The sequence below is a fragment of the Pichia kudriavzevii genome, chromosome 1, assembly GCF_003054445.1.
Source record: "Pichia kudriavzevii chromosome 1, complete sequence".
In the NCBI taxonomy this organism is placed as follows: Eukaryota; Fungi; Ascomycota; class Pichiomycetes; order Pichiales; family Pichiaceae; genus Pichia; species Pichia kudriavzevii.
In genome coordinates, this window is record NC_042506.1 from 1,351,934 (window position 1) to 1,489,459 (window position 137,526).

Below are 137,526 nucleotides of genomic sequence, written 5' to 3' on the forward strand. Positions count from 1 at the left end.
TGTCGTGTCCGTGACTTAGAATCTTTCATTTAGTTTTTTGCTTTCTCAACAACAATGTTGTAGACCTGGGTAAGTCTATAACAAATTTACCCATCTGATTCACAGACAGTTTGTTTCCATTGTAATTGTGTCAGTTAATCTGTTTGGCGTTCCAAGGTTGCCCAGAAACAAAAAAAACCCCTCCCCTCCCACCTAGAATTCAAAACCCTTTACCAAAAAGTGGCGTAGATGTTCAGATGCTATGACTGTCTACGCTGCATCGACTACGGATGCCATCCAGTAGAGTGAGTTCTCGCCATATCAACCATGGCGATAACAACTGTCTTTTTTCTACGCGTTCTGGATGTTCCACAACATCTCTTCTTATCGGGGTTTCTCTTATCTAATCTCTCCACTCCGCTCTTATCTAATCGAAATACAAGCGGGAGTTTCCTCATTTCAATAAACTACACCGTAGTCTTATCTTATCGGCCTCAGACATGTCTTTGGTTCTCTCAAATGCACACTTTCTAGCCTACCGTGTCTTGCTCTCTCAAATTCTCTTATCTAGTTCTTGTGAGGTGCGTATCAAAGTCTATTCCGGGCATTAGCAGCATGTGATACGTCACTTCTTATTATTCTATCTTCGAGCTGGATGAGGCGTTTCTATAGGTGGTATCAAGGAGGAATTTCAACTTCCCAAAAGAGTAGGGTTGCCAACGCCCACTTTGGCAGAGTTGAGAGAGACCGCAAACCAAATTCACAGCTCCAACGTCAAACCTTAACTTTGAACCCAACCACCTAGACTCACAACAGGTTTTATTGACTCGCTGTATTTTGTTAAACTCATTTCCTTCCATACACACTGTACCAATTACAAGGGCATCCCTATTTGAATAACAAGAGGAAATGGTATTAGTATTGGCTGCAATCAATACAAATGCCAATGTATACATTGATTGCAGCCACAGGTATTTCAAATCCATCAATACCAGATGAATGGTGCCAACCATAAAGCAAAACGGTATACAATTCATTTTCTTTAGGCACAAATATAAAGACCTGACTGTCTATAAGGTGTATTTTGTTCTTCACTTTAGTTTAGTCTCGTCTAGTCTATAGATGACACTAGTACCTCACTAGTGTACATCTTTTCCATGGATCTGCACCAATTACAAGCCAATTCTCCTTGACACGTTCAAGTGACTTTCTAGAACAAAGCTTGCATTCCGACCCCCCCTCCATGTGTAGCATCAATTGCGTATCTGTCCTGCCCGCTGATCCCGTCATGCACCGAAACTTTTAAACGCTCTGCATTGCTGCACACTCACTTTAACAGCTGACTGTATGAACCAGCAACCGCTTGACAGTGTTACATCTCTGCCATACAAACATGGGGTCAAACAGCAACTCCGAGGTCTATCTCCGCCGCTAATGGTTTACATGTGTCAGATACAGGGTTCTTGTTCGGTTTTACAGACTCTTGCCATTCTCATAGCTACAGATAGATACTACAGAGACTAACACAGTTCAACAGTCCACGTTGGTCATCAACAACATTGCAGTCTTTCGACAACATTGCAGTCCTTAGTAAGACTGTACCACTTGTCCGTATTCAGTTCTTCCCCCCTACCCCACCTCCCTTGTCACAGACCTAACTGGTGCTCCATGTCTTTGTTTGCATCGTCATCATAGTAGACTCGCATTCCGTAACCGTAATGTGCAGAAAAACGAAGAATGAACCTCTGTAAAGTAACTCCGAGCGAGTAGTTTGATGTTTGCCCCTCAATAAACTTTGTATTTTTCACATGCGTTAATTCACATTTGGCGACCGTTTTAGAGCTTCCCCCCCTGGAATTGGAATTTTCTCGAAATTAGTAAGAAAGCGGCTCAGCACAGAAATCCTCGAAGGTAATTGGCCAGTTGTCAAATCAACATTTTCACATGTTTCCCTTAGAAAATAAGGTGCATAAAAAGTTTTTGGCTCTATTTCACATGTGCATGAAGAAACCGCTAGGAAGTTCTCAGAAATTCTTGTTTGTTAAACAGAGACGTCATCCCCCCCCCCCTCAATGGGGAACAGTAGAATGTTTCCCTTTTTATTTACGGTGTTGCCGTTCCTCTATAGAGGCAACAAATGGCACGACAGTCACTCGAGAGCATACAGTTTCTCCAAATTGATAATTGCACGTTACGTGCACGTTATGTTCACGTTGTGTTCACGTTATGTTCACGTTGTGCTCTCATTAACACTTTATTGCAGTTCCAATGCATAGCACGTGTAAAGCATTTGTATCTATTGCTTGGCCATTATTATGTAGAACGTGCCCATCTTAATCAATTAATTTTTTTACCGCAATCGGAAGGATCCGAACTAAATTCTGCATGGCGCATTGTCTTTAACCATTCATCGCGGATATTGTCTACCCTGTAGTGTGAGGGAGTTGCATAACCACTGTGCGACCAATGTGTATCTTCAACAAGTACCCTCGTTTGGGTGTATGCACGTGGGGTCTCTGTCCATATGACTGTAGAAATTGTAGAGAAATAGGGGGAGGGGAGGGATGTTGGAGTGATGTCTCACAAGTATTAATGGGGGGGGGGGGGGGAATACATAGTACCGTACACGTGGATGTGATAATACCGACCCTTCTCCTTGGCTTCCCTCTCTTCTTGCAAGCTCGTGGCCGTAGAAGAATGCAGATTCCTATTAGGGAAGTCCGACCCCTCGCTGTGGAAATAGGACTGCATGGAAAATAGGAGAGAGTGGCCAATGCAGATTAATGCACGGCAATCCAAATTATCTTGACTGGGGAATACTGTGCACAGCCTGGATCTTGAGGGGAGATTTAATTACCAATCTTTTAAAGTTGGGATAATATTTAAAGAGCCCGTTTTCCCCGTATCTTCTCTTGAAAGTTACTTGTACAAGGTCACAGTTGGAGGGAAGGGAGGGAAAAGATTGGACTTTTGAGCTATTGCTTGTCTCCATTTTCTCTCTGTGTGTCATTAGCTTCTCTTGTGTTTTGTTTTCTGTATAATCAGATTTTAATATATATAGATAGACTCGAATAAACAAGAAAAGACTTGAATAACAAGAAAAGACTTGAATAGGCAAGAAAAGACTGAATAGACAAGAAAAGACTCGAATAGACAAGAAAAGATTTGAATAAAATATGCCGTTCAAAGAGCTTCCTGCCATTATAAGGAAAGAAATAACCTGGGGTAGAAACACAGTCTCCGAGGATGAATTACAACAGTTTGAAATAGCCGATCAAAATGGCGTCTCCTACACAATCGAGGAGGAAGATATTGCACCTACTGGTAGGAGGGATTATTGGCCGATTTTCACCGCTGGCGCTGGATTGTTCTCCGATGGATATGTTAACAACTCCATTGGTACGGCCGGCACTTGTCTATCTATGATATACGGTGATCAATATACCCATTCAAATGCAATCAAAAATGTCGCTTCTATTGCGTTTGCAGGTACTGTCATTGGACAGTTGAGTTTTGGTGTGTTCTCAGATTATATTTCTCGTAAGATGGGAATGCTAGTATCCTCTGGTGGATTGATTCTCTTCTCCATATTAGCAGCGGGCTCTTGGGGGAAAGGTACCCAAGCCCATTATGGCGGTAATGCAGGCGGATTGTTTGCTGCATTGACTGCATATAGATTCTTTCTTGGTTATTTTATTGGAGCAGAATACCCAACAGGTTCTGCAGCTTGTGCGGAAGCCTCCTCTCTTTTACCTGCAGGGAAGAGAAACAGATACTTCACTTGGTTTACAAACTTTATGATTGATACGGGATTCGTTGTCTCGGCATTTGTGCCTATGGTCATGTTATGGATTTGCGGACCTGATCATTTGCAACCTGTTTGGAGAGTCACTATTGGTATTGGGGCAATTCCACCAATCTCCTTGTTCATTATGAGGATGTTCTACCAAGAGGGTAACCAATTTCAGAAATTGAACTTCAAACACACTAGAGTTCCAGTTTTATTGACCATCAAATATTACTGGTTTAGACTCTTGATTGTTTCCATTATTTGGTGGGTTTATGATTTCTCTGCATACGCATTTGGCATTTACAGTGCTCCTATCCTTAAAACAATCATTAAAGATGGTTCCTTATACAAGACTTTTGGTTGGAACGTGGTGTTCAACTTGTTCTATTTACCAGGCTCTTTTCTTGGTGCAATTGCAACCGATTACATTGGTCCTAGATTGACTCTAGTTGTTGGCTTGGTTCTACAATCAATGATTGGTTATATCATGGCCGGCTTATATCCTCGTTTAATGGAGCACATTGGTGCGTTTGTTGTGGTTTATGGTATCTTTATGACATTGGGCGAGTTTGGTCCAGGTGATAACATTGGTTTGTTAGCGGCAAAGACTTCTGCAACACCAGTGAGAGGCGTCTACTATGGTATTGCCGCAGCAGTTGGTAAAGTCGGCGCCTTTGTGGGAACTTATGCATTCCCTTCATTTCAAAACCATTATCCTGGAATTAAAGGTTACCAAGTTCCATTCTGGTTGGCATCTTCTTTGGCCATTTTTGCAGCATTACTTGCATTTTTTGGATTGCCTTCTGTTGATCAAGAAGCTATGCAAAGAGAAGATTTCGACTTTTTAAGATATTTATCTGCAAACGGTTTTGATATCAGCACCTTGGGTGACGGTACACTACTCAAAACTGACAACGTCAGTTCTACGTCTTCTTCGGATGACAGACATTATGTTGAAATTGAAACAGACGAGAAGAAATGATATAGTCTTTTTATGACGGTGATCTACATATTTGTACATTTATACGCCTAGATATAGCTTTGTAAATCAAAACAATACCGCTTTGACTTTGGTGTAAAATAGCCAAGCCCCCCCTTTTTTTTTCCTCATTTTATTTTCTCATTTCATGTAATTTCTTAGCCACGCTGATCAGAGTTGGAAATCACCTACATATCCTTGCCAGGATTACCTTGGGTTTTCATTTGCATCTTTGCAGAGAGCAAGAGTAAAGATGGACCCCTACTATTATTCTGTCCCTGGAGGATCAACACCAACATCTATCTCTGCCGAGTTGTCGAGACAGCCCTCGACAAAGGCACCACCGATGCCTCAACACCCACCGAAAGTACCTCAACAGCAACCTCAGAAGGTGCCATCAATACCACCAATACCTCAAGTTCCAGCTAAGAGACCAACCTCTGTACATGGTTCAACTACACCAAATGTTGCGCCAAGTACCCCACAGATGCATCCGATTACAAAGCCGCCTCCGCCACCACTAGCGCAACAACCACAACCACAACCACAATCGCAAACACAACCACAACCACAATCGCAATCACAACCACAACCACGAGTGCACACGCAACCGCAACAACCAATCAATCATGGTAAACCCACCTTAGAAAAATTAGCACCGGGTACTCAGTTGACCGTGGGTAAGCACCAGGTTACAATTGTCAAATACCTGAGTGAGGGAGGGTTTGCACACATCTACGTTGTTAAGACCAATCCAATGGAAAATGGAACTGAAATTGCTTGTCTAAAAAGAGTCATAGTCCCCAACAAGGAAGGGTTGAACCAGCTAAGGGCAGAAGTGGAGGTCATGCAAAGATTGGCAAATTCAGATAATATTGTCAGATATTATGATTCCAATGCAAGTAGAATGCACAACTTGCCAGGCTGTTATGAAGTTTTAGTTTTGATGGAGTTATGTCCAAACAAATCACTATTGGACTTCATGAATTCAAGGTTAAGAACTAAGCTAAATGTTCAAGAAATTCTGAAAATTATGCTCGACATAAGCAAGGCCGTCTATAATATGCATAAGTTGAAACTGATCCATCGTGATATCAAGATTGAAAATGTTTTACTCGATGAAAATTTCAACTTTAAGCTGGCAGACTTTGGCTCAACATGCCCAATTTTACGTGTACCTAGGAATCAACAAGAATTCCAAATTTTACATAATGATATTTTAATGCAAACAACGCCTCAATATAGGTGTCCGGAAATGATTGATTTATACAGGGGTTTACCAATCGATGAAAAATCTGACATTTGGGCATTAGGTGTATTTCTCTATAAATTATGCTATTACACAACACCATTTGAAATTCCAGGTGAGTTGGCAATTTTGCATTCGGCTTACTCTTTCCCACCCCAGCCTGTTTTCCCTACTTCAATAAAACAACTAATTAATATAATGCTACAAGAGAATCCTATCTTTAGACCAAACATCTATCAAGTTCTAAAGAAAGTGATCAAGCTTGGTGGGTTCCCAGATCAGGAAGGATACACTGATATCTATGGTCTCGGTGAGTACAAGCAGCCTGTAAAGGAGCAGACGTATCCTGCAATTGAGCCATTCAAACCATCGGTTGTGCCCATGTTTAGTCCTTTCAAGGGGTTGCCAATTGAAGCTATTTCGCCTCCAAGTTCAGTAATATCGAACAGTTCCAGTGTGAATATGCAACAAACGCAGCAGGTACAACAAACACAATCAGTTGCACAGGTTCCACAAATCCCACAACCGTCCATTATTGTGAATCCAACGACACAATCTTTGAAGTCCAGCAAATCAGTATCTACTGATACATCAACGTTGGATGACTTTGAGGAAGCCGATCCGTTTGCTATACGTGACAAGCCTACAACAACTTCGTCTTTAAAGTCAATTCCCAGACTCGTTGTTGATCCTTTGCAATCACAAACGCAGCTCTCTACAGGCGGGGAAATAAGTGACGTCGATCCAGATGGAGCAGAGACCAGATTTCCTGACGTTGACATTGAATCGTTCCTGGATAGCAATGAGAAGAATAATACCTTGAATGACACCTATGATATCGATGGTAGTTTGTTAAGCGTAAAGTCCAAGAGGAAAGGGTACAGTTCCAACAACCCGTTCCCTGTAGTTGATCCAACAAAGCCACAGTTAACTGGAGGTAGTGTCATATCATTTGAAGATATTAAGGATGATTTGATCCCTATAGAAGGAGCATCGACTTCGTCAAAGCTCGAACTGAAAAGCAATAGGAGAAGCGTGAACAGTTCATCGGGAAGGCAGTTAAGTACAGAGCAACTAAGTATGGATATTGTGGATCTGAGTGATTCCGATTAGGGACATTGTGATTGCGTTTACAATTAATACAAGTCCTACATAAACTAAATAAATAAATCGAACTTTATATAAACACAACGATAAATGATATTTTGCATAACACCAGCCAATAAAAGGATGATAAACGTTATTAAAAATCGGTATTTCAAGTTTATTTGGATTGGAGTTAAAAAAAAATCATGTTTTTGTTTCTCTTGTTTGTATATCCTTTACATTTTGGTTCTAATTAAATATTTTCAGCTTTCTAATAAATAACGTGTATTAGTATAAATGTAATATATTTTAATTTAATAAATAAATAGATAAATATGGTGAAGTCATTAAAAAATCAGTGGTGGTGACCTGGTTCAACATCAGCTGGGAAGACAAACCAGTCATCTGGCTTGTATTCTTCAGCAACGACACCATTACCAGAAGATGCAACTTCAACAGGTTCTGCATCGTATGCAGCTAAGGCATCAGCACCTTCTGCTTCTAAAGCTGGAACCTTTGCTGGTGATGGTAACTTCCATGGCTTAGTTGCAGATTGTGCATCTGCTGCAGACAATGGGGTTGGCTTGAACGCCTTTAATTCCTTGACATAAAGGTCTGCAATGAGATTTGCACGACGAGCAGTAGTGGTGAATTGTCTCACGGTTTGTCTGAACATCTTGTTTGTCCACTCAAGCGGGGGGTTTTAGTTGGGTATTCAATGGTGGTGTTGTTCACCAATGTCAGTGCTCAGCTTTGGAAAAGTACCAACGGCGAAGGAGAGACGCGCAAATTGAGGAAAGAGCACAAAGAGCTTTTAGGCGCACAAGTGCTGCTTAACCGCTCCAAATTTAAGAAGTTGGATCGGTGGCTCGTGAGGTTTCTTGAATTTCAACTAAAAGATGTAAAAGATGTAAAAGATGTAAAAGATGTAAAAAATGTAAAAGATGTAAGAGATATAGAAGATATAGAAGATATAGAAGATGTAGAAGAGGCCGAAGATGTAGAAGAGGTCGAAGATATAGAAGTAAGTGGGAAACAGGAAAAAGGTGTAGAAAAGACATCGTATAAGAAGATCATGCAATGTAGTATACTGTGAAATTATATAATACGGTATCTGATGAGGTATGACGATTAGATTATTAGAGGTTTTATATGTGAACAAAGGGGGGAGAGCTTTAGAAAACTATAAATCTGCATCGTCTTCGTCTGGCAATGGCATAGCAGCTGCTTGGTCCATTTCCGCTTGGTATTTAGCCATCAAGTCGGAGTCGACAGTGACTTCAGGTGGCGCCAAAGCTGGAGATTCAACAAATTCCAATTGGTTGTTACCAACCAACTTTCTAGCCAACCATAAGAATGGCTTCTCAAAGTTGTAGTTGGACTTTGCAGAAATGTCGAAATATTGTAAGTTCTTCTTTCTGTGAAAAGTGATGGTCTTTGCCTTAACTTTTCTTTCCTTGACATCGACCTTGTTACCACAAAGAACAATTGGAATGTTCTCACAGACTCTGACTAAATCTCTGTACCAGTTTGGAACATTCTTATAGGTGATTCTGGAGGTGACATCAAACATAATAATACCACATTGACCATTGATGTAATAACCGTCTCTTAAACCACCAAACTTCTCTTGGCCAGCAGTATCCCAGACATCGAACTTGATCTCACCAAAGTTGGTGTAGAACGACATTGGATGAACTTCAACACCAGAAGTAGCCATATATTTCTTTTCAAATTCACCAGTCAAATGTCTCTTGACAAATGTGGTCTTACCAGTACCACCGTCACCGACAAGGACGAGCTTAAAAGTAGGAACACCTTGTTCTGCCATGTTTGTGTTTGCTGTGTGTAGATAAGTGTCTGCGTTGTTGATCTAGTAAGGTTTAAAGAAAATACAAGAGTTCCTCATCTTTTATAATCACAACACAAAATGTTTTTCCTTCCTTCCTTTGCGTTCTCGCCGCTGTTTTTGTTTTTTTTTTCCTCGTTTTTTTTCTTCCTCTTCTAAATGCCAAAGGGGAAGAAAAAAAAAAAAATTTGCCACTGAAATTCTTTTGGGCAGTGTAAAAGTGGCAGCCTTTGCCTTTGGAAATAGAAACCAGTCGCGTCGATCGGGCGCGTGATTACCGGATTTGTTTGCAGTGATTCTTTTAGGTGTATCTATGAGATGGTGGTTGGTAATTAGATAGTGGTTGGTAATAAGATAGTGGTGGTTGGTGATTAGATAGTGGTTGGTGATTAGATAGTGGTTGGTGATTAGATAGTGGTTGGTGATTAGATAGTGGTTGGTAATTAGATAGTGGTGGTTGGTAATTAGATAGTGATGGCTGTCTGTAAAACAGTAATTTATATTGCTAAACAGTCCATTCTAGCAATGAATGTTTTGACTACAGAGGCAACCAGTTGCGTACACTGTGGATTGCTTGGTTCATTAGCTATTCAGATCTATTTAGATAGTCATTCAGTCGGTACGGAAACAATGGCCCTCCCATCGTCCCGCTACCTACCAAACGTTGCGTCCCCCCTTCGTTGGCCCTGGTCGTGGTAGCTACGACTATGGCTGTGGTATCCATAATTGGCATTGGCATTACCATTGTTATACCCAGTGCCATGGGAACTGTATGGCCGTCCGTTCCCCTCTCCACCTCCGTAACTGCCCCCATAACTACCCCCATAGCCACGTCCACCACGTCCACCACGTCCACCACGTCCACCACGTCCACCATCACTTCCACTTCCACGTCCACTTCCACGTCCACGGCCTCGTAAATGGCCTCGTCCTTGTCCATGTGATCCTCCACGGCCTCGGTACCCACGTCTTCCAAACCCGTACCCGTGTCCATGGCCTTCATCGTCTCGCCGTTCTATATTGACACGCTTCTCAGGTACAGCAACGGCATCCAACGTGAAGTACACATACGGCGGTGGTGCAGGCAGACTTGCACTTGTGGGCGGTACCGTCAACACCCTCTTTTGTGTGTCCTGCTCAAAATATTGTTTCTGTGACCCCGGCATCCCTGCAAATATCCTCTCAAGAGGATTCACAGACGCAAGTTCCTGTTCTAATGTCACACTCTCTGGATGCTCCGCTATCACTCGTTGATAGTACTCCTCACGCAATCGTACGTGCTTTTGTCCATGTCGATGCGACTTTCTCACACTGAAGGAGTCGTGTGTAAGCGATGTCTTGCAGTATGGACAATAGTATGGCATCGTTGATAGTATGAAGCTGATTACAGTCGATGGGAAATGCTAGGCTGTAGTGTGGTTTCCTCGTAGGAAATCCCATGCATAAATATACAATATCAGGGAAACATCCTTGTTGAAAATTCATGCTCGTTTCCAAATTTCAATTCCTGACACTTGGTCATTCCTTTCAAGCAATAGAGAACCTCATCTAACAAACAATGGGGTTGCCTATTGAATACGATCCCACCTCAAAGAAGGTGTCTATCCTAGAGACAGTGCCACTTTCAGCTTCCCATGGTCTACAAATAGAAGTCAACCAAATCAATACCTTGTATGCCGATTTCATAAAATCAAATGCTGAAATACCTCCGCCTCCAACAAAGGAAGCCTTCACCACAAATCTTTCCATGATGATAAAGAAGATGCATGAGTCGGCTACAGGGTTGATGAAACAGCGTAAATTCACTGAAGCTGCTAAACAGTTCGATATTGCCTTAGGTTTGGCATCTGCGCGTTCCAAGTTCGAATCATTTCAGGGGACAATGCCCGAACTGATTGTTTGCCTTATGGGCCGTTGTGATGCATATAATAATGCAGGTATGTTTTCAGAGGCTTTGCAAGATGCAGAAATTTTATGCTTACTCGGTTCGACTATACCAGATAATCATTTACGAAGAGGAATTGCAAACCTTAACTTGGGTGAGCTTCTCACGGCAAAATCAGATTTTCAAAGAGGCCTTGCCTTTAATGCACAGCACCCTGTGCTTCTCAAATTGCTTTCAATTGCAAACACCATTGAGGCTGAATTGAATGGCGAAGATTAAGGATTATATTTTTGTAAATAACATCCACTAAAACCACTTTAGCTAGCAACCACCTTTGATTAGTTCGTGTCGCGTAGTATCATGAAATTGCATTGATAGTAATCTTCATGATTTTTTTGTTGTACTAGAGAAACAGCTTTAACATTTGTTTTCCTATCGATCCTTTGTTTTGCCCTTTTTATTTTCATTCTTCGATTCTAGCTTGATTAAAGTAAAAAAAAAAAATAGTTCACATTTTGTGTTATGTCTAACTATCTAGACTTAGATATGGACGATGGGCGCAATTTGCAGGCAGATCAATCAAATCCAAAGTCTTCTGTGGTAGAAAGGCATCACTTATACGAACCAGCAAGAAGTGTCTCTAAACTAAATGTTAGCGCAAACCCAATATATACCCAAACGACAAAGGGAATGATATCAGGAACGCCTGTCTGGCAAAACAAAAAAATACAGTCTCCATTTCCATCACGTTTGCGCTCTGTTCAAGCCTCAAAATCACCATCACCTATACCTGCAACGACTGCTGTTCGTAGATTGGAAAATATAAATGGGAGCAATAACAGCAGATTGTTTTTTGGAAAGCCAAGCAAAATCAACATGCAAGATATCAAGGTACCTTCCTACAGTATCAAGAAAGATTTGATTCTTTTGAGTGAAGATGATGATGAGGAAGATCCTGAATTAGCTAACTATCTAAAGACGAAGTTTGAGAATCGTGGGAGCAAGGAAAGCGACAATAAAACACATGTAAACCCAGCACCTCCCAAGTTCTCTTACGGCTCTTTTGGTGATGAGGATGAAAACGATGGTGAAGACGACGATGATATACTGATTACTGGATTTAACAACACTTCTTCATTTGCATCGAATTCAAATGAACCTACTTTCAGTAAAAATCTAGTGAAAAGAGAAGGTGAGCATCGAGAAGATGATATGGAACGTAAAAGGAAAGCAGTTTTGGCTAATAAAAGGGCCCTCGTTGAAGAACATGCTATCAAAGAGGCACAGTTGCAACAACAGCTTGCAAAACAAGCGAAGCAGCGGGCCAGACTTCAAGAGGAAGAGCGTGTTAACAAACTATTAGAGAGATATAGTCCGATTACGGGATTACCACAGAAATACCAAATTCCTTACCCGTTCGGCGTGCATTTCCAAGTATCCAGCACTCCTATATTACCAAGTGTTATACATGAATATGAAATACGACAGGATATGGCTAGTGATCTACCATCTGCTTTGCATGTCACCCAATTCAGAAATTTGCATTTAGGTTTAATGTATTCGGTTGTTCATCGTATCAATAAGTTTCAAGAGTTACATGCGACTTTAGATACCTTTATGAGGAAAGTTGTCGAAATGCAAAATATCGTGCAGGAGAAGGCTGACAAAACAGCGGGCCATATAAAAGCAGATGTCAGGTATAATCAAATACTAAGGTTTTTCAAAACTCATAAAAAGAATTTGAGTAGGAAGATGGGTGAGGTTGGTGAACAAATTGATAGATTGAAAGATTACCAGAAGAAAATCTCAAATAGAGCCAGAAAAGCTGAAATGAAAAGACAGGATTTAGTGTTGCATAGGTTTTCCTCGAAAGTTGTTTTGGAAGACCCAAGAGTTTATGAGCTTCAACCATTAGAAAATAGCCTTATGGTGAATACAATCACTGAAATGTACTATTTTTCAACGAAACAACCACTGGACACTATTAGAAAGATGAAGTTAGTAGTTGATTCGGTACCCACAATCCCAATACCTGAATTGAAACCATTCCTCGATATTCAATCTGCCCCAGTGACGATAGATCTTGACAACTATAATACAAGCGATGATAATGATGATGAAGTTAGAGTTATCAATGAAACACCAATTAGTCAAAATTCACTGCTTAGATTTTCGAACGTTTACGAAATGGATGGTTACGGCTATGGAAGTGCATCTGGTGGGAGCTTGGGGGGAACATCAAATGATTCCGAAGGTATTAAAAATCTTATGGAGTCCATCAAAGTTGCAGAATTCGAGGAGGAAGGTTTAGCAAAAACCCCCGAAGACCTTTGCATATCATTGCTTAAGCATCAACGAATTGGATTATCTTGGATGCTACAAATGGAGAAAAGTGGCAATAAAGGAGGTATTCTTGCAGATGACATGGGATTGGGTAAAACAGTGCAGGCTATATCATTAATGTTGGCTAGCCAATCTGACGACTCCAGACGAAAAACCAACTTGATTGTTGGTCCTGTTTCCTTACTTCATCAATGGGCACAAGAAATCAATATGAAAATCCAAACCAACAAATCATTCAAGACGTTTATGTTCCACTCCACCAATAAGCTGAAAAAATTCTCTCAACTGTCTGAATATGATGTTGTTTTGGTGAGTTATCAAACTCTTGGTTCTGAATGGAGGAAACACTACGGTGACGAATTGGAAGAAAATTTTAAAAGGAAGACAATGAAACCAATAAGAAGAGCAGTCTCACCGTTCTACTCTGATGACGCTGTCTTTCATAGGATCATTTTAGATGAAGCACAGTATATCAAGAATAGAAACACAATAGCATCAAAGGCAGTGGCATCTTTGAGCGCTAACTTCCGATGGTGCCTATCTGGAACACCTATTCAAAATAAAATCGATGAGTTATATCCGTTGATCAGATTCTTAGGAATTAAACCTTACAATGATTGGCAAAAGTTCAACCATCAAATTATTACATCCATTAAACATAGAAACGCTGGTGGAACAAGGAAGGTTCACGCGTTACTGAGTGCGATCTTATTGAGGAGAACAAAAGATTCGGAAATCGATGGTAAACCGATTTTAACATTACCTGAAAAGCATATCATTGAGGAGAAGGTTGAGATGGACGAAAAGGAGAAAGAATTCTACCAAAATCTAGAGACTCAGTCTGCAAAGAAAGCTGGCAAGTTGATGAACTCAACTGCCAAGCGGGCATATTCATCCATTCTAACTTTATTATTGAGAATGAGACAAGCTTGTGACCATGAGTATCTTGTCAGATTAGGTGATGAAGGTGACAGAGCTGGTAAATTAGAGAGATTAACCAAAGGGTGGGAAGCCCTTCATGATTATTCGATTAGTGTTCTCAATAGAATTGAAGCAGAGAGAGAAGGTGGATTTGAATGTTTACATTGCCATGAGGATTTAGCTGAGACTGAAACATTACTCTTGAGTAAATGCGCCCATCCTGTCTGTTATGACTGCCATCAAGAGTTTTTTGAAGAAAATTCGGAGAGCAGCTGGGAGGGGGCAGTTTCAGCAAAGTGTCCAATGTGTGGTATCCAGAATTTGTCGTCTATGTCTGTTGATTTACAGCTGTTTGAGGCGTTTAACCAAGGTTTAGATTGGCAAGCTGTCCGAAGAAAGTTTGAACTTGATTCTAAAGCATCGGACAAAAACTGGAGATTACAAACAATTGAAAAGTTTAAGGAGAGGGATGGTAAGCTTATAGTTAGTGCCAAAATCAAAAAGACCGTTGAATTGATATCAAAAATCATGCAAGAGTCTCCTGGGGAAAAAATTATAGTATTTTCCCAATTCATGGGATATTTTGATGTCATTAAAATGATATTGCGTGAGCGGAACATTGAATTCTTACAATATGATGGATCTATGGATATGACATCAAAGAATGATACAGTTACGGCTTTCTACAAGGATTCAACTAAAACAGTGTTGCTTCTTTCATTGAAAGCGGGTAATGTCGGTTTAACTTTAACCTGTGCTAATCACGTCATTGTCAGTGAGCCATTTTGGAACCCTTATGTAGAAAAGCAGGCGCAAGACCGTGTCCATCGTATCTCACAAACTAAGGAAGTCTATGTTCATCGGCTCTTGATTGATGGTACAATTGAAGATAGAATTATGGAACTACAGAAGCAGAAGGAGGAATTGGTGGAAAGTGCTCTTGATCCATCTGCACGGAGTAAGATCGGTAAATTGAGTAGAAGAGAATTGGGATTTTTGTTTGGTTTGAACGGTTTGGCAGAGTTGGAAAATGATTAGTAGAGTAGATTGTATATTTTGTTTGTATAATACTTGAACATAATTTCAACGAAGTACGCGATCTCGTGTCAGTTTCAATAGTATTTTTTATTTTTTGATGCGGTTGGTGGTGTCTATCAACAGCACAATCAAAAACTTCTTTTACTCAGAGAATACATCCAGGTCAACCAATGAGTTTGTTGTACAATCAAACAAACAAGCAAGTGCAGCAGCTAAAAAGGGACATCAACTCATTACGCAAATCACTAGACAATGGTGACTCTCCCAATGTTACAATTTCTCTCATTGGTGCAATAAGTAGCACAATCTCATCAATAGGACGTTCAATTGATGACTTTCAATCATACATTAACAATCAAGAGGAGGGAAGTTTGAAAGCCAAGAATCAAAAACGTGCAGAAAACATACGGTTCGAATATGGTGAGCTCAAGGTGGAATTTGAAGATTTGAGAAAACGCCGAGATGAGGCTATCCGTGCTCTAAAGGAGCAGGAGCGTTCCAATCTCTTTATGGAAACAAACATGGCTAATGCTAGTGGTCTAAGTGACAATCCATACAATGTTGGATATCGTGGAAAGCAGGTGGAGAGAAAGGAGAGCGAGATGATGATGGACCAACAAATTAAAATGGAGAGAGGGAACGCAAAATTAGACGAAATCCTAGAGATGGGACGAGCTGCATTTGATGATATTGTACAGCAGAACGAGACAATTGCTAAAGTCAAGGATAAAATGTCTGCAGGCTTGCATACGTTAGGTGTGTCTCACGGCACTGTTGTGCAGATCGAAAAGGTGATGTTTGAGGATAAAGTTATTTTTTATCTTGGTGCAACATTAACATTATTTACTATGTACTTGATTTGGTCCTACCTTGGCTAGCGATTTCTTAATTTAATAGGTTTAAGTGATTTATTTATTTTTTATATAGATTGATTATAGGATTGAATACTTTCGGTAATGTTGAAGAGCAATCTCCAATGAATTCCCAAACAGTGGTTTCATCATCATACGTGGACCTTATATCATCCGGCTGAGTATTGAAAACTGCAATATTTCCGCCTTGGTTGTGTGCAATATCTATGTATGACGAGACAGGCCATATTGAATGTGACGTGCCAACTATAATCAACAAATCGATCCCATGACCGATTATAAACTCATCAACTTGATCAACAACATATAGTGGGAGTGATTCACCAAACCATACGACTCCAGGTCGTAGTAGATCCCCACATAGCGGACATGTAGGTAGTTGGCTGAGCTCTGTAATCTTGGGAAGTGAATCTCCCCAAGTTTCGACGTCTAGCAAAGGTGTCAATGGGTCGTCATAGTTTGTTGCTTGATAAAAACAAGAGAAGTTTGTGCATTTGACACTGAATAGAGAGCCATGAAACTCTACTAATCTTTTAAAATGACCGGCTCGCCGGCTCAAGCCATCCATGTTTTGGGAAATAGTAAGGAACTCTAGTCCTTCACACTCACTTAACTCTTTCAATAAGTAATGGGCTCTGTTTGGGGACGCGTTCAATGCCATGTGTCGCCGATAGGCATAGTACATCCAAACAAGTGCCGGGTTGGCGTCAAAAGCATCGGGTGTGGCCAAATCTATTGCCGTATAGTTTCGCCAAATGATGTCAGCCTCTGTGTTTGGATGATGGGACGCCGGCAACCCCGAGGGCGCACTAAGTCCAGCACCAACAATGGCAAGTATTGACGGTTTCTTCGACCTCTCCTTGAGGGACTTGAAATACTCAAAGAGTGGTTCTCCCATTTCCTCTTGCAGACCAATTGTTACCCCCCTGTTTCATGACAATAGTTACTTTATTGAGTAAGAATGACTTTGATAGAATGCGAATTCATGTTGCCAAAACACCAATTACCTCATTCGGTAGCCGCGAATTTGTTTTTTTCCCCCTCGCTCGCTTTCGTTGTAATTTTTTACTTTTCTTTTCTTGAAACTGCGTCCACAATATTCTCACTTTTCATTTGTAACACCAAGGCAAGCTCAGCCAAGAGAAACACCACGGGTTCGAGAGACAACACGCACCACGCAAACAAAATGGCCATCACTGAGAAGGAGAAGACGTACATGAATGAAAGATTCCTTTCATTTGTCGACTCCATATACCAGCTTACTGACAAGGATGGCAATGATTTCTCCTTTGCATTTCATGCACTTCCATTGCGTTCGAATATCGAATACTACAAAGTGATTAAAAATCCCATGTCGTATTCCAAGGTGAAAATGGCAGCAAAACATGGACGGTATGTTCATCCGCAGGCTTTCATTAACGAGTTGGCGCAAATCACTTGGAATGCCAGATTCTTCAATGAGGAGGCCTCAGACTATCATCAATGGGCCAGGATTCTTGATAATTATATCAAAAACACAATTATTCCAGACTTGCAAAATGATCCCAAGATATATCAACACGACACGATCATCTATCCTAACCTTGGCCCTTTGCCTAATGACTCGCAGTCGGGGCCGAGGGGGCAAGGAAACGAAATGGTACATCCGGCAGCAGCAGCTGCAGCTGCTGCAGCAGCAACAACAACAACAACACCGTCATCGTCGTTATCTACAGTAGCTGCAACAGCAAACACAACGACGGACATGGCAGCAGCAACTTCATCACTGACTCCAACGCCTATAACAAGAGTATCAAACCACTCTACCCCTGTTCCTGGACATGTTGCTCAACAACAACATCCCCCACGTCGTAACGAAGCAACGCCGGCAGGTGAATACGATGAAGAATATGAAGAGGAAAACAAACATGAGAACTCGATAATGAACCAAACATATAATCCAAGTTCATATATTGCAAACGTCGAGGAAACCGGGAAACCGCATATTTTCCAACCTCCAAAGAATATCATGAACTACCAACCAAATAGACAAATATTAGAACAGTGGGTTAAGAGAGGTAGGCCTCCTATTGTGGACAAACCACATGAACAAAGAATCAAGTCTATAATGAGGGGGTTGAAGAAAATCAAAGTTGGAAATAAAACAATTATATCCTTCTGGGATAAGTTACCGAGTTCTGTTGAACATCCGGATTATCTCAAGATTGTCAAGGACCCAATCTCAATGCTTGATATTAAGGGTCTAATAAAGCAAAGATATTATAAGACTGTTGACGCTTACGTGACTGATGTTTTCAGATTGATCAATAATAATAGACAATATTTTGTTCATGATGAATTCATCAAGAATAACCTAAATGTTCTTGAAGCAAATATCTCCAGACTCTATCAAGTGGAAATGTCCAAACCAGACGTTGAGTTTATGAGCGGACAAGCAACAACTAGGTTCCCACTCTCTCAGGTAATTTATGAAAATAGGACATATAAGGTCGGTAATTGGGTTCTAGTCAAGAATCCAAATGATGTTTATCGACCAATAGTGGCTCAAATCTTCAGGTTATGGCAAAGAGAAGATGGTGAGCTATGCATGAACGTGTGTTGGTATTACAGGCCAGAATGGACTGTTCATAGATATGATCGACTATTTCTTGAGAACGAAGTTGTTAAGACGGGTCAATATAGAGATCATTTGGTCAGTGAAATTCTAGGTCCATGTTATGTTGCGTACTTTACTCGGTGGTTGAAGGGTGACCCAGGAATTCCTTTTGAAGGACCATTGTTTGTGTGTGAGTTTAGATACAACGACAGGGAGAATACATTTGCTAAAATCAGAACTTGGAAAGCCTGTTTGCCTGATGAGGTTAGACATTTAGAAGACCCAATCAAGCCGCTTACGCAACCAAGGGTTTTGAAGAAATTCCCATCGCCAATCAAGCACCTGCTTGCACCGGGCTCGTCTGCCTTTACGCCAATTCCACAGCCTGTGATTCTAAATATGAATTCTCCGCCGTTAGTTGGCGGTGTTTACTTCCCACGTGAGGATGATTTACATGACACGCACTACTTTGATGCCTCTTTAACAAGCACCCAATGTAAGTCATATATTCCACCAACTACAAATATTCGTATACCTTCCAGTGCTTTGATTGAAAACTACACACCTGTGCATACTGAAGAATCAACACCAGAAACCGAATATAAACATGGTGTACCGGGTACGTCAATGATCAATTTGAACACCAGAAGCAACTTCAAGTACGCTAAACCACAAGTTACGGTCAATCCAATGCAAATGCAAATGCAGATGCAGATGCAGATGCAAGCAAGTATGGCGAACAATGTGCCTCAGTTCTACAGTTCCTCGCACAAGGTTATTAAGAGTCCATACAATTTGGCAGCTTACACGTTTTCGCAGTTCCATTCACCAAGCACATCCACCAGTTTCTTGAAAACTAACAACGAAGAGATAAATAATGAGTTAATTGCACGCTCATACCTACATATGGATAGAATTAACTACGAAAGAGTGAACAGGGAGCGTTCTGAGAGCGATTCACGGGTTGAGCCTAGGGGATTGCTATGGTTCCGTGGCCCACCTTTGAAAGTGGCTGATCGTATTTTGGATGACGAGCAAGTTGGTGGTAAGAGAGTAAGATTGGGACACTCTTCTGAATACCTTGCATGGAAATTAAAGCAGAGAAAGAGGTAATGTACAGTATGTAAATTATATTTTATAAGACGTTATCCAGTAAGGAGTAATTATATTGTATTGTATTTAAACTAAATTGGCATTTGATCACACCATGGGGAGGAATACAATGGTCAAAGTATGGCACTACACTTGTTTATGGTAGAAGGATGCCGATATAAGAGATTTGTTTCAACAGCGTTTCATTTTGGGGAGACCGGTATTATTTACACAGAAGAGATGGTGGATTTTTTCTCAAAAGAAGATGTCACTTTTGATTCCCTTTTTAACTTCCAAAGTCCTCAACCCTGACGGCTGAACATTAAGTGTGTCATACTTCTTAATTATAACAAAAACTCTTTCAATGTGTATTATCAGAGTGTAGTACTCAGCCCTGTAGACGACAGGTCCGAATATAAGAATCATCAACGGTGTTTCAAGGATGCTCTCAAAACGTTGCAGTAGCTAATAGCCTATACTCAAAGGGACAAAGATAAGTAGGTTTTGGCCTGGAAAGGTGTACCTTTAAATCATTCACCCCAGAGAACAAAAAAAAGTTGCATGTTATTGAGTCATTGGTTTGCAAAGTTTCCAATATCCGTTGCAACCAAGTGTAAAATGTAAACCAACAGTAGCTCACCGAGTACAGTTTTGCCAGACAGTAGATTGAATTTGCAGATACTCTTTTAAAAGGTCGGTTAAATGCAGAGGGTCAGTTCAAAGTTTGAGCTGACCATATTAGCACTAGCACAAAGTTAATTTTCAAATAGGTGCCTAGTTGGTTCAACTTTACACTCGTATAGCAAGAGTAGTACATAATTAAACACATTTCCTGCAAGGGTAAAGTACGGTTCTTCAAAACTACAGCCCAACTATCACCTAAAGACTGAAAATATCAAAAGCAGGCTTAACATGGGCTTTTTACTGTGCCTAATCTGCGTCTTCCTTAAGTTGTTCATATTCCAATTCAAGCCGTTTACTTTACTCAAGCTCTCCTGCCTTTGTGGAAACTTGTTCAACAGTGCTTGCAGCTTCCAGCGAAGCAGGACATCGGACTTACAAATGGTATGTAAACCCTATACCGATCAGCTGCAAAAGATACAGTACAGCTGCAATACTGCAACAAATTTGTAATTGACATTCTTGTGCTACATGTTTGTCTAGAAAGATTGAATAAAATCAAACTGTACAAATTGTTGGAAAACACGTAGAATAAGCAAGCAAAGATTCCGCTGGGTGAATAGGCGGTTTATGTGCATTCCTCCTATTCAACGCCAATGCTTTGGAATTGGAAGATATTTTTGTTTTCAGGATACCCAATGGACCAACATAATAGTGCTTGGCCCGATTGATATTCTAAATTGCTTCTCCGAGTGCTATGCAAGGTTTATGATTTTCCAGAGGTGGGTTATCTATTTTTGGGAATATGAGTTTGCTGTGTCTCTTTGTATTCCCCAAATTCTGTCAAAGGAAGCAGATCTCCCGCCCAGTGGGAATTCCAAGAGGTAGAAGAACGAAGAAGCAACGTTCGATTAACGTCTCATGGGTTGAAAGGAAGCATGAAGAGAGAGAAAGTATTCCACCCTCTTGTTCTTTTCTGTCTATTTTCGTTTCTTTACTTTATTTTTGAGCATGGTATATAGATATACAACGTGATGAACTGTATAAAAAGGCGCCAGCGTGCATGAATTAATAGATACCCCAGTACGGTTCAACGCCGTTCTGGCCAGGCTGTTTCCACAAGTCATTGAAAGCGGTAAAGAAGATCACCTTATCTGCACACGCATCTCTTATGGACTGTATAGCGGTTTCCTGTTCTGACTTGCCCGGTTGGCAGGTACCGTATGCTGTTCCCTGTGTCGGCCAGCCGCTCTCTGTGATCAAAACGTCCTTGCCGCACAAGCTCTCCATCTGGGTGATTGTGTCCTGAATAAACTTACCGGAGTCACTTGGCTGCAAGTCTCCATTCCAGAAGGCGTGTTGGTTGACTGCCGCATAGTCGGAGGCATCACATAGAGTAGGGTTGTTCTCATAGGCAGGTACAGTGTCTACAGTGACAACTTTACCCGTGTATCCCTTGCTCTGCAAGTAAGTTCTGGCAGACTTGACGGTGTCGACAACCGTCTGTGCGTCGTAGGTGCCCGAGTTGACCCATTCGTTACCGACATTGACGGTGTAGATTCTGTTCCAGTCGCCGTTCAATTGCTCGTATAATGAGTCAATGTCCTTTTCAATGGTGTCTTTGTAGAAGAGACCGGCAAAGATCTGCTGGTTAGAAGAGAGAGTGGAGAGCAAATTTGAAATGACGTTACAGTCTGGAGCATAGACTCTAATGATTGGGAAGTAAGGGAGTTGGGCAAAGTCCGACTGGACTTCTTCAAGAGACTTGCACGATCCCGAGGATGTGTATGGGGAGTATGCAATACCTATACCGTTATCAGATGAGGAAGAAGCTGATGAGGAAGTCGATGAGGAAGTCGATGAGGAAGTCGATGAGGAAGTGGAAGCAACTCCAGAAGATACAGATGTTGAGATTGAGGATTGATCCTCAACAGACCAAGTTGATTCTGCTACAGCTGACGAAGTTGTTGATGTTGCCAGGGTGGTCTGTGTGTCCTGGAGGATACTGTCGACTGACTCTGGGGAGGTCTCGGAAGAAGTCTGAGGATCTTGTGTGTCTGTTGAAGGAGAGAGAACATTGTCCTGTTGAAACTGTGTCTGCATCACCACGTCGGTGACGTAAATGGTATCTCTCCTTTGATGGGCATGATGGACATGTTCCATAGGAATGGCTACTGCAGTAGCAAGCAAGAGCAAGAGTGAAGAACGCATTGACTAGAGCCTGGAGGTAGACGGTGATGTGGATGAGAAACTGGACAAGAATCACAATGGACTATCCCAGATTTACCATTATATAGACACTCAGTAATTAATGAAACGTTCCAAGTGGGGATGCCATGGCTTTAAATAAAGAGGCTGGAACCGGTAACGCCAACAGGCTAGACAATTCCATCAACAGGGACGATGAACCAAAACACCATCTATATGGGTACCTTTAAATGTTTCCTCCAACTTGTACCTTTAACTTTACATTTACCTTTACCTGTATTGTTAATAGCAACGGTCTAGTCTCTCTGTTTGTGTTTCATTGCAGAACGCGTTCAATAGACGTTTCTCAATACTCTGAAACGGGTTCTGCGCGTTTGTTAGCGAAATCCGAAACAGGAAATCCGAAACAGAAAACGCAAAACCCAAAACGCGAAACGCGAAACGCGAAACGCGCTGTTTTAATTTCTATTTTTTTTTTCTATTTTATTTTATTTTGTTTTATTTTTTTTTGTTTTTTTTGTTTTATTTTGTTTTTTTTTGTTTTATTTTTGTTTTATTTTTTTTTGTTGCCCCTTTGGTTTTTAGAGAAACTGTAGCAGTGCAAGAAAAGGGGGAACGGATAAGCAAGTGCCGCCATTGTTAAAGCTGATGTTATTTAGGAGAATTTTATTTAGGAGAGTGTTATTTAGGAGAGTGTTATTTAGGAGAATTTTATTTAGGAGAGTCTTATTTAGGAGAACCTTGTTTACGAGAAGATAACAGTACACACCTTTGATAGACACCTGTTTCATTGACGCAGGAACGGATACTATTGCATACGGTTTTCTTTTCTTTTCTTTTTCGGTGTGATTGATTAACAGGTTGAATTTTCCAACATCCACTAATTAGAGAAGAATTTATAACGCACAGACAATGTTACAACAACGTAGTAGACAGCTACTTACGAGTTGGACAAGGAGATACACGACGTTGGGGTCTGGGACTCACAACTGTCCGTACGACTACGAGGCGACGTTGAGGGAGGCGTTAGGCGATGTCCCCACTGTAAAGCTTGCCTTTGATAAATACAGCAATGGCGGTAATGTCAGAAGGTTGCCTCCCTTGGTGCTCTTGCATGGTCTCTTTGGGAATAGGGGGAACATGCGGAGTGTGGCCAAACGGCTTGCTTCCGGACAGGGACTTATTTCTAATGGTTTTGATGTCTATACACTCGATCTAAGGAACCATGGAGGATCACCACATATTGACCGACATGATTATCCTAGTATGGCTGCGGATGTTGAAGAGTTTATCCGCAATGAAGGTATTGATACTCCTCTAATATTAGGACATTCAATGGGTGCCAAGGTTGCCATGGCTATAGCGTTGAGGGGGAAAGTTGATATCTGTGGTATTATCCCCGTTGAGAATGCTCCCATTGCCAAAGGTGGTGTTGGTAGTAATGGGGGGAAATTTGGTAAATATATTCAGGTTATGCAAGAGATTGAGGAACGAGGTTCTGAGATTACCTCTCTAAGAGAGTGTCATGAGATATTAGGAAAGTTGGAGACAAACAAGACTATAAGGGATTTTTTATTGACTAATATGAGACCAATTGGGGTAAAGGGGGAAAATGGATATAAATGTCGATTAAATTTAAAAGTTTTAGGGGAAGATCTCGATAAGATTGCTGCTTTCCCCTTTGATCCAAGAATATCACGGTACAATGGACCAACTTTTTTCATAAGAGGTACACAATCACCCTTTATAAGTGATGAAAAAATCGAGGCATGTGGGTTATTTTTCCCCAAGTTTGAGCTTGCCAATATAGATGCTGGACATTGGGTAATAAGTGAAAAGCCAATTGAGTTTCTCCAAATTGTTGATGAATGGATTGACAAGGAATTTAATTGAGCAATATCTTATAATAGATGTAATCCTATAAGCGATGCAATAGCCGATAAGCGATGCAATAGCCGATAGGCGATGCAATAGCCGATAAGCGACCATTTGCGCTAAGCGGAGAAATCGAGGAGTAATTTCGAACGCGGCTCCGAGTTTCCCGAGTTTCCCTCCCCCCCCCCCCTTCACAGGGCAGATGCGATTAATTAACAGTGAGGGGCGTCCATATTTTACTGGTAGAACGTGCCATTTGGTATAGAGCGAATTTACCGTGAGGGGCGGGTCTCTCTCTACGGAGAGGGTAATTTTTATATAGAATCTATACATCTATCCAATTTAATATTAATGTAGATGTAAATGTACAAATACACGTTTAGGTCTACGTAATTGTATTCACAAGTAACCATCCATCTTATAGAACCAGAACAACAGAGACAGCAATGCTAGGTGCACACAGAAGACTCTTCCATACATCCACAAGACTTGCCGAGAAGTTCAAACACGATGTTGTTGTTATTGGCGGTGGTCCAGGAGGGTACGTTGCTGCCATTAAGGCTGCCCAACTTGGCTTTGATACTGCCTGTATTGAGAAGCGGGGGTCACTAGGAGGCACTTGTCTCAATGTCGGATGTATTCCGTCCAAGGCGTTGTTGAACAACTCGCATCTCTTCCACCAAATCACCCATGAATCTACAAAGAGAGGTATTGACATCCAGGGTGAAGTCAAGCCTAATTTGGACAACTTGATGAAGGCCAAGGAGACTGTTGTCAAGCAGTTGACCGGGGGTATTGAGATGCTCTTCAAGAAGTACGGCGTCAAGTATTACAAGGGTGAAGGTTCGTTCATTGACCAACACAATGTCCAAGTCAAGCCAATTGAGGAGTCCAAGGAGGTGGATACTTTAGAAGCTTCCAACATTATCATTGCCACAGGTTCTGAGCCAAGTCCTTTCCCCGGCATTGAAATTGATCAAGAGAGAATTGTCGACTCCACGGGTGCATTGTCCCTAAAGGAAATTCCAAAGAGAATGGCCATTATTGGTGGTGGTATCATTGGTCTTGAAATGGGTTCGGTTTGGTCCAGACTTGGCTCTCAGGTTACAGTCTTGGAATTCCAAAAGGCTATTGGCGGTGCAGGTATGGATGCCGAAGTTGCAAAGGCCACCCAGAAGTTCCTTACCAAGCAGGGTATCACCTTCCAATTAGGTGCAAAAGTGCTTAGTGCCAAGAATAAGGGTGACGAGGTAGACATTGAATACGAGGACTCCAAATCTGGCGAGGTGAAGACCATCCAAGCAGATGTCTTGTTAGTTGCCGTTGGTAGAAGACCTTATTCTAAGGGCTTGAATGCCGAGGCCGTTGGTTTGGAATTCGACCAAAGAAATAGGGTTGTTATTGACTCTGAGTACAAGACCAACGTTCCTCATATCCAATGTATTGGTGATGTCACCTTTGGTCCAATGTTGGCACACAAGGCCGAGGAGGAAGGTATTGCTGCCGTTGAATATATCAAGACCGGCCATGGCCACGTCAACTATGGTAACATTCCAGCGGTGATGTACTCCCATCCGGAAGTTGCATGGGTCGGTAAGAACGAACAGGAATTGAAGGAGGCCGGAATCAAGTACAAGACTGGCAAGTATCCATTTATTGCAAACTCGAGAGCAAAGACAAACATGGACACCGAAGGATTTGTCAAGTTCATTGCCGATGCTGAAACTCAAAGAGTCTTGGGCGTTCATATCATTGGTCCAAATGCCGGTGAGATGATTGCAGAAGCTGGCTTGGCTATTGAATATGGCGCTTCCTGTGAAGATATCTACAGAACATGCCATGCGCATCCAACCTTGTCTGAAGCATTCAAGGAGGCAGCGATGACTGTCTTTGACAAGCCAATCAACTTCTAGACGATGGGGATGGGTGTAGCATCAACGAGCCCGGTTTGGGGCAAAAGGTACACAATCAAAAGACTTGGATGACGTGGTGTCCTTGTTGCAGTTATCTCCACTAGGTTTCCGTGTCTTCCACAGTTTCTTTTGCCGTTATTCTACCCATTCTTTTATACTATTATCGTTATTATTATTATCGTTATTATTATTATCATTATTATTACTATTATTATCATTACTACTGCGACTGCCACTACGACCGTAACCACCACTGTAACCACCACTGTAACCACCACTGCTACCACTACGGTAACCACCACTGCTACCACTACCTCTCTGTGTACATTCTCTATTAGTAGAGCCAGCTCTTACACACACACCACGTGACCCGCACATACACGCCAGTATGGCCATCTCACGTGACGTGCAATGGAATTTGGTGCACATAATTCTGATCTTGAAAACGATTGAGAAAATCATGACCGTGCCAAGCGAAAATGAGAGTTTCTTCACCCAGGGAGGAAGTTGAACTTTATAGAGACACTCTAGAGAAGGAAAACTGTTACAACGGTAACAATCCAACTACTTCCCCCTACGTCCTTCGTCCCATTCACCCGCTTCTCCTCATACGACTCGCAGTTGCCAATACTCCTCCAACCAGAACGTCTTCTCACCACGTCGAGCTGGATAACTGCTGTTAGGTATACTTGACCTTGTCTCATTCTGTTTACCCCCCCTCCGCATCCCATTCTTCCGCTAGTTTGCAGTTGAGTTTTCGATCCATTGGCTCTATACGACACCATGACCTCGCAGCAACCAACCATGGTGACCATCACCGAAAATGCCACGGACGCAAGCACCAACACGCCGACAAAACTCACATACACACAACGGTCCATGGTGGGTCACGGGTCCTTTGGCGAGGTGCATCTGATAAACATCCTACCGGACAACAAGAAGGCTGCTGTGAAACGAGTACTGCAGGACAAGAGGTTTAAGAATAGAGAGTTGGAGACCATGAAGATGATCAAACATAAGAACATTGTCAACCTGCTCTCGTACTTCTACAAAACCAACGAAAAGGACGAGGTTTATTTGAACCTCGTCCTCGAATACGTTCCAGAGACACTCTATACAGCCACCTATTGGTACATCTCGAGGGGGAAAACAATGCCGTCTCTTGAAGTCAAGTTGTACTCGTACCAATTGCTAAGGTCACTCAACTATATCCACTCCTTGGGGATATGCCATCGAGACATCAAACCTCAGAACCTCTTGATCGATCCAATCAATTGTACATTAAAGCTATGTGATTTCGGGTCTGCCAAAATCCTCAATCCTTTAGAACCAAACGTCTCGTACATATGCTCCCGATACTACAGGGCCCCGGAATTGATCTTTGGCGCTCGTAATTATACAACAAAGATCGACTTATGGTCGGCAGCTTGTGTTATAGCAGAAATGGTACTTGGACATCCCCTTTTCCCCGGTCAATCTGGCATTGATCAGCTGGTGGAGATAATCAAGCTCTTGGGGACTCCAACAAGAGACGAAATCGAAGCACTGAACCCAAACTATATCGACCATAGGTTCCCTCTTATCAAATCGATCCCTTTCTCTAAGATCTTCCCGCAAGTTGAACCCCAATTGTGTGAATTCTTCAAAGTCGTGTTCAAGTACTCTCCAAGCGTGAGGATATCTGCAATCCAGGGAATGGCACATGCCTACTTTGACCAACTACGTGGAGAATCTTTCAGCAACTCAACCTTGCCTAACTTCAGGGGGTACAACCTGGTTCAACCTTGTAAGGTTCCGCAGCTATTCGACTTCTCCCAACGTGAGCTAAGCACATGTCCAGACCTTTGGGATACCCTGATTCCCGAATGGAGGAGAGAAGAGCTACAGATGCAATCCTTCACCCCATTAACATCCGACCAACTCCAAGATCCTGCAATTAACTAAATGGGCGAACGGCAAAATATATAGTTTACAAAAAAATTAGCCAATCAGCAAGATATGTAATATTGACATGGTGATAAATGGACAACATTGGCAATATAAACAACTGACAGAGGTATCAAAAGCTTGTCCATCCAGTTGGTTTGTTTGGTCCTCCCAGCTTTTTTTTTCTTTTTCCTTGGCCCGCTTCCCTCTCTTTTCTAGAGTCTCACACTAATCTCTCTCTATCTGCCCTATGTACATTCATTTTTCCCTCTACGACGGTTGGAAGATACTTACTCTTTGTACACCTGTAAATCTATGATTGTCGATAGGAGTGGCCCTTTCAAGCAACATCGATCGCTAGTCCATGAATGGAAATCTTTAGAAAATTTAGTGATTGAACGCCGATTTGAGAAACTTCGAATCTGGTTGCAAACACAGGCCAACACAAATGCAACGTCACCTTTGACATATAGGAGATTGAAGGATTTCGAAAAGGCAATAGTACATTGGGAAAACGATGGTGATGTAAGCAACTGTCGGATATGTGACTCCGCCTTTACCTTCTTCAACAGGAAACATCACTGTCGCATCTGCGGCCGGGTCGTTTGTGCTGATCTTTGCATGGGATGCTCAATGCTGGTTCCAATAGCTGTATTGCAAGAGATACTTGGCATCTCTACAAGTGAAACAAGGGTACCCAGTGAGCTGGCATTGCGGATATGCATCGATTGCAAAAGGAGCGGATTGAACCGACGATTGTTTGAAATGGATCAACGGAAAGCTAGCAATGCACCATTTGTGCATGTTTATAATAATTGGAAACTCCTGCATGAGAAAGTAGAATCCGAGGACATGACCACCATAAGAGATGAGGGACAGAATGTTAAACTGGTCACTCTTTTCTCAAAATTGGAGAAATTGATATCACATATCGATGAGCTGAAGAGCAGCGTGGTAGAGGTTGATGGATTGAAAATCTTGGATAATTTGAGAACTGTGATTATAGGCTACATCAAAGCCAAGTTACCCATATTAAGAAAAGCCCAAGATACAAAACTTGCAAAGGAACGGGAGCTACTACAGAATATAATCAATGGCAAACCCAAATTGAGTAAACGTGAAATCCGGTTAAAACGTGAAAAGTTGATGGTTTTGAATGAACAAAAGTTTTTGGTACAAGAAATGTACCAAGAGTTAAAGAAACATCGACGCTTTGATGATTTGAAATCATTAGATGAAAATTTACATGATATAGATATCGAAATTAAAAAGATTACTGAAGAATTGGGCGACGAAGCTTTCTGACCATATTTACCCGACCATTAATTCACTTCTTGTTTTATTTGTTTCCCTAGTTTATTTGTTCAGCCGTCTTGTTTTATTCTTCTTATTACTCTTATGGTGCTTCTTCCCATTGTCTGCAACCACATTTCTTTGGTAGAATGGGCCTTTCAGATTACCCTTGACGTTCTTTTGAAGGAAAAACTCATCATCCAATTCATTGGCTGCACTGTACAACGCTGCTTGCCTACCACCATACGTTCTACTTCTGTAAGACTTATTTTGTTCATCCTCAACTGATAAATGTCCAGAGAAGGTCAACTTATCCAAATCTTTCTCCAGATTGAATTCCTTAACACTTAATCCCTTGGCCTTTATTGCTGCTACCAGTTGGTTCCTCCTTTGTTCTGGAAGATGTGCCAAATTGTATAATTCTTTGTTGAACTCACGTGCTTCCTCTTCGCTTGCAGCTGAACCATCCTCATGTGGTGGGGGTTGAACGTACAATAACTTACCATTGACCAAATCCTTGAGAATATACCGTGCTGCTCTACTCTCATCTGCTGAACCAAAACCTTGAGTCATATAACCTCTTGCTCTCGCATAGGCTGTTAGTAATTCTTGTGATGTTGGAACTCCTGTACCTCCCTCATCCACACCTAACGTTGGAATCGTAATACCATATACTGCCTCGATAAAGTACTTCGGAATTCTTCTAGCAACCAATTGACATGGTCCAGTGTATTCTCTCAACTGATCGATTGGTAAAACACCATTACAGACTAACTCACCGTTGGTGTATGCAAAATTGGGGAAAACTAAACCTGGACAATCACATAGTATCACATCATCTGATAATAAGATCGTCTGGAAATGTTTTGTCTTACCAGGTGTTGAGGAAACAGAAACTTTTTTAGATCCAACCAATGCATTAATAGTGGACGACTTACCAACATTCGGATAACCAACCAACCCGATCTGTAGTCTCTTCCGTTGTCCTTCTGGTGGCTCTGTTAATGGCTCCGGTGCAACCCTCATAAATAATTCCTCCAACTCCTCCACTGTAATAATACGTGTCATTTCCTTGGCAGTTTCATCAGCGGGTTCCTCGTCATTATCAAAATAGTTATCCTCATCATCATCTCCGTCTTCCTCATCGTGATCTTCGTCTTCGAGCTCCAGTTCATCTATTTGTCCTTCCAGCTCGTCCAACTCCCTCTGCAATTTCAGAAATTCCTCTTTTTGTTCTTCACTTAAATCCGATAAATCAATGTCATCAAATTCATCATTATCATCATTGTCACCTTGGTCTTCAATGTTTTTTTGTTTGTTACTTGGATCATAAACAGGTGGTAGTTCACCATCATGTTCTTCCATATACCTCTTCAAAGCTTCTTCTTCCTCTTTTTGTTTCTCCAAAATTTCGTTGGCGTTAGCTGCACTGAAAAATGTATATTTGATATTGTGCTCTTTAAAATACTTCGCCCATGCTAACCGTTGTTGGTATGTTAATAGGTCGGCCTTATTAACTAACAACAAGTTTCTCTTCAATGGATTCAACTCCTTGACGTATTTCTCTAGATCTCTCGATCTGAATAGAAGGGGGTTTCTAGCATCAACGATTTGGACAACCAAATCAGAACGCTCAACAACTCTCCATAATTGCTTCCAGACCATAATGTTTCTCTCAAATGGAGTCAAGAGCAAATCGTGATCCTCCTGTAGCATGGCTAGATGTCTCCTCCACTCTAAAAACGCATCACTTTCCATTCTCTCCAACTCAAACTTGGTTGTACTCTTGTCCCATTTTGGCCGTCTGGGGACAATCAAATCTTTAATATGTTCCTTTTGAACCTGAAACTTCTTAGCTTCCTCCTCAGAGGTCAATAAGTAAGGGTTGTACGAACCACTATCTACACTTTGATTGTTGACTCTGATGATTTTAACACTGGCGTGTTTCTCGGCAGTGAAATCAGTATCTGCTAAAGCAGCTGTGTTCAAAAATTCATCCAACGCATTCTCCTGCGTGACCGACCGGAGCTTGACCCAATCGGCTTCGTGCTTATCCGTGGTAAACCTCATTTGCCCATCAGGTAGATAGTAGATCTGATTCTGTCTCTGTTTGGCATTCTTGATATTCCGGCCAAGTCCAATCGTATTCTTGTTCTTGTGTGGTGTATTCTTCGGACCCTTTGGGGGTTTCCATTTTCTAGTCTCAACTTTCGGTGGCATCTTTGTCTCTAAAGAAGTTATTTGATAATGGAATATACAACCTTCTATTCTTAAAGAACCAGCTATTTGTAATATCAATGCCCTTCCTCTATTTTTTTTTTATTTTTTTTTTTTTGCTTTTCTAAAAATTTTCATCTCTTTTTTCCCCTTTTGGGAAATTCGTGATAAATGCGAAATTGCCATTCCGACTTTTCATGCTCTGCGCCTGTTTCCCACTACATGTGACTAATTTGAAACATCTTCTCTACAGAGATATAGCAACAATGACTATTTTACATTCTGTGCACATTGGGAGCCCAACTTTGCCTGGACTCGATGTCTCATTAACACGTACAGTGTCTGCACTAGATTTATAAAAACCAACCCTCTTGTTGTAGCAGCATGGCAAATATAACCAAAGCTTGCATGTACACTCCTGATATAAATGTATAACGCAAGGTGTAACCGATTCACCGTTCTTGCCTAGTGCTGGCAACCCTTATGTGCCAAATGCATCCACCAATGTACTTTATTGCATCCAGCCTGTTGTAATTAGACAAATTCATGCAACTGCATCTCTCGAGAAATCCAGGGGTGGACATGATCAAAATATAGAAGTTGTTACACAGCAATTACGTCTTTGTTTTCGGGATTTCATTCACTCACACATATACACCATTGTTTTCGTTTCCACACATCTCTCTTTTCTTTTTTTCTCCCCCCAAAGGAAGCTTTCCTGAAGAACCAAACACTCCCTTCCAGATGGCAATAAATAGATCAGACTCTGTCTCGTCATTCAGCACTGCTGGATCATCAATGTTCACAGATGCCCAATCTCGATTTGTTGACGCTGTGTCAAACGACATGTCGAGCACAGAAAAACAAGTGGAAAAACAAGTGGTAAAACTAGATACACAACAACCACAAGAAGAAATCGAAGGAGTTGCTTCTAATAGCGAAGTTGCAAATCAACAAGGCACCGAGGACAAACAATTGGAGGCCACAGAGGGAGAAATTGGTGATGGAACAGCACCGGTGAGAACAGAACAACCAAGTGAAGTCAAACCACCAACCACACGATTAACCAAGGAGGAAAAGATCAAGAGATTAGTGGAAGAACGTAAACAGACGCTGCCAGAGAAAGAGAGTGACTGCCATCAATACTTCTTTTCGAATAACCTCATCAGCGTTCTTGATCTCCCTAGTATAACAGATGTATGCTGTAACCTATTTTCAGTCTGTTGTAACAGCACTGTCAGTGCAGGAACAAACACGGCTAAAGCCAACATTAAATAGATAACTGTGTTTATTATAGAACCCTATACACATCAATCCAACGTTTCAGTTTCACATTAGCAACTGGTCTGATTCAGGCTGCCCCCAAGGTTTATCGTTGGGGCCATATTTTTGTAATGGCGTATCGTAGGGTAGCCTTATCCCGATTTTGAATTTCTCATCACCCAAAAATTGAACGTCATCAGGGTTGTCCTTCCCGTAACATGGAACTAGAACTCTACGTTTATTCTCTGTATTGCCTGAAACTTTCAGCAATTCAGGTGCAACGAAAATACCTGCCTCGAAAGAGGAAATGTCATATTCAATCTTGTCGAACTTCTTCGATTTCCCCCATGCTTGGTGTGACAAGTTTGCAGATGTTAGAAGGAACCATTTAACCGTCTTAAAATTATCCTCGGTGAGTGTATACGTTTTAACATGGGGTGTCAAATTGGACCGCCCTGCTTTTGATTCTGATGGCTTGTCCGAATAAGTTGTCCATTTATGAAAATACTTCAAGGTATTCTCAAAATGTCTTTGGTAGGCTGCCCACTTTCCGTGCGTGGTCAAATGTAGACACACCCCTGATAATGCGCTTGCTTTGGATTTAAGGACCTCATCAAAAGTCGGCCATACAATCACAGGCTCGACTTTGTTCTTCCCCGGACGGTACTCGTAATCGGCCTTCTTGAGCATGGGGAACCCCTTTTCAGCACAAGAGGTAAGTAAATGTACAAGTATATTCCTCTTCCAAGAATCACAAGGTCCTGCAATTGTGGAAGTCTGACCAACCAGTTTCCCGCCTAAGCTTTGCAAGCCTAACATATGGATGACTTGCCACAATCTTCCATATCCAAACATAGGTTTTGCCCCCGGTTTGATCAGATCGTTCCATTCCGTATGTAGATAGTGACCGGGGGACGAAGCAACAAACATCACGTCTATATCTTTGAAATCATATTTCCCAATCTTATCGATCAGCTTATTTATGTCACTATTCTTGTAGCTCATCAAATATGCAATAAAGTCACGTTTGAAGATAGTGCCTGTGTCCTTCCAAACATCTAATCCCGGTTGGTTAAAATCGAAATAATCTTTCAAATTCTGATGTGGGTATAATGCAGGGGATACCCATGCCATCTGTGTTTGTATCAAATGATCTGCCTCAGTCAAGTTCATTGTATGTAACACAATTTGGCAAGACCCGTCCTTGTAGAAATTCACCATCATTTTGGTGTGATGGGTACCAAACTTAGGTAAACTATTAGATACATCTACGGTTTGGATCTTGTATTTCTCCCACATGGAATCACTTATACGTAGGTGCTCTTCGTCATCGGACTTATTCACCAAGACAAACTCACACGTTGAGGATGTTACAAATTTTGCCAAATAGTCAAAATCGATAAGGAAATTAAACTGATACGACCTGGTCAAATCTGGAGATCCAACCAAATCAGCAAATGAAATTGTATCTCCATCAGCTTTGACTCCAAATTCTCGGCAGTATGAAGGATTGGAAATCAGTCTTATCCGTGAAGTACGTTCATTTATTGACGTTGGTGGCAATTTAGTTCTGTATGATTCCACAATTTGGGTACGTTGTACTCGTTTAAATGGTTTGGTATCCATACTATCATGAATGTCAACCTCGACTCTCCTTTTCATCCGTCTTTCTGCAGCCTCCGCCATTTTCTGACGAAGCAGCTCCTGAGAAGTCAATTGCCGCTGTTGTGGTGGTTTGGGATTCAATAATGTGGAATCATGTGCATCCGATACAGCTGATGCTTCCGCATCATCTGACATGATTTCAATTCGTTCACTGACCAACTTTTGGTCATTAACTACCTTTTGACTTGTGTTTCTGGGAGGCGATTCGTCGTCTGAATCTAGATTGATCACTCCATTAGGCATTGACTTTATTCTGTTCGATCGTATAGACTAGAGCAAAATTGGTGTTTGTTCTGCACAAATATAAATGCAGTAGCTTGCAGTACAAATGTTCAATCAACAGCTCTTACATATCATTTAAATAATTAGCGGGGAAAGAAAAATTACCTTAACCTCATACAAATTTATCAAAGAATGCACAAGTGTTTTTTTTAACTAAATAGTACTATATATAGTAAAAAAAAAGTTGGGCGAACTTAGTACAATCTGAAAGCTGGACCCATAGAAGACTTAATGACTAAGGAACCAACGTTTTGCCAGTTCTTCTTCAATAAGGAGACTAAAAAGTTGATAGCCATCATGATTTGGGAGACTAAAGCGTCTTCTTCCATTTCAACGTGACCAACAGCAACTGCTAAACATAAGACCTTCTTCAATTGGAACTTAATGGTAGACTTTTGGTCTTGGACCTTTGCGTATAAGTCATCAGAGTGGGAGACTGGGGTTGGGAACTTACCTGCCTTGGATAATTGAGGACCTAAAAGTCTTGGAACTTGCTTAATCAAAGATTCAGAAGCAATGAAAGCATTGTACTTCTTTGCTAACTTCTTGATCAACTTCTTGTTCTTGTTCAACTTCTTCAAGTCATCAACGGACATAGCATCACAACCTAAACCCTTAGCTCTGTCGACATCAAAAGCATCACCAAAAATACAGATGGTCATGTTTGGTCTTGGAACTTGAGGTAATCTCAAAGTACCAGAGAAACGCTTGTCTCTTTGTGGGTCATAGTTCTTCAAACCGACTTGTAATTCAACGGTTTCTAAGAAGTTTCTCTTCTTAGTTTCAGTGGAATACTTTAGAAGTTCCTTGACGTTTTCTCTAACTTGTGCAGTGTTAACCTTGGACATTATTAGATGATTGTCTCCCTAGAGTAAATAGGTAATACCAATTGGTTTTGTCGACGATACTAGAAGGAAAGAAATTTCAAAAAAGTAGAAAAACACACAACATCCTCCCCGTAAGGTAATCCGGCAGTATGAAAGTTTTTACTCTTTTTTTTTTACCTCCTCCAACAAACTCTCAACAGGAAACGAGAAACTCAATGTGAATATTTTTCTTGACGCGAATGAGGAAGAAATTGAGGCAAAGAACAAACTTGAATACGGAAAATAGGGCTTGTGGAAACCCTCGTCATGTGCACGTGACACGTTATTTTTTAAGCCAATGGTCCTACATGAATTGTGAGAGGAAAGAACTCATATTACACTACATTATATTACCATAATAGGCAATTTAGCATGCTGGTAAACGTATCCCCCTTTATCTAGACAGCTGAGCCAAGCAAACAACAGAGGTCATGCGATATATCATTACACATCTCTTTTGCGTACCACAGACGCCAATCACTAGATACTCGAGGTACAGTCTCAAGGCAACACGTTTATTCTCAAGTACTAGGACCTTAACAAAGTCATCATCTTCATCAAATCGATGGACCAATAGACAAGCCAATGACTTTTATACCCGTAAGGCAAAGCACGAGAACCTAAAATCGCGTGCAGCTTTTAAACTTTTACAAATTGATGAGAAGTTTGGTATATTCAGCAAATGCAAGAGTAAACGGAAGATGCCTTTGAACGTACTCGATTTAGGAGCAGCGCCAGGTGCATGGAATCAAGTTGCACTTGAACGGTGCCCCGCCAAGTCTAAGATTCTAGGTGTTGATTTGCTACCATACCAGCCTCCATCGGGGGCGTCGGCATTACAGGGGAATATTCTAAGTAAGGCAACCCATGAGCGTATTAAAGATTTCTTTACATTATCAGCGTTAGAGAAAAATGATCAGCTATTCAATGATGTTGAGATTTTATCCAAAAACGGAAATAAACTAGAAGATATTGAGTATAGTTCAATAGTAGCTAAAGAAGTAGAAATGGGTCAACTTATGGATGATGCGAAATTGAAAAGAGATGCAAATGATATAAAGTTCCAATACCCTGTTGATGTCATATTAAGTGATATGTATGTACCATTTCCTCAAATTACTGGATTTTCCAATGCAACTACTAACGAGGTCTACTTTAGGATGGCCAACACATCTGGTTTGGCATTTAGGGATCACATGATGTCAATGGACCTATGTGATGCCGCACTAGTTACAGCAGTCGACCTATTGAAAAAGGACGGCTCTTTGGTCATAAAATTCTTTACCGGTAAAGAAGACAATCTGTTAGAAAAGAGACTTCACAGGGTGTTCAAGAATGTCGAAAGGTTCAAACCGAGAGCATGTAGAATGGAATCCAAAGAGTGCTATTTTGTATGCTTAGGGAAACGTGACTATTTTGTAGACAAAGTTCACCTCTTCGCAATCACCTGAAAATTGTCCAGCGGTTCAACTATAAAATACCTAATGATGTGCAATTCGTTTATATAATTTTCTATTTGATTTTGAAAAAGACGAAACCTATAAAAAGTGCATATTAAATATTAGATTGTTATTATTATTAGTAGTAGTATTATTAAATTATAAAAGCCTTTCCGATTATGCCCATTTACCAATTAATGCCATAATACCTGTACCCAAGCAAAGACAGAACAAACTGTATAATAATTGTACAGTGTTCTTCTTGATTTCCTTGTTGAAAATGAAATCTCTAGCAATAAATTCAACGAGACCAGTGTAAATCAAAATACCTGCAGATAATGCATCCAAAACACCAGAAACAATATTAGCAGCGAAACCATCACTAACATATGTGGTTCTGACACCAATACCAATAGCAATAGAGATAGGAGTAACAATACCATAAGCAAAACATAACAAGTACTTGTAGTATTCTGGTAAGTGGCTTGGCCATGGAATAGCAGATAATCTTGCACCAATACCTAAACCTTCAAAGGATTGATGGAAGACTAAAACAATATACAAGGTTTTGAATTCATCGTAATCGGTGGAACCCAAGTTCAAACCAATAATGACAGAGTGGAAGATAACACCAAATTCCAAACATAAGAAAGCAGCAAATTGTTGTTTGAAATCATAAGTTGACTTACTGGAAGCTAAAGATTTTTCGTCAACATAGGTTGACTCTTTCTTGGAGACACCATCCTCTTCACAAACAGGACAATCTTCCTCAACTTCCTCCTGAGGGTTTCTTTCAGTCAACATCTTTTGAATGTCTGGCTCCTCTGCAGAAATTCCGTATTTTCTCTCAACGTAAACTTCACTGAACAATTCAGTCAAGAAGATACCAAAAAGAGAAGCTAAAATCAATGCATCAACAAAAGAATACTGAGCCCAGTTACCCCAGCCACCAACACAGGTGTTAGGACCAATCTCACCATATGCTGGATCTAGCAAATGGACAAAGGCTGTGGCAATAATAACACCGGCACCAAAGAATCTGGCAAATAAGTAAAACCAAACTGATAGTTTCCAGTTATATTTCTGGGAGAGAATTGGGAACACCGTAACAAATGTCGAAATCACACCAATAACGAAAATAGAACCAATTCTGGTACCAATACCACCAGAGAAAGATGGGGAAGCATCAGCAACACCTTGTATGACACAAATCTTAAAAGAGTCGTCGACGCTGTCATCAGTTAAAGTGATGGTATCTGGATCTGGGAACGCGGACCAATCTGGCATGATTCTCTTTCTCTTACTCTTTGGTTGATATCTGAATCCAACTACAAGAATACCTGCAAAACCTGCAAATTCTTTAAACTGGTGGGGACTCACACCATCTTATATACATCACAAAGTACCCCCTGAAGTGGTGGGAGAAATGCTGACCTATGGAAATATAACCATCAAGGTGCTGACAGAACTTTGCAAGCTTATATTTCCACTGTAGTGGTTCCTCGGTTTGCTACCTTTTTTTATTGTGGTGACTCGAAAGAAACAATGTCTCTCTCCTTTCAGGATGCACCTAATTTGTCCCAATTTTACTATTTGCCACTTAAGGTTGACGTTTTTTCCCTGTTTTGTCTAACTCGGATCTCCTACTTCCATCTTACCGTCTAACCGTTGAACGTTGGTCAACAAGAGTCTTTGAATCCCTAACTAAACAGATCAGATGCGGGAAGCGGCTACAACACTGAAAAGTTTTTGTTTCCTCATTCACAATAACATCTACTGTGATGCTCACGATTAACATAGACAATGGTTATTATTACAATTAGACATTTTTTGTATGCGCCTTTGTGTCTGAATACGAGTTATACAATGTTTTTGTGCTTTTTTTTTCCAGTTTCTATTTTCTTTTGCAGCTCGGATTTTCCACCTTTCTGTCCTCCAAATAAAATTTTTTTTTTTTTTTTTTTCATGTGTAGCTTGATGAACAGAAAAAAATAGGGTTTCTGAACGTCCTCTACGCCACAAGGTTTCTCTAACGTTGTTGGTCGGGCTCCCTATAGCCACAGACACTTCTAGAAACGTTCGACCATCGGTTAAAAGGCTAAACATCAACTCGATTTACTCACATTCGAGATCTCCTGCCTCAAGTGGCGCTGGCTCAATAGGTCACGTGATCCGTTGTAGATAAAAATTGTCATGTGGCTGTGTTAATGTGAGAAGGGTGCAAATATGGAAGTGCAATCTATGCTATTATCTGAATTTCTAACTTTGTCATTGATATAATACTTATAAGAGGGTGGAGGTTATATATGTTACTTGTTATATGGAAAAAATATACCTTTTTTTTAATATACACATATCAGTGTGCGTCTGTACCGCTTACTCTTTCTATTGTGGAGCTACGTCTTCTGTTTCTGGAACCACTTCTTCCTCTTGTGGAACCGATTCAGAGGTGTCTTCTCTAGCCTCTCCTTTGGTTTCTTCCTCCAGTTCCACAGCTCCTTCAGCAGATTCAACATGTTCCTCGCCGGCCTCAGGTGCCGATTCTTCGAGATTAATTAATGTTTGAGAAACTTCTTGTAAATTGGGGAAGGAATCTCTATTCTCTCCTGGCACCAGAATTCTGGAAGAAATGTTGCTCTTGCCCGATTTCTCTAGATCTTGTTTCCAAAGTTTAACCAACTCGTCAACCTGCTTGGTATCACCTTTGTATGTGAGGCTTAACAATGAAGCTTCTGTGAATCTATCTGTCTTCTTCAAAATCTCAATACATGTGTTGAGATCTTTTGCTGCCCATGATGCAGCAAATGCAGAGTTAAACTTCCCTGATTCTATACATTGGCCGGCTAATCTCTTCAATCCCTCAACATCATTAAATGATGAATATAATAATAGTAATGTTTGGTAGTCTTTACTTCTCTCAAAAGATTGCATAGCTAAATCAAATTTCCAGTTAGTCAACGCACAATCTCCTAGTTTCTTCCACTTGTGAAGGGAGTCTTCCTTTTCGGCAATCTCTAAAGCTAGTGGCAAGTTTAAAGTTTCAATTGCTAACTCGAACTTTTGGTCAGAATCTGTTGATAGCTCCAACGCTTTCTCAGTGTATCCTTGTTCTTCTAAGAATCTCGCAATCTTATTTATATCCCTATCATCAATATTGGATATTATAGAGTCAGCATACTCTAAATCCCCTCTCATGACAACTGTCTGATACTCTAGAACTGCCAAAGATAGATAATATGAAACAACATTCATATCTTTATCACAAACGTAAACCTTATTATCTCTTGACAGGTAACCTAACAAGAACATCGTCTTGTCAAAATGTGCTAAATTATATGTTGATCCACCAACGAGGTAGTTTAACCTATTAGATCCAGAAGTATAGATGAATACATTACCCACCCATTTACCAGTTACAATTTCATCTTCAATTTCATATGCAACCTCAAAGGATTCAGCAACTCCCTCCTCTGGATCAACATCGCCATTCTCATAATGTTCCTGATAGATATCTTTATTAAAGTTCAACACATAAGCAGAGGAATTCGAATAAATCAATACTAAATCACCGTCATCCGACCAAAAAATATTATCTGCTTCAACGGAAACAGTTCTAACAATAGATCCTGTCTCCCAATCATAGAAAGATAAAGAATCATCCGATTTAACACCTAATAGAGCTCCGCCAAAAATCTTATCAGCCTCATAGATCAAGCTGATTTGTCCATTTGGCTTCTCCTTGAAATTCTTAAAAATCTTGATGCTAGACTTGGATTCTCTAATCGCATAATAATTTGGATCATGCGCCCAGACAAAATCGAGGGCTTGACCATACATTTTGTTTCTCCATGCTAGTGATGTGTAGATAATGTATTCGTCGTCACCTGTAACAGACACAAATCTACCATTGGGAGAATGAACTAATGAGTTAGGGAAAACTTCAACAGAACCGAATTCCTTTTGTGACAAATTTAAAACCTCACCATCCTCAACCTGTGCATCTGAAGCCTTAATCACGGAATGATAAACTTCATTATGTTTACACCATATAATTTTTCCGGATTGATCCATAGACAGTAGTGGCTTGTCGTCACCTAATTGAAAAATAACATTTCCTGCATCAAACCCAACTGCAACTAAGGAGGATCCTTTCCTAGTAGAAACACACCAGGCTCTCTCTAGCCTATAATTTAAGGTTTTTTCTAATTTGTAGGTATTTGCGTTCCAGATTTTGATGGTTGAATCCTCAGAACCAGAGATGATCAAAGGTAATTCAGAATGAAATACAGCAAATGACACGTTAGAGACATGGCCTTCCAAAGATGCAACACAAGATTTGGTTTGATAATCCCAAACTTTGATTGTTTTATCATCTGAAGATGTCACTAAATACGGTTTATCACCATGTGGATAATAATCAACATAATTGAACCCTTTTGATTCTGGTGCGTTTAAAGTGAAATTGGGAGTTTTGGAGCCAAGTGACCATACTTTAACTGTTTTATCCAAACAAGCAGAAGCAAAAGTGTTTGCGTCCTTTGGATTGAAGGCAACAGACATGACATAATGTTGATGTCCTTCAAAAATCTGATCCAACTTCCAATTGTTTTCCCAGTTCCATAATTTGATGGTGGCATCATCGGAAGATGTTAAAACATAGGGTCTAGTTGGATGGACGGCAATAGATCTAATGTAATCAGGATGTGCTTCAAATTGTGTGATTTTTTCACCAGTGTTGTAATTGTAGACTCTGATTTGAAAGTCATCCGAACCAACAACAATCCAATTCTTACGTGCAATAAACTTACCTGCTCTCACAGGAACATTGGTGATGTCAATTGATTTCACCAAGGATTTGGTCTCATATGACCAAATTTCAACTTTACCACTATACAATGTATTTAGAACCCAAGGTTCCGTAGGATGGAAGTCAATTCCCTTGACACGGTCAGACCTCGTACTTGAAAGTTTCTGTTTTAAGCAAAAGAGAAGGAGATAGGGGTAGGAGGAAAACGTTAGTATTGTGTTTCTGCCAATAGTTGGTCGTTGTTATGCTTGTTTAAAAATAGAGCAATATAGGAAAACAATGTGATTGGGTCTGCCACAATGATGCACTACTTCGCAGCCCCAATTGAAATGCAATGGACATACGTTTATGTTTAGTTTCATGTGACAAGTTGTATTTCTTGGGTTCTCGTGGCTATTCAGGAACCTCTTACTATCTCGAACTTCACAAACAGCTGTCTCCCTCCATTGAACTTGACAACTAACAACCACGAAAATCGAGAAATATGGGCAAAAAAAAACATAGAAATGCGAAATTTCATTCTCGCTCGCAGAACGAGAAGCAATGGAAAAGAAAACAAATCAGTTGGACGGACCTCTACATCTGATGTGTGTGTAGACGACCTCTCTGAAGAGAAGTTCGAGAGCATTACAAACTACCAAAGAGAGTGACATGTGGATTTTAGACTGGTGTACGTATTGGTGTGCCCAACAGAAGAGGAGATAAACTTTATAGAAGACACTACGGTGGACTCAAGTAGACCAAACAATACTAACATTGTTCCATTTTTCTTTTCATATCACTACAGTTCAAGACGCTTTAGCTTATTTAGGTTTATGGAACAAGCACGCAAAGTTGTTGTTCCTTGGTTTAGACAATGCTGGTAAAACCACGCTTTTGCATATGTTGAAGAACGATAGAATGGCTACATTACAACCAACTTTACACCCTACTTCCGAAGAACTAGCAATTGGTAATGTTAGATTCACGACTTTCGATTTGGGAGGACATCAACAAGCTAGAAGATTATGGAAGGACTACTTTCCTGAAGTCAACGGTATTGTTTATCTAGTTGATGTCGCAGACCCTGAAAGGTTTGAAGAATCCAGAATGGAATTGGACGCTTTGTTGAATATGCCAGAATTAGCAAATGTTCCTTTCCTCATTCTTGGTAACAAAATTGATTCCCCTAGAGCAGTTTCGGAAAGCGAAGTTAGAAACTACTTGGGTTTATTACAAACTACAGGCAGATCTGGTGTTCCTTCTAAGGGTGTTAGACCATTAGAATTATTCATGTGTTCCATCGTCATGAGACAGGGTTATGCAGATGGTTTCAAGTGGTTATCCCAGTTCATCTAATGTAAATTGTATAATTTTTGTTTTCTTTTAATTACTAATATAAAAATAAAATACATGTATACTTTTCCAAGGAAAAAAAATCAGACTAGTCTCTATATTAGATATTTAAAAATAGAGAGATTTTCTTCTTTCTTCATTATCTCCTCTTGTTACCAAACGCCGTAGATGATCCTTCACTGGACTCCAGTTTACGCTTTTGACCATGCTGTTGGAAATACTCCTTCTTTCTTTCCTTTTTCTTCTCCTCTTTAGCAGCTTCAATCTTCTCACGTGCTTTGATCTTTTCCGCCATCTTGGAACTCTTCTTAGCCTTTCTCATACTTTCCTTGTCGTTACGAATAGTTTGAATAGTTTGAATTAATGCTCTCTTTACTTTCTCCTCACCATCCATAACAACAGCTCTCTTTTGAACATAAGTCTTCTTCTTCTGCTTCTTAGTCTCGGCAATTTGGGACTTGAATGGCAAATTCTTCTTAATCGAAGTTGAAATCTTTAAACTATTGAACTTTCTCTCTTGTCTTTCGATCTTTTTGTAATTGGAATCCTCTTGACGTGGAGTTTCAACGTTGTTAGCAGCCCGAACTTCACCGGTTAATCTCATCCCCTTCCAATTGTCTTTCTCCTTCAATAATAACGAGGTGACTGGGTTATAGAATTTCTTTGGTTTGACAGGATACCAAGTTCTCAGAATGACTATATCACTCATTAAGATTCTGTCTTCAAAAGTTGCCCTAAAATGACCTTCAGGACTAGATAACGCCCTTTTAATCTCACCTCTAATACCGGATACTGTTTTAATAGATGCACCTTCAAATTTAGCAACTTCCATAGCGGATGTGAACATATCCTTAATAAACGCTGTATTACGGAAAATCTTTTGTGGATAACCAACCAGTTTTAATTTTTTTACAATGGTAGTGTCAGCATTCAAATCTTCAACGATACCAGTTGCTGCGATTCTAAAAGAGCCTGTGGTATGATCTTTATCAACAACTTGAATACCACAGAAGGTAGTATTTGGTGCAACAAGTGGGCCATAGAATGTGGTGAAACAATAGGCATGTTCAGGGGTGTACTTCAACATCCTGTTTCTTGTTCTGGAATCTGAAGTGGTATAGACTGGCATTGTTTGGAATCTTCTCCAACCTAGTGATAGGATTAATGGGTCATTGGTTTTCAAGATCTTTTTGTGCCATCTATGTCTTCTGATCCTGGCATTCATATAACCAAACCTCTCTTCGGTGCTCAATAATCCACCAATAATAACAGGAAAAGTAGGGTCAAAATTCTCAATGAATTCCATAGGCAATGCATCAAAAGTTAACTTAACGTAGGAACCAGCAGCATAACCTTCAATCTTAGTACGTGCTTCCGGATCTAGTTTGCTTAATTCAGCCTTGTTGATTTCTAATTGTTTTGCCATTTTAGCCTTTTGGAACTCATACCAATTATCATGTTCATTAAATGGATCATCATCGCCTTTAAACTCTTCCTCCTCTTCAAATTGCTGCTTCAACTTTTCCTTTTTCTTTGCATTTAGTTCTCTTTGCTTTTCGATGGTCAGGTTCCCCTCGTCTTCTTCTTCATCAACGTCATCCTCCTCATCAGAACCGTCATAAACTTCAGTTCCAATACCCATTTCATCTTTCATTTCTTCCTCTTCAAAGTTAGTGAAGTCATCTTTCTCTTCCGCTTCTTCTTCCGCGGAAGATCCATCCCCATCTTCATCTTCATCTCTATCCCTCATGCTTTCTGCGCCATCTTCTTCTAGATCTTCAAAATCACCAAAAACTTCATCATCATTTGCTTCTTCTCCTACTTGCTTGGCTAATTCAACTCTTTGTTTGGCAGACAAGAAAAATCTCTTCTTTAAAGTGTTAAGGGCATTACTTCCCGGAACCCACTTTTCCTTCAGTTCGTCTAATGATAGTCCAATCCCGTTTGACTTCTCAATAATGTTTTCCTCTTTCTTCTTGAAGAAATCATCATCTTCGTCATCAGAGTTCGAATTTGAATCCAAAATGTTTTCCTCATCCAAATCTTCACCTTGATTCTTCCACCTAGCAACTGCATCTTTCGGCTCAATATTGTTCATGTAAATCAGTTTGTTGATATCCCAAGTTCTTTTAATTTGAAGATGGTTAAGCTTACCACCGATGGTTTGCCATTCGGACATTTCATCTTCATCTTCATCCAGTTCGGAATCGGTCTGGAACTCAAGCTTTTCTTGGGTGGAGTGGTTATCAGTTCTCTTTCTGAGCTGTTTAATTTTCAATTCTCTCGCCCTGTCATCTGCTTCTTCGTCAAACTCCATTACATCATCATCAGATTCATCACCATTATTGTTGGAATCGTTTAGTTCTTCGATTGAATTCTTGTAAACTCTAGCCGTTCTCATAGATTTTCTACCCATTTCACCTTTTAGTTCTTCCGGATCTTCAAGTTCTTCTCCTTCTTCTTCTTCTTCTTCTTCCTCTTCACCATCATTCCCATTCAAAATGTTCATCTCTGGACCATTACTGAATAGCTTGATATTTGATTTTTTCCTTGAGTCAACGATATCGGCAGCATGCTGTAAGTCTGCGACTAATTTCTCACCAACACCGCTCATGTCTTCCTCTGACTTGAAAGATTTTTGACCTACATCTATATACACAGCATCCTTATCAATTAAAACACCATGAACATCAGACATTGGAGCATAAATGATCCTTTGTTTATCTTCTAATCTTTTTCTGCGTCTACCGGTTTTAGGAGGTGCTGGCTGGCCATTCGCTTCTGCCAATTTCCGTTGTTCTCTTTCATATTCCTCAAGCTTCTGTTCAAAATATGGCGTTGGACAAGGGTCTGGTAATTTTTCAACATTAGAAACAGTGTAATCACCAACACCTGCAATGTGAACCCTAGCGTTGTCTGACAATGGAGTTCCATGTAAATACCCATAAAGGGCAATTTTTCTATCACACTTTGGATCATGCTCAATTTTGGAAGGATGAGTTAAATCGACCACTCTATCGGCCATCAAATAAGGATGTTCATTTCTCCATTTCAAAGGTCTGAATTTCATGACTGAAATAAATCTGGATAAGTTTAAAATTTCACGATCTGGATATCTACCGTTTATAACACCTGAAAGGTAGAACAATTTGGCACCTTGATAAACCTCGGTCCAGAATCTCTGCTTGAGTCTCTTTTTTGCCGCTCTCATGGTTGCTGGCTTTTTGAATAGGTCCAAATGGGTGGTGACACCTAAAACCCTTGGCATACCATGATGTTGCGCAATATTCAAAAATTCCATTGTTTCCATTTCGAATCCAAAATTACCATCCATACATAACAAAACCAAATCTGCAATTTTCGCAATGTCAATCATGGAATTCAAATCATTGGAACACTCTATAAATGTCAATCTTCTCCTTTTACCGGAGACAATGGTGATTGGACCTTTGATATCGGTAATTGTGGTTTTGGATAATCGGCGAATCAACGAACGAATCAAGGTGGTCTTACCTGTGCCTGGGGGGCCAACCACAGCGACAATGACTGGCGGAGGATCATCTTCAGGGGTACGGTCCACCATGGGGACATGGAACCGTTTCTCGCCTAAATCACTACTTCTTGTCGCTTGTCTTTGAAGTTTTCCGGGTTTGGCAAATGCAAAAGCTTTTGCATTTTTACCCTGGGAGTGAAGCTTCTTCTTTGCTGTGTTTTTTTTGGAGTTCCCGGCCCTGTGTGCCTTGTTACTCTGTTGCGTATCCATGATCAAGGGAAGATGCTTTGCTTACTGGAAATAAGAGCACTCCTAATCAACTAGCAATTTAGGCAAACTTAGAAACTAAAAAAAAAAAATCTTTCCTAGTGTGTGTAGATGTGAAAAAAAAAAAATCTTCAAAATTCATGTTCCATTACTGTTACCGAATCGGGAAATGTTTGCACAGCCATGATCACAGGAGACTTATTTTTTCTTTTTTCAATTGCTCTTGTTTTCCTATTTGGTAAAACTTCAGAGATCTTGTGAATATTTAAATAGTTTTAAGCGGAAGAAAAATTGACAATTTAGCAAAAAAACACAAATAAAGTCTCTACTCTAGCAGAGTTGTGAACGGAGATACCTGTAGGAACAGTCATAGATGACTGGACTTGTTTGTGTTTAGAAAACCACAAAGTTGACACCTCCTTACTGACCCATTTTCAGAGTCGTAAAAATGCAGCACAACAAGACTACTAATATGTCGTAAAACAACATACCGCGTGTTGTACTCGAGGTAATTTCTAGATTTTCAATATTCTGCGAGGGCGGTTGGTCATCTTTGTTGGAATACATTGTCTCACATCACTGTTTCTTCTTTAAACTCTATTTGTTCTTGATACTAGTTTTCCCCTACTCCACGTCTAACGTATCTTACACATTCTACATACTCTAGTCAGAAACTACTCATCCATCATGATGATCGCTGAGAAGCCACACGCTATTCCAATGAACCCATCCCAAAGTGGTTCACAAAGGCAACAACAGAGCATGAGATCTACAAAGCAGTTAAAGTCGAAACCAGCCAACCAACGGCCGGCACAACAGACGTCAAACCCATCCAAGGTGAAACCAAAACAAAAGGGAAGGTCTACTCAAGCTAACGGGAGGAAACAACAGCCTAACCCGCAATCTCAACAATTTAAAAATTCCAATTCAAATAAAAAGGAAACTAAAGATTCCCTACTACCTTCCTCCTCCTCACCAACATCACCATCATCATCCTCCATCAAGTCCAGCAATAAAAAGAATTTGAATAGGGTGGTTATTCCTCCTAGAATAGTTGACGTTGTGTTCAATACCAGCAACAAATCTAACAGAAATTCTAAAAGAGCAACCTTGAAAAGTACAGCTGATGAAATAAAACAGTCAACTGAAGATATCAAGAATGTGCTTTTATCAGATTACTCGTCACCATGCCTTCCAGATGGGTCTAGACCAGTTTTCAATCAAACCAATTCAAGTGGTAATAATAATAATAATAACAACAATAATAACAACAACAATAAGGAAAATATTAAAGCAAATACAAATAGCAGGAGAAAGTCCCCATCCATTGAATATTCCCAGTTGAATGCATATAATATCCAACAATTACCAAATGGTAGCGAACCTAACTTTGGTGGCAAGACCACTGCAATATCCAAATCACCTAGTTCATCCTCTTCTAATGAAAGGTCCAAATTACAAAGTTCGTCATCGCAAACCTCCCACTCCACAAACGGTAGTTTCCAATACGCAGGCTCCTCATTCCATGCAGAACCTAAAGCAGTTACTTTACCAAAACCATCATTCTTAAAGAAACAACTTTGATAGTTGCCCCATTTAGGTTGGACTGTTGCCCTACCGCTTTTTTTTTTCAATATTAATGTGTTTTGCTTGTTCTACCCATTAATGTCTTTTTATTTTATTTTTGTTATATCCATTTTTATTTTATTTTATTTTTGTTTTATTTTTATTTTTCTATATTAGGCAGGTTTTATGCCTTTTTTCTCTTCAAAGAAACACAGTTTCACTTTCCAAAGATTTTTTTGTTTAAGCGGTGTGAAGTGGATGTTTCTTAATAAAGAATGGTTTAACTTCACTACCCTTTTTTATTTTTTTGTCTTTTTTTTTTAGTTTTTTTTTTTTTTTTTTTTTTTGGAAGCAACAATTGGTAGGCATCTATCACAGTCACTTAGTCACACACTCTCCACAATTTAGAGGAAGAAATTTTTTCATGCTTTACATTTCCATTTTCAACTTATTGGGTTGAATTTTGTCTGCAGTAGTCTGGTACTTCAGTGTATTTTATTCCAGACATTCTACTATGGAAATTTTTTATTTGGTTCGTATTTTGGGTTTTTCTTCCCCAGGGGTTTTTATTTTATCAAGTTGTTTTTGTTTCACTCTTGTGTGTGTTTGTGTACTTTTTATGTACTTCTGTACTCTTTCCAAGAACATATTGTTTCTTCTCCAGAAAAGGCAATTTTTGCCGCGATTAGATAAAATTTTGAGCACGTTCTTCAAGTGGGTTCCTCATTTGAAATTATGCTGCATTCTCTTCCATAGTAACGTTTACAAATGAAGGCATTAACAGATTGAACATTCTCTTGTATAAGCACGGCACAGAAAATACATATAGACTTACACAGGTAGATATGCCAAAATCGGTTAAGCCTAACCAGAGGAACAGTGATGCGCATCATCAGAAAATGAAAGACAATTGTAATTCCAATACCATTGAGCCTATGACGATTGGTAGAAATTCAATATCAAGGCATCGTGATTCGGTAAGTACGAACCGCTCACTTTCAAGGTCAAGGTCAAGGTCAAGGTCACGATCACATTCACGGCAAGGATCACTATCCCGGGCAGCATCGGTTTTGAACCATTATGGGCCTACACATGTTGATGTCAATGAAACTGAAATGTTCTCAGGGGCTGCATCGAACGTTATACCTAGTTCGATATCTTCATTTCATCATCATAATCACTTTCGATCACCACATCTGTCAAGTCAAAGTGCCCAGGAGAACGGCATAGACCATCTTGTTCTGGATCATAGTGATATAGACGACAATGAGAGTCATCATGTCACGTTTAAGAACAATGAAGATTTGCGTCTGGTTCATAATGAATCAGATATTGATTTATTGGAAGGATATGAATCTGAGGCGACTGACTTTCTCGAGCGTTCAAACTTCAAGTTTTTCAAACCCCAAGATATCGAAGCTGCCAAGGGTGTCTCATCAATTGCGAGATTTACAAGTAATGATGATTATCATGAAAACACTAAGGTTGACTACGATACAAATTGGAATTCGTTTGCAGACGACTACTCAATTAATAATTACTCTGTACATACAAGTAATGCCGATAGAGTATCAACTGCAGACTCTCATACAAAATTGTACGATAATGATGAAAGCTCAGACTCCTATGGAAGTACCGAAGACAACCCGTATAGTGAATTTTTCAGAGGTGATGCGGAACGTGCACTAATTGAAAATGAAGAGCAAGAACTTCACATATACGAGGAAGATGAACAATACGAAGACATGATAACAAAGCAAGAATGGGAGAAAACTACAAAGGAACGTGAGTCCATCAAATTACACGATAAATTCTTCAAAAAATTCCCGGCTATTAACCAAAGTCAGCGGTTCTATATAGCTGAAGAAGATTTAGTTGTTGGTATTGCGGGATATCAGACTACATGGATCAAGTTATTTATCTACAATTTTATCTGTATATGCACGTTTGGATCCTTTGCTTTACTTTGCAGATGGATACCCAAGTACAGAATTAAGATGATGGGTCATCAGGTGCCTTTAGCTAAAGCAGAATGGTTGGTCATTGAAGATGAATTTGGCTCTCTGGAGATGCCTTCTGTTGACCGGAAATGGTACAATAGGAACATGAGTACATACTTACCCCCTAAAAAAATGAATGATGAAAATGTCGACAATGAAGGTAGCGAAGAAATAGTTGACATCAAGTCTTCTAACACAGGTGCAAGCAAAGCGTACACTATTGACGATGTTGATCCGATTGTCCCTATTTTGATTTCATTTGAATATAGGTATATGAAGTTGTTCTATGATCCAATTGATGATTTATTCAAATTACCCAACAATTGGATTGATGAAAAATGGTGCCATTATCCGGATATTAAAGACGGGATCACAGAAACTAACTATAAGTTGCGTAAGATGATCTTTGGCGAAAATGTGATTGGAATAAAGGAAAAGGGTATAACCACGTTATTGATTGATGAGGTTTTACATCCTTTCTACGTCTTTCAGATATTCTCAATATTTCTATGGCTTGCTGACAATTATTATTATTATGCCTTCTGTATTTTCATGATCTCCATTTTATCAGTTACGGAATCTCTCATTGAAACGCGATCAACTATGGAAAGAATGAGAGACATGTCCAGGTTTCAATGTGAAGTGAGAGTTTGGAGAAGTGGCTTTTGGAAAGAGGTTACTTCTGATGATTTGGTTCCTGGTGATATCTATGAAATTTCCGATCCTTCTCTACAAGTTTTACCATGTGATTCTATCTTGCTAACAGGTGATTGTATCGTAAATGAGGCTATGTTAACAGGGGAATCTGTTCCTGTTTCAAAAATTGCGATTACACCTGAATTGGTAAAAGAGCTAGAGCTTGAGTTTAATAGCACAAAGTTTTCAAGTCAATTTGCAAAATCGTATCTCTACAACGGTACTAAGATTATAAGAGTAAGATACGGACAGTCTGACGAAGATGGCGGAAACGAACCTGCAACTGCTTTAGTTATCAGAACTGGCTTTAACACAACCAAGGGTGCTTTGATTAGATCTATTTTGTTTCCGAAACCAGTAGGATTCAAATTTTATGAGGATTCTTTCAAGTATATTGGATTCATGACTATGATTGCAGGTTTTGGCTTTATTATTTCAACAATAAATTTTATAAAGTTAGGATTGGGTTGGGATATTATTATTCTGCGTGCCCTTGACCTCATTACCATTGTTGTTCCACCTGCATTGCCCGCAACTTTAACGATTGGTACCAACTTTGCTCTAAACAGACTGAAACAAAAGAATATCTTCTGTATTGCACCTATGCGTGTAAACGTTGGTGGTAAGTTAGATGTCATGTGCTTTGACAAAACGGGTACGTTGACCGAAGAAGGGTTGGATATTATGGGTATACATATATCAAGCCCTAAAAGAGATAGGAAAGAGCATGAGTTTAGTGAATTGGAAAAGAATATAGATATCAAGAACTGTGAAATTCCAAATGCCCAAAAGATATTCACAGCCATGTTAACATGCCATTCTTTAAAGCTAATCAATGATATTCCTGTTGGTGATCCATTAGATGAGAATATGTTTTCATTCACAAAATGGAATATGATTGAAGATCCAAGTGAAAGTGTGACACTGAGTAAATTTATCAATTCAAGGCATTTGCTAACTTCATCCTCTCCTATTTTATTTCAGAACAATGAAGATGACGACTTTTATGTGCAGCTGAAAGAATTTGAGTTTATCTCGAAATTGAGAAGGATGTCGACTATATGTGTCAAGTCATCTGTTAACTCAATTGGTGAAACAGATAAGCTCGAGGTTTTTGTTAAGGGGGCACCCGAGGTTATTGAAACGATCTGTTTGCCAGAAACCATTCCTGAAAATTATAATGAATTACTTTATCATTATACACACAATGGTTTTAGGATTATTGCTTGCGCAACCAAAAGTTTGAAACATCCGAAGAGGATCCCTGCTACTGACCTATCATTTATTGGGCAACTAACAAGAGAAAATGTAGAATCTGATCTTGAATTTATTGGATTTATTGTATTTGAGAACAAGTTGAAAGAATCTACGACTAGTACCATTTCTCAATTGCATGATGCGGCTATAAGGACTATCATGTGTACAGGTGATAATATTTTAACTGCCGTTAGCGTTGGTCGGGAATGCTCGATTATCAAAGGTTCTGCAAGGGTTTATATTCCTACTTTTGATTACGAGTGTTTTGAAGAACAAGCAGAAGAAACAAGTGTTGAGGAGAACGTCCAAGCAAAAGGTATCCCACCTATAATTTGGACTGAAGTAGATAATCCAGATATGGAGTTGGATAGAACCACACTGGCACCGTTAGGTATTCATGAAGATGATAATTATTGTCTAGCTGTAACTGGTGATGTCTTCAAATATATTTTAACAGAGCTAGATGACAAGCAAGATTACCTTGAAAATATATTGATGAGAAGTTCCATATTTGCAAGAATGTCACCAGATGAGAAACACGAATTAGTCAATCAACTACAGAAATTGGATTACACCGTGGGATTCTGTGGAGATGGTGCAAATGATTGTGGTGCATTGAAGGCTGCTGATATTGGTATCTCCTTAAGTGAGGCGGAAGCATCAGTTGCTGCACCGTTTACGTCTCGTATTTTTGAGATTTCCTGTGTTTTGGATGTTATTAAGGAAGGAAGGGCCTCTTTAGTAACAAGTTTTTCTTGTTTCCAATATATGTCACTTTATTCAGCAATTCAATTCATTTCTGTTTCGATCTTGTACAAGGAGGGTTCTAACTTAGGTGATTTCCAATTCTTGTACATCGATTTGATGCTAATTATTCCCATTGCTATCTTCATGTCATGGGCAAAACCATATGACAAAGTAGTGAAGAAAAAGCCAACAGCCAATTTGATATCTCCGAAAATTATTGTTTCATTGGTAGGCAATATCATGCTAATATTTATTGGGCAGCTTGCAGTGTGGTACTGGGTGAAAAACGCAAAATACCCCTGGTACATCAAACCTATTCCTGGTAATGATGATGAGGTGAGTAGCACGGATAACACTGTTTTGTTTTTCTACAGCACATTCCAATATATTCTTGTTGCGTTGATGTTAACAGTAGGCCCTCCATATAGGGAGCCAGTTGTGAACAATATTCCTTTTATTATGACTATTGTTGGTACGATTTTTGTTTCACTCATATTGATGTGTATTGATGTTAATTCTTGGTTTGGAAACTTAATGGACTTGACTTGGTTGAGTTTCGAGGTCAAATTTGGATTGTTCACGGGCGCAATTGTGAACTATGTTATGTTAGAGCTGAGCAACAAGTATGTGTTCAGCAGACTCTCGAGATTTGTGAAGAGGTTTACCAAGCGGGGTGGAAGTAACAAGAGATTCAAGAAATTGAGAAAGGAATTTAAGAAGTTGGTTTGAATAGAACGATCTATATATAGTGATATATGTTCGAATATATTAAGGTTTTAGAAAACGGGTATTTAGATCCCAACCGTACCTTTGTAAGTATAAATGCATAAAATAACCTATGTCTTGTTTCGAACTTGCGTTTCTTAATCTGAAACCCCCTTAACTGAGAGACCACTTCGATTATTAGACAAAATAGCAATTCAAACATCAAAGCTTTCGTTTCAAGTGCTGTTGGACACACTTCTTAAGCTGAAGGAATTCTTGCAAGCATGCATCTTTAGACATATGTTGATAGTTCTTTGCAACACACTTACCATAGAGTGTGGAATATTCTGCACATTGGGCACTAGCAGCCATAAGTCTAGTGACTTGTCTTTGAGGAGTTTTTTTCAGGGAAGACATTTTGTAAGACGATCTTATACAAAGTAGTTCCAAATAAGCCCAAGGCAATTAAAGGTACACACGTGAAATGAGACAAAAAGATAAGCATGCCCTTATTTGAAGATAAGAATATTATTTGAATATTCGGCTTTTCAACGGTGAAGAGAATCGTAGCAAAGTGCGAAAATCGCCTCCATGTTCGAAAAAGCCCAGTGCTTGGCCGTGGAAGTTGATTTATATTCTGGAGAAGAACAGCTTTCCATTTCACCTACTGTGGAAACCATACTCAGGTAGAACACGACCTACACAGTTGGAAAGGAAACACATGTCACAGGAGAAATTCAGCACGTTCCCTGATCCGAAAGAGGTTTTCATTCCTCTCAGCGAGGAACAATTGGCCATTCTCGAGGCTCAGGTCGAAGCAGAACAACCAATAGCAACTGTCCAGAGCCAGTTTAACTTTGCATGGGGATTAATCAAATCCAAGGACACACAGGATGTAAAGAGTGGGATAAATATCATGGCGGAGATCTTCAAGGAGGTTCCAAGTAGAAGGACAGAGTTTATTTACTACCTGGCTCTTGCCTGTTTCAAAATCAAAGAGTACAGAGAGGCAACGAGATACATAGATACCCTGCTCCTACATCAGCCTGATAATCCGCATGCCGTTGCATTGAAAAAGATGATTGATAATGAAATTGCCAAGGACAGTTTGATAGGATTTGCAATTATAAGTACGGGAATTGCAGTTGTAGCTGGTATAACAAGCTTTTTTCTAAAACGCAACAAGTAGAACCATGGGAAGATGAAGATACGGATCACCATGACAAAAAGAAGCATCTACAGATACATAAACATATTTATTCTATTATTTATAAAAACTTATACCTATTATATGCCTTTTTTTTTTCTCAAGAACATGTACTCAGGCGACGTATACCAAGGGTCTGTTAAAACCTTAGAAATTTACACATGAGTAAGCTCATAACTTTATTTATAACATAAATAAGGGGTCACAGTACACAAATAAAAATAAATAAGGGCCTAACTGTTAAGCCGGTCATTGGCTGTCACTGGTGACCAAACCACCTTCTTTACAGAGTGAGTAAAAAAGGGAATCCTTTTTCTTCAAGAGATTCGTTGGAGTGTCAAATTCCTTGACTCTGCCCTGTTCTAAAACAATGATTCTGTCACTGTCAATAATGGTGTTTAGTCTATGAGCAATTGTCAAAATAGTTCTATCTGCAAATGCAGATCTGATAGTCTGTTGTACAATGGAATCAGTGTGGACATCAACATTTGCAGTTGCTTCGTCCAAAATCAAAACTTTACAGTTCTTCTTCACCAATGCTCTAGCAAGACACATTAACTGCCTTTGACCAGCAGACAAATTGGAACCGCCTTCAGAAATTGGAACAAGTAGTCCATTAAATCCAATTTCTTCCTTGCTATCATATTCATCATACATCTGTTGAACATGTTTGTCTAGGTGTGACAGCTTCAATGCATCCCATAGCTCTTCATCAGAATACTGCTCCACAGGATCCAAATTGGATCTAATGGTGCCTTTGAAGATCTGTGAATCCTGGGGGATGATGGACAACTTTGACCTCAAATCAAGAAGTCCTATTTTACTAGTGTCAACATCATCAATTTCAATATGACCCTCGACCGCTTCAATGATACGGAAAATAGCCAATGTTAATGAAGATTTACCTGCACCGGTCCGACCAACAATACCAATTTTCTCCTTATCCTTGATCGATAGATTGATATTTTTGAGAACTAAATCGAGGTCCTCTCTATACCTAGTCGAATAGTTTTTAAATTCAATTTCACCGTTGAATGGCCAATTAGCTGCTGGTCTTTTATCTTCAATAACAGCTGGAGCTTCATGAGGTAGTGTTGCATACTCCATAACTCTCTCTACCGAAACAATGTTCGACTCGATGTCAACGGTCATTCTGACAATCCAATTAAGTGACTGCGTGACCTGTAGTGCATAAGAAACAGAAAGACCAACTAAACCTGGAGTAACATGTCCGGACTTCAAAGTTAGAATCAATAGACCGGATGAGCCAAGAATTATAAATGAACCCAAAAGCTCTAATCTCACAGCCAACCATCTATTTGCAGTCACGGAAGGATGATAGGCACTCATATTAACATCCATCTTATGCTGATTCAAAAATGTAAATCTCTTCACTTGGTCATAAGCCTTGATTATCGAGACACCGGTCAATGTTTCCTGGAAATGTGCAAAGATAGGAGACCTAGAAACTGATTCTAATCTCTTCAATTCTCTTGATGTGTATAGATAGTATTTCTGATAGTACCTGTATATGAAAAACATAGGAATAACAAAGAAGATAAACTGCCAAGTAGAATAAATAATAACCAAAATAGTGAAACTGACTTTGATAGTGTTGTTGAAGAACATTGAAAAAACTCTAAACAAAGTTTCATCAATTTTGTAAATATCATTAGAAAACCTGTTCAGGATTCTACCAATTGGCGTGGTCTCAAAGAACTGCATCGGTGCTCTTAAAACTGAGCTTAGCATGATTTGATGCAAGTATTTAGAGCCAGAAATAGAACATAATAACCATTGGGTCAAGGATTGGAACATGGTAAAGAATACGGCAGAAATGCAGAACAAGAAATAAATACCCAAATAGTACCATGGATCAGGATTTTCTCCAATGGCTGTATTGATTTCGGACCAGTGTTTCAACCAAATATTCGAAGTAACAGATAAGGACATTGCAATTACAATGAACACAATCAAAATAATCACATGGCCAATACCACAAGCCTTTGCATATGTGATATAAACATTCCAATCAACTTTACCTTGTTCATGCTTCTCATCTCTTCCTGATTGAGACTGCATTTTCTCCTGCTCTATGATACCAGCAACAAAATCCTCAGGTTCTGCCTTACGATCTTCTGCCTCTTCGTGGTTCTTCACACTATCGAGTAAAGTTGCAGAGCTGCTGGTATGCATCTCTTCTGAAAGATTAGCAGATTCCGGTACAACTGTTGAGCCAGTTGCTGACTTGATAATAGTGTCATCGTCCTGGTCTTTTCTACCGTAATCTCTGATAACATTGGAGAGCTCCGAGTCTCCCTTACGTGCAATAATGTCATAATAAGTGCCTTCTTCGGTAATCTTACCACCAGACATCAGTGTCAAATGATCTGAATACTTTAGAACAGCCATACTATTAGTTGCTAATATTCTGCACTTATTTTTCAATAAACCATGTGGACCTAAAACATTCTTAGAGATATGTTTACCAACATGTTCATCAACGGCACTCAAAACATCGTCCATTAAATAAACATCAGCCCTAGCGTAGACTGCACGTGCTAACGATAGTCTTGCCTTTTGTCCACCTGATAAACTAATACCTTTTTCTCCAACTTGGGTAGCATCACCATCAGCCAAAATCTTTAGATCAGGTAGCAAAGCACAAGCATTTAATGTCTTTTCATAGAATACGGGATCGTACTTGCAGCCAAATAAAATGTTATCCTTGATTGTCCCGTTCATAATCCATGCAGTTTGAGGAACGTAAGCAACACTTCCCGCAATAGATGCTGATCCTTTAGTTCTGTGTAAGCTACCTAACAAAGCCTGAATTATTGCAGATTTACCAGAACCGACTTTGCCCAAAATACAATTCAGTTTGCCCTTTTGTGCGCTATAGTTGACTCCTGTCAAAGCAGTCTTGTATGGGTCTCTAGACCATAAGAAATCAGCATTTTCGATTCTAACAGCTTCAGCACCACTCTGTCTAACTGGAGGGTATCTCGTAACGGCATCATCTTCAATTTCGTCCGCAGTTAAGAAATCAGTTAACCTCTTGACAGCAACTTGAGACTCAATGATATTACCGATTGTCCATGGTAAGGTAACTAATGGAAATCCTAGCAAGTTGAACAAAGCCAATGCTGTAAAGACCAAATCGGTAGACAATGGAACTCCTGGATACAAAATAATAAACAACGCAAATGTTGAACAACTGACCATAAATGGTGTTGAGTTAAAGATGAATTGATTACCGGCTTGGAAAATACCTATTTTTCTCAAATTCTTCAATTCCTTTTCATTCCTAACATATGTCAATTTCTCCATGTAGGGATTTTCCCATGCATACAATTTCAAGGATTTGATGTTATTCAAGATTTCTGAGATGAGACCTGTTCTTTCGTCTTTAATAACCATCTGGGTCTTTTGTAAGTTCTTCTGGATTTTAAAAACCTGGGTGTTCAGTGGAATAGTAACTAAGAGAATCATCACACCAAACCACATAGCATTACCCACTAATGAGTATAGCGAGGTCAAACAAAGAATGATTTGGAAAGGCCCCGACCAAATAAGCTGTAAATTCTGGCACAAATCTTGTAACCTTTGAGTGTCAACCGACATCAAATTGACAATATCACCTGTACTCTTTTCACTTTTCGCCTCGACGGATAACCTCAGAGACTTTTGGTAAACCAATGATGTCAATGAAGACTTTACCTTGATACCAGTGTCAAATACTCTTTCAAAATATTGATGTAGGGAAGCAGTCTGCAAAACTGACAAACCAAACATGGCAGCAACAATCATAAACCCCCTAGTTATTGGTGTAGTGGGGTCATTATAATAATCGTTAACAAAAAGAATCAAGTTTTTCAATAACTGGGGTTGTGTGAAGGCAATACAATCCTGGATTACCTTGAAACAACCTCCTGCAAGGAATGGCCTACCAAAAGCTTTTGCAAGCGCCCAAAATAGAGATGGTTTCCCTTTGTTCAGTTGCACATTCCACTGATCTTCCAAACTGTTGGACAAGACCTCTGTTTTCAAAAACTTTGGCAGAGGAGGTAAATCAGATTGAAGTAAAAACTTTTGATATCCCTTCTGCATCAATGGTGTCATCCAGGCGAATGAAATTCTCGAAAAAAAATTGGAGTAGTCGTAGATACTGACCTTTTCCAATGGATCAACGTTCAACTTAGGTGCAAACGAGAGTTCAAGGATTAAGATTAGTAAGGAGTTGGTGACAAATGACGAAACTGCAAACACCTCAAAGGCAGATTGCTTTCTGAGAGTGATGTTGACAATACGGAAAAGGCCTATGATCGAATTGAAGAGCCAGAAAATAATCAATGGAGTCTGAGCAACATAGCTCTTAAAGAACTCGATATAAGACAAAAGGAATGCAATTGGAACTGCCACTAAGGCAGCCAATGTAGATATCCAAATACTATCACTATAGTATGCTTCACCCGAAACGGACTTTGTAGTTACGTAGAAAATAGCAAGCTGCAAGACCAACTGACAAGAAATTAGGAGTAGTTTAAATATAAACATTGCATTGGCTTTTGAAGAAATATTCTTGGACTTCCTTAGTTGTTTAATTGTATAAGAACCATGAATGATGAAATACAACAGTAAAGCATTCAGAAAGACACCGTTGATTAAACATGGGGATGGATCGCCCAGGTCTGTAACCAATGTATAGCCCTCTGCATCGTGGCAACCACATTGAAAAACAGGGAAAGTTTGGTTATTGTTCAGCAATGAGTTTATCCGGACATTTTCAGAACTGATATCAAACCCCCCTTGGAAAAGATATGAGTTCAGGCCCAAACTTTCTATTGGTTGAAAGTTTGTAAGGTCAAAATGAAACATATCTCGCAATGGCGGTCTAATAGGCTTAGGAATGAAGAGAAAACAGCTAAAATTATTCGCCAGGTAGATAAGGCTGGTTAACCTCTTGGCTTACAAATAGATAGGATTAAGAACTGAAATTTGTCAAGTGCTATCACCAGCATTGGCGAGGATGCACAAATTATTGCCACATTTTTAAACTAGCTTTTATTTTCGCATTTCCGTCCCTTTTTGTCCTTTTTCCAATAACGTACAACAGCAATTGTTTGACATTGGTTTGCAAGAGGACCCATTGCAGAGAACAACCGATTGGAAACAGAGAGAATGTCCAGAAACTCCGAATACAGCAATCCCATTCTGCCTCTTACGTCAGATGATATTATTGGCCAGCCTCGCCATTTCAATGAAACACACTCCGTTACTGGATCTATCGAGTCACAGAGTACGATTCCTTCAGTGTCGACATATGCACAACGATCAAGTCACCGTAGTCGAATGAGAAAGATACGAGAAAACTTTAATCACAGGTTCACCGTTCCCAAATATTTCCGTCGAATGATGGTTTTCGGCTCGTTAGATTTTGAGACTGCATTTTGGGAGATGATGAATTTGATACAGAACCCTAAAAGAGTCTATAAGGCCTTGTACTATCAAAAACAAACCAAGAACAAATGGGCCAGGGATGATCCCAGCTTTGTTCTCATTCTAGGGTTTCTGTTGTCTATATCTGCAGTTTTCTGGGGGTTGATGTACACCACTGGCATTTTGGGAGTACTGAAGCTGATTTTATACATGGTCATTGTGGATTTCCTCCTTTTCGGATTGGTCATTGCAACCATCGGATGGGTATTGGCCAATAAATTTTTCGTGCAGCCAGATGCAAGAAGTATGTACGATCCAAACAATTCCAACTTCTTGAGCAAATATTTTGTCTTTGATTCAATCCTTGAATGGTCCTACTGCTTTGATATCCATTGTAATGCATATTTAATGATCTGGTTATGCCTCTATTTTGTTCAGTTCTTTTGTTTGCCTTTGCTTAGAATGAACAATTTCTTATCAACCTTGGTTGGTAATACTCTCTACTTTTTTGCATTATCATATTACTTTCTCATCACATTTTACGGTTATAATGCCTTGCCATTTTTGCAGAAAACTGAATATCTTCTTTCTCCAATCATTGGATTTGTTGCTGCATGGCTAGTGCTTTCCCTCTCTGGTTTCAACGTTGCAAACTATATGTGTAGCGCCTACTTCAGTTGATGGCGCTATCTTTGTTAGTTTATATAATGTTCCCTATTATGCTATATTTGTCTATAGAGTAAAAGAAGAGAAGAAAAACAAAGATGATCAAAATCACCGTAGTTTAAAGAGTCATTTTTTCTCTAACACCAAGAATAGCTGTCGTTTCGAATGCTGCATCGGAATCATAACTTGAGGTTCAAATAGTAGACCACTTTGACGAAATACTTTTTTTGTCAATATCATCATAGTTATAAACTACAGACATCCCCACATCCTTTAAACTCATGTCAAATAAAGTGTCTCTGTTGTTATTTGCAGACTTATGAGTTACAAAAAGACACAGCAACTGCGATGCTTTAGTTTCTGCTGAAATGGGCAGCTCGAATATCTGCTTTTCTGAGATTTGGTACCTTATTGCCTTTTTATTGTACCACAGTAACTGCTGCGTAAATGTCGGAATCATAGCAAAGATTCTGCTTGGGGTGTTTTGGGTGGCCACTAAAACAAATTCGTCACTTACATCGTAAAACATTAGACTTGGCTTGAAACTAAAACAGGGCATGTAAGTTCTATTTTGATTGCCCTATAATATATCATCAAATATATAACCCATTATAAGATTGTTAACTACTTATACAACTTTACATTCCTCCCACTGCTAAAGGTAAGCGTCTGGTGGGATCTGACCTTTACTATTCACAAAATTTTGGCCGGCTGTGTTATAATCCCAGTTTGATTGTTCACAAAGCATCAGCACGAACTCCAACTTTAACCTGGTTTCCTGTTGGACTTTGATCACCAATTCTTTTTGGAGTGGATTCAACCTGCTTTCCACATCAGGAGGGAGTTGCATAGACGCACTTCCCGGGAGTGGTGCAGAGATACATGTATTAACTGATCCATTGTTAACGACGGGAGCTGGAATGTTTGTTTGGGTGGTAGGCAACGATATAGGATTAAGAGTAGATTTACCAGCCATCCATGGTTTTTTATCTGAGTACTGTTTGACACACAACATGTCTGATGCAACTATGAAATTACCACTTGGGCCTGGAACAACAACAAAAACTCTATCAAAACCTCTCTTTTCCAAAATACCTTTTCTGGAACTATAATTATTACGATTTCCATATCTATTTTTCCCGTAACCTCGATTATTTGATTGTGAATTAGACTCAGGGAATTGTTGATCTGCTTGAGCCACTTCTTCAAAATCACCATGGATTGTGATCATCATACCGTTCAAGGAAGGAAACGAAACTGTTTCTATTGCATAGCTATCAGGATCAGATGTGAGACTATGCTTCGACTTGGGAAGGCAAGAAAATGCTTGTAGTATCATTTCTGGCCCAATAGACACCCTGGAGTTTCTGGTCTTCTCATTTGAGATTTTCTTCAAATTTCTTGAATGTGGAGTGTAATTATTCCATAAATCTGTTGAAGAGTTTGCAGAGAAATCAGTTATCACAGAAGAATCGCATTGATAGGAAAATTTAGATTGTGGTGAATATAATGGCATCAGTTCCATTCTATTGCTATCCCAAAAATTGAAGTATGAGGCTAAAAAATTTGTGGCTATTTTGGACAAGTCGCCATTTTCGAAAAACATATTAACCGATTTTATAGGAAAGGAAAGAATCTTTTCCAACTTTGATTCATCCCTGACCTGGTTACCATCGATCATCACCAAACGAGGGAAAAATGATATGAGTTTCTGTATTGCGCCCATATCTTGGGCCAAAGGGTTACCCACAATAATCAACTCCCTTAGCATGTTAAATTTGTTCTTTAGTTTATCAAAAAAGTCAATTCTTTTGATGTTGTTATTTGGCAATGCAATATTTTTGATGTTGGGGAAACTCAACGACAATTCATGTAACCACCTGGAATGATCGTCAATATTGTTCCCGCTCAAATTGACGGATTCTACTTCCAGTTTTTCCTTCTCTGCAACCTTCATCAAGGCAGGGAAGAATTTAGAAGACGTGTTTGCATTGGAAAACAAACCATTACTTACCAAGGTTTGATCTTGGTTCACGCTTTGTAAGTTCAACATCTTGATCGAGGGATCATACCTGCTCATCAAGAACCCCTTCAAAAGCTCTATTGTGTTGACCCTCGAAGTCGGATTGCTGCTGTTGTTTGCCACGCCCAAATCATCGGCAATCCGTATTAGCAAGGTCCCTCCTGCAAACTTCATTCCGGAACATTTCACCAATTCGTTTGCCTCCTTCATAGTTCTCACCTGACCAACCAATATCCTACCAGTTGCATCTGGAGTTGCGTTCTGAACACCAATACGGACCTTCCGTGATAAGAAGTTGACCACATCTTGCGGTGGAGCATTGTTCCAGCCTTGAATTTCCACGCTGATCATGTTCTGGTTTGCATATTCGTTAGCTCTCTGCATGTTGGAGTTTGCATTGCTGTATCCACCACGGCCGCCTCTGTAGCCGCCTCTTCCCCGATGCATCGTGTGGAGTTGCACTGGTGGAACTAATCTGAGACAGCTCCAAAAAGAAAAAAAAAAGGAAGAGGTAGAAAGACCATCTTGGAGAGCTCACTTGAAATTCATGTCACACAGAAAAAAATATGCGGTCTACAGAGATTACGTACGTGTGTGGGTAATTCTCACATCACCAAAAGTTGTCTCTTTTCTTCCTCAATAAGGAATTTTGCTTCTTAGTGGCGACGCGTCGACCTCTTTTCGGTTGGTTTTAGTGTATACTATAAAGTAGATTAAACATTAAGGAGAGTGATGTAGTATTAGTTGGTAAGAGGATGCTATATAATCAAATGTCGAACTTCAACCAGTCCAAGTCCTTCATGGACACATCGCCCATTTCCTCGGTTACGGCGTTGTGTTTCACCGTGCAGTTGTCAGTGACGGCAGCGGTGGAAATAGTGGGAGCCGTTGCTGGAGGCTGTTTCCGAGTATTGTTTGTCAATGACGGGCCTGTTGTAGTTCCCGTAGGTGTACCTGCAGAGCTTTTCGGTGTGGCGACCTTGTTCAGACTCGACTTGTTGGTCCTTATAGCGGCAGACAAGTTACTGAAGTTGGAAGGCTTCCCCAGGGATTGCTGCACGGGGGAATGACTCAAGCCAATGTCTGTATTGATGTGGTTGTACGAGGCGCCTCTTTTTGAATGTATATCCTGATACATTCCAGATGCTGAAGAGACGGAGCTGTTTCTCAGCGACGACATTGGCGATTGTGCCGAAGGAGAGTAAGACGTCATTGGTGATGAGGGTTGTGAAGACAGGTTGAGTTTGGACTTTCGTCTCTTGAATTGTGGAATGTCCTGTGGCTGTGATGGGAACGAGCCTGCCGTGAACCCCAAAGATTGTGTTTGTACTTGTGGAGACGGCGATATTGGTTTTGGCAAAATAGGAACGTTCTTGGATCGCTGTGATAGGGATTGTGACAGCGGTGACGATGCTGACTGCTGGAGTTGTTGTTGCTGCTGTGGCTGCGAGAGAGAGGATATTGACGTTGATGAGGAGTGTTTTGACAAGAGGGCATGATTGAAGGGAGAGCTTGCCGATGTTGCAGATATGAAGGCATTGGAAGGGTTGTTCGGGAAACTCTGAGAGTAGTGAATATATGAATTTGGAGAGTTGTTCTTTTGGGCCGCTGGGGTGCACGCGTAGGGAGAGATGTTCTTGTACTTATCACCTTGAGCTGAAAGGGACTGTCTCTTTGAGTTTCTCTTTTTGATGACATCTGTTTTAAGAGACAGTGGGCGCATGGTACCGTGCAGTTTAAGAAACAAACCGCATGCATTGCAGAGAATGTTCCCGTTAGGATCTTTCCTCCATAGTGGGGTTTTGGATGTTCCACAGTTGTTACAAGTGGTGAGTGTCTTAGCGGTGTCTTTGGCCGGCACCGAGGAGGATATCTTGGACCTTGCCTCTGTCTGGAGTTTGTTTGGTTGAGGAGCAGAGATGGGTTTGACCAGCGTACTCGAGCAAGAAATAGTGTCTTGTCTGTTGGTGCAAATCGCTGTATTAGGTTTTATTTTTATGTCCAAAGGATTAATAGAAACTTGGCCTCTATCTAAAGAACGAGGAGAGTCTCTTGTCGATGATGTAGGAGGTGTATCCACCAGGGAAGTTGAAGGAGACAATTTACATTGTGTTGCCTTTCTGTTCTCCTCATCCTGAATCTTTTGCAGTTCGCCAATAATGTCAATATCGAGAAGTTCGTCATATTCCATGCCGACAAAGTCGGTAAAGGCAAGAGAGTTCTCGTCCAACTCCATTTTGGTATCCCCTCTGTTGGAAGTGGCTTGTTTTCGCACAAGGTTCGAACTCGGACTGTCCTCGGAGGACGTTGGAGTGATGATGGCATTCCCCTGTCGCAGACTGCAGGCATTATTCCCACTATCGTTGTACTTGTCCGCCTTGACCGAGTTGTTGGCGCTCTTTTCTATCGCTTCTCCAACAGCGGCGGTCTGCTTACCGCCACTGGAGACCGCAGACACCCCCCTTGGAAGAGAGAAGTTCCCCGGGGAAGACGAAAGCGGCGAGAGAAGGTCCACTGAAAGTATATCACTGGGGTTGTTGTACATAAACCCGGGCGCTTCAAAAAGCGTGCTGAGATCGTCTGTAGCCTTCATCTCAGTGTGTCTGGATGTCCTGTTCCCCTGGATGGAGAGTGATTCTCTGCGAGTAGCTCGGTTTTGCATGCGGTCGTAGAGAGGAATGATCTTCTTTGCAGAGTCATAGATTTCCCAAATAGAGGGCGAGTCCATAGTGTCTAATAAAATCGCCTTGGCGTGCGTGTGTGTATCTCTATCAGGTGGTGGTGATGATTGTGATTGCAACAAAGACAGTAGGGATGTGTGGGTGGGTGTGTATATATATATATATATATATACGAGTAACTTCTGTATTAGTGTTTAAGTTTGCAGGTTGAATTGTCTCTGACTCAAAGCGTCTGTCGTGTATTGTTCGTTTCTAATGGAAAGTGCAAATTCATGAGAAATTCGAGTTGAAGAAAATTAAAAATAAAAATTACCGAGAAAAAAAAAAAAAAAAGAAAAATTTTTTGGTCTCTTTTTTGTTGAATTTCTTTTTACAAAGTGGATTTTTTTTTTTCTCCTTTTCCATTCAAGCTGAAAAAAAGAAAAAAAAGAAAAAAAAGAAAAAACCGGAAACGGAAACAAAAACAACGGCTAAGCAACGGCTAACAACGGCTATTAACACTCTTTATAGACTGTTTTTGTTTTTCCCCCCTTTCCCCCTTTCCCCTCATAAACAGCTCTCTAATAAGGCATCTGTTCTCGCCAAATCGGGCAATTTCTAGCAGCGCGGCTAATTCTGTTGTGTTTTCCCTAAACAGGAGAAAAGACACCCCCTGTTTTTTTTTTTTGTTTTTCTTTTTTGAAAAGTTCTAAACACCTGACAAGTGTTGTTGTTGTAGGCTATAGAAGAGTTCCATGCAGCTCAAAGTGTAGAGACGTTGTTGTCTATTGTTTTCTATGGCTTGTCATCTATGCCAGCTCGGGTAATAGCATTAATACTAACAGATCAACAACTCGCTGTAGCAGGACAAGGTTCACCTCCCGGTGTCGGAACGTCTCCATGACCTTGTGCGCCTTCTCATAGACAGCACCACTACGGCCAAATATAACGGACGAACTAAACCCCCCATTGGTTAGCCATTCAGTAATTAACTTGAGATTCTCCTGATACACTTTCTCCAGCTCCTTCTCACTCGTAGGCACGTACCTTGGTTTCATCTCAAAATATTCATCTCGAGGAAACATCATCCCCCGCATACTGTCAACTAGTGACCCTATACACTCTTCGTTGACAATGGCAAAAATCAACCGCTTGAGACATCCATTGACGAACTTCCTCGTAATGGTGATGCGCATTAACAACTGTAATGTCACTTGGAATATAGACACTAAAATAGGGAATCGGGTGTCCCAACAAGTGACAAAATTCATCAGACTCATCAGCGGTACAAAATCACAGTACCGTAGCCACTTTCCACTATCCATCTGGTATCTCTCATCAATAATAAACACGTTCAGTATTCGATGAAGGAGAGAATAGTGGTACCTCTCCCCCTCACGAACATGTTCTTGCTCCGTCTTCTTCCCCTGAGTGTGATCTTGCTCCGTCGCATGCTCTGCCTCATCTTCATTTGTCGTGCCCTTCCCACACTCTTGCATCTTGATGGAAATCTTCCCCAATATCTCCCAAATAACAAACGGCTCACTGAAACTCTCAATGACATTCCTCAAAATAACACCTTCAATCAACCCATCCAAAAATCGTCTGGTAATGCCACTCTGGACTGCCTCATCGGGGAACAATACCTTGACTATCTCATCCACTAAGATCCGTCTGTAATCAACCATCTCCTCCTCGATTAACCCATCGCTGAACTTCCTCATCCACACATCTCCCCAACTCTCATCTTCCTCACAGTCACGCATGCTCTCATAGACACTCCGAAAATGCTTCTCTAGCACATACGGTAGATCAACAAACAGACTAGTGACAATCTCATCTCGTCGACTACTGATTCGTTCTTGAATCTTTCGACATACATGAGAAAACAAAAATACCAACTCCCCAATAAATTCCTCCTCCTTATCAAATCCTAGCCCTACATACCATGTCTGCACAAAATTCTTCACTAGCAATGAAAAAAGCGCATACAATTTCACATCGAGTTCGTTGGAAAAAGTCAATTGCGGTAGGTCCCCTTTACTTGAGTTGGAAACATGGAGCGTTCTTGATAAGTTCCTAAGATAGTCTATTTCATCTTTCTTTGTCGAGCGACGTACGGGAAACGTGGAGCCAGACACAGAGGTCCTTGGTATTGGTTTCACCGCCGCCTGCTTGATCTGCTTGGCTGACATCCTGGTGAACTAGTTCTCTATGTAAAACAACAGCCATTGTCTCTCTAGTAGACTGTATAATTTTGAGTATATGACTTGAGGTGCGTGTTGTAAGTTTTTCATCAACACGTACAAACTTCTCAAAATATAAACAAACTATCAATCAATCAATCAATCACATTTCTCTCTTTCTCTCTCTCTGAAAAAGACAAGACATTGCAAACGGAGATGTCTTATGGTGACGGAGACAGTGACGATGAGCTCTTTGAAAAGTTGGAGGCAGAGCTCGATCAGGATGGGACTTTTGATTACTACAAATCACAAAAGATTCAAGAACTCCACTCCGAAATTCAGAGACGTAACAACCTCGCAAACAACCTCGTCTTCCCAGAGAGTGAACGGCAGCTGTTGGATCGGGTCTCTCACAGCACGTCAAAATACCTCGTAGTTTTTGTCAACGAAACTTTCCAGTCTAGCATCTATTTGACGCACGCACTCAAGGAAACTATTGAAAATAGTGATGGCTCTTACACAGTCTACATTATCAATGCCGAAAAGTCACCCTTCTTGTCAACAAAACTCAGAATAAAAACCCTCCCCACAATCGTTGCCTTTGTCAATGGGAAACGGATGGGCATAAAAGTAGGCCTTGACGGACTCCTCAATGATAGACTTGACGTCTCTACCGTTTCCCCAGAGAAACTGGCCTCTCTATGCCGTCAATTCTTCCAAGGAGGAAGACATCGTAACGAAGAAGACGAGGACAACAACAACGACAAAGACAACGACAAAGATTAACCTAATAACAGCCGTATGTACAAATACCTTCTTCTTCTTCTTCTTCTTCTCCTTCTTCTTCTTCTTGGTTATCTCCATCAACCGCATCTCTTAGAAGCGTGTAAAAAATTTACCAGCAGAAAGAAAAAGAGAGAAAATAAAGGACAGACTGGAATTTCGCCTATTTCGCCTATTTGTTGTCTCGCTTATCGGCTATTTCCTCTGTTTTTTTTTTTCTTCTCCATCTACCTCTTTTTGTTTTTTCTCACACCATTTATGGTAGTTTATAAAAAATCACAAGGTATATATAGAAAACCAAGACTGTAGAACTAGTTGTAGATTCTCTAATGAAAATCACAAACAACAACATATTAGTTAGATAATGTTCTCGTATCATTCACATACTCTGGGTAGGTCGACACGGCTACAATTCCAGCGCACGTTCATTAAATCGGCTTTGTTCACCCTATCATCTGTCGTCTATGGGGCAGTAGCACCATCGATTGAATTGGCTAACAAGATGGAGAGAAACGAAGTTCATGTAAAAAAGAGCAAAAATGATCTGGAGTTGGAAGAGTTGGAAAGATCAAGAGGTCGGATAATTTCTAAACATTTCCAAAGGCCTCAGAAACTATATCCGAACCATGTTCCTCTCTTTTGCTATGAAAGGGCCCTCCTCTTTCTTGGCTCTTCCATTGGTTCCTTCTTACATCCAGAGAGGAACGAGTTTATTGTTGCTTTGGGAGAAACTAGTGCGACAGAGGGGTTTTTAAAGAGGCTACGGTCGGACATGTTAAACGATGCCGTGGGAAGACAGATTTTGAAGGATCGCCCATACATCACGTCGGAGTATTTGAACCTAGAGAAGTTAAAGTCGTATCCAGACAACTCCTTTGGAAAAACGTACTACAATTGGCTGGTCAGGGAACACTGTTCTCCAGACGAGAGAGTGGATGTGAGATTTATCGATGATGAAGAACTGGCTTTTGTTTTCCAAAGATATCGTCAATGTCATGACTTTTACCATGCTTTACTAGGATTGCCCGTTTGGCGTGAGGGGGAAATCGCCTTGAAACTCTTTGAATACTTGAACATTGGTATCCCATTCGGCGGATTGGGTGCTTTATTTGCCCCTTGGAACGTCAAGAAGCCATCCGAAAGAGAGAGACTCTTCAATGTCTACTATCCGTGGGCCTTCAAAAACGCATACCATTGCAAAACAAACCTCATCAATGTTTATTGGGAGAAAGTCATGGACAAGGACGTTGATGAGTTGCGTAAAGAGCTCAACATTGAAATTCCACCAGATATGAGAACCCTGCGAAAGCAGCATAAAACCACGCTTGGCTAATTTATATAGATTGACATAACTTAATGATTGAGTAATGAACTGGTTGTTCTTCCTTACCTTTGCTTTGTAACTGTCTAGATTAAGAAAACATAAAATCAACTAACGGAATTAAAAACAGACTGAAATATACTGATATAGATTAAAATGGAGGAAATAAAATTTAGAGATCCACACGAAGCCTATGAAATTTATGTTGGTACGGCCTTACTCTATCAGGGCTGATACTCTTTTATGTCACGTCAATACCCCAATCCTCCATCAATGCCAAGAACAACGCCATTGACCAAACTACTAGCTCTATCTTTACTTCTAGCACTGGGATTTTTAAATATAGTGCTTTCATGTGCACTCTATGATACCTACTATCCACTTTACGTCATTTTCCTATTTTTGATAGCTCCAATTCCAAACGCAATAGCCGGATGTGTTGCTAACTCTTCAATGTACTATAGCGGATATCCGGATTTAGATGGTGCAGACCCCGTTACTAACTTTGAGTCGTTCATGAAGTTCCTCACAGGTATGCTTGTTTCAAGCGGCACTTTTCTACCCATTGTCTTGTGGAGAAATTTGATAATTCCACGTGGAAGTTTCTTGCTCAGTTTAACCGGCGGTTTCTTGGTGTATCTGAGCTTCGTTTTGTTTGGAATGGGGTTCCAATATAAAGAGGACGACGATTATGATTTCTAAATTATAAAAGAAAAAAAAGATTGGTTTGATAGGTAAACGTAGAAAAGATAACTTTCGTCTTGTAAAGACATTTATATGAATATAAATTTATGTATTTATGTTTTTACTCTTGAATGAAAGGATAACTCGCTGTAATACCTCTATCAAACTGAGATTGTCTGTGGAGTGGAGGACTCATTGGATGGGTTTTCTGTTTCCTGGCTATTTTCACCTGCTTGTCCATTCTCTTCAATGTTTCTAGATTCTGACTCCTTATTTTCAACGTCTTCGTGTTTGATGCCTAGCAAATCCCTTTCTAACCTCAACTTAGCTTCATAATCCGCCTTATTTTTAAGTCTCTTGGCTATGATTTCCTCATCACTGACAATCTTGAAACTACCGTGTACCAAAGCAAGCTTGAACTGTGGATGCGCCTTGTCACAGCTCTTACCCTTGGGACAGAAGCCGGTGAGATAATTCTCACACATTTCTCTTTTGATATGTCTCTTTGAACACTTTGGCCCATCCGGACAGAAACCCATATTAGTGTAATTCCAACATTCTGGTATCTTGCTTTTAGCGTCAACATGGGAGTAAACACATTCCGGTCCCTGTGTACAGACACCTGTAGCTGCATAGTATGCACACTCGGGCATCCTAGATAGGTTATATTCGTGCAAAAAGTCACAATTGTCACCCATTTTACAAAGTCCACGTAACCAATACTTACAGACTATCTTATTTTTAAACCCCTTGGAGGGATGTTTTAATGGACACTCACTCCCCAAGGGACAAGAAGTTCCATTGGATTGTATCCAGTACTCACATGTCGGCCTATCAGGGTCCAAACCAAAATTGTACTCTTTGTTCAAGAACGGTTCAAATGCAAAGTGTGTTCTGTTTGCAGCTTTTGCATTTACCTGTTGAATTAATTGGTTTTGTTTCATAACTATCGTTGGATCAAAGTTATTGAGAGGGTCACTTTTATCTACATTGTCTTGAATATTTGGCATCTGTATACCAATGTTAGGCATAGTAGGCATGTTAGGCATGTTAGGCATGTTAGGCATAGTAGGCATGTTAGGCATGTTCATTTGTGGCATATTCATCATTGGCATCTGTGAAACTCCTGGTAATCCTTGTATGGATGGCATTCCTGGCATATTCATTGGAAAGTTCATAAAATTCATCGGCATACCGGTATTATTTGTCGGTATCATCCCCTGTGGCGTCGTCAGTGAAGCTACTTGGTCAGATTTCCCTGTATTACTGTTGATTGTTGGGACTTTGGGAATATTTGGCATGTTGACCGGAGTTGATGTAGACGTTGAGGACACTGAGGTCGAAGCAAGTACCGGTTTAGGTGGTATGCTCATTTTGTATTGCTCTTGTTTGTGCTGTTGCTCAGTTATTGGATGTGCTGTAGCTAACAAATGCTTACTAAAATTATGTACACAATAATCAATTTGTCAAACTTGATGCTCATGTTCGTTTTCAGCTTTTTTCTTGAGCCGTATTCAATTTTTCATATTTCTCATTTCTCGTGATTTTCACTTTCATGTTTACCTTTTCCAAGTAATTGAAGAAGCATCCAACCTTGATAACTCTCCGGTATAGATAACGCCCTCCCCCTATACATATGGTGAAGATGCCTGAGCCAATGAGACGAAGGACTAGGAGCTCAAAGATGAATAAAGGTTCAGATAAAAAAGAAACCATATCGCACTTGGAAACACCCTGCTCATACACGACACGTCTTAATTCGTTCATACAACCACATATACACAATGATGAACCTATAACGTATTCAAAGAGAGCACCTCGATCACAAATACCACAAGATTTACAGGCGTATTTGGGGAGTGATAAAAAAACGGTGATGATTCAAACACCACAAAGACTTGCCCAAGTTGGGTTTTATTACACCCCTAAATCAATTAGACAAAAGTATGCCATAACATGCTCGTCATGTAACCAACGAATTGAGCATGCTATACCGTTAAATGTGGATATTATACAGTATCACCTCGATAGCTCACCTTCCTGTCCTTATTCCAAGATTTGTGCGTTCAGAAGCTCTATCAATGAAGTTCACAATTCTTGGAGAGACGACAAGGATTTTGGAATACCGTCCATAGAGTCTGGTCGAAAGTTGAGGCTAAGCACATTCAATACCTGGAAACATCAATATCCTGATGTTAATAGAATGATAGAATCGGGTCTTTATTATGATCCCTCAGATGAAAAGGATGGTATCCCCAATGATAGGGTAGTGTGTTTATATTGCGGAATGAGCATGGAACAATGGGAAGAACATGATGACCCTGTTGAAGCACACAAAGAATCGAATCCCTCATGTTGGGTCTTCAACTATAAAAGAATTCTAGAGCAAGAAAGAAATGAAGCTGAAAGGGCTAAGGAAGAGAGTGCACAAGGAAAAATCCATGAAATAAATGACGACAGCAATGCTGAAAGAGAAACATCCTACAAACAAAATCCGGAAGTGTCAGCTCGAGTATCTATACATGAGACATTAAACGAAATGCCTGATTTCGAGAACAATTGTGATGAAGAACCTACTGACGAACCCGCTGACGAAATTCATGAAGATAATATGATACCAGGTAATAATGCACAGTCCAATGAGCATTCCATTGTATCCATAACAACTACTGATACTACTACTACCACTGCCTTACCTGTTGAAATAGTAGATGTTGATGAAGTCGAGGAGTTTTTGTCAAATCCACAATCAAACCAACCAGATCAAATGGTAGATATACCCAGTATGAAGTCTTCAGAATTAAGTCAATTTTTCACTGAAATGGATGCAGAGTCGGAGAATGATACAGGTGCGTCTTATTTTAGTGCCAATAGAAGAAAGCGTAAAAAGGAAAAGGAAGAAAAAGAAAAGCTTATGTCCAATGTTGAGCCGATATCCGAAGAAGTTGACGAGGCTCCTATCTATGAGAATGATGATTTTGCATCTGGTAAAGTCTGTATGCCTGAAAATGCACAGGAGGAATGTATAGAGACTAATGCAGGCTATGAAGTAGAAGATACAAATGAAAATGCTGGAAATGAACGCAAGGGATTTACAAATTCCAATGGCGAAGATAACATGAATGATTATCCAAAACTTAACTCTGACTTGGTAAATCAGAGCGGGGAAGATTTACGTCAGCTTGAAGAAGACACGAGTTTGCATGTGCATGAGGATAATGATCACATGGAAACAACTGGAACTGAACATCAGGCTGATCATAATGAACAAAAAGATAATATTGGTAGTTCTGGACTTAATCAGGATATTGAGATACCACCGGGTGAAATTCATTTGGAACAAGCTGATTTAGTACCTTCTACAAACATAGTAAACAATGAAGAATTATCAAATGGTCTTTTAGATCGAAGTACTGTGTTTATAGTTGCTAATTCAAAGTTTACAGAAAAGATTTTAGAAGGTAAGAAAAATACTGATGCTAGATTTATTTCCATTGATTATGATCACGACCAAAACGATTCTGAAACATCAAAACTTGCTGCAAATGAAAATAAGTCTATAAGAAAAGCAGATGAGAGTGAAAACTTTAATGGAAATGTCAATTTTGAAAGTGGCTCAAACGTTGAAGAAAACATTAATAATAGACACGAGAATAATGTTGAAACTGAGAGAGTCGAAAACAACCAGAATCTTCGGGAAATTCTGACAAGCAAAGAAGCCAGCAGAGTTGAGAAGTTGGAGGCAGAATTGAACCTACTCAAAATGAAAATAGCAGCCCTGCAAAATGAAAGAACCGCGGAGAAAACTGAAAATATCATAATCAGGGAACCCGAAAGAAAGGGTGTTAATATCAAAATAGAAGAAGAGCTTGAGAAAAGTAATGAAAAGGTGAAGGTGAAAGGAAAATCGAAACACAAAAAAGTCAAATCTAAACTGAAATCTAAATCCAAATCAAGATCAAAGAAAAGGACACGTTCAGTTGAAGCTGAGCATGATGATGGTGACTTGCTGGCGATTCCAGACAAAGGGAAGAGATTCAAGGGAGCACAAAATAAAGCAAATATCCAAGTGAAGTCGGAACATAGCGGTAAAGATGAGCTAACTTTGCATGTAGATCAAATTATGGCCGAAAATTCTGAAGAAGTTGACAGTCCATCTGAGAGGTTGCCGGAGCTGAATAATGATTTATTTGAAAGGGGCTCTGTTGAGCACCTTCGTCATTCATCTGTAACTTCTAATTCTAACGATGCTAAAATTGATCTAGAACCGAAGAACAACCAATTAGATATGGAAGACATCTCCAGAAATATTGAGCATAAAGAAACTTCCGAAATACCAACACAAGCAGATCAGGCCCGAAGCTTGAATCTCTCTGAGGATGAAATATTAGTTGACAACATGTTTGTTCCTCCGCCTAAGCCAGCTAGAAGCAGCAGAGCAGCAAAAGCTAATGTAACTGACGACGTCAACGAATCGAGTAGGCATGAGTTATCACCTACCCTGTTACGGAAGAGTGCGAGGGTATCTCCGGAAGGTGATGAACCCACTGCCAAGGTATATTCCTATGAAGAACTAGATAAGCTGATGCGCAAGGAATCCATTCCTCAGGTGCAAAATGTAAGAAAGGAAAAGACACCTCAGGAAAAGCTTGAATTTGGAGCTGACATTTTAATGGGCAACCAAAGCACTCCTTACATGAACTCTGTCCAAGAGCTCAAATTTCCCGATCTCCCTCCTAGTAGGATATTCCCAGACGTCGAAAGAAATAGTGCGATGAAAACTCCGCAGGCTGAAGCCATTATAAATAAACGCAGGGAATCTACGGGAGAATTAAATAAGGAACGTTTGGTGCGTCCATCTACCGATGATGTTACAAAGAAGGAAGCGTATGAAAGGGAAAGACTAGATGGAAATCTCCAAGAGGTGCCGAAAGGCGACTGGGAACAACTCAGTACACAGAAGTACCATAGCATTTACAGAGATGTATCAGAGGCTGTGAAATATGTCAAGGAGGTTGTAGATGTTCCGTACAACCTTCTAGCAGAGGACCTCGATGGTACGCTAACCGAGTTTGTTGCAGCAATACCTCCTAGCCAGTTGAAGCTGACCATCCGTGAGTGGATGGAACTCCAGGAGGAGCAAGCCGTGGGGCTTGTTAGGGAAAAGGCAGAAGAAATGCTATTGTCTTTCCGTGCTGACCAACAGCGTGCTTTGGCGTTTCTTGAAGGGCTACCGGAGCTTCAGTTGTAAGATTCTGTTTAGTTTCTGTCCAAATTACCTATAGTGGCAATAAATAGCGCTGTATAGAAAAGTTTAAAAAACATGCAATCACATGCTAAAAATATTGATTTAAAATCCCCAAGAGAAACAACAACAAAAGAAAAAGCTACGGAAAATAAGTAAATACGATTTATCGCATCCACGTCTTTTTTTTTCAAACAAAGTTTCAATGTAGATTTGAGCCCTTTCTTTGCCACTAGTTTTGCTTACATTTTACAACCACTTGTTGCAGAAGATATAAATTTATCCCACACTGAACAATGGAGGGAGATCGGTTCCATCCAAACACAAGACAGGCACTACGCATACCCAACCAAGGAGGGTTTATTGTTCCACCGTTGGTTTCGATTGCCAACCGTAATGACCAGGAGACAATGGAAAACGCCGGCGATGCAATGGAGCTTGACAGTTCCAGTACAATCACCAACCAAATACCGTTAAATAATTTGGGGATAAACTTGGCCGAAAATCCTAATAACGAACCTTTTGATTCTTCATCTTCGTCGTCGTTGCCAAACCAACACCAAGTCAATAATAATATCCTGTCTAATCTTACATCCAATGACAATAGTAGTAACGAAGATGTTCAAGACACCGGCGATAATGATCCGGAAACAGATGACGAGGAGCACGCAAGATTTCAATTGCTAAGAAAGAGGGCAAGAACAAACTCTATTGCTTTCCCACATCCAAATTTTCAGACACCAATAAATTCCAGACCCGGTAGCTTGATCCACGTATTGCCGCCTGAAACATTATGTCTGATATTTTCGTATGTTTATCATAAAAAAGATCTTTTATCAATTTTGTTGACCTGCAAATATTGGGCCTCTTTGATTGTGGGTATGATATGGTTTAGGCCTGGTCTTTTGAATAAATCCATCATGAGAAAATTGCAGATGATTTTGGAGGAAGATCCAACCACCCAGATCTGGGATTATAGACTATTCATCAAGAGGCTCAATTTGTCATTAATTTCAAACCTCATCAATGATAATTTTCTGTACCTATTTGCCAATTGCAAAAACCTGGAGAGAATCACGTTGGTCAATTGTACTAAGTTGAAATCCTCGAGTATTGCCAAGTTACTTGACGGATGTTCACGTTTACAATCCATTGATTTAACTGGCACCACGCATTTGGAAAATGATATATATTACTCATTAGCAAACAATTGTAAGAGGTTACAAGGCTTATATGCTCCAGGCTCGTACAACATAAGTGAAGACGCCGTGTTGTCTTTAATAAGGAATTGCCCGCTATTGAAGAGAGTCAAATTGAGTGAGTGTAACAACATCACTGATGTGGCAATCGATTCCTTAGTGAAAAACTGTCCAGGTCTAGTTGAATTGGACGTTCATGGGTGTGAGAAAATTACAAATGCCTCATTGAACAATTTATTTCTTCATTCAGAATGCTTGAAGGAGTTTAAAATTTCCAAAAATCAGAACATCACTTATGAATGTCTTGAAAATCCAAGTGGCACTTTGCTATCATTGGAGCGGTTGAGGATATTGGATTTCACACAGTGCTCAAATATCACAGATAAGGCTGTGATAAAATTTGTTCAATTGGCCCCTAAATTGAGGAACGTTGTTTTATCGAAATGTTCCTCCATCACTGATGCTTCGCTAAAGGCTATTGCTACTTTAGGTAAGAATTTACACTATATTCATCTGGGTCACTGCAGTAACATTACTGATGTTGGAGCAAAGGAACTACTTCAAAATTGTCATAGGTTGCAATATATTGACTTAGCATGTTGTAACCAACTTACAAATGCCACCATCATTGAATTGGCAAAACTTCAAAAATTAAGGAGAATTGGATTAGTCAAATGTTCTCAGATTACAGATGAGGGAATACTAGCATTGGCGGAACAGGCTAGGAACTCAGATGAGACTTTAGAGAGGGTCCATTTAAGTTACTGTGTTAACTTGTCCATATTTCCAATTTACAAACTACTTCAGGCATGTCCAAGGTTGACGCATATCTCTTTAACCGGTATATCTCAGTTTCTAAGGCCAGATATTACAAGGTTTTGTAGAGAACCACCGTCAGAGTTCAACCCACATCAGAAATCTATATTTTGCGTATTCAGTGGCGAAGGAGTCAATAATCTTAGAACTTATTTGAATCACTTAATTCAAACTACTGAAGTGCAAGACAGAGAGGCCACTGAAATATTACAGATAATTGATGGTATAATTGGTACATCTACACCAATCCCACTGGAGAATTTTTTAACCGACGAAAACAGGTTTAGGTTTGAACATTTTATTCGGACTGCCAATGACTTTTTGGGCGATTACCCATCAATTAACGTAGGTTATGAAAGATTGGATCTATTTGCTAGATGTATATTTGGTGGTATCCAGCAGACACAGGCCACCAGAGTTCAGCGATTCTTTCAATTAATGCACAGCAGGCCTGTTAGGGCAAGAGAGAGAGAAAGAGAGGCTCAGAGGCTTCAAAGAATGCACCTTGCCATGGAAGCAACAAGAAATAGGCATACTACTGTGTTAACAAGTGAATCCAGGGGTTTGGCAGAACCTGTTATCCAGACGTATATACCGGGAAACCAAGTTGCAAGACTTTTCCAGCATACCAGGAGCAGGGCGCCAAGGTTTCATGGGAGTGCATTAGAACAGATGCTACTAGCAGGTGTCGATGACGGTAATACTATAGTCAGGCTTCGGGATTCTAATTCATCGACTAGTATTGAGGTTATTGTTTTCAACCCTGATGACTATAGAAGTCTAAGTTCCGAAATTGATAACTTACCGTCTGACTTTATAACTATAACGTTTGATCAACCCCGCAATCGTCCACAATATATCCAGAGGAATTTCGATCAGCAAAGATCTATACCTGTCCCTAGACAGAATGCACTTCGAGATTCCTTTAGAAATGTTTCTCGCAGAGTAAATGTCGTGCAACCACTATTAAACGAAGATGATCACTCCACAGAAGATCCAATTATGAATGACGACTAACTAAATACCTTAATAATCTTGTAGATTAACGTGAAATAGATTGGTATATTTTCCTTTTTATTTTTTTTTTTTTTGTTTTTACTACATCTCTTTCTATACAAGATAAAATACGGCTTAGCTAAACAAAAGCTTTATACCTTTAGTGGATAAACGGCTCTATACATATATGAACGAACGTCCGCTGCTAGCAACCTTTCCATCTTCATGATCTCTCTCTCCATCTGCTCACCATCCATGCCTGCAAGTGCTGCGTCTTCTTCTTCTTCTTCTTTGTCGCCGTCTAAATTGTTCACTGAATGTTTCAAATATGCTATCCGTGCTTTCACTGCTCTCTTTACCTTCCATTCTCTGAATGGTAACAATGCAAGGCAGCTCACTCCAGCTGCAACCCCTACAAGGATCTGACAATACAAGAAAGGTCTCTCCATATCGAATCTTCTCAACTTGAACCCTGCCAATTCGGCAATCAACATTGGGAATCCTGCTGCAAACATCTGTAGGGAGATTGCATGATTCAAGTCGGCGCCGCTGTTTCCCACAACATCTGCTGTCATCGGTCCAAAATTAACCCAACTAATGCCTAGTAGCAAGCCAATAACGAATGCAAAACCAAGTAGTTGTGAATAAGTAGTAGTAAAGACCCAAAATACAAATGAGAACAATGTTATTAAAAAAGTTGCTAAGAGAGAGACATTCACTCTACCTACTCTATCGGACAACACTCCCAATAGTGGTCTACCGATTGTTTGAGCTAAACTTTGTATTGTAGTAACATTAGACCCTTGTTTGTACGTTAAACCAATACTAGTGCCGTACGATGACAATGAAAATAGAAGTATACTATAAGATAACATATAGGACATGTTCCAGAACATAAGGCAAGCAAGCGGTAATTTCTTTAAAAGGTCAATCCTGGACAGGAAAGCAAATATTTCAACATGAAATGGTTTTTTATCTTTTGATGTATTTTTAAGGGGGGTAAAAGACCGAATAAAGATAATTGATATAGCTAGCATGAATCCACATACAAATGATTGCATCCGAAGAGCCCATGCAACACCCAACCTCAAGCCATGCTTACGATTATTAGCATATTTTTGATTATTTAAGTATTGTTTGATTATTTCATCAACAGATCTACTAAAGATAATACCTCCCAAACCACCACCAGCAGTGGCTATACCTTGGGCAACGGATTTTTTCTTGGAAAACCATGTGGGAATAATAACTAATGTTGCCCCAGCAACCAATGACCAGCCAATTGCTAAAAGAAAACCTTGAAACATAATCAGCTGTATTACTGTCGTTGCTATTGATGCCAACCAATATGACAAGAAAGTGATACAAAGTCCTAGCGTCATGATAATCTTGTAATGAATTCGACGACACAACCCATTTGTGAAAGCACATGCCAAAAATGATAAACCTAAGCCTAATCCACCAATCATCACGTATTGCTCGGTATCTGCTTCGTCAAAGTATTGCTCAGTGATGTAATAATTCAAATAGACACCAAAGGATGCATTAGGCCCCCAACTGAAGGTGTTAATAAGTAAAACACATACAGTTGATATCCATGCCCAAAGACCACCATCTGGTGGCTCCTCTGAGCTAGACATATTATCCTGGCATATTTCAGGATCCTCTTTTACGGCCAAAGTGGTGTCTTGTTCTTCCCTGTGCCTATTGTTTGCTGACATTTGAAAAGCTAGTGATTTCCTCTTAATTTTGTTTACAAATATATCAATTGTACGTTTTGCTATTTTGTTTTTTGTACGACTTGTTTTTGTTTCTAATTCTTAAATGCAACACTTTAGCACTTACAAATCAACTAGAAGCTTTTTGTACAAAGACACATCCTTAAATAAAGAGTTATCCTTGGTGAAGCATGAAGAATTAGAGGTGACACTTATATGGTTTTTGTATTTTATAACTGGTGTCCATACAATTAATAATATAAACCTGACAAAAGAATATGTCCTCATCCATTGTTCCTCATTGTTATTTTTCCATGTCCTATCAGTTGTGGAGTTAAGGATGAATTAGTCTAGAAATGTCAAAATTTAAATGGATGTATTCCAGATACGGAAGGGACTGTCATCACGCGAAAACGGATTTATTCTCCATTTGGGTTTAACGCCATGTGATTTTTAAGAATAAGAATCCACATTTGCAAATGTATGCATTAATTGCAAGCCTGCAATGATGTGGGATCGAGTGGGATGTGTTGTAAGGTAAACTCATGGTGAAATGTACTAAATTTGTTGTTACTGGAACAACTTTTTCCGTTTATCCGAAAGTTCTTTCTATGTTTTTTTTGTCATATTTATGGAAGTTGCTTTGCAGGAAAAGCGTGGAACTTCGTTGGAATCTACTTACAGTTCAGTGTTTTGTTTATAAGCTATACCAAATTAAGACCTATCAATAACCGAACTGAAGAGTTCCGAAGTTTTTGAATAGACGGGTGTGTTAATAACCATTTTGAAAACCAATTACATGGAGTTATTATATGCCTTTTGTAACATGTTACAGCTTTTATACCTTTAGTGGATAAACGGCTCTATACATATATGAACGAACGTCCGCTGCTAGCAACCTTTCCATCTTCATGATCTCTCTCTCCATCTGCTCACCATCCATGCCTGCAAGTGCTGCGTCTTCTTCTTCTTCTTCTTCGTCGCCGTCTAAATTGTTCACTGAATGTTTCAAATATGCTATCCGTGCTTTCACTGCTCTCTTTACCTTCCATTCTCTGAATGGTAACAATGCAAGGCAGCTCACTCCAGCTGCAACCCCCACAAGGATCTGACAATACAAGAAAGGTCTCTCCATATCGAATCTTCTCAACTTGAACCCTGCCAACTCGGCAATTAGTAAAGGGAAACCGCCTGTAAACATCTGTAGAGAAACCGCATGATTCATGTCGGCACCACCTCCCCCAACAACATCTGCTGTCATCGGTCCAAAATTGACCCAGTTCACCCCTAGCAAAATGCCAACTGCAAATGCAAACCCAATTAGTTGCGCATAAGTCGTCACAAAGATCCAGAAAACAAACGAAAATATTGTAATCAAGATCGTTGAAATAAGTGTGACATTGACCCTCCCTATTTTGTCCGATAGGAATCCCAACAAAGGTCTTCCGACTGTCTGTGCAACACTTTGGACAGTTGTTACATTCGATCCCTGTTTGTAGCTTAACCCGATACTTGAACCATATGCTGATAATGAAAATAGCAAAATACTGTAGGATAACGAGTAAACCATGTTCCAAAGCATGAGACAAATCAAAGGAATCTGTCTCATTAGATCAAACCGGAACAAAAACGCAGTTAACTCGATAAATAGTGGTTTTTCATCCTTTGAAGTATTTTTAATTGGGCGGTAGGTTCGAATCAAAATGATGGATATTGCTAGCATAAATCCACACACTAATGCTTCCATTCTCAACGCCCATGCAACCCCTAGCCTCAATGCATGGTTGGGATCTCCTGCGTATTTTGGATTGGTTAAGTACTGTTTAATTATTTGATCAGAAGCTCTGCTAAAAATAATACCACCTAACCCACCACCTGCGGTTGCAATACCCTGAGCAATTGACCGCTTTTCTAAAAACCATGTTGGCAAGATGAGAAATGTAGAACCAGCAGTCAATGCCCATCCAAATGCCATGAGGAAGCCCTGGAAGAAAATCAGCTGAACCACTGTTGTTGCAATCGAGGCTAGCCAGTACGACAAAAATGTTATGATCAACCCAATTGTCATGATAATCTTGTAGTGAACATGGCGACACAAACCATTAGTAAAAGCGCAGGCCGTAAATGAGAGACCTAATGCCAATCCACCGATCATCACATATTGTTCTGTATTTGCATTCTCAAAATATTTTTCTGTTACATAATAGTTTAGATAGACACCAAAGCAAGCATTAAGTCCCCAGCTAAAGGTGTTGATAAACAAAACACAAACCACCGAAATCCAGGCCCAAAATCCACCGTCTGGTGGCCGGTTCTTGAAATCGAAAGCACTGTACTTCCCAGTATCTATAGCCTTTTGCTTCGTCTCAGAAAAATTCCCTTGCTCCTCATCATTAACGGCATCATTCATCTTTGAGGTTCAGTAATTTGATGAGTAATTGCGTGCAACTTTGGAAGTTCACAAAGTTGGAGTTCTTACTCTAATTTTGGAGAGAAGTATATCTACATCGATTCAATATTATTTTAGTGACAAGTAACTGAATATCAAAGAGGTAGACTCTTATAATAAATATGCACCTGCAAAAACAAAATCCTGCCGGATATCAAAACAATACATCCGAAAACTGGTTTATAAAGTTAACGTTAGTATTTCATGGTTCTAATTACGGATGAACGGTTGTTTGAAACTCCCAACGATTACTTTCAACGCATACCTCTTTTCCTCTTATTTTCTTTTCTGTTTTTGTTTATATTTTGTCCTTTTATTACATTTTATTAAAAGCCATGAAAACTAGTATATGAATATATTATATAACATTAATCCTGCCTTTGTTGTCCCAAAATATTAAACTGCGATAGGATATATCATTCTAAGTATGTAAGTCTTTATATCATTTGCAAGCATACCATCAAGTCTGTTGATTTCAGAAGTTATCTCATCATGATCCATGTTTGCAAATTCTCCCTCCTTTTCCTTGGATTCTAACCCACTTTCAAAATTTTTCTTACGTGCAATCAAAATCCTTCTGACCTTCCATTCTCTAAATGGTAATAGTGCAGCAGCACTCACACCTGCTGCAACCCCTACAAGGATCTGGCAATACAAGAAAGGTCTCTCCATATCGAATCTTCTCAACTTGAACCCTGCCAACTCGGCAATTAGTAAAGGGAAACCGCCTGTAAACATCTGTAGAGAAACCGCATGATTCATGTCGGCACCACCTCCCCCAACAACATCTGCTGTCATCGGTCCAAAATTGACCCAGTTCACCCCTAGCAAAATGCCAACTGCAAATGCAAACCCAATTAGTTGCGCATAAGTCGTCACAAAGATCCAGAAAACAAACGAAAATATTGTAATCAAGATCGTTGAAATAAGTGTGACATTGACCCTCCCTATTTTGTCCGATAGGAATCCCAACAAAGGTCTTCCGACTGTCTGTGCAACACTTTGGACAGTTGTTACATTCGATCCCTGTTTGTAGCTTAACCCGATACTTGAACCATATGCTGATAATGAAAATAGCAAAATACTGTAGGATAACGAGTAAACCATGTTCCAAAGCATGAGACAAATCAAAGGAATCTGTCTCATTAGATCAAACCGGAACAAAAACGCAGTTAACTCGATATATAGTGGTTTTTTATCCTTTGAAGTATTTTTAATTGGGCGGTAGGTTCGAATTAAAATGATGGATAAAACTAGCATGAAGCCACAAACAAAAGATTGCATTCTTAAGGCCCATGCAATTCCTAGTTTCAATGCGTGGTTTGGGTCATCTGCATATTCTGGTTTATCCATATAAGTCTTAATAATTTGATCAACAGGTCTACTAAAAATAATACCACCTAACCCACCACCTGCAGTTGCGATACCCTGAGCAATGGATCTTTTCTTTAAAAACCATGTTGGTAGAATGACAAATGTTGAACCAGCAACTAAAGCCCATCCAATGGACAATAAGAAACCTTGAAACATGACTAATTGAACAACTGTTTTAGAAATAGACGCCAGCCAATAGGAGAGAAATGTCAATGCAGTACCAATCGACATTAAAATCTTATAGTTAACACGGCGGGATAAGCCATTAGTGAAAGCGCATGCAAGGAATGATAAACCTAAATTCATTCCACCAATCATTACATACTGTTCCATTTTACCGTTATGGAAATAATCCGTAGATATATAGTAGTTCAAGTAAACACCAAAACATGCATTTAACCCCCAACTGAAAGTATTTATAGCTAACACACAAAATGCTGAGGTCCACGCCCAAAATCCTCCATCTGGTGGTTTATTCACAATGTCATAGCGATTATATCTTCCACTATCTACAACTGTTTCTTCCTTCTGTGATGAAGAAGAGCTTAGGTCACCGCTCTCCTCATCAACCGGATAATTATCCAAAGAGGTTGCAGCCGTACCAACTTTCCTCAAATCATTTGGATCGAATGAGGGGTTGGGTTCAACCTGTGTCTTTGCAAATTTATTATCTTCAATAACATTTGATATTATCGTTGAAGTACGAGTAATTATGTTGTTGTTGGTATGATGTTTATTCCCGTTTTCACCATTGTATGGTGGGACATCCAAATTGTTAGACTGTGATGTCTCTATTGATGAAATACTAGTCAAATCGCCCGACATTGCGCTGTCAACTGAAGTACCAAAAAAAATGCGGTATGTCTATAGATTTAGATTGGATATTTCGCTTTAGAGGAAAGAAACAACAGCAGGAAGAGGTAAAGAAGATTTAACTATTAGTCATCACGGCTATTCAAGGATACGGATTTTTAAAACCGAAAGGATTTTACAATATCGAAAAGTTAAAATTTTTCTTATATCAGGAAATGTACCGATAAACACATTTAACTTGTTTCTTCGAGTTGCCTAATTGGGTAGTTAACGACGATAGTGTTGCAAAATGTATAGGCATTATATATGGCAGTATAGAAAGATATTTAACTACTCATCATCTGATTCCTCCTCCTCAGAATCTTCTTCTGCTTCATCTAGCCATTTTAGGAATGGTCTAGCAGCCTTCCTGATATTTCTTGAAGTTTCCTTGTCAACGTATTTCTTGGATACATGAGACCCCCAATCTCTAATGACATCTTCCGATACCAAATCATTGTCATATAATAGCATTAAAATCTTAGGCACCTTTGGAATTAATTCAGGGTGCTTGACACCAATCATTCTCTCTATACCTCCAAGTAAAGACTTTTCCATTTTCTCGGAAGTCAGCAACTTAGCTAACAAACCTTTATGATTGGCAATTTCATCTGCAATGTCATCATCAAATAACACTTGGGCTAACACTTCAACAGTTTGTCTGTCATTGTTTATCTTGTCGGATATGATTTTTTTGTAGATTTCTATATCAGAAGGTAATTCATCAGACGATAATAACCAGTTACCGAATTCTTGATATTTGATTCTAGATTCACCAATATTTAGTTTCTCCAACTCTCTTGCACGAGCCTTGATTGCATCTTCGCTCATATCAACAGACCAATCTTCGTCTTTGACAATGACTTTCTCCTTACTCCCAGCTTCTCCAACAGACACGTCATCGTCTGTATTCTTACGTTGCTGTCTGTTGGCTATATCAGAGATAGATTTACCACCACCAATAACATTTGCACTCGCAGTGTTTGCCTTTTTACTTGATTTCTTTGACTCCTTCTTTGGAGGATTCTTTAGGATATAAGAGACCAACTTGTAAGTTGGATTGACTCTGGTGATTTTACCACATGCCTTACAATCTCTTTGTAGGTTGTCCTTGCCAACAATCTCCAAAACAGTTTCCGGATTCTTACATTGTAAACAAAGGACAAATTTATCAATAAATCCATCAAGACAGTCTTGTAATTCCTTCACACCATGGACACCATTAATTAGGAATTTTTCGTTTTTTTCATCAATGGTAGTCTGGGCACCTAGTTCAAAACCAAAGTATTTCATAACATAAGAGGCCGGTCTAGCCAGGGCAGTCGCAACATCAGAGAGATTCAAAATGTTGGTCTTGATACCGTTACCACTACCTTCAGTTTTCGCCTGGATAAGAGGCATCTTGTAACGGTAGAACGGATCATTGTTGGATCTGCAGATATTGACTAACGACATGGTTATTGTCTAATGCAGGAGGATGGAGGGAGTAAAGATGTTCTAAAGAAGTATGAAATATTTGCCATTCATTAAGTAATTTGAAAAAATTCAAGTTGAAATGCGTTGAAAATTTTTCGAATCGTGAAATGGATAAACACTTTAGATATTCTCGGGGGAGAATAAAAGTGAGGAATGGAATGAGAAGGGGAGGGGGGGAGAAAAGAAATGAAAAATCAACTTGAACTTCCATCTACTCGTTATTTTGCAAGATGTTCTGCATCAACAACTCTACCAGCGCCTATTTAGATGTGGACACAGTTGTTAGATGACTATGTGGAAGCAGTGAACAGCCACGACACAATGAAGTTTGCCATTTATTTCTCCCGAATTCTCAATGGTCAAGTCGATATGGGGAGGATGGGCAGCAAGATCGATTTTAACCTTGTCAATAAACGAATCAAATGTTCCATTACAAATGCCGGTAGTCCCTATAGTGACAGCGATTACTACCAGCAGCTCTTCCTTGCAAGTGCTGACCTTTGCAAAGTTCCAGACCTTGCAAGTGATGAGGGAGTCAAAACACAGATCGCCACCATGAACTTACTCTCCAAACGTCTACTTGATGATCCCTCTCTCTATTTGACACCTATCATTGTCCTTGTAAGACATCTCCACAAGATAGTCTGTTCAATTGACACCCCTTACCCCAATGGCCACTCGTCCCAGATCGGCATTAACACATACATCGATGCCCTCCAACGGCCATTTAAGATGCTACTCTCTAATAAATCAGACCATAAGGTGAACGTCTCTGCCGTGCATATCTTTGCCATCCATCTCTTCTCCGCTTATTTCACACATAACACAGTCAATGCCGCCATTAATCTCTACAAGGTCCTCCAAAGCACCCTATTAAGAGAATCAACCTCCTCTCATTTCGATTATCCCCCTCTTCTCCCAACAAGTGAGCCTCTCTTTAACTTCTATCTTGCAAGAGCAGCCCTTGCACAGGGACACCATTCACAGGCATATGCCCTCCTCATAAGAAACAAACACATGACTAAGAACCTGGCTTTGAAGACCCTCTACTACTTGCTTCCTCTAGAGTTCCTCCAAACGGGAAAAACACCAACTCTTGGCCTCTTCCATAAATATCAACCTCTCCAGATACTGGCCCCCCTCTATTTGGCTATCAAGAGAAGATCCTTGTCTGAATACAATGCCCTCCTTCCCAAATACGAGCCTCTTCTCTTACAAACTAGAGTTCTATCCCTCTATAGAGAAATGGCAACACAAATGAGCCTCCTCATTGTTAAAGACGCTTTTAACTTATTCAACTCCCCTCTCCCTCCTTCGAATCATATCTCTTCTTCTACAAATACGTCTTCTTCTACAAACACGTCTTCTACAAACAAGTCTTCTTCTACAAATACGTCCTCCTCTACAGCAACTTCTGTCGTCACGGCCTCTCTTGGGAAACACATTGTCCCCTTTCATTACTTAGCTAAAGCATTGAGCCTTCAAGAAAATGAATGTGAATCGCTTCTCTGCATTCTCGTCGCGTCGCAGAAAATCAAAGGCTATTTGTCGCACTCCCAAAAATGTATGGTCCTCTCAAAGTCAAATCCGTTTCCAGCAATTTCAGGTCAAGTGGCTGCTTCTCAAAGATAATGGTTTAGATGTTGAAGAGAATAACAAAGGATCAACAAGCAACAATTCCGATAGTCTCCCCTCCAATGACCACAGACCTCACATTCTCCCCATTGCGTCTAGAGAGTGACATTGTTGCCCATGCCTTGGCCCGTCTTAGAAACCTCCCCCTCTCGTGGACTTCGATAAAATCAAGTGCAATCGACAGCAACCAGCTATCTCTTTTGAGAGAACTCTCCCAGTTCCCCTATGCAGAGGACCCCGTTCAGAGAGGCGCCTACATCAACGAAAGACAGGACCAGTTTGCTGCCACCTGTCTTCACGTCCTAACAGCTCTAACCAACCAGGGAGAAACCGAAACTCAGCTATTCAATAAATCAGACTTGGTCAACTTCCTGCTTTCTATAATTTACGATGGCGCCTCCTATAATAACCAATTTATACTTAAACTCTACACCTCCCACAAAGACTACACTCCCTTTGTCTCTTTGCTTAACTTGGAACTTGACGATATCTCCAAAATACTATCCCTATATACAATTGTGTCCTTCTTGACTCTTGTTGGTGAAACCAAGGGGAATGTCAAGATCGTCAAGTCGGTCTATTTGGAATTGACCAAATACTTGAAGGCGTCCACCCAATTGCAATATATTGGCCTGCAGCTCTTGAAGGAACTATTGAATGTCAAATCCTGTAGGGGATACTTCAATGCATCATCTGAATTGCTCGACATTCTGGAAGATAAGTCAATTGAATTGCAGATGAAATATTTGACAATTTATGCCTTGTGGGTCATTTCTTTCGACTCCGCTAAAATCAACTTGATTATCAAAGAACACCCCAACTTGATCCCCGTGTTGTTCAATCTAGCCAATGATGCAATTAAAGAAAAAGTCACTAGATTGTCGATCTCGATACTTGTCAATATAATCACTCTCAACCCTTCTTTGGCAACTTTGAAGAAATACCATTTAGCAAATGGATTGACAATTACTAAAAACTTGATTGACAGAAAATGGTCTGATGAAGATCTCAAAAATGACTTGAACCTTTTATTGCATCAACTAAACGATTCGTTGAAAGATTTGACAACATTCGATGAATATGAAAATGAGTTGTTGACCCATCACTTGCACTGGTCACCTTGTCATGCAAATCAGGAATTTTGGGTAGATAATATCGAGAAATTCAAAGCAAACAATTGGAGCTTAGTTAGGCAATTAATTGAGTTGTTGGATTATAATGTTAATGATAACGAGCAACTCTTTGTGAACCAGGCAATAGTTTGCTTTGATTTGGGTATGATCATCAAATTGGACGACTCAATTGTTAGGTTTATCAACAACAACGGTTATAAGGAGAAAATTATGCAGTTGATGAATTCTCCTAATTCAAATGTTAAATTCGAAGCTTTAAGGACAACTCAATTGTTAGTATCAAAGACTTTGTAGTTCGCTGAAACAATCCAAATATATACTTTCTACCGATATAAAATTAATAAATGTGTAATAATAAGCACTTGCATAGGGATAAGATGATTGGATCAGAACTCTTCTTTTCCTTTGCCCACTCATGCTAAGACTATGCTATCAATGCTTGTCTTTGTCAACTGGAGTTGAAGTCATCTATTGTATAATGACGTATTCTGTTTTGTATTTTTGTGTGTTATTGCTTCGCAATGTATTATGATGCTTCACGAACAAATACCTATTGCATCTTTAAGGTCACTTGGCAAGAGTGGTGCAGATAAACCTTGTCAAGCTTTCAAAAACTGCAAAACAGAGAAGAGTCATTCTTATAATTTGCTCATTGCCTCTCTTCTAGCCAATGTGTTTCCCGTAGCCCGCTCACTTCTCCGTTATTTGGTATGTTGAAAACACCAGTAGTTTAGATGTTTTTTTTTCGTTTTTTCTTGTAATACAACCAGCTCGGAATATCGACTCATGATGCTGTTGGAGTTTTATGGAACTTTTGGTAAATATCAATCTCTTGCGTCCATACCTATTTATCATTCACGCTGATCATAGTTTCTTGTCAGCGATTATTTACACAAGCTAACATTGAACATGTTTTGAACCAGATCATGTATACACGCTTTCAAATAATAGGTCAAGGCTGCAGCTACACCATAATTTTGTTGTTTGGTTCTCATTGGTCCACAGCCCATTCCAATATCCCTATACATGCCCGCAATCCCGTTGCGTAGTCCTACATCGCACTTCAAGTCCAAGACCTTGCTACCATCATCAAGCGCAGTAGACACGCATCACAACTGCCACCACACTACTCAGAGGCCTTCTTGATTTCTATCACTACATAGCTACAGTTTAGCTTTTTTTTCTATTGTTTGTTTTTCTCTTTAATTCATGCGTTTATATAGTTCGTAAGATTTGTTTATATATTGTTGAAATTCATAAAATTCATGTTGCTCACACCGTTCATATTGTTCATGGTGTTCATGTTATTCATAGTGTTCATGTTGTTGTTTAATGTCAGCTCTTCAAGTTGCTGCCTTAACAATAAATCATAATCAACCTTATTGCCTCCATTTGGCACTGGTGGGCTCTGGTCTGTTAGATTGGTTGAGTTACTGCCCGACCTTGATCTTGAACTCCAGTTACCAAGAGTAGAAAGAGTGTTATGATGGCTAAAGCTATGGTGGTTTAAACGGTTATGACAATTGCCGCCGATACCTCTAATTCCACACTCTTCACCTAATCTTCGCAGGGAGTTATTAGAAACAAGTGAATATCCAAATTCCGATATAATATCTGTCAGTACCAGCTTTACCTTATGGATTATACGTCTCTTCAAAACTGGATCTAACGTAGGAATGGATAGTATCTTGTGGATAAAATTAGAGCCATGGATGGAGCTGACACCTTTAGGATCGATAAGGATCGATTTAAGTATTAGTTCTCTATGATCAGACTGGTTCTTCTCTTCTTCAATATTAAACTCGCAACTTAAAATATCATCGCCAAAAATTTTAACTAAAATCAAATTTCTTGCTTCTAAATTAGTTCTGTAATTCAGTATTTTTAAGATACTCAAAGTACCCAATTTTAGCGTACACGTTTTTATGAACTTTCTACAATTCTTCAGCATTTTGTGCTGTCCATCATCATTTCCATTGTTCCCGTTTGTGGTATCATTAATCTTTTTGTTTTCCTCCAGATTTCCATCAATTTTATTTTCATTTTCTTCTAAACCTTCTTGTCTATTTTCTATTTTCTGCTCATCGCCATCATCTTTGACAAGACCATCATTACCCTCAACATTATTGAATTCGCTTTCGTGTGTTAACACATAAGCTAATAAATAGTGCTTATTTTCAATTGTTTGGCATGTTTCTAGGAACCAAGTTATTAGTAAAGAACCATTAACATCGGTCATTAACTCACAACACCAAGTCAAAATTGCAATTGCAATCAATGTAATGAATTCTTTAGAGTGACCATCTTGCCCATCAATTGATTCAAGACAAGTTCTAACTGATCTTGAACCAAATCTATTGAAGGAGATAGTCAAAAACGAAGATAATAGAGATTCAAAAATGAAATTATAATAAGGAAAGTTGAATTTTAACACACCATGAATAACATAATTTGCATAAGTGTCATTGAATAGTTGTGTCGCATAAGGTTTAAGTGCATCGCTTATTATTTTCATTTCTCTATTAGTGCAAACAGTATTAATCAGCTTTTGAGCTGCCCAAGTACCATTTTTATGAGCAGACATTTGGGATAGATATGGAGCCAATTTTTTTACTAAAAACTCCTTTAAGACATAACTCGACTTGTCCTTTGAGGTGATTTCCAAGAAATGTTGAACGATTGTATTACCCAAGTAATCAGACGCTAATTCTGGTAGTTCGTCATCCATCGACAAAATTAATTCCTCGATCTTTAAAGTTGATAGTTGATTCTGATCTAGTTGTTTCTTCAAGTCACGCAACGAAGGGTTGTCAAATTGTTTGTGGTTTAAAATTGGAGGTAAAGGACCAAGATCATTGGCTTTTATGTTTTTATAATTTAGGGAGTTATCAATCAATGACTTCAATGTATCTGTATCTAATTCTAATTTCGGATTTTCGGATAAGACAAAGTTTTGGACTTTTGTGAAGTCCTCTATTCTCTCATTCAAATTCGTAATGTTAAAAGGTGGAATTGCATCATCAACATTGGAAATCGACTTTGAATGTTGTCTCATAAACGGTTGGTCCTGTATATCCAATTTTTGAGGCGTATTATTATTGCCATTATTAATATTAATGTTATTGATGTTGTTGTTAATATTATTATTATTACTGTTGGTTTGGTTGCAGTTACTACTATGATTATTATTATTATTATTAGCTAACGGAGTAATGATTGTTGGGATTGTGTTTGAATTAGCCGATGCTTGGTTTATTTGATAATTCAATGAGTCCAATAACGATAAATTATTATTGATTTCCAGGATTTTAGCAAATGATATTGAGCATTTTAATCCCGGATATAATTCATAACTATTTAATTGGGATCTACAATTGATTGCAGATTCAACATCCATAAATTCTGCAACAATGACTAAATCGGGGCAATCACAACACTTGATTTGACGAACTGACTTCACTAAGCCAAAATTTTTCAATATCTTATTGAAATTAGATGAATTTGAGATATGAGGGTCATTTGGAATATTAATTATTAGTAAAGTATCTGTTGGACCTAACAAGGGGTTTGTATGAGTAGAAGTTATTGAGATTGAAGATTCTTGGATGTTATCCAAAAGTAGAGGTTGGTTATTCGAAATAACAGAAAACGAAGATGTTCTGTTAAGAGGTTTTTGTTGTTTTTGTTGTTGCAATGCCAATTGTAAGGAATTCATACTTAAATTATTGATATTAGTAAGATTCATAGAATTATTAGTATTATTATTCAAATTATTTATATTGTTTATATTATTCAAGTTGTTTAAATTGTTAATGTTATTCATATCATTCATATTGAAACTATTGACATTCAATTGCATATTTACAGGTAAGTTATTTGGCATATTAATATTATTCATTTGGTTCAACATTTGATTAGGAGATGCAAAAGTCTGAGATCTAGGTCTTAAACTCCCGCCATTTGGATAAACGTGTTCATTAATTGTCAAAAAGGAGGAAGGAGCTAACGGAGTACTTGCAAGAGGGACATCCAAATTACTATTTGAATACGATCTAAGCCTCGTTTGTTGATATTGCTGTTGCTGTTGCTGTTGATGAATGGACGGATTCCCCGTTGTATCTAAAGAGGTTATTGAAGCATTAGATAATTGATCATCCCAAAGAGCATTTGAATTTGCCAGTGAGGATTGAGATCTCATTCTCAAGGAGAAATCTGCCGAAGTTGGAGGCGTCATTGTCTGTTGTTGAATTGGATTTGTCGATAACGACGAAGGAAGAGTACCTGATCTATGTCTTGTATTAATACCAAGGGCGGCCGATGCCGACACGGGAGGTTGTAATTGTTGCACCGGCACTTGTGATTGTAATTGGGGCTGGGATAGAGGCAATGGCAGAGAATTTATTTGAGGTTGTACTTTGACGTTTGTGTTTGCATTTGCATTTGCATTTGCATTTACATTTACATGTGTTTGAGATTGAGGCTGAGCTTGAGGCTGAGCTTGAAGACCCAAATGTTGATGTTGGGTCGGAGAGAGCCTGCTCTGCTGAGTTTTGGGCAGCATTTTGAAATCGATCAAACTCTTGGTAACACTATGGCCAGTTGAAGCACCCTAAATAAGAAACAATTCAAACAAAGAGTATGGGAAGGAATACAAAAACACCCAAAACTCGGAACCAGCTGAGCATTTTTGACGTTCAACGAGTGAGAAATCGGAATCCAAATTTGAGAATTACGAAATTACCTGAACCTTATAAATAAATAAATAAATAAATTAATAAAAAAAAAACAAAAATAACGGGGCAACAAATTTAGAAAATTAGAAATTACCGGAAAGGGGAGTTTTCTTATGAAAATTAAACAAGATGAAATTTTTAAAAATGAATATGAAAAAGGGGCAACAAATTTACACAAGAAGGGAGGGAGGGGACAAAAACTACTTTATACTACTTTATACTACCTTATACTACCTTATACTACCTTAAACTACTTTTCTTTGCTTTTCTTTGCTTTTCTTTAAAATGGAGCCCGTAAATTGGTGCACAAGAACCGTGTCCAATACTAACATCAGCAAGGGGGGGGGGGGGCTGAAGGAAACGGGGAAATATTTTCCACAGAGATCGGCTTCACCATAAAATTTGCGACACTTTCCTCCCTTCCGCGATCTACAGGAGCAAACTGAATTCCCTCAATATAAATTTGAACAAGGCTTAAAATTGGCTATACAACGCGTCGACGCGTCGACGTGTCGCAAGTGAGGACAATAGAAAAATAAATATCCTCCTGTTGTGTCGACGCGTCGCAAGTTCCGGCTGACTTACCGCATTGGTGAATGGACAAATCGCTGTCCTTTTTAGTGAAGTATACAATTCTCGCTATTTGCCCACACTGCCTTTTTTTTTTTTTTTTTTTTTTTTTAAATACCTGGAATCCCCTCTCGTAAATTACATCCCCAACTCTGTAATGGTGTGCATGTATTAACTAACGTTCATATAGGCACAAGTGTAATTACACCTACACAAGCACTACTACTGTCTTCTCCAATGGCTGCAGCTCCTATTCCTAAAGCAGGCCCTTTCTACAGATACTCGGCAACCGCCCTGGGCGCAACAATGTGGTTCTGGATGTTCTACAGAGCCAAACACGACTGGAAACAGTGGGTCGGTATTGAACATCCTTGGGACCACGCCCACTGAGCGTCTCCAATACCCACTGCCTATCTGAGGATATACCTAAGTCGTGTCCTCTTTCTCTTACAATCATAAACACAAACACAAACACAAACACTCTAAACTGAAACTGAAACTGAAACTGAAACTACCCCCCTCTCTCATCATGCAAACCATACCCTCCACTATATCTCATGGAGAGATTTGCCAGAGGATCAAAAAGTGTGTCTGTTGGTTGTCCCATATATTCATCTACCCAGTTATGTACTTAATTAGTTAACTAGCTATTTATTTATTTATTTAGTCGTTTATTTATTTATTCTTTCACTTGTTCGTCCTTATTGTGTCTCTCCTAGATTCACTCCGGCACTCGTATGGAAACTACATCACCCCCCTCCTCCAGTTCCACTGACCTCTATACAATACATTGGTCCCTTCACAACGGAAATAAACGGCCTCCCCTCCCACTGAAGACCAGTATTCTTATCGCCCCCCAACGTCGTATCAGACTCTATTATACTGTTTTTTATATACCGCTATCTTGATGATTATTGCAACCCCAACTTACTCGTCTTTTGCTAATACCTCTGCATGGAAAATATACACTGCATCTCTTCACTGTCGACATTCACTTGAAAAACTTCTTGAGCTTACCAAGAAACCCAACTCTCTCCTCCCCATTCTCACACCCACCTCTAGAACCTCGTGACTTCCTCGATGGTGTAGAATGTATGGGAGATAGCTGCTCACTTAGTTCACTCTCTAATGTTACCTTGGTCTTGGTCGCCCGATCGGCCTTGTGTATGTTGCCGGCCCCTCCTCGTCCTGTACTGAACACAGGACTCAACCCAATCTCTTGTCTCTCCCCATCCTGTACTAACGCACTCGGCGGCTTCTCAAACTTCGTGATGTTCCCAGCTCCTCCACGGCCAGACGACGCATATATCTTCCCCGTCGCATCATGGTGGTACGTCTTGTCCTCGTCTATCGTCGGCTCATATACCTTATTTGGCTTGTGGCCTACAGTCCCATGGCTGTTGCTGCCACTATGGTCGTGGCCATCCCCCTGATCATGGTGGTGATCATGATGATGGTGTTGGTGTTGGTGTTGGTGTCTATTCAAATGATGTGAGCTGTTGTACCGCTTGAATTCCTCCTCGGTCATAATAACTTCGTCAGCCTTGTCGGCTTCGACTCGATTGCCAACCATATTTCCGGCACCCCCTCTCCCCGTAGATACTACTGCGTTCAATGACATTGCTCTGTTGCTGTGGATTCACCCGTCGATATGAAGGCTTGCACCAAATCTTTAAAAAAAATCGTGGTCAATACAGTGGATCTAATATGAAATAGGTCTCTCTCCCGTTTGGTTCCTTCTCCTTCTCCCTTTTCAGCATTTACTAATATTACAATGACGTCCCCGCTATCCACTTCTCCGTGACAGCTTTTTTTTTCCTTCCTTTTCCGCTTTGTAACTTTTTTCGAGCATGTTTTTATTAAACTGTTTTTTATTTTTTTTTTTTTTTTTCCTTTTTGGTGTCTCTTGCTAGATCTACCATACTCCTTATATGGTAACTATTCTATACATATAAAACATGCCTGAAACTGGGCTTTAAGTTCCATGGAATCCTTCTCTTCACAAGATTCCTTTGAATTCGACGAGGTCGATGACGAACAGCTGGACGCTGTCCTTAATGTTACCGGCGCGTCCAATCACAAAGGTACGAGGGATCACCTGCCAGAATATGTAGAAGTACAACCTCATCCACCACCTCCATCCGCTTCTACAATCAGCAAACACTTGAACTATGACAACCTGGATACAATTGTCTATCCAACAAACCTCCAGATGCGGGACTATCAATACCAGATTGTCCAAAGGGCGCTGTTTGAAAACACATTGTGTGCCATTCCTACAGGTTTGGGTAAGACTTTCATTGCATCCACGGTGATGCTGAATTTTTTCAATTGGACAAACAACTTGAAAATCATCTTTATGGCTCCTACAAAACCGTTGGTGGCACAACAGATCAAGGCCTTCCTCCAAATCTCGGGCATTTCTATGGCATTCACTGATATCTTGCTAGATAGAACAAGGAGAAATAGGAGACAGATTTGGGATTCGAAACGTGTCTTGTTCACGACTCCGCAGGTTGTTGAGAATGACTTAAAGTTTGGAATTCTGGACCCAGTAAACGTGGCTCTCCTGGTCATTGATGAAGCCCATCGTGCAACGGGGAATTATGCATACACCAATGTCATTTCGTTCATGAATAGATTCAACTCTTCCTTTAGAGTCTTGGCCTTGACTGCCACTCCTGGTTCAGATGTTGAAGCAATACAGAATGTTATAAAAAATCTAAACATTAGCAGAATAGAACTAAGAACAGAAAACGACCCTGATATTGCCAAATACATCAAGACAAAGACAATTGAAAAATTGGATTGCCCTAAAACTGATGAAATAGACACAATTGTAAACTATATATGCGAAGCAATACAACCGGTATTGCAAAAGGCTAATGATGCTGGCATCTATGATATCACCGACCCTGCCAAAATTAATCATTTTATGGCCATGGAAAAATCTCAAAAGATTATAAAAAATCCAAAATTATCCGAAGGTTTGAAATGGTCCTATTACTTCATTCTACAGTTATTAGGAACAGTAGGTCAGTGTCTTAGAAGGCTCAACATTTATGGAGTTAATGTCTTCTACAATTACTTTTTGGAAAAATACACAGAATTCACCACAAAATTCAGTAACAAAAAGTCAACTAATAAATTGGCAGCTTCTTTTTACTATCATGATCAGATAATAGAAATGAAAAAATATGTGGAACGATTACTCGAGAATGATTTACAAAACAACAGTAAGGATCATATTAAGGGAGAATTTGCACATACTAAATTACAATATACAGTTAAAGAATTGACAACTTTTTTTCAAGAGAGCAAACAATCATCCTCTTCGTGTATTATATTTACCGAATATCGTGAGTCTGCACTAGAAATTGTCCGTGTATTAGAAAATGCAAATACAGCTATTGGTGAAGAGTTGCTTCGACCGCACATTTTCATTGGCCAATCAAAGGAAAAAGACAAATTTGATCAGGATGCATACTTGATGAAAATTCTTCCTAAAAAGAAGAAAAAGGCTTTAGAAGAAAAGAAGAATAAGGCAAATGGGAAGGAAACAATCGATGGTAAGGAAAATACACTTGAACCTAGGGATGCAGAACGATTAGGTAGTTCGGAAATGGCTCAGTTGAAGGGTATGAACCAAAAATCACAAAAGGAATTAATTCAGAACTTCAAAAATGGTACCTATAATATCCTTGTCGCCACATCTATCGGTGAAGAGGGTTTAGATATAGGTGAGGTTGATCTCATTGTGTGTTTTGATTCTACCCAGTCACCAATCAAGAATATTCAAAGAATGGGTAGGACTGGGCGTAAACGTGATGGTCGTGTTCTTTTACTGTTCAGTTCCAATGAAAGAACAAAATTCGAGAGTGCCATGGGTAAATATGAATGGATCCAAAACCAGATTAAGAACTCATCAAGTTTCCAATACTTTGATGCTGAAAAAAATCGTATCGTTCCTCAAAATATAACGCCAAAGGTTGAATTGAGGTACATAACAATTCCTCAAGAAAACGAGCACCTACTAACGGAGTCAGATATTGTAGATACTGACGAATTTATTAAACTCGCAGCACAGACAATACAGAAAAATGGGAAGCCACCAAAGAAACGTAAAATCTTAGGTAAGAAAGCTTCAAAGGATGATAACAAACAAACGAAATTAGACAAGGTATTCTTTATACCGGCAAATGCACAGGAAGGATTCAAGCCTGCATTGTCTTTGGTCAAGCAAGTTCGCCCAGGAACGGCAATTAAGCAACTACCTGCACTGATAATTAAACCACAGGCAAAGCCAACTTTGGGTCCTCTGCCTTCATCTTCAGGCGCTAATGAGAGCATTGATCTAACTATTAACTCAAGTGATGAACAAACCAATGAAGGCCAAACCGAAGGCGATAAAACAAGTGATATTAGTGGTAATATCCTACCAAGAGCTTCTAATCAACCACATGGTGTGTCGAAAGAAGGGGATAAGTTAAATATCAATTTTGATGATTTCTCTGAAGATGAATTCTCCGATGTGTCATTTTCTGATATTTCGAAAAATGCTGTTACCCTTGGATCCTCCCTTCCTGCAAAGCGTCCATTTACTGACCTTTCTTCTGATATCTTTTCCGATGGTATTGATGACGATGAACTGATCAGACAACTAGAAAAGAATGAAGTTGTGGAAGATCAACCGAGACCAGCAAAAAGATGACATATACATTCGTTCCTTATTTTTATTGTATAATAAACGGTGATGTAATACGATATGTACATTTAAAGCGAAACATAAATTGAGCTTGTCCGTCCCTCCAAACAACTACAAGCTTGAACTATGTCACTTTTATCCTTTAACTCTGACCTTCCTGTATTTCTTGTCTGAGCAGGCTTTTTTTTTTTTTCTACTTAGCCGTACTACCACCAGATATCATTTACACTGGCTTACAAACTGGAAATGTTACGTAAAAATTCCCAAAACTGATAGTCAATTTTCTCATACAATACTCCTCAGTATAGCTATATTGCGTATGGGCCAAGGGAGCAGTTTATTCGGTAAGGTTTGAACAAGAATAGTACTCTCCTTTTTCAAATACGTGCTGCCATACACGTTCCAATTTTGCAATTAACAGCAACTTCTCCTGTTTTGACCTGTCATCGGTACAAAGGGCACTTTTGGCAAAAGAATACATCATCTCACATAGTCTTTACAGTGTGGCTTTAAGAGGTGAATCGTATGGGAACTAAATGTATATAGTTATGTGTTGATAAAAAAGTGATAGGAACAATGCATTCACCAATCTGGTGAGATTTTCTGTGGCTGCAAAGTCATTCTACTGTGGCTTTTTTCATATCGTTCCCTGATCGAGTACCCAACCTACGGTCTTTGAACTATTACATTTTGAGACATAGATAAAAGCCAATTTTCCCACTTTCTGATCATCATGTGATCTCGTTGAGGGGCCTCCCACAACAAGTACAAAGAAAGCAAGAATGACAGCTATATCTAAAAGACCAAATTTCATTGTCATCGTTGCCGACGATTTGGGATTCACAGACACATCTGCATTTGGAGGTGAAATCAACACCCCTAACTTGAACAAACTTGCTCAAAGAGGACTTAGGTTTACAGACTTTCATACTGCATCAGCATGTTCACCAACAAGATCGATGTTACTATCTGGTACAGACAACCATATTGCTGGATTGGGTCAAATGAGGGAATTTATCAACAGAATTCCCGAAAAGTTTGCTGATAAACCAGGTTATGAAGGTTATTTAAATTTCAGAATTGCTGCATTACCTGAAATTCTAAAAGAAGCAGGATATTACAACTTTATTTCTGGTAAATGGCACCTTGGTTTTTCGGAAGAACATTGGCCCGATAAAAGAGGGTTCCATAAATCATTCACACTAATCCCAGGTGCGGGAAATCATTATAAATATTATCCAAAGGATGAAGATGGACACTTGAAATTTATGACACCAATATTTGAGTCTGATGGTAGGAAGATTGATCCTGACAAAGAGATACCTGATGATTTTTACAGTACCGACTATTTCACTGAAAAGTTTCTTAGCTTTTTAGATTCCGAAGAGAGGGAAGACCGACCATTTCTTGGATTGCTAACTTATACTGCACCACATTGGCCATATCAAGCCCCACAAGAAGTTATAGAGAAATACAAGGGTGTGTATGATGATGGACCAAGAAAGTTAAGAGAAAGAAGATTGAAGGACGCCATTAAGCTGGGAATCATTCCAGAGGGCATTGATCCGCATGCAGTTGAAACTCACAAAGACTCTGCTTGGGATGATTTGACTCCAGAAGAACAACAAACAGAGGCAAAAATCATGGAAATTTATGCGGCAATGGTAGAGATTATGGACACGAATATTGGTAAGGTCCTCGATAGAGTTGAGGAGCTAGGTGAACTAGATAACACCTTTATAGTTTTCATGTCCGATAACGGTGCTGAAGGCATGTTAATGGAAGCAATGGCAACTGTATCACAGAATTTCCAATATTTCATTTCTAAATACTATAACAATGCCTATGATAATCTAGGAAACAAAGATTCTTTTGTTTGGTATTCTGAAGAGTGGGCACAGGCTGCAACTGCACCGTATTATATGTATAAGATGTGGGCTTCAGAAGGAGGTATTAGATGTCCTCTAATAGTGAGTCATCCTGATTTAATTCCAGAGGAGGATAACGGAGGTATCAAGGATGGATTTGTCACGGTGATGGACATCTTACCAACCATTTTAGAATTGGCCAATGTGAAACATCCAGCCCCTGATTTTCAGGGCAGACAAGTTGCTACTGTTCGTGGGTCCTCGTGGGTAGACTATCTCTCCCACAACAGTGATGAGGTTCACAATGACGACAAGATCATTGGCTGGGAGCTATTTGCACAACAAGCCATACGGAAGGGGAAATATAAGGCCCTCTACATTCCAAAACCTTTAGGGTCGGATAAGTGGCAGTTGTTCAATATCCGAACCGATCCCGGTGAGACAACAGACCTTGCAGATGAAAATCCAGAAGTTTTGGCTGAAATGATCAATTATTGGTCTGAATATGTCGCTGAGACCGGTCTCGTTGAGGTTACAGACGTGTTTTACGATAGGGTCAAGATGGAATATGAAACCAAACGTTTATATTGAGTAATACCTTGTAAATGTTTATTAATGGTGTATAGACGAAATAAAGAAAGGCATCAACATAAAATAGTATAAACAAAAGGAAAAGAAGCTTCCCAATAAGGAAATTGCACGGATACCACGGTGTAAGTTGACATACGGTAGCCTTCTCTGTGCAACTAAAAATTCAAGGGCAGAATCCGCAGTAGTTAAGAAATTTGTACAAGGCCTCCCCATTTAGGGAGTGCACCTTGCAAGTACAACGGAAGTGGAAGTGGAAGGTGAATGTCTCTCCTAGGATCTACAATTCTACAATGCTGAACTTCTTCCGCAAGCCATCACAGGGGGTCGTCCACCTTGACACCGAGGAGTCAAGAGAGGCGACGATCTCGACGGACTCGACGGACTCGACGTTCCGATTTGTGAGAAATCCGTTTAGAAATATAAGTTGGCAAATACCGTCAAACCCCTTATTCCCAGAAGACGACTTTGAGAATCCTCGTGAAGACCCCCTATGGAGACTCTCCTATTTTGAGAGAATCTCCGTATTTCTTCTCTCTCTTGTCGGTAGCTACTCCTGCTATGCCATATGCTTCATATTTTTCCCGCTGTTATCTCTGAAACCCAGAAAGTTTGCCCTGATATGGACAATCGGATCCCTGCTGTTTCTACTGGCCTTTGTTGTCCTCAATGGACCACGCAAGTTTTGGAGACATGCTGCTACAGTGGAGAGATTACCCTTTACCGTGTCCTTTGTAGCATCCATCTCTGCAACACTCGCATTTTCCGTGATTTGGAAACATACTTTGCTAGTAATAGTGGCCTGTGTCATTCAGGCAGTTTGTTCCCTCTGCTATACCATATCCTACTTCCCCTATGGACGCCAAGGGCTGGAAATCGGTGGAGGAATAGCACGTGCCCGGCTGGATGGCTGGTTGGCAGCCTAGATAACATGGTACAACTAATTCTTCTCTGTGTATCGACATGACGTTTATGCTTCCCTCTATTTCTATTTTTTCTCGTTTTTTCCAACAACTTCGCATTTTTGCATTTTCGCATTTTCGCATTTTTGCATTTTCGGGCATTTTCGCTTGTATTGTGAGAACAAAATGGAACAAAGTCCAGAAATGTTCAACTATGCAAGGGGGAAAGTTAGGGTGAGAAAGGAGACACCACGGCAGTCTTGGCTTAATACCAACAACCGACTCCTTTTAGAACCAGAGCGTTCATTAACTTGACCATCCAAGGAACCGCAGAAGGGCGTTTCATTAGACAGATCAGTGTTCATTAAGACATTGTTTATTATTAATAATCCATCGATTAGGAATCCGTAATTCCATAATCTCTAATTCCCATTTCATATTCCATAATCCCAGTACTTGACTAAAATGCCAGAAAGAGGACCCGATCAATGGTTCGAAGATATCAAAAACTGTAAGGCCTTGCCTGAAAATGATATGAAGCAACTATGCGAGAAAGTTAAAGACTTGCTCATGGAAGAATCCAACATCCAGCCTGTCACTTCTCCTGTCACCGTTTGTGGTGACATTCATGGACAATTCCACGACTTGTTGGAGTTATTCAAAATTGCAGGTGGGTTCCCCTCTGGATCGTCTCTCAGCACAAATTACGTCTTTTTGGGAGATTATGTTGACAGAGGCTACTTCTCATTAGAAACATTCACAATGTTGATGATATTAAAAGTAAAGTTCCCGCAACATATCACCCTAGTTAGAGGTAACCATGAGTCCAGGCAAATCACCCAGGTTTACGGTTTCTATGAAGAATGCCTAAATAAATACGGATCTACAATGGTATGGAAATATTGTTGTCAAGTTTTCGACTTCTTGACATTATCGGCTATCATTGACGGTAAGATTCTCTGCATACACGGTGGATTGTCTCCCGAAATTAGAATGCTAGACCAAATACGTGTCTTATCTAGAGCTCAAGAAGTCCCTCATGAAGGTGGATTCTGTGACTTGGTTTGGTCGGATCCAGATAATGTCGACACTTGGGCCATTTCTCCAAGAGGTGCTGGTTGGCTATTTGGTGCCAAAGTTGCAAGAGAATTCAATCACATAAATAACTTACAGTTGATTGCTAGAGCCCATCAATTAGTCATGGAGGGCTTTAGGTATCATTTCCCAGAGAAGGATGTCGTCACGGTCTGGTCTGCTCCAAATTATTGCTATAGGTGTGGTAACGTGGCTAGTGTCATGAAAGTAGACGATAGCTTGAATGTTAACTTCCAAATATTCAGCGCAGTTCCTGATGATACTTTAAAGATGAACCCTTCTAAAAATCAAAAGAATAACAATGAATATTTCCTTTAGGTTGGGTCATCTCCAGATTTTAAAAAAAAAATAATGGAAAACAAGTCTATGTTTTCAACCGTTTTTTTTTCTTTTAACGTATGCTTATGATCATGACTTATTAATCATTCCCTTCCCAAATCCAGTCCTTACGACTCCCAATTTTATGTCTCTACGGATTACTCTTTTTCTAATAAATAATGCTAGGCAATCCTACCCAAGTTGTATCTTGTCTTATTTCCCATTTAGTCTTTACGTTGTATAATAAACATATTTAGTTGAGCAGTAACAGCATCTCGTGATACTGACATGAGTCTAAGATTGTCTTTATCACACATATCTTGGCAAGTGTAAAAGGGCGAGCCAAAATCCGGGCCAGAAAACTTGATTACGCTGGTGTGAGTAGTTGACCTCGATATACGTACACATGCACGTCCTTTTCGGACTTGTGGTATCCATATACTCCACTGAATCATTTAGCAGGCAATAGTCATTGCAAAATACTCTTCTAAATTTATGAATGTTCTTTCATAATGAATTCACAATCTAGTGATCTCAAGTCGGATCAATATAAAATGATAGTCAATTCGAAATCCAAGATACCGCCCCTACAAACGCCTCTGAAAAACAGGTTACAAACGTTGTTTGTTCTTCTGCATAGCACTTCAATGTGTGTTTTCTGCTGTCTCTATTTCTTGGGGTGGTGTGTTCCTTACTTTTGGCCATTGATGTTACACTATACTATTTGGTATTATCTCTTAGATCGTAGCCCCGTTAATGGCGGAGTTTTTGAGAGAAGATCAGAATGGTTCCGAAATTTGAAGCTATGGAAGATATTGGTAGGCTATTTCCCCATAAAACTACACAAAATGCAAGATCTCAAACCGACTTTTGAAACTACAGTGGGAGATGGTGGAAAATTGATAGAGAAACGGATAGGACCAACCTACATTTTCGGTTATCATCCTCATGGTATAATTGCAACAGGAGTCGCATGTGGCTTCACCAACAACGGTGCAGGTTTTGCACAGATATTTCCTGGAATCAAGTGTTTTGTTACCACATTGGTAAACCAATTCCGTATTCCCTTTTATAGGGACTATTTGATGGCTATGGGAGTTACTACGGTGGTGAAGCAAAATCTCAAATTACTAATTAACAAAGGTGCAAGTGTGGTGATTGTAGTTGGCGGGGCTCGTGAATCCTTGCTGGCAAAGCCTGGACTAAACTCGTTAGTGCTAAACAAAAGAAAAGGGTTTATTAAATTGGCGTTGGAAAGCATCGAAGAAAGAGGGATCTGTGTGGTTCCAGTTTATGGATTTGGTGAAAATGATATTTACGATGTTTTCTCTACTGTTGAAACATTTTCAAGGGAAAAAAATAATCATCATATCGAAGGAGAATTTGAAAATCAAGATAGTAATCATAACTCCAATATTGTAATCAGAAACTTCATTAGAAATACGCTTCATAGGTTTCAGTTGTTTTTGAAGGATAATTTTGGATTTACATTGCCAATAGTAATATCACGAGGTGTTTTCAACTATGATTTTGGTATTTTACCCTATCGTAAGCCTATAAACGTTGTATTTGGTAAACCTTTGAATATTGAACGACTGGACGGTCTAAAATACGGTGATGAAGTTACCCAAAGGGAAATCGATTACTGGCACGGAAAATATGTCGAAGAGCTCAAAAAAGTATGGGAATGGGGAAGTCCACAATTTTCATATCCTGGTGATCAAGAACTAAACATTCTTGAGTGATGAAATTGTAAGTGTATAACTTTGCCTCCTTTCTAATTTATACCTAACTTTCATACAGTGAATACAAAACGTATAAACAGCAATAGAGTTGGTAAATCACGTGATTTGGAGAAGGTTCTTATTTTTTGAGTGATTTAGTAAAGAAGAATTTATATGAATTTGTTGATTGGAATTGCACACCTTCAGATCTCGTAAGTAAACAATGAAAATCAAATTTGAATATGAAAAGCATGGGAAGGACCCTCCATACTGATATACCGAAGTCTGCCATTCACGACAAACAAAACATGACCAGCGGAGATAAAATCAATAGCCATTCACCAATTAAACTCCCGCTGTATCGTAGGTTCACCACGCTATCAATCCTTCTTCACTGCAGTTCTATTATTCTATTACCGTGCCTATACTTCTACTTGTGGACTTTCGAATCTTTGTGGCCTTTTCTTATCGTTTATTCTGTTTATACTTATATATTGGACGACACACCAACGACAGGTGCATCGATCTACAGAACCTCAACATTTTGGAGAACACTTTCAATCTACAAAGGATTCATTGATTACTTTCCAATAATTACTCATAGAACGGTGCCTCTACCTCCCACCTTAGAAGAAAAAACAGTCAAAAAAGTCTGTCTTCCCTCCTGGACACGAGCATTACCCAATACCGTGATCAGATTCCTAAAATATTCAGGTCTTATCTCAGAAAAGGAAAGAACTGTTATCAGTGAAGAAGCTATTGGACCGCGGTATATATTTGCATGTCATCCACATGGTGTTATTTCTCTGGGAATCACAGGACTGCTTTGCTGGGGCGGCAAATCCCAAATCACAAAAACAAAAATCACAGAAGGAGTAAATTTCAGTCTAAAAGACTTTGAAATTGATAACCCAAAAGATGTGGAGGATGATAGCCAGACTACTCACCATATACTGCTGTCGTCAAAGTCGTTTGCTTCATTGTTCCCTGGCATTAAGACGCATCTTCTAACGATTTCGACACAGTTTTTACTACCTTTCTACAGAGATTATATTATGGCTTTAGGGGTCGGTTTAGTAACAAAGAGTGGAATTGCATCCTTACTGAAGAAAAACCGCAGTGTTGCTATCGTTATCGGCGGAGCCCATGAGTCATTACTTGCTAAACAAGGTAGCAACAAAATAGTACTGAACAAACGTAAAGGCTTCATTAAAATTGCACTACAAAATTGTAATAGAAGCGATACAGTTTCCAACCTCACAGAAGAACAAATCGATCAGAAGGTTATGGATGGTAAATGGAATTGTGAGATGAGCAATATAGCTATTGTTCCCACATATATATATGGAGAAAACAATATTCACAATGTATTCAATACAACCGAATACACTCAGCAGACTCCTGGACAGGAAAATGAAAAATCCAAGCTACTAAATTTACTTTTGAAAATGCAATTGCGTTTAAAAAACCTGACAGGTTTTACTATACCTATTGTGAATAGCCGCTCAATATTCAATTATGATTTTGGGTTGCTGCCCTACAGGCGCAAAGTTGATATTGTCGTTGGAAAACCTATTTATATAACAAGAAAATTTGGTTCTAATGTCGGAGATGAAGTTACTCAGGAAGAAATTGACTATTTCCACTCCCTATATATAGAGCAACTAATGAGGCTATGGAAAGATAACAGAATGTTTTGTTCTCCTACTGATGAAGAGCTCAGCATCGTTTACTGAACGTAAATATACAACCTTAATTACAGCAAAAATCTGGTATAATTGTTCTGTAAAGCAAAAATTAATTCATCAGCAACATTTCACTCAACTGGATTTCTACGAAGAATATAAATCACCATTTTACTTCAGATTTTCACGCAGAAACATATCCACACCTGCAAAGGTCACCAACAAACGTCATTTCTCTTCTCTTGCCTGCTCTAGTACTCTCCGCATAAATAAAAATGGAAAATCGTCAACCCCATTTTTTGGGCGTTTGACAAAAAAATGATATGCGCAAGCCCGGAATCGAACCAGGGGCTTAACGATGGCAACGTTGAATTTTACCACTAAACCACTTGCGCAAGTTTGTCTTTTCTATGGGATTTTTCATGATCTGCTCCAAAAAAGAAAGTGTCAGTAGATAGATGATAACATACTAATATTAAGGTTTTGATGTTAGAAAAAGGGAAGTTAACAAGGGTCAAGTATCCCGAGTAGGAAGCAAAGAGAGGTAGTCCCGTTGATCATGTAGAAAATAGGCATAGAGAAGCCGTCCGAGACACTGTCATTAGCATAAATTAACTATTATTTGTCAACGAGCTATGACAGGAATGGCATAGCAAAAATAAAGACCTAAAACGTAATAAGCTCGTACAGGAGTCTGCTATACGAAAAAGAGTAGCAACCGAGGGTGATTCCAGGTTGCGGGCGTGAAGTATATAAGACAGACAATATCCTGTTATATAGAATTGATAGAGCTGATATAGCTCCTCATCGGGAGTGAAAGGAGCAGAAGGAGGAAAAGTTGGAATAGTAGGAGACTCGGATTAGAACGACGCATTTTTTGAAAGGCAATCTTTTGTCTAAGAAAGACTTATGCATAATGGAAAGTTGAGTAGTGAATTGAGAATAGTCCTTGGACAAATAAGAGTTTTTTCCCTCCACCTTACTAATGGGCTTTCACCTATAACTTTTGTTATAGTTGAACGACTGGATTTCTTGTATAATCGAAAGTTTATGTTAGCATGAGACTTAAAAGGGACTAAAAGTGGATGGATAACTCTATTTTTTTATCAGTGAGGAAAATGCCTATCTAAATCTATTAACCTAACTTGTGGTGAGAAATATGCACCTACTTTTTATGACTGCGTATTTAGATTATTTAACTGAGGATTCTTTTTTGTTGTCCTTCTTTACTAGAAAGACTCTTATATTAGGTCTGTTTACGAAAATGGTGTTTTAACTTTTATGTTTCTCTTGAAATTATACAATATTAGTAATGGGTTATGAGATTCTTTTTATCTTTTTAGTTTGAGGCAGTTATTACAAACCATTTTTTTGGGTAAGTATTTAAGGCTATAGTTTATACCAAAAAATAATAAGGTATATAACTGACAGGTACTTTCTAGTCAGAAATTATGTAGTATAGGTTCTGGTTTTTTTTGTAAAACTTGAACGAATTTGCATCAAAGCAAGATATTTCCTAAGTTGAGTTAATCAATTTTTGGAGTGAAGGTACCTATTAGTCGATATATGTTGTATTCATTCAAATTGATGATTTATGCCCTCCTAAAGCCTTACCATTAAAATAAGTAACTAATATTCTAAAGAACCAATGGGTGTTGTCCAGGTTTCGTCATCTCATCCACCAAACTACCGATTTGTTCATTTGTCACTCCTAAATTTAGATAACCACTTGCCAAAAATTTTAACACGTCAATATGTATGATAAGAGAATCACCTCTGTAAACCTTGAAAAAACTTTCAACTTTGCTCGTCTTAATAATGCACAAGAAAAATAAAACTGTATTTTATCAGATTAATACATAGTAGACTTTGAACCAGAGAGGAACTGTCAGTCTTCATATTGTAGGTGTGACAAAATGAATTGAGCTTATATTCAATACGTTTATCAATACATATAATATAGCTAAAAAAAGCAATAGGGCAAAAACCTTTGATAGCAATACTTTTAGAGAAAAAAATTTGAAGCACGATCAAAAAATCTCTGTTTAATAAGCACTCAAAAGTACAAGTATAGACGCAATAAAAAATGTGCTTCAACAATTCATAAAAAATAAAGAGATATCCTTCTTTGAAAAAATGAATATGAATTTAACAGTGGCAATTAAATAAAAGCAAATAATTTAGGCGTTCTTTGACATTGCTAATTCATCTTCAGCTTCTTTTTCAAGTGCAGCCTTTTCTGCAGCAGCATTGGAGAATTTTTTCATGAATGCTAAACCTGGAGTGTAGTTTCTATATAGTTCATCAACATCTTCTAGTGAAAGACCCTTGGTTTCAGGAACAAACGCAAAGACAAAGACCAAGGAGAATACAACACAACCAAAGAAAACATAACCGTAAGCAAAATGGATTGCACCTGTAATAAACGGAGTGAAGAAACCAATTAAGAAACCCCAGATCCAGTTAGCACAGTTTGCAATGGCCATACCCTTGGCTCTGATTCTCAATGGATAAGTCTCAGAGACAACAACATAGACACATGGACCCCATGTTTGCGCAAAGAAGAAGATGAACAAACAAACCAAGAAAATCATGGCATTACCAACTGGTTTTTTTGCTTCAGAACCGTAACCGTCGACATATAAATCTTTAACACCAATAGATGCAAAAATAACCAAGGTAACAAGCATACCTATGGATCCAGCCATCAATGTCATTCTTCTACCAAATCTATCAACAACCCATAATGCAAGGAAAGTAGAAGCAAAGTTAATAACACCAAAAATAATGGAGGTTTCAAAAGAGTCATCCAAACCAATCGCCTTGAAAATAGTGGTACCATAATAGAAGAAATAATTGTCACCAGTTAATTGTTGCAAGGATTGTAGAAGGACACCCACCATTAATCTGTAGAAAATCTTTGGCTTACCTGTGAACAATTCGCCCCATGTTGCATTACCTGCAGATTTTTCAAGCTCAATAGCATCAGCCAAAATGTTAACTTCATTAATAACAAATTCGGAATTGACATCTTGTTTATTATTTTTAGCAAGAGATTGTTTGGCTTCCTCAATTCTATCATTCTCGACTAAATATCTAGGAGACTCTGGAGTAAAGGTCAAACCAAAGATCATAAATAGAGCCCAAGCAAAAGACAGACCTAGTGGGATTCTCCATAGTCTTGAGTCGAGGTAATGATGGTAGGTACCGTAGGTGGTACAGTAACCTAAAAAGACACCGCCAGTATTCATCAACTGATAGCAAGAAACTAAGGTACCTCTAATAGCCTTTGGAGAAGTTTCAGAAATAAACATTGGAACAAGGACACCAATAGAACCAACAGCAATACCGGCAATGATTCTACCAATAAAATATTGGACCCAAGATTTAACAGCTGCAATCTGAATAATAATACCAACAATATAGACAACCATGGTCATCATTAAACCTTTCTTTCTACCATACATGTCACCGGTTTTACCTAGGGTTACACCACCGATAGCACAACCAATGTTGAAGATAGAAAGCATTAAACCAGTTCTTGTTTTGGATAGATATTTTTGACCTTCAGAGCTGATTTGACCATACCTATGAACGAAATCCGGCATGTTGACAAAACCAGAAATAGTACCGGTATCCCAACCAAAGACAAAACCACCAAAGGCAATTAAAATACAGGTGAAGGCAGCAAATAGGTATGTAGTTTTTGGAGCAGTCGGAACAATATTAGCAGTGTTTTCTTCTTCTAATAATCCGTCACCACTGCCAACAGGAGCAGTTACATCATCATGTGAAGTGTTGTGTTTTTCAGCAGATGAAATGGAAGACATCTTTTGAATAATTTTCTAAATTCAAGTTAAGTTTAAGTAATTTGGGATACTATGACTAAGGATGGTAAAAGAATTAGAAAAAAGTAAAAAAGGAAAATCAAGAATGTGCTGATTCGGAGAAAAGTGGAATTTAGGGAGAGAGAGAGCAAGGAATTTAAATACAATCTAGTTTCTCCGTGAAATAGAAAACTCACCTCCTATAAGTGGTTTCCGTTTGACTAAAAATCACACAATGATGAAATAGCCGAAATAGACAGGTTCCCCGTATTTTTTCCGCAAAAAAAAAGAAGCTATTTTTGAAATTGTTACAACAAAGCATAAGGGTGGGTGGTAAAGAGCGGAAAATAAAACTCTGTTTCTCTCTGCTTTTTCAATTTCAGCTTAATAGACTTTCAGGTAGTTTAGGTTTACAAACTTGCGAGTGGCATATGCTAGGGAACACGTTACTTTGCACTTTAGACTTCTCCCTTTTATTAAAGGGAGGAGAAGACGATATTGGTATGTAAAAGTGGGTAATATTTACATAGCTGAAGAAGCTGCTCTTGAGATCTTAATTGTCAAGTTAGTTTGAGTAAAGACAGGAACAACTGGAACTATCAATACAGAGACAGCCATGATATTTTGACTGAGTTTCCGCTCCAGATATAGTAAAAGAATGTTTCCGGTAATATGTCTTGCTAATATGATAGGTGTGACCTGCATTGAAATACTAATAGTTCCCTATATTTTTTCCGTTGTGTTACATTTTCCCCTGCGTGGCGCTCCCAATCAATTTCTACTCTGCTTGTGTTATTCTCAGATGATGTTTCGGCCATTTTTGTGTAATTTCTTCTTGCAGTATTTTTATTTCCGGTGGGATGTTTAATATATCTCATTCTTCTGAAAAGAAAAAATTTTAATAGTAAACAATCCAATGAGATAAGGACAGCCTTTTATGCCTATAGAGTTAACAACAACAAACAAACAAACATCAATTTTTTTACAATCTCTCCATCCTACCTTGGATAATTGTCACATACCACTTCTCTGGTAATGCCAAAAAGAGGAAAAAAATATCCTAAAAAATAGGTTGAAAAATTAAATTGCCGCGCATGGCAATGCAGTGTGTGCTGCCTTTTCAATCTGCAACTAGATAGAGTATCACTTTTTAATGGGACGACAAAACGAACAACTGAATAGATAGTGTACATATTGAACTTATTTTTTTTTGGATTACTTAGTGGTGGTTGTTGGGTTTACTGCCATTTAACAAAACACAACATGTTTAAACTTTGAGAGGTAGAGTGACATCGTTGAGAGATGGCTCCATCATTTCCATGTATGACCCTATTTTTTGTTTTTTGTGTTTCTTTGTTTCTTGTTATTTTTTTTATTTACACAAAAGCTTAATAATCTACAACCTTTGACGATTTTTGATTCTATCTCCGAATTCATGGTTTTGTTTGTTCCCGCTTTTTCCTGTTCCGCAGTGTTTCTCTTTTTTCCATGCACAAAAATCTATCCCCACTTTGGGTATATCACAGTATTTCTTTAATTAGGAAAACCCAGTGTATAACATCAATCTCTGCTTTTTTGTTCATACTCTGGAACATATTTTGGTCTACTTATCTTTTTGATGCAGTGGAATACACTAAAATCAGAAGTATGAACCTTGTTGTCAGATGGGTTTGAATTTTAAACCCCTAGAATAGCCAGCTGCTAGTACTATTGCTAACTCGGTATACATTTTTTTGGTGTTGCGGGAAAATTATATGCTACTGTATGGACAAAATTATATCCTTCCATCATGGATTAATTCAAGATAAAGAAAAAATACAAGCTATAATACTTCAGCAATCGCCGAGATCGGATATTCTACAAAAGATTGACATATTACCGCCTAAACAGCATGACCAAGGCTGTTTGAACTTATTCCGAAACAAATTTTCAGGGCTGACATAGTCGTCTAGCTAGTTTTGCTGACAGTTAGACAAACCTGTAAATATTTAACTTGGTAAGGAGACTTGTTGGAAGGTTAACTCAAGCAGTGGAAACTAATGATTAGCACCAAGGTATCATTTTACCATCTCTACGACAGTAGATCTCAGACCACCTTGGAACACCTTTATCGGAAGTCCTTGAATCGTCCTTTTTTTCAGTCCCTTTAGTTGAAACTCAACTAACAAAGTTAAACCAGACATTCTCTAATAAATTGTCCTAAAAAAACACGAATGAAACTTTGCTAAAATAATAATATATGATATCTTCGAATCACAATCATCCGTCGGTAATGAAGAGATCAATGAATGCTGAAATATTCAATGTTCTCTAGAAATTGATAATTGCTAAGGAACAGTGTTGCTTGTTACCTATTATGGCCAAATTAAACAACTTATTCAAAGTTCAACAGTAACAAAACTGCGGTTAGATCAGATAGACAGACGAAGGTGCTTGATTTAAGTGATATAATAATGTCCTTAAAAAAAACACATCGGCTTTGTCGCTTCTATTGGGTGTATGACATTTGTGATCTTTACTGTCTGATATAAACGTGCAATGCTCTTCTTTTGCATCCACTGAACGTAAAAAACATGTAAGAAAAAAATACCTGAACTTTTCTTTTTTCAACTCTAGTCTTGTTCTCGTTATATGCATAGCTTGATCTTTTTCTTTGCTTTCAGATGTGCTGATGACAAGAAAACAAAACAAGTAGCTTCAATAAACGATCCTTAGACCAAATATTTTAAGTAATATCAGAGTCGCCAATCTCTGTCTTCTTTTAAATACTGCAGCTACTTCTCTTTAGGGATATTAAATAGAATTATCTATTTTATTGCTTATAATTTCACCAAATAAATTATTTTGAGCTGAATACAAAACGTGTTTTTCGTCAAGCTGTTAATAAAAATCCAACTATTCAGGGTCCTAGGAAACAAATATTCCTCTGCTAACCTCCGGAGTAAAAACTAAGCAGTGTCTTGTAATGGTTAGCAAAAGCAATAACGCACTAAAACTTAGGTTTATATGTGACAACCTAATTGAGACTGATATGTCTACATTTCTTTAAGTTCAACCATAGTCTCAAAAAGTGTATTATAATAACTACGCCCTGGATACCCCTATTAGAAATGTTTTATTTTCTTTTCTGATTAACCTTTTCTATGTTCCCTATTAAAATTCTTTTAGCGGCAGTCCAGTCTATAGCTTTAATAATATTCAATGTAGAATCAGTTCACGTTAATATAACTCCTTAGCAATTATTGCTCTAAAAATAAAAAGATTGGGTTGGTTTTCATTTAAGAAATTATTAGGTCATACTAGTTTACGTAATAAACTATTTCAGCAATTCCCTGTTAGCTCAGTCGGTAGAGCGTTCGGCTTTTAAGATCTTCCAAGAAGTCGACCGAAATGTCCAGGGTTCGAGCCCCTGATAGGGAGATTTTTTCTTTTGAAGTTTTTTTATGTTATATATCTAACTTACATAACCTGTTATCACAAAAACCTATAATAATAAATCGAATACAAGCTAAGCAAATGCAAAAATAGTTATTTTGGACGTGATTTTTTTAAAACAAGGACTAGAATAGTTAACCTCAAAAAGATATTGCCACGACTAAGATAGATTAATTACTTCTAGTAAGTTCATAGCGAACATTCATCTATTTGTTTACCATGTTACCTATTCTGAACCTTGGCATAGCAGCATTGAATGGATGTCTAACAATTTGATACTTTAAACTTCCATTTTGCCTTGTATGCAATGCCAAGTAGTCTAGCATGAAACACTAAGTTAGTAAGTGCTCCTTTCTCTGTATCTTGTTATGTGCACACATCCATCTCACAATATAACCCTTTTGTAACCATTGAACTAGTTAGGTCAAAATGTTAGCCAAGGATACAATTCTTTATAAGTTTCTGAATGTTGTAGAAAGTTGAAACCCAATTAATGCCATTAATGTTTTGCTTTAAAAGCACTTAGTTGGGAGTCGCAACTCTTGTTTTGATTAAATGCATTTCGGAGTGACATGGTATTTGGTATTTTTCTATATTATTGTGTATACCATGTCCATTTGAACCTAATTTGGTGTAGTGCAGGCTTCCCCTTGTTGATAACCTATGTGATAGGTATTTTAATATATTCTAGTTTATAGTCAGCGTTGAAGGCATATTCTACACTGTTGCTATGACTAATGCATTCGCTTCCTGTAAGAAAGCTCGTTGAGATCATCTAAATTTTCAAAAACGACATAATAACATTTAAATTTACAAGAACAGCGGTATTCGACTTTAATTAAGTGTTCCCAATATTACCTGATCAATCAGAATCTTTACTTAAATAAACAGTCTATGGTTGGACATCATGCAGTGTACCTTGACACATAATCGTTTGCCCCACCTATGAAATCAAACATTTGAATTCGGCTCTTCACTTGTATGATTAATCTCAACCTAAAAGGCTTTATTGCTAGTACACATCGAGCTGCTTCTCGACTATTGTCCATATGCCATTAAGATGGATTTTCTGAAAGCCACAATAGACAGACACTCGATAATAGTACCTCCAATCCAACATTGCTAACTGCAACAAAAGTATTACGAAACATGATCCACCAGATAGCTAGTAAACTTTCCTCCCTGGCACCAATAATTCACTTTTGTTTTATCCTGAAGCTTTCGACAAATTGAAGTATTCAAAGTTCTCTTTTATAGCCAAATTCCTAGTTCTTTCCATTGTTTTCAGATGTGTTTTTTATTGCCAACCTATAGAAAATATTTTTAATTATTACAGTTTTTGTCTAAAAAAAGGCATGAGTTTGATATATCTGCTTCAAAAAAGCGGATTTCCAGACCAATACTAGCCTTCACCCCCTTTGTACTTGCTTCAGCAAACAAAAATTAGAGTGCCATCAAGCTAAAAGGCTAAAAATTATTATTTCAAAAATAAATTACTTTCTTATACTAGTTTCTCAAAATAAATTCCATTGGCATGTTTGTGGCAGCGAGGTATCACTTTCCAAGTTTTTTTCAGTTCATATAGTTAACTTTGAGTTTTATCGCACAGTCGTCTGCTTTGTGGGTAGCGTTATGCTCTTCTAAGTATATGTACAGCCCACATCATCATTAGAAAGGGAGCATTGAAATCCATCTGTATGTTGTTGCATTTATCGGCCCTTCAATGCCGATACCCAAGTGAATTGTTTCAAATCTTCTATATGATAGTTCTTTGTAAATGTAGTTGAATCACATCTCTCGGGGAACCCTTCTTTTGTAGTTCTTGTTTTAGCCATTCCTTTTTAATCTTCCAAGTCACACACTTATCGCCAGCCATATATAGCATACAGACAGGAAACATCTTGCAAACATCTTCTATTAGGAGGGGCTAATTTTTGGATGTTTTAGGCACTTATTGATTCAAACTTACTTAGAGACGCCTTTCACCATCATACTATCCAAGTTGCTTTAGTACTTGTTCGTATTCGCAACGTTTTCTGCCATCTTGTTTCATAGACCACTAATTTTATGACTAAAACCATTAATGGCATCCAATGAGCTAAAAAAACATGCCAAAGTACAAACTATAGTTTCAAACGAAAATTAGTTTGTTTTACGTTTCTTTAAAATAACGCACCCATTGGAAAAGTCGTTTGTTTTCAATTAAAAAAATCGACGGTGAATTCAGAGAAAGCCTTTGAGAGCAAATTATTTTTGCTCCTGACCTTTTTACATGAACTCTTTCTCACGGATTTCATTTAATAACTACTGTTACACAAAAGTACAGGACTACTCGCCGATTTCCAATCTTTCTAGCCTACCAAACACTAAAATTCAACCATGGTCAAATGCTTCCAAGAAATCTGATTTCTTGGAAAATCTGGAACAAGAAGAACGTCATGCAAGATTAGTTTGTCAGAAGCAATAACGTCACCTCTTTCCCTGTAAACACCAGCCTTATTGACTGAGTGAATAATTATTGGAGCATAACTTTTGTTGGATAACAGCTTTGCATCATTAATAATATGAATCAAAGCACCTGTGTCAATAACAAATCGGGTCTTATTATCCACAAGTTTTACCTCACCATCTTCAGTAGGCCTAACTTCCGATGCGACCTTTTCATCTCCTTCTGCTAACATTCCACCAGGTACGGTTCATTTTCGACTTCTGACAAGTTCACAATGCCAGCAAAGTTGGCCGAATCTTCTTTGCAGAATGTTTCTTAGAACAGTTATTCAGGGCGTCCTTTTCTTCTGCACTTAGGGCAACAGGTTTTTTGTGATTTTCCCTTTTACCTCTACTGGCCAGGTCAACAACGGATTTTTCTGGACTTTCCAAAGGCTCCACCCTGTACTGTCTGTATGCATAATACATGTCTTTGACGTTTGCAGACATCAACTTCTTCCTTTTAGAGGGAAGATAAGTTTCAATTGCTTGCAAAAACGGAGCAGCAACAAGTTTTGGTATAACTGAACAAAACACTGTGGCCGCTAATAGTTTTGACTCCGGGACGTGATGGGATGCCAAGCTAAGATAGTTTTCCAGATCATTCAACTTGGATGGATTGTTAATCTTGTTGTTCAACTCTCTAAAAATCTCAATCTTAAAACAATTCAACGATGCTATCTCATGGTTCAGCTTAGAATAAAGGGCTAAGCCATATTCATCTTCAAACCTTTCATAGACATTGGATTCAAAATATGCTTTAATGGCGGCTGATAAAACGTTACCAAACATGTTTGGTGGGACACTAATATAAGAAACATTGGCCTCACTGTCAGTAAAAAATAGATCGAAGTCGAAAGATGGGATTATTGTTAGAAGCGTTTTAGCACATCACATCTTAAAGACAGGCCAATCCAGTTTATTCTTACTTTTAGTTCCTTTCGGGACTGCAAGCTTAGTGATGCATTTCTCATATGTTTCAAAAGTGACATCATTACTGATGACAGCAGTATCATCAATAATTTCAATGGTAGTTGACATTTCGTTAATGATTGGTAGGTAATAAATATTGGAAACTTGTGAGAAGTCCTGCACCTTCAGTATAAAGTTAATTATTAGATGAAATCTATTTAAAAAGCTACTTGTAGAAAGTTTGAATGGAAAAAGTTTTACAATTACGTATATTTTTCCCCGACTCCCATTTTCATTTGCATTTTCGGTTATACGATCCTAGCAAAAGATGACCTGAAGGAACTGCACCATAGAGTTTACCGTTGCTTAGGTTTAAGGCAATACTAGCTTATGACCTGCAGTAAGCTGTAACCTCTGAAAAACATGCTCCTTTAGATGTATGGATATAAGCCTTCATTGCTATTTAATAATAATCAAAAAAAAAAAAACAGTGAATCTGCTTGCTGGGCATTGCAGAAAAAATAAATGGTCATTTTAGGTTGGAAAGCCTGAGGAGTGTGTGTATTTGATGATTGCATACGCGGCAATACCACTATTAATAAGCACTGATAACCATAGCTATAGCGGTTGTGGTAGTGGGGTCAGTCGCATAATGTTTTACGTAGTTAACTAGTCTTAACTGGAATCTTTGATTGCCAAGTGAAATTACACTAAATCACACTTTGTTCACTTGGTGAGCATACAACCCTACTGTAGTCCCCTTAAGCAGTGAAGAAAAAACAAAACAGTTTATAATGAAGCTGGGTATATATAATACCAGCTGGAACGCTGAATTTCACTTTATAAGTCACGAAATTTGGGACTTAATCATGCAGGAGCAGCATTCGTTAGTAAAACAAACTACGATCTAGTTAAAATACTATGTAAATAGGCCACATCTGCAAAAAACTTATAACGTGTTTATCGCAGGTAGTTTATAAAGCCAGCATTACAGTACTTTTACCAAATACCCCTTTTTATGAAGAAATTCACCTACATATACTCTTATATGGAATAAAAATTATTTTTACATTGATGTCTACCATGATGAATAGTGGCTTACAAGGAAGACTTTTGTACAAGGCTTGGTTTATCTTATCGTTTCGTAATTGAGAAAATTAGAGAATACGCACTTTTACAGTAGCGGTCGATATTATTGACTGGCTGCAACAGTCTTGGACCAGTTGATCTAATTTACTTAATTTCTCATTATTGCAGGTTTTGTTATGGTTCTTGACATAATTATGTATCATCCTTGAATACAATCAGTTAATTTGTTCCCTATTATTTCGAAAGTATATAGAAAAGTTACATATCAGTGATCTATGATTTTAAGTACCATTACTAAGTCATTCTAGTAGTTGTCGAAATGAGAAAAGTCAAATTTGATAAATCGTGTCACTAATAGTGAATGACTCTAGTAATAGGTACAAGACTACTTGAACTACTAAATGCTATTGAACGTTCACAAATTAATGCAATGTGGTTCGAAGTTATCAGTGAGTGAAGAAGCAAGCAAGAAGAGAATCACTATGGTGAGAATCATCTTCCAACATTTGTTTAAGTTGTTTGTAGACTTTTTTAAATTCATCAAGTAATGATTTAGAAACTAGTATTGCTTCTGAAATTGTATCCTGTTTACACTTAAAGATTCTACTTTTGATATCCATATTAAAGTTATAGGTTGAAATATCATTAAAAAAATTTATGTAGAATAGCATATGGAGAACACGCTAAGTAAAAAAATACTAACCGGATTGGACTCATCGTGATTGGTGAGGGTATTTATTGTTTGATTGGCTAATGCTTTAATTACCTCTTTCAACCGATTTCCAAATCTTTTTAATTTCTTCATATTGAGATTAGATCATAGTATCAAAATACTGTTAACTTGCTAGTGGCCTATTTTAATTTGAAATTGATAAGGAACAAACAAGTAGATCACCAATGTAAGAGAAAACATTAAACAGATGTTCTTGGAGAACTAAGGCTTAAAGTACATAGGAGAGAAACGTGCAATAATCAGTCTCTAAAATACGTACCAGCAACAATTACAAAATGTGACGGACTTGGGGTAACGTGTCAAAATTATTTCCTTATTTGGGATCTTTTAACAGCTGAATCTTTTTAAAAATAATCACTAACCTTAACAATAGCAAAAACAGTGTATGTAACAATGATAATTATGATACACGTATTAGTAAGTACGCCATAGGTGTATAATCACACGAGTAGACAATGGGTGTGGTGGAACTTAGTTGTAGTAGAAGCAGTAAATAGATCTCTCTCTTCCGCCTTTTGCTGCTTTCACTCCCGATTAGGAGCTTTATTGTCTATCTACTTGCACTTCCTTTTTCGGGACACATTCTGAAAAATCCCTTTCACATTATGAAAATGTTGCTGGTGGTGCGTATTTTAGAACCTGATTATTGCTTATTTGTATCTTATATATTTTATACACTATTTCTCCGAGGCAGCTATAGAATGTTCCCTCTTTATGTAGTAATTGTTTAATCTAAAAATAGCATTTTGAGGGATTTAATTATCTCCTAGAACTTCTGTCTAACCTTCTACAATCTTTTTCAACCTTCCATATAATTGCCCGATTAGGAAATAGGGAGATGGTCCTTTATCTGATCTCTTATACTACCCCGTCGCTTTAGAAACTTCATCCCGAAGTTTATTATCTTTATCAATTGCTCTTGCATTATCCCATAATGTTTTCTGTAAGTCTTCTGGGATCTCTAAAAATAATGAAAATGGGATGCTTGAACTATGACAAGGGTCACAATCTTTCTAGTAGACATCCAATGTATCGTTTGTTTCATCGATACCAGCTATACCGATAATCTCGGTCAGTCTACTTCTTGCTTCAGCTATCATTCTTGGGGGTACCTTGGGAAACTGTTTATCCGCTTGTAAGGATCTTCTAAGCCATCTGACATTGATTACTCTATCCTTTTTATTCGTTTTCGGTAAATCAACTTCGTAGGCGTTGTCTGATATCTTCTTGACAACCTTGTAGGGTCCGTAGTATACCGGTTGTATTTTGTAATACAATCTATCACTACCGTATGCATCTTTGTGCAATAGTATCCAATCTCCAACTTCAAATGTCTCGTACACTCTCGACTTATTATGCTGTATTTCCTGGCTTCTTTGCGCTTCAATCATGTTTTCTTTCACATTTTCCATGATGACTTTCATTTCTAATGCGAATTCTTCAGCTTTATTGCTGTACCTTCTACTTGAAACACGACTGCTAGAAATAAACATTGGCGAGTCTGGTAAGTAACCATAGCAAACTTCAAATGGTGATGAACTTATCGAGACTTGATGGGAACTGTTGTAGGCAAATTCGGCCATTGACAACCATTTGTCTCAACTGTAGAGATCGTTACTCGCATAATTCCTTAGTAATTGGTTTAAGATTCTATTTTTTCTTCCACTCTGGCCATCTGTTTGAGGGTGATTAGTGGTTGAGAAGAGTGATGATGTACCAAGAATTCTATGTCATTATCTGAAACCATTCTTTTTGGAATCCCATGTAATTTAAAACAATTTTCTACCATCAATTTCGCACATTGCTCTGCGGTTGCAGTTTTCCTAGTGGGGATGAAATGTGCCATCTTCGTGAATCTATCCACCACTACCAAAATCATATCGTGTCCATTTTTGCATCTGGGGACACCTTTGACGAAATCCAAACTGATGTCTGTCCATCTTCCTTCAGGAATTGGAAGAGGGGAAAATAATCCTCTTTGACCAGTTGTCTCGGGTTTGGTTTTCTGGCAAACCGTACATCTTTGACAATATCCCTTCACGCTTTTTAGCATATTTGACCAGTAAAACATAGGGTGAAGTCTCATGTATGTTTTGAAATACCCGAAATGACCAGCAGAGTTACCGTCATGAGCGTTACCAATAATTTCCTGAACCAACTTAGACTTAGGGGAGACTACTATTCTTCGATCATTTTCTCCTTTAACCACCAAGAAATATAATAAATTATCCTCAATTGAATAATGTTTAGTGTAGTTATGGATTGACTTCGGGATCGACAAATTTTCTTTTAAAATGTCGTATATCTCCTTAATTTCGTTGTCTTCTTCGTATGACTGGATAATCCGTTCTATCACTTCATGGTTTGGTGTTAACACCTATTTTATTGTGTTGATACTAACTTCATTTTCCTCGTCTGGGTACCTAGACAAAGCGTCTGCTACTGAATTAGTAGGACCTCAAGTATTGAATTTTGAAATCGTAATCAGCTAATCCTAGGAATGATTGAGCATCTTTGGCATTTTTCGGAATTGGCCAACTCTTGATTTTGTCTATCTTAGCAGGGTCAGTCTGGATACCTCTGCTTGAAATGAGATGTCCTAAGAAACCTAAGGTTTTGAAGTAAAATGAGCATTTCTTTTCTTCGCAATCAGCTTATTTCTCCTGAGCAATTCCAATATTTTTCTAATGTGACTGTAGTGTTCTTCGACAGTCTTTGAGTAAATTATAATATCATCCAGGTACACCTGAACAAATTGGTTCAAATAAGGTGCTAGAATCCTATTCATCATTCTTTGAAAAGTACTAGGGGCGTTGGTTAAACCGTAAGGCATCACAACCCACTCGTAGTGACCGTAATCTGTGGAAAATGCTATTTTTTCAATATCATCTTCTGCGATTCTGACCTGAAAGTAACCTGACATCAAATCCAACTTGGAAAATACTGAAGCTCCTCCAAAAAATGTGATTAATTTGTCGATTCGTGGTATTGGGAACTTGTCTTTTACCGTATTGTTATTCAGTAACCCATAGTCAACACACATTTTCATACTACCATCTTTCTTCTGGAACAAGTAACAAAAAACTATTGAAAGAACTAGGGGCAGACTTGATAAAGGCTAGTTTCAACAGTTCATCAACCTGTTTATTCAGTTCTTGTTTCTCTGAATAGCTTGATTTGTACTGGCGTCTGTATGTACTCTTGGTAGGTTCAATGAGTATAATTCTGTGAGTCAAATCCCTTTGGGGAGGTAAACTGGTGGGTTGGTCATTGGTCACCACATCTCTAAATTTTTCATGAATTTTATTTCTAATTCCAACAACACCACCGTAAGGTTCTTCTAAAACATTATTATTTTCTTTTTCTTCAACTGACTGCACAAACACTAATAATGGATAATTATCAACATTCTTTAAATTTCTTCTGACTGCACGCATAGATTTAATAGCTATAAGTTCATTTTCTTTTGTTTCTTCTAAGTCATTTCCGTTATTTAATTTTATTTCTTTTTGATATCTGGGATTTCAGGAGTTTCCGTTTCCTTTTCGATATTTTCCCAGTCAACTTTATTTCCATGATCTTTAACAAATGGGAAACCTAATATCATTTTATGGTTGATATCCTCTAAGACTAAGAACCTAATATTCTCATTTTGCCATTCGTCTCTTAGCTTGAACTACAGTTTTGTTTTTTCTACTGAAGGTAGACTTGTAGCAATATTGTGATCAACTACCTTTATGGCCTCTAATTAGTTTATTTTCTTTGGCCCGTTTTTTACCACCATAACCAGCACTATATAATCTAATAAAATTTTAGCTCCATTTAAAACCTTCCAAGTTCCGACCAAGGCATAATCTGTACTTTATGTCGAGAAAGATAATTAAAACAGTAACCAATAAAACCACAGCCCTCTTTATCAGTTTCAAAGATGCCATTCAGGCCTAGTTAGCTGATTTATCAAATTCAGGATTTAGCTATTTCTAAATTTTGATAGTAAAGTTTATATTTGTTTTTGTTTAAAAGCGATCCCGCATGTCTATTTAGCTCAGTGTACAACTGATATTCCTGTAACTGTACCAGGTGATTTTGATTTCCATTGTCCTTCATATGTTCTTTTATATAGGCTCTTTCAAAAACGGTTCAACTGATAACATCACGATGGATATCTAAAGTGGAATTAATAGATCAAAGCAAGAGAGGATTTCCAAGGAATAGGGCAATTCTAGTATAGGAAGACTGTGGATTGTCGAGACAAACAAAAGTTGAGTTGTGAACCTTTTGTTTATGAGAAGTTCAATTCGCACTCCTTTTCTTTACAAGCTTGGGAATTCAGATAGAGATAATACCTACATCTACTGAATATTAAGTGAACCAAAAATCACTGTAACAGCACTCAGTCAACTAAAGTCGACTGTTTAAGCTCCTCTTTAGAAAGCCCCACTCGTCTCTAAATTAGTTTCTATGCTATAAGCATCAGAGAGCTCCTCTAAGAATGTAAGAAAAGTGAAAAGCTTCTTTTGGTCTGATAGTTTTTTAATTAAACAGTTCAGTAACAGAAAAACTCGTTTTGAGCTTTTCCTTGTTAATCCACGACTTTTGGATATACATTATATGCTGTAGGTCCTTTGTAATAACAATAGCTATTTTGGCATCGAGTTGTACAAGTTGACATTTCGTTTTATGTTGCTATTATTTAATAATATTAAGTGTTTCTTATCAAATGTATATAACCTTTGTCGGATGAATAACGAACCAAGTTACAAACCTAGCAATTGGACTCTTTCCGCTAGCCTTTGCTGGTTGACTTGAGAAGGTAGTTTTTCATGATAAGTTGCACCCTGGCCATCTCTATGAAAATCAATATTTCAATAATCTTATATACACTTATAATGAACGCGCATTACTCAGACAAAGAAACAAGGACTTCTTGGAATTCCAAGTTGTGGTTGTTCAATTGAATCTTTATGTTTGACTTCTTCTTTATCCGCTTTATAGAAAACTTCCTGGGACAACAAGGTTCGAACAAGAACATGAACAAGAACATGAACTTTTGCTCAATTAAACCCATTTGCTCTAATTCATTAATGAAGTGAAAAAATAGGATTGGAAAGGTTTTTCGCTAGAGAAATCGCTTTTCTCAGCAGTCTTAAGTATCTGGCAATCACTGTGGTTCCCTTTGGTTTCAAAGTGTACAATCGTTACCTCATAAAAGTTTTCAGTATGAATGAAATGATGTTTACTAGGGAACATAAACCATTGGGATCTTTCTAGACTTAAACTGCCTTTTAAAAGCTGGGCCTTCAGAAACGATTCATCATAGGGAGTTTTGGAGCTTCCTTGGATGTGCTCCTTATGTAAACTATTCCTTAGTTCTCAAAAAAAAAAGCAAAAAGAACTGTAGTGATTTAACATCATCTGTAGGAATCTTTAGCTACATCTCTTCTCAGTTTTGTTCAATATGACTTTGTTTTGGAGATTAGCCTGTTTCTAAAAGTAAACGTAGTTATGTTTCAAGGTGCTTTAGACAGCTTAGGGAGTGGATTTTCTGGAGATATGGCTTGCGCATGTCATGTGCCGAGTAGTCACCACGGGTCACCTCCTGGAAAAGTATAAACACGATCTCAAACTCGATTGGTTCTGAAAGGTTTTCATATGATAAGCTAAAAAATGGTTTTCGCGTTAAAGCTAGAATTGTCTGATTTCCTTCATCGATGTGAAGTGATCCAGTCTGACCACGCATAAAATCCGGAATGGAAATCACACCAAAAGATGAGGAAATATCCAATTATGCTTAAATTGTCAACTCAAACACAAGATGTCGCAGCAAACATTTGACGGGCTTGTAGGCTTTAAAACCAAGAATTCTGAAATAAAAACAGTACTAATTAGAACTTTATCATGAAGACACATGTATCATTTAATGCTCGACACCAGGTGATGACAAACAGCACCTCTCTGGTGAAAGGGATACAACAGTTCTGCCTTATCTATCTGAAAATAAAGGTGGAGTTTGTATTAGGAAAGAAAAAACATCGAGTTTATGTTGATTCCTGATATTGTGAATGGAGTTGTACAATTTGATTAAAAGCCAGGTTTGAGTAGCATCCAACTAATCTCTGGTGTGGCTATCAAACCAATGTGTTTTTGGAATTGATGCTGCATTCAACGTGTCAACATGCCAAGATTTTACGGCAAAAAACTATCAACCCTGAAAAAGATCTTGGTTGTGTGGGTGTTGACATATTGACAAGGATTGGGTGAGAAAGAAATAATATTAAGTGTAAACCGCAGCAAACAGTTTTGTCTCTCCATCATACACTACATATTTGATAATGTTTTACTTGCCAATGATGAGGATATATTTGACAGTATCTATTATATCTTGTATGAGGCGAGATGGAAAAGAAAAGACTATTAATCTAAGCTTTGACAGTATGTTACCTATATCGTTAGGGGCTGATATCGAACCAGTCTTTAATGTAAAAACCTTACTTTAAATTACTTAAATTCAAGAGATGGAAGAGATGGAAGAAACCACTGGAAAGGCTGAGCTTGATCAGACCAATTAAAAAAGACGGATATTTATCTCAGACAACTGACACTATACTATATAGAACACGGGATTATAGATGTGCTTAAAAACGAAGTAAAAGATATTGGGTACGAGCAGTTGTTGAGACCAAAGACGGCCACCAGCATCCATCCATTGAAAAGTCAAAACACTCAAAAGAAAAGAGTTACTGGTATTAGAAGCAGAGATTTATTTGAAATTATATTGTTGGAGCCAAAGTCTATAGTTCCAGATCAATGGAAATTGGACAGTGTGTTTATTGGGTATAGAAAGAAATGTCTTATTTACGTCTATAATGTTGGGTTGTTCCCTGCCATAATTTGGTTGCTATCGTTAATATTAGTCATTGTTAAGCAGCATTGCTTAAATATACTTTTTCTATAACTATATGGCGGTTTATAGTACAACATTCTAAGGATTCTTGAACTTTGGAAATCACCTCTGGAGCTTTTAAGATGCATCAGCATGTCTCATTCATCTGCAATATATCATGTGACCATGCTTTATGCTCAGGGAGAGTAGGGTATTTAGGATTTGATGAACCGTATAGAACTATAAAATTCTGCAACTATTCTCATGTTATATGCTGTTATATAAGCTCTACAAGTACAGATAACGCGTTTGCTTGAATTTTGTTCGTGCAGGAGTGTTTGTTATTTGATTAAGATGAGAAGAGAATCTATTATGTTTATCCTAAAGTTAGCCTAAATCTCGTTGCCCGAATGTTTACCGTGTAAAAGCTACTTTTTTTACCACTTGGAGCATCATTTTAGGGTTGTTCTGTAAGCAGCTTAAGGTTATGTAAGGTCAAGTTTTTCTTGCCATTAGGGGACTTAGAATTGTTGAGAGTTAAAGAAGAAACGTAGTGTTATGTTTATGTTGAGAAATTCAACATTGACCTGAAAAAGACCCTAGTACATTGACTTACATAAACTAAACTAGATCATAATCGACAACGTTAGCTGGGAAGTTAGCTAGATTTCAACAAAAAACTTAGTATAAACAATAAGTAAACCTTATAAATTATTGTTTTTTTGCTCTCAGAGCAAATGGTAAGTTGCACGCCCTTATACATACGCAAAATACATTAAACTCTTATAGAAAAAAAAAACTTGTGCTCTTAAAGGTCGGCCTAACAATCTTGCAAATAGCTATTTGGGCCAATAACACAACAATGCTCTGATAATTCAGAAGAGTTCTGGTTGTTTGCAGAGGACTAGCCTCTTAATTATCAAAAGCATTTTGCCTGTTATTGTGGAACAATCATTAGCAATGTAATACATAAATCCTTTTGTTGCATTCTACTAAATTAAGCTGTTATTCACTCACATGACTCTACCCTTAGCAGCTGCTTGAATTCCATGTGTTGGATTTTCTTAGTATACGTTTCTACTAACTTCAGCAACGTCTAACCGTTTACCCTTATGCTTTGCATCAAATGACGGAGTCTCTGCAGCCTTTTCTGGATTCAGCTTTGGACTATGTGATTGCTGTCCCTTATGTTCCAGTTTTTTTCTTTTCATTTATTTGTTCGTTACCTACCCGTCCTTGAGCATTTTCATCAAAAGAAATCCGTGTGTGACTATTCCTCTTATAGTACATGATTTAAATATATGAGACCCCCGTTAAAACAGCACTGTCTAAAGGATGCTTAAATAATAGATTCTAATCACCAACTTGTTTGTACTCTCAGTTCAATGGTCCCTCTATCAGGGCTGACTCACCATGCTTAATAAACATAACGCTAATTTCAACATTATCCCACACATTGGAGTTTTTTTTTCCATCAAAAAAATAATATATAAATAGCTTTCTTAGATTAGTGTATTCTTTTTCGCCTAATATTTGTGATGAGCTAAAAGATAGATCGATAAGGTCTAGCAAGAAAAGAGTCATTTAGTTCTCAAAGGTAACTGTTTTTTTTTTTCATGTCACAATGACCAATATTTAAAGTCGCTGATCTTGAAATTGCAAAAAAAAAAAGAAACACTATTCAACTAACACATACAACCTTTTTGTACATAAAAACAAGTAGCTTTTTCAAACAGCTACTTAAAATTCAGCTACATCGTGAAACTATTGGCTTTTCAGCTAGTTTGGTCCGACTGGAAACGTACGTCCTTTATAATTTTTTGTTGGACTTTTCTACTGGAGAATCTGAATTTCGAGACCAAGTATTTAATTATATGTCCAAAAAGAACGTAATAATCTGGAAGTACGTCTTTACTACTCAAATTTTCAAACTTAATTTTACTGTGTGTATTGGATGAATCTTCCATAAATACAGTACTTTGTAAAACTAGAACTCTCTAAGATCCTGCATTTTCCCAGTTTAAAATATGTACGGGTTGAAAACAGAAGAGTAATAGCCGTCTAACAAACTTTTGATATCCCTAAAGAAAACATTTCTACGACAATATTATTTGTAATATTGGATAGCTTCCATTTCCGATCTTTTGCCGCACGAAACTCAAATCAAAAACATACAATTTTTGTAATGCAATAATGTAATCTTGATAATTTCTAAAAAAAACACCCAAAAGGTTTCATTGATCCATTCTGTAGGAATAAATCAGAAAAAAACATGTGCTTCTTTCTAAACTTTATCAAAATATTTGTCAAGCTATAGTTTTTATAGACACTCTTCTTTTTTCTTTCTCTCCACAGTCTAATCTACCAAACATTTTCTTAGAGAGTTATAATAAATGTCAAAACTCTATACAGACAATTATGTATGACTGTTATGCCTTTTCCTGAACTTATTTAAACAGTATGTTTCAGAAAACGTTTTGCGGCAAAGTCGAATTCGTGGTTCGCTTAGTTTATATTTCATGTGGAAGTCATGTAAGCCTCTTGTTATAGGATAGTAAACGCCGGCTGTTTTAAACAGGAAGGCTATAGCTTAAGGAATATCGTGCATCCATAAAATCATTTCTGTAAGGGCTCATATATAAGAAGTTGACGTCAACGAAAAATCAATCAATAGGTGCAAATGGAACATTACGAAGTGATCTATCGACCAGCAAGAAAAGTTTGCACCTTATGAGTATCCGGCAATTTCTCGGATTTTCATGTTTAGATCTCGTTGCAAATTTTCACTAAAGAGTGCTATGTCGAAACAGTGCTGAGGGTAATTTTTACAATTACCTAGAGGGTAAGATTAGGTACTAAGATGTGATGTCACTTTCAGAAATAGTGCTCACTTAAAGTTGTGTAACTGGCGATGGTTTCATTCGAAGCAAACTATAGTACATGTGCATTTAAACCAGAAAGAGTACGATTCTTTTTAACTTTTGAGCATCTTTCATGATTGATCCGGCATAGTTTCGTTATCAGATTCAACACTGTAGATAGTTAACAATAGGCCAATTTCAGGATCAGTATTCATTTCTGATTGTTTGACAGCTATATTAAGACCTATGTTCTGAGTTAAGCACAGAAATAACAATTAAAATTTATATCAGCATTAGTTATGGAAGACACCCTCAGTCATCATGGCACCAAAACAAAGATTAATAAGAAACCAGTTCAACTCCAACTGAATCTATTGATATCGATCTATATAATTTGTGGATTCTTTTTAAGTTATCCAACTGCTGGACTAAATATGGGCATCACGTCAGGAATTGTGCCTCTTGAACACCAGTTTTTATAGAATTTACAGCTACTATAAATATCTACATTGTGGCATAACGCTATTCCTTAACCACTGTTCTCCAATGTCAACTCATCTAGTATTTTTTATATAAAATATCATTTCTTATTTTGTTCGCGCTGTTTGCAAAGAAATTTGTTTTACTATCATAAAATTGATTAATTTGTCTCCCAAGACCTTTTACATGTATATCATTACTATTAATGTGCTTATTCGATAGTTATCCGCATATATTCTGAGTATCATCATACTTCGCTGGAAGTTTTCCAATATATAATTTATTTTTTAGGTTCTATCGTTTTATTTACATATATATCAATGTTGTTTATTTATTGTTGATATTGAATAACTTATAAATCCATTAAAAAGGATATTGCATAATTCTCACTATTTGGTTCTCAATGAACAGAACTTATAAATATACTTGAAGTTATTGTTTTAGTTTTCTGTATACAGTAACATTCCTAAATTCATTTAGTAAATTGAAATTATGCCATAAATAAGTTTATCGACTCAGAGACAGCTTTATAAAGATATTCCTAATCCTCTTACTAATAAAACAAAAGTTGCATTCACTATTTTTCTGGGAGAGTCTGATTCATTTTTGTTTTTGCTCAGGAAATTTAATCGTGTTATAATATAAAAGAAGAATTTTCCTCAAGAGTACTCTTAGACATATTTATGGAGAATGAGTTTGTTTGCCTGAATGGTAAAGTAGCTAAGAATCTATACTTTTTTCAGGGTTTTTTTTATATTGACTTAATGATTGGAATAATAAATCAGATTTGTAAAAAAATTGACGGAATTAGTTTGAGTGGCTTCCCATGTAAATATGCTCTCTATCAGATATATTAAACATGAAAATTTATTATACCTCATTGTACTCTCGACATTAGTTAAATCTCCAAGTTCTTCCTGGCGCAATATATTTATATAATCATAATGGAGCTAATGAAAAGAATCTTGCTCAAGCTTGCTATCTATTTTTTGACTACTGGATTTAGCGAAATATAAGGTTATTGCTTTACAGAGGCCTTTACAAGATGGATACTCATGAATATTAAGAGAAGCTAGATTTGCGTACTTTATTAATGGTAGAATCTCTTAATAACAAGTATTCTTTAGTGATGAGCTAAATAAAAATTATACGTCAAATAAATGCTACACAAATTTAGTTCTTGAGAGAATAGGAAATGTAGAGCTCGAGAAAATCGCATGAAAAGATGAAAAATGTTACGGTTGTTTATTAATCCCATTTATTTTTGGGTAACTGTTTCTTATTTTCCTAATATTACTAGAAAAATATAATCCAGAAAGATGCTTTTGAGTTGGTTCCAGCCATGGCATCAAATATCGAAGGATTTTCTAATTAGCTCTATTTGACTAAAGCAAAACGAGAAAATACTCATCGTGTTTGTGATAGATGAAACACCTATTTTGCTTCTATTGTATTTAAGGAAATTAGAAGGTCCACTTCAACATCTAGTTGGGCCACAACCTTTCTGAATAATGCTTCTTTACCTGGTACTATAATTAGCAACCTTATACGGAATCTGTTAATGCGCACGTGCCCGAAACAAAATGTGTCAATACATTACCTTCACTTATACATTTATATTTTGTGCATGATATTTGGTTATATCTTCTAGTATCTCTTTAAATAGTTTTGTTACACCCAAGGTGACTGAATATTCGTACCAAACAGTCCTCTAATTCATTGCTTGGGCTTCTAGACATGTCGTATGAGTCTGAGTAGTGAAAACATACGATTTACAACCCGCCCTTTACTATTTCGCTATACACATAGGTATTGCCTGACATTATAGCATATGTCGAAGTAAATATTATGGAATTTTTGTATTAATAATTTTTATTTCAAAGTAATGTGATTTTCTAAGAGTTTGGTCAACAACGGGATCAAACAAGTAGTAAATATCCAAAGTGCTACTTTTCATTAAATTTTTTTTTTCCATTATTGACAAATCTTTTTCTTTGCACAAACAGTTCCATTTTTAAAGCATCAGGAGCAAGAACTCTTTAGCCGCTGCTTTTCAAGAGGCTGCAGGAATTTGTTAGTGTCCTTGTTCAAATGAAGAATACTAACTTCAAACGAGGAGACCTAGTTCAAAGAATTACTATTATTGAAATTGTTCAATATACATAGCTTTTGCCCTTTATATCGTACTGTACATTTGCAAAGTTTTCAAACTAGGAAGCAGACCGTCTCTTGACTCTGTTTACAAAACCCGAAGCTATCTTTTTTAATTTTCCCTTTATGCGTAATACAAAACCTGGAAAAATAACGAGAAGTTTTTGCAATATTCGAAACTTTGCAAATTAACCCGGTCTGCAATATTTTTTGAGCAGCTTTTCACTGTTAGCTTTACTCTCTTCATTTTTGTAAACATAATGATGTCTTTAATGACTAGAAGGGGAACTTGTTATTATCGTAGCGCCACTTATCTCTACTATATTTCAGTAGTGAAACTTTAGCCAGACAAAATTGTCCTAAACCTTTGGGATTTGTTAAAATCCCCTTTGAATTTCGTTTAACTATAAGTAATTATCCGAAGTCTACATTTACTATCATCCATTTTTATATTGCCAAATACTTGATAGAAACTATAGATAGCTATGAAGTCTTCAACAAATCGATTTTTTCCTCATAGCTTTCTTAATAACTTGCTGTTATATATTGTAATCCCAAAATATGAAATTGTTGATTATAGCGCCCAGCTTCAAAGCCTTGACAAAAATACTGGAAATGATGCGTAAACCATTGAGCTTTGTTTTGAGAATCTTCTTTTTGTTCTTTAGAATAAAAGGAAATAACTGTTTATATTATTCTTAACAGAAGGAAAAAGAAAGAGTTGTCAACGCGTACATATTTGTATAATAAAAGCTCCTTTTCAATAAACGTCTAAGGCGGAACTGATAGTATATTCATGCTTGAAATAATTACTTTCGGGCTATTTCCGTCCATAAAGCGTCTCTAGAGGCCAGCATTTAACTTCTTATAAAATCAAAAATGGATTACTCTTACGTGATTTAATCACCAGCTCATGGAGGTCTTTTTTTTCAATTGGGTGCTGTTTAGTAAAAAAGTTAAGTTATATTTCCAGGCGACTTTAAGAAGGCTTCGCCTACCAAACACTAACCAAAACAAATAACAGAGACATAGACCAGCGGTATTCTCTCTTTTGCCTTATGCGTGAATTACTTAACCTTGCCTCGATGTAAGCTCTATCATTTTGAACATGTTTTTTTATGTTTTTACACAGACCCAATTTGATAAACTATAACTATATGTACACTTTATAAGCCATTGATTTTAGTGTAAACGAGATCGAAAAAGAAACAGATGCTCCTCGGTAATTTCACAGAAGTCAATATCTGTTTTTTTTTTGTACAACAATCAAGGAAAAAGTGGTTCACCGGTTTCAAATGCCAAATGCTAGAATTTGAGCGCCGAGTTTCATATTATATGAAGTTAGGTAATTCTAAAAAGTCTTTTTGCAAAATTAAGTATAAGTTTCCAAAGTACTTCGAAAATAACATTCAGCGGCGTGCAGAGACATTAGGTAAAAGTAGTCGTTTCTGGCCAATGGTATATATATTTTGATGGTTTGAAATATTTTCCTCGGTTGTTCAATTAGAAGAGTTGAATTGGGGTGTAAAACAGTATAACATACCTACTGATGTTATCATAAACATAATTTCCAACTCAGTAATATTTGTTTTTCTAAGAAATAGTGTATGTTCCACTTACAAACTCGACTTAAACAATTATACTGTCGCTTAACAAAACCAGTAGTCTTTGAACTTTTTGCAAGGATAAAGTGTTTTTTTGGGAATATATTTAGACTTGAGTTTCAATGCTCTGAAAAAGGCTATCACTTTCCTATCAAGGCAGAGAACAACTACATATAGAGAAACAACATAAGTTAATGAGCATATATCAGCATCTTTGATTTAAACAGCTCTAGTATTGGAAGCAAAAATAAAAAATATTACTGTTTTGTAGCCTATATAATGCTTGCCTACAAAATGTTTTCTGTCATAATTGTAAAAAGTTGTTTCGAATGGGCAAGCTAAGTCCCATGCCTTTTTATTTACATCAGGAATATCTTTTCCGCTTCTCTAGAGAACGAAAAGTCGTGAGCGTCATAGGTGCAGCAGAAAAATAAAAAGTCAGTAGATTGAGTAGATTTTTGTTTACTTTCCCTTGAGTACTTGCGCCCACTCAATGAGAGTTAAAGCAACTGATCATGCTGATTCTGATTGTTAAGAGAGATAATTTAAACATTGGTGAATCGAAATGCGAACATCATTATGAGCCAAATGAAGCCAAACAGACTTGATCAGGCAACCTGTCAAAATTAAGGAGTTAGTATTTACTAATGCATATGGTTGTGTTTATATTTCTTAGCATTCAAAAAGTGCACCCGTCCTTGGATATCTAGCTTAGTAGACACATGATGTTCCCTACAAGTATCAGATTATTGCCTTGCTTAATTTAGTTTTTATGTTGTATTATATAAGTTCTTTACAAAACTCCATTTTAAATACTTCCACATAGATTTCCAAAGTAGAGTTAATACTTGTCAATATTTCCTAGTAATAACAATATCTATACCTCTCTCATCAGATTCGAGAAAATAGGAACGTTCTATGTATTATAATCATGATTACTTTGTTGATATCAAGCTTGTTCGTGTTCTTGGATCGATTTGGCATTGTGCATTAGGCTTTGACGTAGTGACAAAGCTGCTTGGTTGAATATTCTTTCAGGCACCTTTCTTGCTAGAGTTTGATCACAGTCTTTCCACAAGACATCATAAGTCTTTTCCTTGCCTGATTCTTCTGACCATCCACCGATACCAGTCATTTCGTTGATTCTTGCCAACATCTCACGCTCTGTTCTAGGCGGTTCCTGGTAAATATTGGGGTTTTCTTTATAGTATTTAATCCACTGTACATTTGATTCACGATCCTTCAAATTAATAACCAGTAAATCGACTTCATAAGCATTGTCGTTTATTTTCTTGACTAGTCTGTATGGCCCATACTATACTGGTTGAATTTTTATGTACCTTATATTCACACCAAAGGCATCTTGATGCACTAACACTAAATCACCAACTTTATATTCAAAATATCTTCTTTTTCTATTATGGTGTTTTCCTTGTTGCCCTTGCGCTTTACAATATTATCCAGTGTTTGCTGTAAAATCAATTTCACACGTCTCACAAATTCTTCTGCGTTAGGTGAATATTTGTTATCCTCCAAATCCCAGCTATTTACTTTTTTTAATCATGTTCGATTCATACCCGTAGGCGATTTCAAAAGGACTTGCTTTAATGGAATCTTGGTACGTTGAATTGTAACTAAGTTCACACATAGATAGATGTTCATCCCAGAATAATTGATCGTTTGAAGAATATTTCCGAAGTAACTGATTAACAATCTTGTTGACTCTTTCGGTTTGACCATCAGTTTCTGGATGATCAGTAGTCAAGAATAGTAGAGAACTACCATTGAGATAATGTAATGTCTGCCAAAACTTATTCATAAACCGAATATCTTTGTCACTAAACAAACGAGCACATGCAGCAGCATTAAGTCTTTTGTGCGCTGGTATAAAATGTGCCATTTTTGAAAAGCGATCGACAACAACCATGATCATATCGTAACCTGTTCTCGATCTAGGTAAGCCTGTAATGAAATCCATCGTAATGTCGGTCCAGCGACCTGTTGTGATTGGTAAAGGGGAAAACAACCCTTGTCTTCTTCTGGTGTTAGTGTTGTGCTGTTGACAGATATGGCAGGTTTCTACCCATTTTTGATTTGTCTCAACATAGATGACCAATAAAAACTATCTTTAAGATTCAAATAAGTTTTCCATGCACCAAAGTGACAAGCATCTTTGGAATCGTGTGCATTTTTGAATATTCTATACGGTAGTTTCTTGTAGTTTGGAATAACTACTCTAAAGAAATCTTGAGACTCTAATGTCTTATAATAACGTACCTCATCTTGATAACAGAAATGTTTGATATGATTTTTTATCTCAACTGGAACTTTTGTTTTCTCTCTCAAAGTTCTGAATATCAAGGCATAATTAGTATTTTTTTTATAACCCGTAATAATTTCTTTTTTTAACTCTTGATTGGCTTCGATAGTACCTAGTGTCAAGGAATGTCTCTGTGTTTCATCCTCCTCTTTTTACGTCAATTCCAGCAACGCCAATTCGATTTTGGCTAGCGTTAACCTGTTTTAGTGGTTGTATGGGTATCTAGATAACGCATCAGCAGCGGAATTGTTTTTTCCCTGTAAGTAACGAATATCAAAATCAAACTGTGGTAAAAAGTCCATCCATCTAGCCACTCTAGTGGAGTCTATGAGATTTTGGTTTTTTAAGTAAATTAAACTCTTGTGATCCGTCATAACAATGAAATGTCTTCCCATGAGATAATATCTCCATGTTCTTAATGCTTCAACAACAGCCATAAATTCACGGTCATATATTCCATAATTCAGTTGACTTCCAACTAGCTTCTTTGAACCGTAAGCAATCACACCTCGTCATTTACCTGTTTCGTCCAACTGTTCTAGAGTATAACCTAACGATACTCCACACGCATCGG

General features: G+C 38.5%; 53 protein-coding genes and 2 non-coding genes across 55 annotated transcripts, besides 1 other annotated feature; 31 read left to right on the forward strand and 24 right to left on the reverse strand.

Moving 5' to 3' along the window:
- Positions 1 to 3,155: 3,155 nt before the first annotated feature.
- Positions 3,156 to 4,751, forward strand: C5L36_0A06180 (uncharacterized protein; the record flags this gene model as incomplete). The annotated part of the gene is made up of 1 exon (XM_029463641.1): positions 3,156 to 4,751. The coding sequence occupies one exon, from the start codon at positions 3,156 to 3,158 to the stop codon at positions 4,749 to 4,751; it is 1,596 nt and encodes a 531-aa protein (XP_029319501.1).
- A 250-nt stretch (positions 4,752 to 5,001) lies between these two features.
- C5L36_0A06190 (uncharacterized protein) lies at positions 5,002 to 7,110 on the forward strand (the record flags this gene model as incomplete). Its single annotated transcript, XM_029463642.1, has 1 exon — positions 5,002 to 7,110. The coding sequence occupies one exon, from the start codon at positions 5,002 to 5,004 to the stop codon at positions 7,108 to 7,110; it is 2,109 nt and encodes a 702-aa protein (XP_029319502.1).
- Positions 7,111 to 7,438: 328 nt separating this feature from the next.
- On the reverse strand, positions 7,439 to 7,759 carry C5L36_0A06200 (uncharacterized protein; the record flags this gene model as incomplete). The annotated part of the gene is made up of 1 exon (XM_029463643.1): positions 7,439 to 7,759. The coding sequence occupies one exon, from the start codon at positions 7,757 to 7,759 to the stop codon at positions 7,439 to 7,441; it is 321 nt and encodes a 106-aa protein (XP_029319503.1).
- Positions 7,760 to 8,266: 507 nt separating this feature from the next.
- Positions 8,267 to 8,914, reverse strand: C5L36_0A06210 (uncharacterized protein; the record flags this gene model as incomplete). The annotated part of the gene is made up of 1 exon (XM_029463644.1): positions 8,267 to 8,914. One exon carries the CDS (start codon positions 8,912 to 8,914, stop codon positions 8,267 to 8,269), a length of 648 nt encoding a protein of 215 aa, XP_029319504.1.
- A 668-nt stretch (positions 8,915 to 9,582) lies between these two features.
- Positions 9,583 to 10,296, reverse strand: C5L36_0A06220 (uncharacterized protein; the record flags this gene model as incomplete). Its single annotated transcript, XM_029463645.1, has 1 exon — positions 9,583 to 10,296. The coding sequence occupies one exon, from the start codon at positions 10,294 to 10,296 to the stop codon at positions 9,583 to 9,585; it is 714 nt and encodes a 237-aa protein (XP_029319505.1).
- A 194-nt stretch (positions 10,297 to 10,490) lies between these two features.
- On the forward strand, positions 10,491 to 11,096 carry C5L36_0A06230 (uncharacterized protein; the record flags this gene model as incomplete). Its single annotated transcript, XM_029463646.1, has 1 exon — positions 10,491 to 11,096. One exon carries the CDS (start codon positions 10,491 to 10,493, stop codon positions 11,094 to 11,096), a length of 606 nt encoding a protein of 201 aa, XP_029319506.1.
- A 243-nt stretch (positions 11,097 to 11,339) lies between these two features.
- On the forward strand, positions 11,340 to 15,119 carry C5L36_0A06240 (uncharacterized protein; the record flags this gene model as incomplete). Its single annotated transcript, XM_029463647.1, has 1 exon — positions 11,340 to 15,119. One exon carries the CDS (start codon positions 11,340 to 11,342, stop codon positions 15,117 to 15,119), a length of 3,780 nt encoding a protein of 1,259 aa, XP_029319507.1.
- Positions 15,120 to 15,289: 170 nt separating this feature from the next.
- Positions 15,290 to 15,997, forward strand: C5L36_0A06250 (uncharacterized protein; the record flags this gene model as incomplete). Its single annotated transcript, XM_029463648.1, has 1 exon — positions 15,290 to 15,997. The coding sequence occupies one exon, from the start codon at positions 15,290 to 15,292 to the stop codon at positions 15,995 to 15,997; it is 708 nt and encodes a 235-aa protein (XP_029319508.1).
- Positions 15,998 to 16,031: 34 nt separating this feature from the next.
- On the reverse strand, positions 16,032 to 16,889 carry C5L36_0A06260 (uncharacterized protein; the record flags this gene model as incomplete). The annotated part of the gene is made up of 1 exon (XM_029463649.1): positions 16,032 to 16,889. One exon carries the CDS (start codon positions 16,887 to 16,889, stop codon positions 16,032 to 16,034), a length of 858 nt encoding a protein of 285 aa, XP_029319509.1.
- A 63-nt stretch (positions 16,890 to 16,952) lies between these two features.
- Positions 16,953 to 19,700, forward strand: C5L36_0A06270 (uncharacterized protein; the record flags this gene model as incomplete). The annotated part of the gene is made up of 1 exon (XM_029463650.1): positions 16,953 to 19,700. The coding sequence occupies one exon, from the start codon at positions 16,953 to 16,955 to the stop codon at positions 19,698 to 19,700; it is 2,748 nt and encodes a 915-aa protein (XP_029319510.1).
- Positions 19,701 to 21,368: 1,668 nt separating this feature from the next.
- C5L36_0A06280 (uncharacterized protein) lies at positions 21,369 to 22,511 on the reverse strand (the record flags this gene model as incomplete). The annotated part of the gene is made up of 1 exon (XM_029463651.1): positions 21,369 to 22,511. The coding sequence occupies one exon, from the start codon at positions 22,509 to 22,511 to the stop codon at positions 21,369 to 21,371; it is 1,143 nt and encodes a 380-aa protein (XP_029319511.1).
- Positions 22,512 to 23,420: 909 nt separating this feature from the next.
- On the forward strand, positions 23,421 to 24,401 carry C5L36_0A06290 (uncharacterized protein; the record flags this gene model as incomplete). Its single annotated transcript, XM_029463652.1, has 1 exon — positions 23,421 to 24,401. One exon carries the CDS (start codon positions 23,421 to 23,423, stop codon positions 24,399 to 24,401), a length of 981 nt encoding a protein of 326 aa, XP_029319512.1.
- A 428-nt stretch (positions 24,402 to 24,829) lies between these two features.
- C5L36_0A06300 (uncharacterized protein) lies at positions 24,830 to 26,296 on the forward strand (the record flags this gene model as incomplete). The annotated part of the gene is made up of 1 exon (XM_029463653.1): positions 24,830 to 26,296. One exon carries the CDS (start codon positions 24,830 to 24,832, stop codon positions 26,294 to 26,296), a length of 1,467 nt encoding a protein of 488 aa, XP_029319513.1.
- Positions 26,297 to 27,079: 783 nt separating this feature from the next.
- On the forward strand, positions 27,080 to 28,240 carry C5L36_0A06310 (uncharacterized protein; the record flags this gene model as incomplete). Its single annotated transcript, XM_029463654.1, has 1 exon — positions 27,080 to 28,240. The coding sequence occupies one exon, from the start codon at positions 27,080 to 27,082 to the stop codon at positions 28,238 to 28,240; it is 1,161 nt and encodes a 386-aa protein (XP_029319514.1).
- Positions 28,241 to 28,537: 297 nt separating this feature from the next.
- Positions 28,538 to 29,527, forward strand: C5L36_0A06320 (uncharacterized protein; the record flags this gene model as incomplete). The annotated part of the gene is made up of 1 exon (XM_029463655.1): positions 28,538 to 29,527. One exon carries the CDS (start codon positions 28,538 to 28,540, stop codon positions 29,525 to 29,527), a length of 990 nt encoding a protein of 329 aa, XP_029319515.1.
- A 51-nt stretch (positions 29,528 to 29,578) lies between these two features.
- Positions 29,579 to 31,735, reverse strand: C5L36_0A06330 (uncharacterized protein; the record flags this gene model as incomplete). The annotated part of the gene is made up of 1 exon (XM_029463656.1): positions 29,579 to 31,735. The coding sequence occupies one exon, from the start codon at positions 31,733 to 31,735 to the stop codon at positions 29,579 to 29,581; it is 2,157 nt and encodes a 718-aa protein (XP_029319516.1).
- A 741-nt stretch (positions 31,736 to 32,476) lies between these two features.
- Positions 32,477 to 33,010, forward strand: C5L36_0A06340 (uncharacterized protein; the record flags this gene model as incomplete). Its single annotated transcript, XM_029463657.1, has 1 exon — positions 32,477 to 33,010. One exon carries the CDS (start codon positions 32,477 to 32,479, stop codon positions 33,008 to 33,010), a length of 534 nt encoding a protein of 177 aa, XP_029319517.1.
- A 51-nt stretch (positions 33,011 to 33,061) lies between these two features.
- On the reverse strand, positions 33,062 to 34,903 carry C5L36_0A06350 (uncharacterized protein; the record flags this gene model as incomplete). Its single annotated transcript, XM_029463658.1, has 1 exon — positions 33,062 to 34,903. One exon carries the CDS (start codon positions 34,901 to 34,903, stop codon positions 33,062 to 33,064), a length of 1,842 nt encoding a protein of 613 aa, XP_029319518.1.
- A 233-nt stretch (positions 34,904 to 35,136) lies between these two features.
- On the reverse strand, positions 35,137 to 35,790 carry C5L36_0A06360 (uncharacterized protein; the record flags this gene model as incomplete). Its single annotated transcript, XM_029463659.1, has 1 exon — positions 35,137 to 35,790. One exon carries the CDS (start codon positions 35,788 to 35,790, stop codon positions 35,137 to 35,139), a length of 654 nt encoding a protein of 217 aa, XP_029319519.1.
- A 449-nt stretch (positions 35,791 to 36,239) lies between these two features.
- Positions 36,240 to 37,259, forward strand: C5L36_0A06370 (uncharacterized protein; the record flags this gene model as incomplete). Its single annotated transcript, XM_029463660.1, has 2 exons — positions 36,240 to 36,904; positions 36,968 to 37,259. 2 exons carry the CDS (start codon positions 36,240 to 36,242, stop codon positions 37,257 to 37,259), a joined length of 957 nt encoding a protein of 318 aa, XP_029319520.1.
- Positions 37,260 to 37,424: 165 nt separating this feature from the next.
- Positions 37,425 to 38,534, reverse strand: C5L36_0A06380 (uncharacterized protein; the record flags this gene model as incomplete). Its single annotated transcript, XM_029463661.1, has 1 exon — positions 37,425 to 38,534. The coding sequence occupies one exon, from the start codon at positions 38,532 to 38,534 to the stop codon at positions 37,425 to 37,427; it is 1,110 nt and encodes a 369-aa protein (XP_029319521.1).
- Positions 38,535 to 39,632: 1,098 nt separating this feature from the next.
- On the reverse strand, positions 39,633 to 42,416 carry C5L36_0A06390 (uncharacterized protein; the record flags this gene model as incomplete). Its single annotated transcript, XM_029463662.1, has 2 exons — positions 39,633 to 42,218; positions 42,399 to 42,416. The coding sequence occupies 2 exons, from the start codon at positions 42,414 to 42,416 to the stop codon at positions 39,633 to 39,635; spliced, it is 2,604 nt and encodes an 867-aa protein (XP_029319522.1).
- Positions 42,417 to 42,705: 289 nt separating this feature from the next.
- C5L36_0A06400 (uncharacterized protein) lies at positions 42,706 to 43,392 on the forward strand (the record flags this gene model as incomplete). Its single annotated transcript, XM_029463663.1, has 2 exons — positions 42,706 to 42,724; positions 42,842 to 43,392. The coding sequence occupies 2 exons, from the start codon at positions 42,706 to 42,708 to the stop codon at positions 43,390 to 43,392; spliced, it is 570 nt and encodes a 189-aa protein (XP_029319523.1).
- Positions 43,393 to 43,528: 136 nt separating this feature from the next.
- Positions 43,529 to 47,152, reverse strand: C5L36_0A06410 (uncharacterized protein; the record flags this gene model as incomplete). Its single annotated transcript, XM_029463664.1, has 1 exon — positions 43,529 to 47,152. The coding sequence occupies one exon, from the start codon at positions 47,150 to 47,152 to the stop codon at positions 43,529 to 43,531; it is 3,624 nt and encodes a 1,207-aa protein (XP_029319524.1).
- Positions 47,153 to 47,836: 684 nt separating this feature from the next.
- C5L36_0A06420 (uncharacterized protein) lies at positions 47,837 to 48,733 on the forward strand (the record flags this gene model as incomplete). Its single annotated transcript, XM_029463665.1, has 1 exon — positions 47,837 to 48,733. The coding sequence occupies one exon, from the start codon at positions 47,837 to 47,839 to the stop codon at positions 48,731 to 48,733; it is 897 nt and encodes a 298-aa protein (XP_029319525.1).
- An 827-nt stretch (positions 48,734 to 49,560) lies between these two features.
- On the forward strand, positions 49,561 to 54,144 carry C5L36_0A06430 (uncharacterized protein; the record flags this gene model as incomplete). The annotated part of the gene is made up of 1 exon (XM_029463666.1): positions 49,561 to 54,144. The coding sequence occupies one exon, from the start codon at positions 49,561 to 49,563 to the stop codon at positions 54,142 to 54,144; it is 4,584 nt and encodes a 1,527-aa protein (XP_029319526.1).
- Positions 54,145 to 54,841: 697 nt separating this feature from the next.
- On the forward strand, positions 54,842 to 55,309 carry C5L36_0A06440 (uncharacterized protein; the record flags this gene model as incomplete). The annotated part of the gene is made up of 1 exon (XM_029463667.1): positions 54,842 to 55,309. The coding sequence occupies one exon, from the start codon at positions 54,842 to 54,844 to the stop codon at positions 55,307 to 55,309; it is 468 nt and encodes a 155-aa protein (XP_029319527.1).
- Positions 55,310 to 55,576: 267 nt separating this feature from the next.
- Positions 55,577 to 60,205, reverse strand: C5L36_0A06450 (uncharacterized protein; the record flags this gene model as incomplete). Its single annotated transcript, XM_029463668.1, has 1 exon — positions 55,577 to 60,205. One exon carries the CDS (start codon positions 60,203 to 60,205, stop codon positions 55,577 to 55,579), a length of 4,629 nt encoding a protein of 1,542 aa, XP_029319528.1.
- A 303-nt stretch (positions 60,206 to 60,508) lies between these two features.
- Positions 60,509 to 61,447, forward strand: C5L36_0A06460 (uncharacterized protein; the record flags this gene model as incomplete). The annotated part of the gene is made up of 1 exon (XM_029463669.1): positions 60,509 to 61,447. The coding sequence occupies one exon, from the start codon at positions 60,509 to 60,511 to the stop codon at positions 61,445 to 61,447; it is 939 nt and encodes a 312-aa protein (XP_029319529.1).
- Positions 61,448 to 62,087: 640 nt separating this feature from the next.
- On the reverse strand, positions 62,088 to 63,902 carry C5L36_0A06470 (uncharacterized protein; the record flags this gene model as incomplete). Its single annotated transcript, XM_029463670.1, has 1 exon — positions 62,088 to 63,902. The coding sequence occupies one exon, from the start codon at positions 63,900 to 63,902 to the stop codon at positions 62,088 to 62,090; it is 1,815 nt and encodes a 604-aa protein (XP_029319530.1).
- Positions 63,903 to 64,221: 319 nt separating this feature from the next.
- Positions 64,222 to 66,183, reverse strand: C5L36_0A06480 (uncharacterized protein; the record flags this gene model as incomplete). The annotated part of the gene is made up of 1 exon (XM_029463671.1): positions 64,222 to 66,183. One exon carries the CDS (start codon positions 66,181 to 66,183, stop codon positions 64,222 to 64,224), a length of 1,962 nt encoding a protein of 653 aa, XP_029319531.1.
- Positions 66,184 to 66,924: 741 nt separating this feature from the next.
- On the reverse strand, positions 66,925 to 68,310 carry C5L36_0A06490 (uncharacterized protein; the record flags this gene model as incomplete). The annotated part of the gene is made up of 1 exon (XM_029463672.1): positions 66,925 to 68,310. The coding sequence occupies one exon, from the start codon at positions 68,308 to 68,310 to the stop codon at positions 66,925 to 66,927; it is 1,386 nt and encodes a 461-aa protein (XP_029319532.1).
- Positions 68,311 to 68,517: 207 nt separating this feature from the next.
- C5L36_0A06500 (uncharacterized protein) lies at positions 68,518 to 69,087 on the forward strand (the record flags this gene model as incomplete). The annotated part of the gene is made up of 1 exon (XM_029463673.1): positions 68,518 to 69,087. One exon carries the CDS (start codon positions 68,518 to 68,520, stop codon positions 69,085 to 69,087), a length of 570 nt encoding a protein of 189 aa, XP_029319533.1.
- A 361-nt stretch (positions 69,088 to 69,448) lies between these two features.
- Positions 69,449 to 70,417, forward strand: C5L36_0A06510 (uncharacterized protein; the record flags this gene model as incomplete). The annotated part of the gene is made up of 1 exon (XM_029463674.1): positions 69,449 to 70,417. One exon carries the CDS (start codon positions 69,449 to 69,451, stop codon positions 70,415 to 70,417), a length of 969 nt encoding a protein of 322 aa, XP_029319534.1.
- A 231-nt stretch (positions 70,418 to 70,648) lies between these two features.
- On the forward strand, positions 70,649 to 71,107 carry C5L36_0A06520 (uncharacterized protein; the record flags this gene model as incomplete). Its single annotated transcript, XM_029463675.1, has 1 exon — positions 70,649 to 71,107. The coding sequence occupies one exon, from the start codon at positions 70,649 to 70,651 to the stop codon at positions 71,105 to 71,107; it is 459 nt and encodes a 152-aa protein (XP_029319535.1).
- Positions 71,108 to 71,250: 143 nt separating this feature from the next.
- Positions 71,251 to 72,462, reverse strand: C5L36_0A06530 (uncharacterized protein; the record flags this gene model as incomplete). The annotated part of the gene is made up of 1 exon (XM_029463676.1): positions 71,251 to 72,462. The coding sequence occupies one exon, from the start codon at positions 72,460 to 72,462 to the stop codon at positions 71,251 to 71,253; it is 1,212 nt and encodes a 403-aa protein (XP_029319536.1).
- A 263-nt stretch (positions 72,463 to 72,725) lies between these two features.
- Positions 72,726 to 76,340, forward strand: C5L36_0A06540 (uncharacterized protein; the record flags this gene model as incomplete). Its single annotated transcript, XM_029463677.1, has 1 exon — positions 72,726 to 76,340. One exon carries the CDS (start codon positions 72,726 to 72,728, stop codon positions 76,338 to 76,340), a length of 3,615 nt encoding a protein of 1,204 aa, XP_029319537.1.
- A 290-nt stretch (positions 76,341 to 76,630) lies between these two features.
- Positions 76,631 to 79,366, forward strand: C5L36_0A06550 (uncharacterized protein; the record flags this gene model as incomplete). The annotated part of the gene is made up of 1 exon (XM_029463678.1): positions 76,631 to 79,366. One exon carries the CDS (start codon positions 76,631 to 76,633, stop codon positions 79,364 to 79,366), a length of 2,736 nt encoding a protein of 911 aa, XP_029319538.1.
- Positions 79,367 to 79,497: 131 nt separating this feature from the next.
- On the reverse strand, positions 79,498 to 81,066 carry C5L36_0A06560 (uncharacterized protein; the record flags this gene model as incomplete). The annotated part of the gene is made up of 1 exon (XM_029463679.1): positions 79,498 to 81,066. The coding sequence occupies one exon, from the start codon at positions 81,064 to 81,066 to the stop codon at positions 79,498 to 79,500; it is 1,569 nt and encodes a 522-aa protein (XP_029319539.1).
- Positions 81,067 to 81,901: 835 nt separating this feature from the next.
- Positions 81,902 to 83,473, reverse strand: C5L36_0A06570 (uncharacterized protein; the record flags this gene model as incomplete). The annotated part of the gene is made up of 1 exon (XM_029463680.1): positions 81,902 to 83,473. The coding sequence occupies one exon, from the start codon at positions 83,471 to 83,473 to the stop codon at positions 81,902 to 81,904; it is 1,572 nt and encodes a 523-aa protein (XP_029319540.1).
- Positions 83,474 to 83,908: 435 nt separating this feature from the next.
- C5L36_0A06580 (uncharacterized protein) lies at positions 83,909 to 85,711 on the reverse strand (the record flags this gene model as incomplete). Its single annotated transcript, XM_029463681.1, has 1 exon — positions 83,909 to 85,711. One exon carries the CDS (start codon positions 85,709 to 85,711, stop codon positions 83,909 to 83,911), a length of 1,803 nt encoding a protein of 600 aa, XP_029319541.1.
- A 318-nt stretch (positions 85,712 to 86,029) lies between these two features.
- On the reverse strand, positions 86,030 to 87,193 carry C5L36_0A06590 (uncharacterized protein; the record flags this gene model as incomplete). The annotated part of the gene is made up of 1 exon (XM_029463682.1): positions 86,030 to 87,193. The coding sequence occupies one exon, from the start codon at positions 87,191 to 87,193 to the stop codon at positions 86,030 to 86,032; it is 1,164 nt and encodes a 387-aa protein (XP_029319542.1).
- Positions 87,194 to 87,481: 288 nt separating this feature from the next.
- Positions 87,482 to 88,846, forward strand: C5L36_0A06600 (uncharacterized protein; the record flags this gene model as incomplete). Its single annotated transcript, XM_029463683.1, has 1 exon — positions 87,482 to 88,846. The coding sequence occupies one exon, from the start codon at positions 87,482 to 87,484 to the stop codon at positions 88,844 to 88,846; it is 1,365 nt and encodes a 454-aa protein (XP_029319543.1).
- Positions 88,847 to 88,911: 65 nt separating this feature from the next.
- C5L36_0A06610 (uncharacterized protein) lies at positions 88,912 to 90,276 on the forward strand (the record flags this gene model as incomplete). Its single annotated transcript, XM_029463684.1, has 1 exon — positions 88,912 to 90,276. The coding sequence occupies one exon, from the start codon at positions 88,912 to 88,914 to the stop codon at positions 90,274 to 90,276; it is 1,365 nt and encodes a 454-aa protein (XP_029319544.1).
- A 943-nt stretch (positions 90,277 to 91,219) lies between these two features.
- Positions 91,220 to 94,543, reverse strand: C5L36_0A06620 (uncharacterized protein; the record flags this gene model as incomplete). Its single annotated transcript, XM_029463685.1, has 1 exon — positions 91,220 to 94,543. One exon carries the CDS (start codon positions 94,541 to 94,543, stop codon positions 91,220 to 91,222), a length of 3,324 nt encoding a protein of 1,107 aa, XP_029319545.1.
- Positions 94,544 to 96,276: 1,733 nt separating this feature from the next.
- C5L36_0A06630 (uncharacterized protein) lies at positions 96,277 to 96,906 on the reverse strand (the record flags this gene model as incomplete). Its single annotated transcript, XM_029463686.1, has 1 exon — positions 96,277 to 96,906. The coding sequence occupies one exon, from the start codon at positions 96,904 to 96,906 to the stop codon at positions 96,277 to 96,279; it is 630 nt and encodes a 209-aa protein (XP_029319546.1).
- A 363-nt stretch (positions 96,907 to 97,269) lies between these two features.
- C5L36_0A06640 (uncharacterized protein) lies at positions 97,270 to 99,996 on the forward strand (the record flags this gene model as incomplete). Its single annotated transcript, XM_029463687.1, has 1 exon — positions 97,270 to 99,996. The coding sequence occupies one exon, from the start codon at positions 97,270 to 97,272 to the stop codon at positions 99,994 to 99,996; it is 2,727 nt and encodes a 908-aa protein (XP_029319547.1).
- Positions 99,997 to 100,772: 776 nt separating this feature from the next.
- On the forward strand, positions 100,773 to 102,449 carry C5L36_0A06650 (uncharacterized protein; the record flags this gene model as incomplete). Its single annotated transcript, XM_029463688.1, has 1 exon — positions 100,773 to 102,449. One exon carries the CDS (start codon positions 100,773 to 100,775, stop codon positions 102,447 to 102,449), a length of 1,677 nt encoding a protein of 558 aa, XP_029319548.1.
- A 290-nt stretch (positions 102,450 to 102,739) lies between these two features.
- C5L36_0A06660 (uncharacterized protein) lies at positions 102,740 to 103,372 on the forward strand (the record flags this gene model as incomplete). Its single annotated transcript, XM_029463689.1, has 1 exon — positions 102,740 to 103,372. The coding sequence occupies one exon, from the start codon at positions 102,740 to 102,742 to the stop codon at positions 103,370 to 103,372; it is 633 nt and encodes a 210-aa protein (XP_029319549.1).
- Positions 103,373 to 103,813: 441 nt separating this feature from the next.
- C5L36_0A06670 (uncharacterized protein) lies at positions 103,814 to 104,761 on the forward strand (the record flags this gene model as incomplete). The annotated part of the gene is made up of 1 exon (XM_029463690.1): positions 103,814 to 104,761. One exon carries the CDS (start codon positions 103,814 to 103,816, stop codon positions 104,759 to 104,761), a length of 948 nt encoding a protein of 315 aa, XP_029319550.1.
- A 512-nt stretch (positions 104,762 to 105,273) lies between these two features.
- Positions 105,274 to 106,506, forward strand: C5L36_0A06680 (uncharacterized protein; the record flags this gene model as incomplete). Its single annotated transcript, XM_029463691.1, has 1 exon — positions 105,274 to 106,506. The coding sequence occupies one exon, from the start codon at positions 105,274 to 105,276 to the stop codon at positions 106,504 to 106,506; it is 1,233 nt and encodes a 410-aa protein (XP_029319551.1).
- A 221-nt stretch (positions 106,507 to 106,727) lies between these two features.
- C5L36_0A06690 (uncharacterized protein) lies at positions 106,728 to 108,221 on the forward strand (the record flags this gene model as incomplete). Its single annotated transcript, XM_029463692.1, has 1 exon — positions 106,728 to 108,221. The coding sequence occupies one exon, from the start codon at positions 106,728 to 106,730 to the stop codon at positions 108,219 to 108,221; it is 1,494 nt and encodes a 497-aa protein (XP_029319552.1).
- Positions 108,222 to 108,494: 273 nt separating this feature from the next.
- Positions 108,495 to 108,565, reverse strand: C5L36_0Atrna2G. The gene has a single exon. It is a non-coding gene; the product is annotated as a tRNA-Gly (tRNA).
- A 1,785-nt stretch (positions 108,566 to 110,350) lies between these two features.
- C5L36_0A06700 (uncharacterized protein) lies at positions 110,351 to 112,000 on the reverse strand (the record flags this gene model as incomplete). The annotated part of the gene is made up of 1 exon (XM_029463693.1): positions 110,351 to 112,000. One exon carries the CDS (start codon positions 111,998 to 112,000, stop codon positions 110,351 to 110,353), a length of 1,650 nt encoding a protein of 549 aa, XP_029319553.1.
- A 3,326-nt stretch (positions 112,001 to 115,326) lies between these two features.
- On the forward strand, positions 115,327 to 115,417 carry C5L36_0Atrna3K. Its single transcript is given in 2 exon segments — positions 115,327 to 115,364; positions 115,381 to 115,417. It is a non-coding gene; the product is annotated as a tRNA-Lys (tRNA).
- Positions 115,418 to 120,935: 5,518 nt separating this feature from the next.
- Positions 120,936 to 130,472: an inverted repeat (IRL1).
- The last annotated feature ends 7,054 nt before the right edge of the window (positions 130,473 to 137,526 follow it).